Source organism: Mustela erminea, chromosome 4 (genome assembly GCF_009829155.1).
Source record: "Mustela erminea isolate mMusErm1 chromosome 4, mMusErm1.Pri, whole genome shotgun sequence".
In the NCBI taxonomy this organism is placed as follows: Eukaryota; Metazoa; Chordata; class Mammalia; order Carnivora; family Mustelidae; genus Mustela; species Mustela erminea.
The window spans coordinates 93,491,147-93,635,325 of record NC_045617.1 but is presented as its reverse complement, the minus strand read 5'-3'; the positions used below and the strand labels follow the sequence as shown (position 1 = coordinate 93,635,325).

The following is a 144,179-nucleotide window of genomic DNA, read 5'->3' as shown; positions in this document are numbered from 1 at the left end:
CCATGGCCTAAAAGACTCTACCAGATCTGGCTTCCTGACATATCCTCCCCCGTCCTGCTTCTCTGTCTCCCTCAGTCCTCAGTGTCTTTGTCTTGCTTCTTGAAAGTCAACCATGGTTTATGGTCTGTGTCTCCCCTTGGAACTCTATTCTCCCACATATTTCCTCATGCCCCATATTTTATGTCATGTACCTTTGTTTTCTGATCTCTTTATATAAAATAGCCCTCCCAATCAATAGGATTCCTTTACCTTACTTTATTTTTCATCTTAACAGCTGGCACCGCATTACACATTTATTCAATAATTGATTTATTGCTCTTGTCTCCCACTGAAATGGAAGACACACAATGCAGGGACATTGTTTACTTTACTGCTTTATCCTTCATGCCCAGAACAGAATGGCATATAATGAGCTCCCAATAAATATTTGATCTTTCTTTCTTAATTTATATTTTTTACCAGATCTATATTTAATTCCAGGCTGATACTTATTCAGAAGTCCCTTCTGCATGTTTTCTTTGTGATTTAAGTGATATTCTTTTCTAGGGGCAAGAGATTTGGTCTTCATTTTTGTTATTTATGGATTTCCTTTTGATAATTAATAAAAGCTTTGTCTTATCAGCTTTTATTTCCATTCAACCAATTTGTTGATTATGGTTTAAAGAACTAGTCAGAAATCTGGCTATAGAGGTAAGCTAGGTGTTGAAGGCCTCCAAACATGACTCAGCTAATTCATTATGTAGATTTTGCAACCAGAGACCATTGAACATGGGCAAGATTAATAGAATATTATCAGGGGATTTACAGCAGATGATGGGAATGTGGACTGCCTGAACTGTTTATTATTTATGATGTACTGGGAAAAACAGTGGTTACTGGTTATCATAGTATAATTACTGGTTATTAGACTGTAGAATATAAGTCCATGAGGATAGAGATCTTGTCTCTCTTGATCAAGACCTGGAACAGTGTCTAGTATATGAGTTGGGGTTCAGTAGATGTTTTGAATAAATCACTGAATGAAAGAAGGAATACTGCCATTGGGAAGGGGGCAAGAAGATACTCTGGGAAGTAATGGCAATAATATTTCTTCTCTTCTCTTTTCTTTTCTTTTCCTTTCCTTTCTTTTCTTTTCTTTTTTAAGTAGGCTTCATGGCCAGCATGGAGCCCAACATAGGGCTTGAACTTATGACCCTGAAATCAAGACCTGAGATGAGATTAAGAGTCAGACGCTTAACCAACTGAGCCACCCAGGTGCCCCAATACAGGCAATCTTTCTTATGTATATGCCTTTCTTTCACACTTCTATTATCAGCAGAATAATTCAGAGCCTTACGTCACATGCTTAGATTCACTGATGTATTTTATCTTAGTTTTGGAAAAACTTAGCTAACAGTATCAATCATCTCAGAATAAGAAGGGTTGAACTCTTCGAGTGTTACTTTTGAAATTCTTTCTTCACAAGATTTTGTGCTAGAACAATAAAAGTATTCTTTACTACGTGATCAAGTTTTGTATCATGATCACTGTAATAGGTTGAATGGTGGACCCCAAGATATATTTCTCTGTCCTAATCCCTAGAACCTGTGATTATTATCTTTTATGGAAAAAGATGTGATTAAGTTAGTGCTTATCATACATTATCCAAGTGAACTCTAAATACACACCCATACACTCCTCGCAAGAAACACAGAGGAGGAGACACCTAGGAGAGGAGGGGACAGTGAGTGGCAGGACCACAAGTCATGAAATGCCAACAGTGACTCAAAACTAGAAGAGGCAAAGAATGAATTCTCTCCTGGAGCCCCTGCAGGGAGTGTGACCTTGCTGACACCTTGATTTTGGATTTTTGCCTATAAAACTGTAGGAAAATACATCTCTGTAGTTTTAAGATACCTCGCATGTGAAGATTGGTTACAACAGCCATAGGAAACAAATGCATGCACCAGAGGCTCTTTTTAAAAAACAACTGAGGGGAGCCTGGGAAGCTAGGTCATTTAAACATCTGCCTTCGGCTCAGGTCATGATCTCAGGATCCTGGGATCGAGTCCTGCATCTGGCCTTCTTGCTCGGGTGGGGACCTGCTTCTCTCTCCCCCTCTGCTGCTCCCCAACTTGTGCTCTTTCTCTGTCTCTGTCTCTCTCTTTCTCTCTGACAAATAAATAAAATCTTTAAAAAAAACTGAGTTGCCATCAATTTTCCTAAGAGTCTTTCCTAATCCTTTGGCATTCTGATCAATCTCTTTGGACAGGCTGATCCTGTCATCAGTGTTGATCTTTTTTTTCTCCCACTGTAAACCAGTAGCGCCCTGCCAGGGCCTGTTCACCAAGGGCTTTTTGGCTTGGAATGTGAGCAGTTTCCTATCAGTGAGGTGGGGTGATCAGGTGAAGATTAATTTTATATAACAATTTATGTTTATATAACAATCCACTCTTCAGTAAATACTGCCAGATTAGAACCTCTTGTGCTGCCCTGGCTCAACTCCTAAATGGAAACTCAGAATGAAGGACTTGCCTGAACTCACTGTAAGGAAAGTTAATTCAGAGAGATCAGTGTGGCCTCCATAGAACCGTCGGAAAAGTCTATCAAGAAGTACTTGGCCTGTGTCCCAAATGATGGAGCAGGGGTTGGAGTAAGGAGAGAAGGCATTGGAAAAGGGCATTCTAGGGCATTCTAGGCCTTAGATGGCTTGTGATCTGAGCTGCATCCCCTGCCAACTGTACTTGGTAGGTCGCCATTAAATGCCTTACTCAGTCAAGCTCTGTCTGAGGTTAGGAGGCTCACTTGGGGCTTTGGTTATGCAGACAGAATCAAAAGAAGAAGAAACAGGTCTGGGTGGAGTTTCCAGCCTACATTTTCACTCTGTTTACCCATCTCTTTCTGAGCACCTGGAGGGTGGCAGATGGGCGCCACTTAATTACCTTCCCAGAAAGGAAGTGAGAAGGACAAACCCAGTTTTGATCTGTAGTCAGGCTAAGTGGCATGTTCTGTTCCCTCCACCTACTGATCTCAGCTGTGCCCTGCTACCCTGAGCAGGCACTGGGATCCTGACCCAACATAACAAATTAATAGTGTAGCCCTTTCATTTTTTTTGTAGGTACATTCCTAGTACAGCCTGTCAATTAAGTTAACATAAATTGGACCCGATTTTCCCACATTTGGACACAGCTTTGGATACAAAAGTCCAAAAATCTGGGTCCGGTCCTGGTCAATTCGATTTTCTAGACTTGTGACTCAGAACTTCCTTGAATCTCAGTTTTTCGATCTCTAAAAGGATTACTCTCCCTCTCCCAATGAGATCAGGTGTCGCTATCTTTAGCAAACTTAGTATTCCAGGGACTGCTTGAATAATATCTGGCCCCTCCCTTGAACCATAAGCTCCACAGGGGCAGACATTGTCTGCCTTGTTCTCTCTTGAATCCTTAGATTAATGGAGTGTGTTGCACACAGCAGAGACTCAACAAACACTTGTTTCAATGAATAAATGAAACAGGTATCACTTCATATTCCCAAGGAGGTTGAAGTCAAAATGGGTGAAAACATACATCTTTGGTCTCCTGGACACAGAAGTACAGGACTGCTCTTAACACGAAAGTCAGAGAACAGCTCATACTCTGATGTCATACCATTCTTTCCATCACAGGCTTTGTCACCACTACATCATGCAAACTGTTCTATGCATCCTTACGGACCCCGGCGTGTTTTGTGACTGTTATTCTTTTTCCCTGGGGAGGGTTTGTCCTCATCTGCCTTTATAAGTTTTCCAGTGCCACTGCTATCTCCAGGTTTCTTTGCAAAAAAGTGCATATCTGAAGTCCCCTTCATGCATAAATAAACCATACTCTGCCATGAAAGGGAACACTGAATCATATCAGCAAGGTCTTGGACGGTCTGGGCAAAAACCATTCATCTAGCCGAGACAATTTGTCCCTCAGGAAAAATTCTGAAATGTACCTCTAGATATCAAGCTTTAGAATAACGACATTATCTCAAAGGTAATCTATGTGAACAGGTACTCATGTAATGATGAGGCAATGGGAAAAAGTGGTAGGCTTTTCTCCACCTGTTTGTTTTGAGTGTGTCTGGTTCTTTCCTTAGTCCTCTGTTTGTCTGATCTATGAAATGGGTGTGTGAACACCACACCTTCCAGAAGGACTGTAACTTTGACGTCAGCAAGCTTCATTAGCGGCTGTTTGCCTAACCAAAGAGAACATAGGAGAGGTGGAAAGTGTTTTTTAATTATCTGTCTCCTCACATGCCAGATGCCATGCATCCAGCTTTCAGATGGAGATTGGCATCAAATAGACCAGCCAAGGAAAGAAACATGGAACAATAGAAACAAAAACCAGAAAAAGGAGCCCCAGAGAGGCTGCTGAGTATCAGACCTTTGGTCTGGGTTCTGTGTCTCAGGAGAGTGTGATTGAGACATCATGTCTCTGGATCTGGATTAAGCAGGCTGAGCTTCAAATCCCAGAGGAGGGCCTTTCTGTAAGTTACTTAAAGGCCTGAACACTCTTTCCAAGACTAAAATGGGGATCATCATCCAAAGGTTCTGGGGTTGTCATGAGAATCCAAGATGCGTATGTAAACCACACACTCCATTGTATCATTCATAATTACCAGCTGATACTGTTTCGGACACTCTGGGGAGAGAGAAGGTATGGTTTGATGACTCCCCTTGTACGTACAGCTCAGGTGGAAGAAAGTAGCCCATTGTGCTCTTACATGCTAGGAGAAACTATGATCTACTAGTTACCGGTAGCTAGATTTTGAAGATGAAATTTTGCTTCAAAAATAGTCCGTTGCCTCCCTTACCCATCAGTTTTGTTTAGTTTTGGTTTTCTCTTGAAAATCTCTCATAAACTCACCCTTGATTGTGGCTAAAGTCACTGGGCGGGAATGAACAATGAAATGTAAACTTGTCTCATCCTGATGAGTTTCTTCTCCCATTCCAAGTACCTTGGTGATGTTGTCTTCTTCTGCATCTCCCTGCTCACGCAGACACTAAATATGGACTCAAGCCTGCAGAAGGACCTTCTAGGGCCCGAGCGACCACACAGCTCTTTTATTTGCCTTGAGGGCTCCTCACCCCTAGTGTCTGCGAGCCTTCTGTTCTGTGGAAACGCTAACATGTTTTACAAGAACTCATGAAGTTTCCTGGGGCAAGAATTACAGCTGTCAGAATCTTTTGTGAGACAAACTGCTCTTGGGCAGAGCCTTGAAGGAGCTAATGTAGAACTGAAGTCCGGGTAAAAATAAACTTTTACAAAGGTCAGGAATGGAGAACTCAAAGATGTAAGGGGCGAGTTGAAAAGTCAAGGAGAAGGGGGGGTGGTTACCATTGGGTTAGCCCAGATATCACCCCATATATTAACAAGGAACCTTGGGCATGTTACCTAACCTAAGTCTTATTTTCCACAGCTTTGAGATGGAGATAATGAATATCTATCTTAAATGTTTATTACTGTGATTAAGTAAGATAATGTTAGTGAAGTGCCTTATAGATTACCCAACACTTAAAAGGCACTAAAAAGTATCAACTGCCACATGCTTTCCACTGATCCTCTTTCTTGTATGGTGATGTGTTGCAGTTGGCTCACACTAGAGCTAGGGCCCTTTGCATGAATTTCTGCCCCACTTTCATTTCAGGGACTTCATGTTTGTAGCTGGAAATTTGCTATGGCGGCATTAATTACACCATGGAAAGTGGCAAATGCCATCAGGCAGGGCTTTCTTATCTACTCCTCTCCCTAGAAAGCTTGTTGGTAGATATTTACCAGCCTACCCCTGGGTACTGACCAGGTAACAATATTTCTGAGTCTCAGTTCCTTCACCTTTAGGTGAAGGAGAATAAATGCATTCTACCCATCTCACAGGGATTTTGTGTCACATAACAATGAAAACCCCAAAATGACTGAGAGTAGTAATGATTAATATTAATGTCAGCCGGAGAAGGTGGTAATGGCATTTCCTCCACAGAAGGGCTCTCAAGCCCCAGTTTTTCTGAGTACCCTGAGGAGGTAGAAGTACCACAGGGTGAAAATCTCAAGTAGAATAAGGTTGGCATACCTACCTCCTAACCAAATACGGTCAACAAACATGTAAACCCTATACCAAATACCAAAGATATAACAGCGGTGAAGATAGTCTCTGCCTTCAGGGGTACTATGGACCAAGCCGAGCTAGGCTAGGAAAGCAGAATAACAATCCTGCGTGGTAAGTGTTATGACAAGGGTGAACACAGATGCCTCTCAAAATAACTGTGTGGGCTAATGCAGCATCCACTAGCCATATGTGGCTATCGCGTATGAGTTGTGGTTATCCCAGTTGAGATGTGCTGTAAATGTAACACACCAAATTTTGAAGACTTAGTTAAAAAAAAAAAGTAAGCCAACTTATAAATAATTTTATTATATTACTGATATGTCAAAATATTAATATTTTGGACATATTGAGTTAAATGAAATATATTATTAAAATGAATCTCACTAGTTTCTTTTTATCTTTTTTAATGCCACTGCTAGAAAATTTAAAATAGCATCTGTGCTTGCATTATATTTTTATTGGCCATTTCTATATCTTTGGAGAAATGTTTATTCAAGTTTTCTGCCTATGTTTAAATTGGGTTGTCTGTCTTTTTGTTGTTAAATTATAAGTGTTCTACTAGACTCTTATCACATAAATGACTTGAAAGTATTTTCTCTATGCCTTTGGCAGGCTCCCTGCCGAGCATGGAGCCCCACTCGGTCTCAATCTCACAACCCTGAGATCATGACCTGAGCTAAAATCAAGAGTCAGACGCTTAACCAACTAAGCCATGGAGGAACCCCAAGGCTCCTTTCAAGATTGTTTTGGCTCTTCTGGGTCCCTTGCATTTCCATGTGAATTTTAAGACCAGCTTGTCCACTTCTGCTAAAAAGGCAGTTGAAATTCTTATAGGGATCAACACTGAATCTGTAGATTAGAATATTGGACCATGCTGTTATCTTAACAATATTTTCTTCCAATCCATGAAGATTTATTTAGGTCTTCTTTGACTTTATTCTTGCAATGTTGTGTAGCTTTCAATGTACACAAAAACTTGATTGTATCTTTTCCTAAGAATTTTTATTTTATCGATACTATCGTTAATGGAATTGTCACACTGGGATGATAGTGATTTCATCAGGACTGGCTTGGACCCCTTCCTCTAATCTCCCCATTAATCTGTCTGCCTCTGGGAGTTTCACACCCAGCTTCTGTGCCCCTCCAATTGCTGGCTGATTGCTCTATTGCTTTGACAATGTCTGGGTTGTCAACTAGCTCTCCCTCTGGTCTAGCTAAATTTGAGTCTTTTACAGAGGTGGCTTCTGAGGCAAGTCTTTGAGGTTTGTTTTGATCCCTGGAGGGCTCTCCTTAGTTGTGTGTTTTCCTGGTTCTTTTTGATAAACCAGCTGATCGATGGTTTAACTTGTTGCTCTAATTGGAACTACCAGCCTCCTCTTCTTTGCTACCCCCCAAATCTCCAACATTTTTAAAAGTGATCTTAGGCTTGAGATTGTTTCAAAGAAAGTCAGTTCCTCTGGGAATAGCTTTGGAACTTTCTCTCCTTATGGACTGCCTCTCCTCCTGGGCAAAAATCTCTGAGTAGAAAAAGTGGCTTTCTTCTCCTATAGTGATACTGCTGCTTAACAAGCAGGGTGATGAAAAAACCAAACCAAACCAAACCAAAAATGAGCAGGGGACTGGATGAGGGTGAGAGCTTCTGGTCTTTTTAGTTTGTCTCTCTCAGCATGGAGTCTCCACCCCGTGAGTGCGCTAGGGCAAGGCTGCTCAGGGCCCCAGTGTTTTCCACCTTCCACTTCCGGGGCCAAGCCTGTGGTCCTGTAAGTGTGAGATGGATGGAGGAAGGGAGTCCCTTTTCTTTGGGCTACACGCACCAGGAATTTAACTTTAGCACCTCGGAGATGGAGAGGATGAAAACTGCTGATGCTTTGCCCCTTCTGGTAAAGGGAGCCTTGTCTTCTGGGCCACACCCATCTGGACTGGAGCTTCTGTCATGGCACCAAGATAGGGTTGAGGGAAGAAAGGAGAGGTGTTGGCTCAAGCAGACCCTTGGTGTTACTACAACACTGCAGACCCTTGGTGTTACTACTGAGATTACTGAGATTTAGTCGATTTTCTTGAATAAATGTTTCATTTGTTGTATGCCATTAGTGCAACTTTCAGAAACTGTAAGTGGTTTTTTAATATGCAATTTTCACCAAAATCAGAGGTATTTTCTGTGGAATGAATCCACAGAGTTCCTCGTGGTGCCCTTCTGGAAGTGGACATACTAATAATTTCTTTAAACAAAACTCCAAAACCTAAACGGTACAATTTATTAGTACTATATTAGAATAAAAGGTTTTTCTTCAAGAATGGGTAACCTATAAGAAGTGAATGGGTCACTACCAGGTGGCAGACTGTGATAAAATATTTACCGAAGACATCAATAAATAAAATATTGCACATTTTTAAATTGCTTTGTTTTTTTCTTCAAAGATTATTTATTTATTTATTTATTTGACAGACAGATCACAAATAGGCAGAGAGGCAGGCAGAGAGAGAGAGGAGGAAGCAGGCTCCCTGCAGAGCAGAGAGCCTGATGTGAGGCTCAAACCCAGGACCCTGGGATTACGACCTGAGCAGAAGGCAGAGGATTTAACCCACTGAGCCACCCAGGTGCCCCTAAATATTGCATACTTTTAATGGAAAAACAGAATATATAGGCATTCCTGCAGATCTTCAAGGAAATGATGGGGAAGCTAAAAATGGGCAATGGATGGGAATAACCGGCTTGCAGGAGGAGGAAACTCATAGAGCTAATAGGTTCATGAGGAGAGAAAGCCTCATTAGTAGTCATAAAAATGCGGTTAAAATAAGATTCCACTCAAATCCCAATGGGAAAATTAAGTTATTTGCTGTCAAATACTGAGGAAGGGTGCCCGTCGGGGAGCCTCCTTCTGCCTCTTCCACTGCTGCTCCCCTGGTTGTGCTCTTTCTCTCCCTCTCTCTCTCTCACTGTCAAATAAAATGAATAAAATCTTTGAAACAAATGAACAAAAAATACTGATGAAAAATGGGGAACAAGAACCTCACATACTGTTGGTGAGATTGTAAGCTTCTGGAGAGCAATTTGGTGGCATTTAATACAATGGATTCTGCATTTAGCCTATGACCTAGGAAATTTCATGAAATGAAATTTCAAATTTCATTTGGTAAATTTCAAGTATTTACCAAAAGCATTTGGTAAATACTTTAGAAAATCTTCACAAAGAAACTGGGGGAAGGTGATTCATGGTAACATTGTTATTATTGTTCATCAGAATGAAGATCTGAAATCCGCCTCAAAGTGCATCAACAGAGAATGGATGAACATGTGTGGTATAGGCATATTAACAAACACAGTGTATTATTCAAAAATAATGAACTAGATATATCAATAAGGACAGCACAGATGCAAGTATGAACCAGATATATATATATATATATATATATATATATATATATATATATATACATACACACATACATAAGGACAGTTCACAGATGCAATATTGAGTATAAAAAGTAAAAGCAAAGCAAAATGAAATGTCTAGCCTAATACAATTGATGTGGAACATAAAATAACACTTTACGTTGTTCGTTGTTACACAGATTTGTGAATAAAGATAATAATGGTGGAATGATATTCCTGATATACAGGAGCATGGGTACGCATGGTGGGAGATCAGATGGTAAATGGCAGTGGGTAGGGGAGGTGAAGATGACAAAAAAATGAATGCGTAAAAATTAAGTTAAAAATGGACCATACGAGGACACAGGAAAAAAAAAAAAAAGACTATGCACATAGTGCTGTCAGTAATATGTCCCAAACTAAGAAGCATGATTGGTCCCATTAATGCAATTCTGTGTGCCTATGAGTCCAGTAGTGTTTTTTGATGATAATAAAATGAGATGATATATGTATAAGTGACTAGCTGTGCTACCTACCATCTTTGCTAGTTCTCCTTCCCTTTCTGATTACTTTACAAGTAGAGCAGCAGAATCAGGGAGATAAACACTCAAGATAGACTTTGCAGATTCCTGCAAAAATTATCGTTTGAATTACCTTAGTAAAAGTTAGGCATGAATTACAGCTGTAAAAATGACTATTCATTCCTCTAAGCTGGCCAGTGGTTGAGTCAAGTAGAGACCAACTGAGAGGACAGAGTTTAAAAAGAAAATATTTCAACAAGAAAAGCGGTCAAGGCACATATGAATTAGACACAGAAAATGAAAACAAAAAATTCCTGGACAAAATCTGTAAACTTGGAAATATGGTCCAAATAGTGCCATCTGCTCATAAAATCATGGAGAGGCTGTTGGAACTTTCCAGCACTGGGTTGGATGGTCTCCACAGAATTCTGTGGCACCAGATCTTCAGGAGCATTTCCAAGGGAAGAAGGCCACTGGGATGCTTTCACTCTTTTTGTCTTGTTTCTGCACAACAATTCAATTCTGAAAGTAAAGAAAGTGAGGGTTTTCCCTAATAAAACACCAGCCCAAACTAAACTTACTTTTACTGAACTAAATCCAGGAGTGTCTCTACTTGATTACCACCACCCATCCAAGTCATAATCACTCTTCAAATTTCATCTCAGGTCCAAGAGAGAGAGTGGAATAAGAAAGGGCATTGGATACAGACAAACTTGGGTTCAAATTTAGATCAGCTTCTTATTGGCTGCATAAACTTGGGGCATAAGTTTATTTTATTTTTTTGTTTTGTTTTGTTTTTTGAGTTTTTTTTTTTTTTTTTTTAAGAGGGGCAGGGGTTTTGCAGAGGAAGAGGGAGAGAGAGAACCTCAAGCAGGCTTCACATCCAGCCTAGAGCCTGACACAGGGCTCAATCTCACAACCCTGAAATCATGACCTGAGCTGAAATCAAGAGTCAGACGCTTAATAGACTGAGCCACCCATGTGCCCCACTTGGGCATAGTTTTAAATTTCACTGTGCTGTGATTTCCCGAGTAAAATGGCAGGGGTGTAGTGAATACCTAACTTTCAAGTTGTTGTATGAATGAAAAAATCAGAGCAGATGCTTGAGCTAATATTTGCACATTATTTCCTCTTCACCTGCCTTGATTACTCTTGTCCCTGTCCATGTCTCCCTTTTTGGAACTTCCTTAAAATATGCAGGTGCAACTCAATAACTTCCTATCTTTTTTTTTTTTTTTGAGGTTTTATTTATTTATTTGACAGAGAGAGTGAGAGAGCACAAAGAGGGAGAGCAGCAGAGGGACAGAGAAAAGCAGGCTCCCCATGGAGCAGGGAACCTGACATGGGGCTTGATCCCAGGACTCTGGAAAATGACCTGAGCAGAAGGCAGATGCTTAACTCACTGAGCCACCCAGGTGCCCCTCAATAACTTCCTATCTTGACTGTGATCTCATTTCATGGTGTAAGTCTAATCTCCCCAGGAAAATCTTGGCATGAATTTTCTTTCCCTTCTTTTCACCTTACCTGCTGCCTCCCTAACCCATTTCCCCCTTCCTATGCTTAGCAGACCTGATACTTATTAAAACCTTGTGGGCATCATGATAAGGATGCTCTCAGCCTTCCTAGAAGCCTCCAGGAAAACATCTCAGTCAGGTGCAAAATGTCTGGATGAATGTGGGGGAAAAGCTCATTATCAGTAAGTGAAGGAAAATGTCACTGTTGGACTGACAATCTCAAGGCAGAGGTAGTACCTAGTGAGTGAACTTTGCCTTATAGTGCCAACCTCAGGCAACCAGAGAAACCAACTGGTTTCTATTCTCTCATCCCTTAAGACCCCAAGTTCTCCTTATCCTGCTGCCATGAAGGGAGGTGGACAATTTATTTCTTCTATGATAAATCTAAAGTAGATAATCCCTTTTTTCTCCAGATAGTAAGGCAACACTTGTAGTCAAAAAGGTTCTCTTTTTCTAGTTCACTTATTTCTTTTATTTTTTCCCATTTATTTACTTTTAAAGATTTATTTATTTATTAGACAGAGCGCGCGTGTGAGAGAGATAACAAGCAGGGGGAACAGCAGAGAGAGAAAGAGAAGCAAGCTCCCTGATGAGCAAAGAGCCCAATGCGGGACTTGATCCCAGGACCCTGGGACCATGACCCAAGCCAAAGGCAGACGCTCAATCGACTGTGCATCCAAGTGTCCCTCTAGTTCACTTAGAACTAGAGGGAATCTCAAGTCTGCTTGAGATTCTCCTTTTGCTTCTTTCTCTACTTGTTCACACAAACGCATCCTCTCTCTCTCAAATAAATACGTTTTATAACAAAATCTTTAAGCCGTATGGATGATTTCATGACTTTCCATCTTCCCAGTGAATTTTTCCAGTGAATCCTTAAGATTCACTGGGAAAAGAGATGCTTCCTATTTTTCGGGTGCAGAAAGCAAGGTGCTCTCCTTCGTGGGAAGGCACAAGGGATGCCCTTTCAGTTTCCTGCCTTCCCAGAGAGCCAGTAGTTCCCAGGAGCCAGTCACTGAGCCAGCTCCACATGTCCTATTGCCAAGGATCTTCAGTCAAGGTCTTTACCCCTCTGCATATAATACAAATTTCTACAACAAGCTTATAACTCTCAAAGGATCTTAGAGTAATTATATTTAGGTTTTAATATAGATGCCATTTGTCCCACACATTTACATCAATCCAGTAATAGTTCAATTGGTATCTGTGGAGTAGACACTGTGAATAAAGCATTATATAAATGATTAGGAAAAGCAGTTCTCACTCATGGAGGGAATAGAAGAAGGCCTGGAAAGCTTTTCTTTTCCTTTTTAAAAACAGTTTTGTTGAGGTTTAATTTACATACTCATAAAATTTACCCATTTTAAGGGAATGATTCAATGACTTATAGGACATTTGTAGATTTGTGTGAACATTATCACAATCCAATTTCGGAACATTCCCATCATGTCTGGAGTCTTAAAAAAATATGGATGCCCAGGACACCCAGACCCATGTAGTCAGACTTTTTAAATTTTTTTTTAAAGATTTTATTTATTTATTTGACACAAGAGATCACAAGTAGGCAGAGAGGCAGACAGAGAGGGAGAAGAGGAAGCAGGCTCCCTGCAGAGCAGAGAGTCTGATGCAGGGCTCGATCCCAGGACTCTGGGATCATGACCTGAGCTGAAGGCAGAGGCTTTAACCCACTGAGCCACCCAGGTGCCCCTGTAGTCAGACTTTTAGAGGGTGATTTACGCAGCTTCCCAAGTGGTTGTGGAATGCAGAATGTGGAGAAGGACTGCTGCAGAGGATACAAATACAGGTGTTTCCTAGTTCCCACTCTTATGGAACTTATAATCTACAACTGTCCCAACCTAGGCACTAGTGCCATTTTGAGCTGGATAATTCTTTCTTGTGAAAGGGCTCTCCTGTGCACTGTATGGTGTTTAGCAGCATCGTTGGTCTCTATGTACTAGTAACACTCTCTCTCCCTATTCCCAAATTGAAACCACCAAAAATATCTCCAGACATTGTCAAATGTCCCCAGGAGGAAATTGGCCCCAACTGAGAACCAATGGTTTACAAAGGCAACAAGGCATAACTAGAAATACGCCAAAAGCTTGACAGAAACAGTAATACCATGAAAGATACAAAAACAGGGCTATAGCAATTTAAAGAAGAAAAGATCTCCTGTGTGCCTCAGTGTGCTACAGTGTCAAGATGGTGGGCTTTCAAGAAACACATGTTTAGACTGATATCCCGGCTCTGCAAGTGACTGGCTTTATGATCTTGGATGAGGTAGCCAAATTTTATGAACCTATTTTCTCACAGTAACCATTCAGGATATATGTAGCTTAATATTATCTGCAAAATGAAAATAGTGATACCTTGGCAGGAAGTGCAGAGGTAGTGCACCAAGAATTTGCACACAGTAGGCACTTGGTAGAGTCTTACATTAATTGGGCATCTACCCTGCCAGGCATTGTGGTAAATACATTACATAATATTGCATTTCATCTTTACTACAATCTTATTAATTCTGCATAATGATCAGCCCTAGTTTACACGTCTGGATACATCTTTAAGCTGAAACTTAGAGTCAAAATTGATGAACTTATTGAGGTCTTGGTGTTTGGTAAAGAGGGAGGTTAAAGAAACAGATGGGTCTGAGTACTTGTGAGCTATGCTCTATGACAGTACTTCTGAAACCTGCTCATCAGAAGAGCCACCTGGTACGTCATTAAAAATGCACAGCTACAGATTCAGAAGTTTTGTGATTCTGAATCCTCCACAAGTGTCACAGATGATTTCTATGAACATCCAAGTTTGGGGGTGGTTGTTACAGTACTTCTCATAAATACTAAGTAAGTGTTAAATAAGAAATAAGCTAGCTAAAAATTCTGGCTTGGAAAATTAAGAAAATGTGTAGGATTTCAATAGAAATAGTAAGGAGGGAATAGCATAAACAAAGGTAAGAGGCTTACATGTGGAGGCTGTGCCTGGGTATTATAGTAACAAGAGCTAATGTTGATTTACGTTGACAGACACTGTCCTAAGCAAATTACATATATCTTCTTATTTAATTTTTTTAAGCCACCTTGTGAGGTAAGTACAATTATTTTCTCATTTATAGATGAAAAAAACTCAAGTGCAAAGAGGTTGGGTAACTTTGTATAAGATCCCGTAGCTGACAAGTGGTCAAGTTGGGATTTGAAAACAGACTTGCGTCCGATCCTCTTACCAACCAAATCAAAGTATCTGAGGCTCCAAGATGTATGGAACTTGCCCAACGTAGATGCTCATTCTCAAAGATTAGATGGACACCTGAATTTGTCTATTCCCAAATCTTGATTCTTTCACTATACCACAATTGTTTCACTCTAAATTATAGGGAGCTTTGGATACTGGAGCTTCCAAATTACTTAAAAAATACTTATTTCATGCCTATCCTTGACTCAATGAATAGTCACAGGGTGCATACAGTGGACCAGAGCCACAGAGCTGCACAGGGCTAAGGCATGGTTGTGTCCTGGGGGGAATCACAATCTTGTGTGGAAGCAGACGCAGAAGCAATTAATTCTAACGGTAGGGAAGTATAAAAAGCACTCTGTCTAGTGAACAGGAAGGACTAAACTCTGCCCAAGGTAGTAGAGACTTAAAGAACAAGCCCAGGAGACATGCCAAGGGCAGGGTCTAATCTTAATTCTTCAAATAATAGGGCACAGGTGAAAGCAGAATCAAGATGGCATTTTAAGATTCATTGATGGTAGGTTGGAAATCAGTTGTGAGGAGATAAATTGTTAGTCCAGTCGGGAAGTTATGATAGCATTCTGAGAATAAGACGGGAGACACTGGGGTCTTAAATTCGGGCCATGAGTGTGGAAAGAGAAGGTGGGGGGTGATGGTGGAGAATACGTGCACTGTGAACACGCAGTTGGTTACTAAGTCCTCCCATGTGCTCTCTACTGGGCAGGAGGACTTACAGCGGGAAAGGGTGTGAATAATCATCCATCGGTCTATCTATCCATCCGTCCATCCAGCCATCCAGCCATCCAGCTATCCAGCACTGACTGAGATCCAGCTATGTGCCAGACACTAGTCTAGCCATTGGGTATATAGTCACGAACAAGACAGCAAGGGCTGAGCCTGGTGGTGGGTATTATAGAGGGCACGTATTGCATGGAGCATTGGGTATGGTGCATAAACAATGAATCTTGGAACACTGAAAAAATAAAATTAAGTGAAAAAGGAAAAAAAGACAGCAAGGGCTGTGCCCTACCAGGGTTTATATTCTAGTAGGGAGATATGAATTTTGATGGATGTCTTGCCAGAAGGACAGGGGTTCACTGTGTAGGAAAGGGAGTCAAGACTTTTCCAGTAGAGACAATAGGACATAAAAAGGCCTGAATGTAAGAAATAGCATAAAATATAATTAAAGCCCTAAGAAACTTAATATAGTTGGCTCATAGGATATGTGGTGGGATGGCAAAGGTGGAAGGAGATGAGGAAGGGCCAGTCAGGCACAGAGCTGGGAGCTTGGGTATTATCCTGTGGTAAGGGGAAGCTTTGATTAATTGTGCAATGTCTCTGCCTTCCTCTTCCCCCTGCTGCTGTGCCCTCTCCTCCTCTGTATTCCAGTCAGCATGCATGCTTGTCATTCCCGCCAAATGAGTCACTGGAGATGGGAGCATTAATTTATTTGAGCAGACATGTGTCAACATCATTTGGAGAAAAGGCACCAGACCCATTACACACACTCAAATAACATGATTAGGACTACATTTGAAAGCAGCAAACCTTGGGCCTCTCTAATTCAGTCCTGATTGGTTCAGCCCACTCTGCTGCTCAGTCTGTCTCTTTACCGAATTTCTACTATTCTATCTTCCCAGCCCTCATCCCCTTTTCCCCTACATGACTGCGTGCACACACACACACACACACACACACACACACACACTTTGCCCAACTCTGTCTCCCTCCTGTTATCTTAATTCTTGTTAGGGCAAGTCGTAATACTCACTGGATTGCCATAGTAAGGCAGGGGTAAATTCTTAAGACCTATCTCCCTTAATGTAGGGGAAGGTACTAAAATAAAAAACATAGTCTGATCCTAATCTCCTTACATTTTTATTAGATTCATGAAATTGTAAAGGCATGATCTGGACGGGATCTTAGAGACTGTCTAGTGAAATCTCTCTCTTTCGTTTTAGGAAAAAAAAAAAAAAAAGGTCTCAGGAATCTATCCAAAGTTAAGAAAGCTCTGGAGTTGAAAGCAAAACAAGCTCTTTCTAGTTTCTTAATTAATGGGGGATATGTGTGAGCATCTATGAGCGAGTGTGTGTGTGTGTGTGTGTGTGTGTGTGTGTGTGTGTGTGTGTTGAAGAGGAGCGTGTGGTAGAAAGCCTTGGGGCTTTGTGGGAAAGTGGAAAAGGTAAGACACAATCTCAACAGCCACACAGCAAGGCTTTATAGATGCTGGAACATTCTTTAAGTTCTGCAGGAGTCGAATGAGCATGAAATCTAGGTCATCTGGCCATGCCCTCAACATCAGAATCTCTTAATTCCTCCTTAGGGGTTACACCTTGTGATATCCCCATTCTTCTAGATCTCTGTTTCTACTGTTCCAGCTGCTTTTTCTATCTCAGGGTAATGACTTGAGGAAAACCTTATTTTTATCTTTATGGCTTATGCTGACTCTTGGCTTCTCCTGACTGTGGTTTCTGCTTGTTGGTTCTCTCTGTGGATAATTCAGTTGGAGCCCATTGCTAACTCTCTCTCCTTTGGTCTAGCCTTCAAACTCCCTAGGAGAGAGGAACTGATTGGTTCATTTAGTCTCATAGTTATTCTTTGTAGACAAAATTCTTGTGCCAGCCCTTCTTGGAGACAGCTTCCTGGCCTATGGATCCACTGTCCTTGGCCCTTCACCTGTGACCAGGGAGCAGGAGTCTGCTTTTGTAAGATGGGACTGCACAGGTGGCAGTGTTGAAACTCCTCTCCAAGTAGACTCTCCGTAACATTTAGAGACTAAGGTAGGGCTTGAGTCCAGGTTCAGACTCCTACTTTAGTACCTTTTCCATTATGCCAAACTGGCCTGGGTTCTCGATGGTTCTGTGTATTTCCTCCTCACCACCTGCCTGTCCCTTAGCTTCTCAAGCTGTGCATAGCACTCCATTGCATTCACTCTCCCACAGAGCAAGGTCCACGCTTAGATCCCAGAATGATTGAAAAGGACCCGATAGAGTAATTATAACTAAGAATGACTCGGTCTCCTTCCTTGGGTATTTGCATTTTAATAATGTCTTAAGCTGAGCAAATTACCCTCTAATGTGGCATTTCAGACTGCTCAAGTAGGAAAGAAGAATTTGGGAAGGAGCAAATTTTCCAGGGCTGCTCCAATTACCATATAAACAGCAACTTACTCTGTGTGCCAATAAACAGACCTTTCAGCCTTTCTGCATACACCATCTTCTCTGTCACCACCACCTTTATTTCACTGATGAAGATTAAGAAGTTAATAAATTTTCTGGGCACAACCCAGATGAAGGATGTTGAGACTGGCACAGATAACCACTTTTTATGCTCCAAAAGAAGCTTATGCAACACAAGGTGAAGGATGAAAAGTTCCAGTGTAAGGGAAAAATTTTTCTAATTTAAAGAATTCTTAAACTTTCTATTATTCATTGCGCTCTACTGCAAGGCAACGGCACAGTCATTCACAGACCTGGAATTAGTTGTCTTGTGTTTCAGGATAGAGTTATTAATCAACAACATTATCCTCATGCCTTCTATGGATTGGGTAAGATTTAAGAAGAGCCCATTAGCACCCAGTATAGAGTGAGTAGCCCCATGGAGAATCCATAATATATATATCCAAAATATATTTATATATTTTTAAAAATAAATATATTTTTAAAAAGATTTTGTTTATTTATTTGAAAGAGAGAGAATGAGAGAGAGAGAGAGCACATGAGAAGGGGGAGGGTCAGAGGGAGAAGCAGAGACCCTGCTGAGCAGGGAGCCTGATGCGGGACCTAGTGCTGGGACTCTAGGGTCATGACCTGACCTGAAGGCAGTTGCTTAACCAACTGAGACAACCAGGTGCCCTCCACCGTAAATATCTTTATTTTTACATTTATTTTATACATGTTTCAAATAAAATTGAGAATAGGTATGTGTATATATATGCATATGTGTGTATTAATATTCTATTTATCTAATTTCATGTTATATTACAGAAATTTTTATGTAACTGAACATGTGAAAGATGTTATTTTCAAAATATGTTATCCTAATAAACTACATAATATTTCACCATTTTGATATACTGTATAAGTTAAATATTTCCCTCTTGGTGGATATTTAGGTCACTTTCAAATTTTCACTATTACAATGATCTGTAAAACATCCTGATTTGCATTAATTATTATTCCTTAAGATAGATTCTCAGATCTAGAAATAGTGAGCTGAAAAGCACGATGATCTTTGAAGCAAAAAAAAAGTTGTCTTTGGGACGCCTGGGTGGCTTAATCGGTTAAGTAGCTGCCTTTAGCTTGGGTCATGATCCCAAGGTCCTAGGACTGAATCCCACATCGGGCTCCTTGTTCAGCTCAGCCTTCTTATCACTCTGCGTGCTGCTCTCCCTGTTTGTACTCCCTCTCTCTGACAAATAAAATCTTTTTTAAAAAAGTTATCTTAGAGGCTGAGTTGTAAAGAAGATGCAGGGGCTGATCTAGGAACAATGCCAGGACCCTCATTTCAAGTACAGAGAAAACTTGACGAGTCAATACTCTGTTTCCTCTCTCATGGGAAGGGAGCCCACTTGGGGGGTGACTTCCATTTTGTCTACCTTTTTTTGGAGAAATATGTGACCAGAGTTTGGAAAATAAGTCAGTCCTCTAACATCCTTGGCCCCCTCCCATTCTCTGCTTAAACCATACTCTCCCTTCAACAGCCTTCTGACTACTCTTAGAATACCATCCAGGGCCCACAAGATCCCTACCACCTGCCTTCTGACTGCCTTTACCACCACCTTGTGACACTTTTCCCTTCCTTAGCTTCCTTCAGTGGCACGAACATGCCAAGCACTCTTAAAAAACCTTAGTTCAGCTTTTTCTCTCTGTCTGGAAGATTCTTCCCCACACTGTTTATATGACTTAGATCTCTCTTTTTCTTTAGGAGTCAGTTTAAGCATTCCCTCTCAGAGGTTTCTTACCTGACCATGGCACTCAATCTTCGTCTACCTTTCAGAACTTATTAAAATGTGCAATTATTTTACTTATTTCTCTGTTACTGCCCCCCCCCCATCTGCTTCCTATGCATGATGGGAGAGCAGGTTCTGAGCATACCATATAAAATCTGGAAAAAACCTGGAGCTTAGCAGAGTGACTGGCATGTAGTTGGCATTGCTTGACTATTTATTGTTGAATTTCTGATGCATTTGGCCAGTTGTAGCAGTGAGATAGATATAAGCTATAAGTGAGCAGATATAAGAAAGAAATATGCTAAGGAGTAAAATCCATTTCACCATCCCTCCCCAACTATTCCCAACCTCAAACCCTGTGTAGCCCAATTTGGCAAACCATGAAATAGGAAACTTGTATTTCTCTATCTGGCAGAAAGCCCATGAAACTTCCATGCAGAAAGTTAACTCTCAATTTTATTTTCTTCATTATTTATTTATTTTTTTTAAAAAAAAAGATTTATTTTATTTATTTGAGGAGACGGAGAGAGAGCATGAGAGGAGAGAGGTCATAGGGAGAAGCAGACTCCCCGCCCATCAGGGAGCTTGATGTGGGACTCGATCCCCGGACTTGAGGATCATGACTTGAGCTGAAGGCAGGTGCTTAACCAACTGAGCTACCCAGGTGCCCCATTTTATTCATTTTATTTTATTAAGGCCTTTATTTATTTTTAATTTTTAAAATTTTCTTCATTAAAAATAATTAATTTTTAAATTTTTAAAATATTTATTTATTTGACAGAGAAAACACAGCGAGAGTGGGAATATAAGCAATGGGAGTGGGAGAAGGAGAAGCAGAGAGCCAATATGAAAGCTGGATGCGGGGCTCAATCCCAGAACTCTGAGATCATGACCTGAGCCGAAGGCAGATGCTTAATAACTCAGCCACTACACGCCCCTTCATTTTTTTAAAAACAGGCTTATTTATTTATTTGATAGAGAAAAAGGGAGTGAAAGAGAGAGTGGAGAGGAGGGGCAGAAGAAGGGAGAATCTCAAGCAGACTCTGCACTGAGTGGGGAACCCGATGTGGAGCTCCATCTCATAACCCTAAGATCATAAGCTGAGCTGAAGTCAAGAGTCAGACTCTTAACTGACTGAGGCACCCAGGTGCCCCTCATTTTCTTCATCTTTAAGAGAAGCATTATTACAGTACCTGCTGTACAAGGTTATTCTAAATATGAAAGTAGATAACACATGTCAAATACTTATCAAGGAACCTGGTGTAAGGTAAGTGCTTGGTAAACCTAAGCACTGCGGACATGTGGTGTTGCGCTGGTGAGCCTGAAGGTGCTAATGATGAGGATGGTGATGATGAAGATGATGATGATGCAAGAAGACTGGCTTCCTGGTTGAACTCAGGGAACACCCTTGGAGTTAACAGTTCTCATACAGCCTTAAGGGAGAATTCTTTATTTTTTTGGTGGGGGTGAGATTCAAGCAACACAAATTTTTTCTCTTACAATTCTGGAGTCAGAATTTTGAAATTAGTCTCATTGAGCTAAAAGTCAAGGTGTCAGCAGGACTGGCTTTTCTTGAAGCTTGTAAGGGGGCACTCTGTTCCTTGGCTTCTTCAGCTTCTAGAAGCAATCTTCATTTCTGGGCTCACGGCATTGTTCCATTTTCAAAGTGCATCACTCCAGTCTCTGCTTCTTTCATCACATTGCCTTCTTGTTCCTTTGCCCTCTTGCTTCCCTCTTATAAGAATGCTGGTGGTTACATTTATGACCTATTGGATAAGCTGGCATAATATCCCCAACTCAAGAACCTTATGTCTGCGGAGTCTCTTTTATAATCTAAGGGAACATTCACGGGTTCTGGGAGTTAGGATGTGGATATTTTTTGTGGGGGGGATTATTCAGCCTACCACAACCACCCATCATATCCTCATTTCCCACTTCCCCAATGTAGATTTAGGATGATCTGTGAGGCCTCCATTGCATACAAGCTCAAAACCCTTGTTCTCACTTTTGTTGTGAGCCTCACCCCTGGGTAACTGAACCCTCCACTGACTATGTACCTGCATCCAAGCAGCTCAATGAGTCTGGAGAAACATGCAGTTGAGCCAGCAGATCCCACCTTAGTTTCTTTTTCTTTCTCTCCCTCCCTCCCTGCCTCTCTTTCTTTTTCTTTCTTTCTTTCTTTCTTTCTTTCTTTCTTTCTTTCTTTCTTTCTTTCTTTCTTTCTTTCTCTTTCTTTCTTTCTTTCTTTCTTTCTTTCTTTCTTTCTTTCTTTCTTTCTCTTTCTTTCTTTCTTTCTTTCTTTCTTTCTTTCTTTCTTTCTTTCCTTCAGATCTGAAGCAGGCCCTCGCATTATGGGCAGAGCTCTTGACATAGACCAGGGCATAGGCAGACAAGGGAGAGAATCATTCACCTTGAGGCAACTGGTAAAATAGAAGGGGAAAAAAAGGTAGACCAGTTTAAATGGGGGATAAGATGATCTACATGGATTAAAAATCAATTGTGAGGAATGTTCGTCCTGACTGTGAGGAGGATAAAAAATAATGCCAGTTGGAGAAAAATGCTGATAAAAACAAAACAAAGAGGAAGATGGGCCATAGCAGGAATTGCTATTTTATTTTATTTTAATTTTTTTAAAGATTTTAATTTTTTATGAGAGAGAGAGAGGAGAGAGAGAGGGAGATCACGAGCAGGGGGGAAGGGCAAAGGGAGAAACAGACTCCCCACCGAGCAGAAGCCTCAATGCAGGGTTCGACCCCACGACTCTGGGACATGACCTGGGCCAAAGGCAGATGCTTAACTGACTGATGCACCCAGGTGCCCCGAGGGATTGCTACTTTAGAAAGAGGAGTTAGAGAGGACTTCTCTGAGGAGGTAGCATGTGAGCCCAGAATGCAGTGAGGGAGTTCACAGAGAGATTGGTAGGCAAGGAGAACAGCAAGTGTAAAGCCCCTGAGGCAAGATTTGCTTGGTGAGGTTGAGGAATAGCATGGAAGTGAGTGTGGCATGGGAGGGAGTGGTGCCTGGAGTTGGAAAGGTCTCCAAGGAAGACCCTTAGAGGGTCTTGATGTCTTTTTCCTGCTGCTCCTCTGGTCAGGGAGAAAGATGCCCCATCTCCTCCTCTCAACTAGAGAGCCGTGCTGCCTTCAACCATGCCTAGTTTTGTGTCCTGCCTGCTGGGAAGCTGCCTTGGATGCTCTGGAAACATAACTAATCACAGCCTCCTGCCTTGTCCCTTGGCTCTGGAGTACCTCCCTATGGGCAAGTCATTGCTTCTCAAGATCTCAGCATCTGCACTGGACCAGCTCTACCTTTCTGAGAGAGTCAAAATGACACACATCTCTTCCCAAGTACCAACACATGAGTCAGCATCACATGTCAGATTTTTTAGAGGATTTACTTCTTTCTATTATATTTGAAAAGAAATTCTGCTGTCTCCTCCATTGTCTAGTTTTGTTTACTTCTCATATTTTTTCCTTTGTAATATGATTTGCGTTTTTCACCTATAGGTTGAAGACAGACTCAAAAGTGTAGCAGGTACCAGGGAGAGGTGAGAGAAGAGGTTGGAACTTAGAAGGACAAGTGAGATCATATGACTAAAGCAAGGGTAAAGAAACAAAATAGAGCAAAGGAGGAGTCTGATAACCCCTGAGAAATCAGCTTCCACACCATTGCTGCTAATGCCTTCTTCCTGATCCAGGGAATAGAGCAGATGTCCTTGACTGTCTCCACTAGGGGTGGCTTGGCATGGCCTGCCTCCTGCTGCTGAAACGTCAGAGGGCTGCAGAGCTTATCTTCAAGGATGTGGGTGAGAAAGGGACCTTATGGTTTTGCTTTTTGCTTGTTTGCTTGAGAATCTTCAAGGTTTTATTGATTTTATGTTATTCCTATGTTCTTATGTTTCATAGGAGCTAGGACCATAGCTCTATAAAGAAAGACATTCTGGGGGCTCCTGGGTGGCTCAGTTGGTTGAAATCTGACTCTTGATTTGGCTCAGGTAATGATCTTGGGGTCGTGGGATTGAACCTCATGTTGGACTCTGAGGTGAATGGAGAACTGCCAAAGGAATATTTTAAACTCCTGATAATTTCAAATCTCTTCCAATATTAAAATAATCCACAAATGATGAGGGGGCAACGAGTGTTTGACACCATGACCTGTTCCTTATGTTTTCTTGACAATTTTGGAGCCTTGTGACATAGGTCTGTTTTTAATTCTTTGAGGAACCTCCATACTGGCTTTCCGTAGTGGCTGTACCAATTTACATTGTCACCAACAGTGCGCAAGGCTTCCCCTTGTCTCCACATCCTCGCCAGCACATGTTTCTTGTGTTGTTGATTTTAGCCATTCTGACAGGTGTGAAGTAGTATCTCACTGTGGTTTTGATTTGCATTTCCCTGATGGTGAGTGATGTTGAGCACTTTTTCATGTGCCTGTAGGCCATTTGTCTATCTTCTTTGGAAAAATATCTATTTGAATCCTCTGCCCATTTCTTTTTATTGGATTGTTTTTATTTTTGTTTTTACTATTGAGTTGCATAGTTCTCTATACATTTTGGATATTAACCCTTTATCAGATATATCATTTGCAAATATTGTCCCCCATTTGGTAGGCTGCATTTTCATTTTGTTGATGATTTTCTTTCCTGTGGAGAAGATTTTCAGTTTGATGTAGTTCCACTTGCTTATTTTTGCTTTTGTTGCCTTTGTTGTTTGGGGTCAAATACAAAAAATCATCGCCAAAACTAATGTCAAGGAGCTTCTTACCTTTTTTGTTCCAGATGTTTTATGTTTTCATGACTTACATTCAAGTGTTTAATCCATTTTGAGTTCATTTTTGTGTATGTGTAAGATAGTGGTCCAGTTTCATTCTTTTGGATGTGGGTATCCAATTTTCCCAACACTATTTACTAAAAAGACTGTCCTTTCCCCATTGTCAATTCTTGGCTTTTTTATTGTCAATTAATTGACTATATATGTATGGGTTTATTTCTGGACTCTGTTCTGTTCATCAATGTATCTGTTTTAATGCCAACACTACTGTTTTTCTTTTGATTATTATAGCTTTATAATATAGTTTGGAATCAGGAAGTGTAATGCTCCCAGCTTTATTCTCTCTCAACATTGCTTTGGTTATTCGGGTTCTTTTGTGTTTCCATAGAGAAGTTTTAGGGTTGTTTATTCTATTTTTATGAAAATATCATTGGCATTTTGATAGGAATTTCATTGAATCTGTAGATTGCTTTGGGTAGTATAGACATTTTAGTAATAATAATTCTTCCAATCCATGAGCATGAATATCTTTCTATTTATTTGTGTCTTAATTTCTTTCATCAATGTCTTATAGTTTCCAGTGTATAGGTCTTTCACGTCCTTGGTTGGATTTATTCCTAGATATTTTGTTATTTTTGATATAATTATAAATGGGATTTTTTTTTTCTTAACTTCCCCTTGATAGTTTGTTACAGAACTGCAACAGATATTTGTATATTTGTGCCTTCAGTTTTAAATTTGGCCATCAAGCTGGTCAAAATTGAGGACTTAAAGATAAAACTCAGTAGTAACAATAACATTCGTAATGAAAACAAAATGTAATTTTTGTTTGTTTATTTTTGACAGATCTCATCACCTAAAAAGAATGCAAAGAGTAGTCCTGCTGGGCGGGCCTGAGTTCGAGTTCTAATGCTGGTACTTAAAAAATGTATGACTTTGGTATATGGTTATCGTTCTTCATGTCAGAGTTTTTCTTGTGTGTAAATATGGATAGAATACCTGGCTTATAGATGTGTGGATTAACTAAGGGGATCTATCTAGCAAGTGTCCTAACCTGTAGGGAAGGCTCACTCTCCCTTCTTCTTAACTTTCCTTCCTCCTCTCCTCTCTCCCCTTCTTCCTTCTGATTGTTTAAAGAGCTGTATGGCATTCCAAAGAAACTTACAAAGTACGAATGTACAAAAATAATTTTAATAAAAAGGTGGATATTTTTCTTAGGAAACATGTCAGTGTTTATTGCAGGTGTCATACAAAACTCATAGCCGTAAGATGAGGGAGAAGAAAAGGAAGGAAAATCTACATAATTTCCTCTCTCTCTTCCCCACCCCTGCCCCCTGCTCTCCCTCTGTCTCTCTCAGAATATACATTCCTGGAGGGAAAGTTTTCCAAACATATTTTTATGACAACACAAGTAATGTATTCCAGAAAAAAATTAGATTTACTGTGAATCTTGAATTAGTGAAGTAAGCAAAAGTTTTTCAAGCCTCTGTATGGACAGCATTGTTCCAGGTGCTGTGAGGTGATACAAACATGAATAAGAACGTTCTCTCCTTTCAAGGGGCTAAGACTCTAGCTATAGTCGCATACAACCTTACGGAAGTACGGTAACTATAACGCCATGCATAAAAAGAGCATGTGTTAGAACCGAACAACCTAATTGTCCTTTCTACAGGTGTTTGAGGTATTTATATCTACAGAGGGTATGAGGACGTGGGGCAAAGTTGGCACTCTTGACACCAGCCCTGGTCCAATCCACCAGCCTCTCTAGTCTGGGTTATTTCAGTAACCTCTTAACTGGCATGCCAACTCCTCCACAGTCTATCCTCAACACAACAGCCAGACTGATCCAGACAAACACACTTCAGATCATGAAACTCTGCCTGATGTCTTCCTGATTCACTGCAAAAAAGCCAACATTTTATCCATGGTCCACAAAGCCCCGTGGGATCCTGTTCCCGTTGTCACTCTGTCCTCTCTCCTACCACTTCCTTCCTTCCCTCCTTTCACCTTTCCTCCCCCCTCCCTCCCCCCTTCCTTTCTGCCTCCCTAAAGATTTTATTGACTTATGTATTTGAGAGAGAGAGTGAGAGCGTGAAACAGGGGAGAGGGTCAGAGGGAGAAGCAGACTCCTGGCTGAGCAGGGAGCCCAGCGCAGAGCTCAGCCCTGGGACTCCAGGATCATGACCCAAGCCGAAAGCAAACGCTCAACAGACTGAGCCACCCAGGCACCCCAGCACTTGGCTTTCTTAGGGTACCTCCAGAATAATGGGAACACTCCTGCCAAGGCTTTGGCAAGTGTTGTTTCTCCCAGACACCTGCTTGGCTCTCTCCCTCTCCTTTCTCAGCTCTTTATGCAAATATGGTCTTCCTTGATGATCTTATTCAGAAACTGCAATCTTTCTCTCTCTCTGTTTTGTCTTGTCACCATCATCCTGTAGAACTCTATCAGTTTGCTGGAGTGGCCATAACAAAGTACCACACACTAGGGGACTTAACAACAGAAGTTTATTTTTTCACAGTCCTAGGGCCCAAAGAAAGAGAGCAAGGTGTCTGCAGGAATGGCTGTTGTCTCCCTGTGTCCTTACTTGGTCTTCTCTCTGTACATGTCTGTGTTGTCATCTCTTCTTATGGAGAAGGGCTCACCCCAATGCCCTCATTTTACCTTAAATATCTCTTTTAAGACCCCATATCCAAATACAGTCACATTCTGAGGTAGTGGGGGACCAGACTTTAACATATAAGTTTCATTGGGGTTCAGTCATAAAAATAACTTAAGTATTTGTTTTCATCTGTTTCTTAGTAAGTTCTAAGATGGCAAGGGTTATCATGAGTTCTATTTGTTGCCATGTACCCAGAACTCGGAAAAATGGCTGGTGCATCAGGGATAATTAACCAACATTTGAAATGAATAGGTAGTAAAGGAAAAGACAAGAGAGCAAAAATAATCTTTCAATAGTTTGGCTATGGAATGCCTGGGGGCAATGCAATTTAGAGAGCTGTCTTCAGTGAGGGTCAACTGGTGAGGGGGAGACAGATCTCAGCTTCTTCTCTGATCTTAGCTGATTCTTGGCTGGATAGCACTGCATTTCCAAAAATGTGTCATTTGTTCCTGCCACCAACAGGTGTCCTCCCCAAGGGGCTGGGAAAGAGTTCGGCTTTATCCCTTGGACACATGAACTTGGACTAGTTGCTTGCTTCTCTGAAAATCTGTTTCTTCATCTGCAAAATATGGTTTAGGATTCTTGATTCACAGGATTAATAGAAGATATCTGTGAAAATGTTTGGCATATAGTATTCACTCAAGCTAAAGTTTCTGACCCATGAAATTTCAAGTTATACCCTTCTCAGAGCTCTACAGAGATAACACTCCACCCCTTAACCCTGCCTTCCCCATCCTTAAGTCTTGTTCTCTGCCTTCCAAATCCTTCTAACTCAGCCCACTGACAGAAGAATTTGAAAAAGAAACAATAGAAATGAGGGTGTGGTTTTTTCATGGCTTGTAAATAGATAAATTACTGTATTAGGGAAATGGTAATTTAATGCTGTAAGGTGAAACTCATTTTACAGTTACTTTGAAGAGAAAATTTGCATAAAATACCAATTAACAACCAATAAAATCATGTACAACCTTAGCATTTTAAAATAGTAAGCAGCTCTATATTAAGGACAGAGTTTAACTGATTTGTGGAGTAGGAATGTAAGTAGGATACGTTTCATTTCTAGAAATGACTGCTTTAAGATAAAATGTCTACAGTGTTAATCATTATGAATTCTTTATGTAGCATTAGTTTTAGTGCTGTGAAGAGGGAGGGCTGAAACAACATTTTTGTTTGCACTAAGCTTTTTAAATATTTTATTCTAATTTTTATTATTTTTAAAGATTTTATTTGACAGAGAGACAGGGAGAGCACAAGCTGGAAGACAGAGAGAGAGAGGGCGGGGGAGAAGCAGGTTCCCAAGTGGGGCTCCATCCCAGAATCCCAGGATTATGACTTGAGCCCAACGCAGCCACTTAACTGACTGAGCCACTCAGGCGCCCCAGCCTTTTAAATATTTTAAATATTTCAGTAAAATGATTCTTTCCCAAGCCAGCTGTGGTTGTCCATGTTGCTTGAGAACTGACTGTAGATTCAAACAAATTACTTCAGCCGAACCTAAGGCTTGATACAGGCAGGATGTCCTAAAATCTTAACACAGTTTTAAGCTTTAATTACTGGAAAAGTGTGTATGCTACAAACAACAATTACAAATCATTTGAAAATGTTATTTCAACTTCTTTTGCCTTTGTGAAGTTTGAATAATCAATGTTTTATTTTAACTTTCTTTTTTGTTTTGGTCAATGTTCACCATCTTCAGTTAGAGGGACAAAAATTATAATTAAATGTGTATTATCCCCCCCCCCAAAATGTTGTGACTATACAAAAAAGTTTAAAAATTAAACTTTCTAGTGTTTCTTGGTAAGTTTGTAACATGTATACTTCTGCAAGTACTGACGTTTGAAACCGCATTAAGACCTTTGGGGTACCCCTTGGAAAAGGGTTTCTGTATAGTAAGTGCTGTGAAGAATAAAGGTGGAAGATTTAATCAGAAGGCAAAATTTTCTCTCAAGAAAAAAAAAATCCCCTTTTCTTCAGATCAGTTGCTGCAGGCAGGGTACCAAAGACCAGTCATCTAGAAAACCACAAAGGCCTTTGAAGGGGTGAGGCAGGGTGTGTGTGGGGAGGGGAATTGGGATATGGGATCATATTACTGACATTTCTATCACTTAAATGACCCTGGATCCAGTTTTCTCTGGATGAAGTTAATGCTGCCCTTATCAGTTATAGAAGCTGAAAGAATAGCCCAAGAGACGTGCTACAGTGTCTGTTTATCCAAGCGATTTTCTACAACGAACAACCTATTCTAGTGAGATAATCTATGTATTGGCTAAGCAGGTGAGCTATGAAGCGATAAGACTTGGGTTCAAATCCTGTGTGCACCAATGTCTGAGTATGTGACCACACAATTACAGAAGCTCTATAAGACTCAATTTGCCAATTGGTACAGATGGGTGATGAGGGACTCCTGGGTGACTCAGGTGGCTAAGCATCTGCCTTTAGCTCAGGTCATGATCCCCGGGTCCTGGAATAGAGCCCTGATGGCCAGGCTCCCTCCTCAGCATAGAGCCTGTTTCTCCCTCTGCCCCTTCCTATTGCTTGAACTGTCTCTCTTTCTCACTTTGCTCTCTTCAAATAGATAAATAAAATCTTAAAACAACAACAACAACAACAAGGGGATAATGATATCAGTAATACATACCCCAGAAGTCTGCTGTATGGATCAAAGGAAATAATGCATGGGAAGGGCTTCTGTGGCGTATATGGTATCTGGTATATGCGAAGTGTTCAATACACGTTGCTGACTGTTAGTGTCACTCTGATTACAGTGCCCAAACCCTGTTTCTGGTCCCATCATAAATGGAATCATGTTTCTCCATTTGAAGTTGGCAAAAGGAGGAAACTGCTCCTTCGTCTTGCAAAATGCTCGATTGAAAGGCAAGGTTCTCGGTGTCAAAGCAAAGGAAACTAAAGGGCTGTACATAAAAAGTGAAAGATTTCTTCCTTAGGATGTATAGATTTTTCCATGCAAAATAATTTGGGGTTCTCTTAAGATAGAACTTAGGTTTAGGGAAGTGCAGGGAGGCTTGGAGGAGGAAAGATGCTTTAAAGGCCTCTGTAGAGTGGCTGGTCCAAGAAGCAAGGTGGGAATCTTCAGGGGAGAGAAGGCTGCTTTGCTCAGGCTCCCTTTAACAGGCAAATGGACCTCAGGACAAAAGCACGTAATCTAACTTTGTGTTGGATGGTAACCACTATATTGCAGGGTGTCCCTCTGCTGGAAATCTGACTCTTTCTTTAGGCTTTCCCAGTTGGGCTCCCACTTGAAATGAAACTTTCTTATACTTTACTGTCACTCTACATTTGCATCTAATATAATAATTATTTAGGCATTCAGCGAACATCCATTGCATAATCTGTGTGCCCAGCTCTGGCTAGGTATTTAAGGCAGAGGGTCAAAATCTGAATGTATTTATATACTTCCAGTAACACGTCTTTCAGTAATAGTGTCACCCCTTGAAGGCAGAAGTCACTTTTATTGTATGACTTACTTTGTCATACATTGTATGACTTACTTTGCCTAGCATAATGCATTGAACATAGTCCTCAATAGATGTTTGCTGAGTTGGATGGAATTAAATAACAGAGGTGAAACATTAAGATGAGTCTTGATTGATGATTTCAAATGGTAGAGATTCCAGGCAGAGAAAAGGCACTCCACGAAATTACTTAGGAAAATGCGTGGTGTGTGCTAGGAACATGAGAAGCTCTTATTCTCCATAACTAAGGGAGTGCTGGAGGATAATGCAGAAAAGGGAGGTGGAGGCCATACTGTAGAGAGCTTAAAGCCTAAACACAAAAAAATTTTTTTTTAAAATATTGTATTTATTTGACAGAGAGAGAGATCACAGGTAGGCAGAGAGGCAAGCAGAGAGAGAGAGAGAGAGAGGAGGCAGCAGTCTCCCTGCCAAGCAGAGAGCCCAATGTGGGACTCGATCCCAGGACCCTGAGATCATGACCTGAGCTGAAGGCAGAGGCTTAACCCACTGAGCCACTCAGGTGCCCCTAAACAAAAGTTTTATACTTAATTTTTCAATCAATGGGGAGACATTGATTGTTCTTCAGCAGATGTGAGAAGTAACAAAACCCGTGATTTAAGAAGCAGACTTTGGCCATGGTGTGTAAGAGTGTTGGGCAAAGAGAAGTAGGCCAATAATCAAACTAATTAGTTCATCTAAGCCAAGATGTTAAAAACTTCGATTAGATTGTTTGTAGAGAGAAAAGGAAATAGATGCAAAGACGAAAGAGACTTTGCTAATGTATAGGTCTTAGCAGCAAAGCAGATGGGAAGGTTGGGAGGTGGGAGAGAGAAGGCAAAGCGGAGGAGGAGTCAGGGACAGTTTGGGAATCCAGGCCTGTGGATGAGAAAAATGTGGTGCCAGTAACAAAAACAGGGATTGCACAAAGAGGCATTGGTTTATTTAGGAAAGAAATGCAGCAATGAAAGGGTTTCTTTATTTGTTTATACATTTACTTACTTTATTTATGTACTTAAGGATGAATGTCCTTGGATATTATGGGGCAGGGAAAACCAGAAAAGAGAGATTTTTGAGAAGCAGGGGGAGAAAGAGTGATGATTTAAGAGGCCAAAGAGGGGAACTCAAGACCATGAACGGGGGCCTCAGCCTTGGCAAGGACAGGTGCTTCAAGCGGTGACAAGGAGGAAAGGAAAGAAAAAGAGGTGAAGTCGGAGAACAGTTCAGGCTCGTGGAGAAGGGAGCAGAGAAAGCTCACATGGCAGAACCATCATCAGCAAGACGGTCCGGTGAGGGTGAAGGGGCGGAGGTAGAGGGAGAGGATTGAAGGGAAAGAGAAGAAAAGAAAGAAGCCTGATCACCACCATAGAGCCTGCTCACCATAATGACTTGGTCACCGAGTGGGTGAAAGATCAGGCAGAGAGCGAGCAAGTGAGGAAAGGTGAGAAGCCGGTGACTCGATAAATCCCTAAATGGACGAGCAATTCCCGAACAGAAGCGAATTGTGCTCCACGTGATCCCCCCACACCTCCCCACATCGGATCGGACGTCCTCCTCCCCAAATACTTGCTTCTTCAATCTTCCATGTCTTCAGACTTTAAACAACTTGAACCCCTCTGGGCCAGGAGAAAGTATGTTCTTGGAGCCAATGAGAATCCCAGAACTTTGGGGCACCTGGGTGGCTCAGTGGGTTAAAGCCTCTGCCTTCTGCTCAGGTCATGATCTCAGGGTCCTGGAATCGAGTACCGCATCGGGCTCTCTGCTCAGCGGGGAGCCTGCTTCCTCCTCTCTCTCTGCCTGCCTCTCTACCTGCTTCTCTGCCTACTTGTGGTCTCCCTCTGTCAAATAAATAATAAAATCTTAAATAAATAAATAAAAGTCTTAAAAAAGAATCCTAGGACTTGGGTAGTCGAGAGAACCACAAATGATCACTTAGTCCATCTTTATTATTTTGCACATCAGGAAGCTTAAACAAACCCAACCAGACACAGAACAGTGCAGTGCCTTGTCCAAATTTGCACAGCTGGCTAATGCCAGAACCAAGCCCAGGAGTCAGATTGCCTGTTGTTCCTTTCTTGACACTACACTGCATTATATCAGAATAAGCAATTTTTAAAAGATCTGTTCTAACCCCAAATTCTAATGTGTCTATGAAGAAATATTACACTTCCCCACTTCTCTGTAATTAGAATAGTTTGTGAAAGATTATCCTCTCAAAAGGGGACTGGAGAAAGGGAGTTGATTTATTGAGTACATACTAAAGGAAAAGCACAGTGCTAGGAATTTTACATATTTTATCCATTTATTCCTCATATCATCACTGTGGGATAGTTTTTATATCTTATTACTGGAAAGGCTCAAAAAGATTGAAGTACTTTCTCATACCCACCCAATTAGTAAGTGGTATAACAGATTTGAGCCTATAACTGGTGACTCCTCAAACCTATTGTCTTTTTTTTTTTTTAAGATTTTATTTATTTATTTGACAGAGAGAGATTACAAGTAGGCAGAGAGGCAGGCAGAGAGAGAGAAAGGAGGAAGCAGGCTCCCTGCCAAGCGGAGAGTCCGATGCGGGACTTGATCCCAGGACCCTGAGATTATGACCTGAGCTGAAGGCAGCGGCTTAACCCACTGAGTCACCCAGGTGCCCCAAACCCATTGTCTTTCGATTAAACTAGTAAATTTTAAATATAAAAATATAAATATATTTAACAAATATATATAATATATATCTAAAATTATATAATATTATAAATATAAAATACAAAAATTAGATATAAAGCTATTAAACTTTCTTAGCAACTTTCACATGAACTGAAAAAAAATTTTTTTTAAAAAGCTTATGGCAAAATGAAGATATTATAGGCATGGACTCCAAAGGTGCATGGACAATGGGCAGTTCAAGGTGAGTCCCATTTTTCCCAGTGCCGACGTTCTCTCCTTTAGGGACATGAACTAACTTAATCACTTCACTGTTCTTGGAAGTAAGACTAAGTTGTCATACCTTCAAAGGACTGTCTATTTTATTTTTCAAATCATCCCTCTCTTATCATCCAAGAGAGAAGGAAGCTTCTGGAACAGTGTCTACTTTGCAAGTCTATTCCCATTTGATCTTATCCAAGAGTGCCTTCTTTGTAGAATGTCACCATGGAGACCTGATCAAACTCATGCTCATGCACTTAATCTTCTAATCTGTTGCTGAATGGCTGAAATGCCTTCTTGGGCCAAAGAATGAACGGCAAGCTCGTAAATGAATTTTTGAAGGAAACAGAGCTGCGGACAAAATATTTAACCTAACTATGGACCATGGTATTTTGATAATATATGAGATTATACCTATTGTTGCATCAAACAACTCAGGATGTTTAAATTAAGGCTTGGAAAAGGAAAATGTACAATCAGGTGTGTTAACTATTCTGCTGCTTGTCAACTTTTCCAAGTTTGTTTCACTGAACCAATATTTACTGAGTTAGGTAAATATCTTGAATCTTGACTATGGCTATGGAGATTTGAAGATGATTAAGATAAAGACTTTGGCTACAAAGAGTCAAGATTTGGGTAGGGACATGGAGAGGTAAGAGAACTATAGTATAATGTCATACATGCTGTAACAGAGCCATCTGGGAAAAAAACGAGAGGAACAAACAACTAAGTCTTTCCAAGTGAGGGTAGAGAAGGTGAAAAGAGGGCATCACGGAAGCTCCTAGATGAAGTAACGCTTGAGCTTGGTGGTAAAGGGTGGATTCATTGGAATTCCAAAGCAGAGGAGGGGAAATGAAAACAACACCTAACAAAGGTCTGGAAGAATCACAAGGACCACATAGTCAAGAAATACAGTGATCTAAGGGGATTGCTATGCAGACCTTGGGGTCTGTAAGGCTTGGCAGCAATGGGGATAGAAAACTGAACTGAATATAGGAAGTAAAGGCTCTGTGTGTCATATTTGTGATGTTTACTCAACCTTGTAGCAGCGGCGAGGGTTGAGTCATAACCAGAGTTCAGAATATGAATAGTTTTATTAGGACTTTGAACTTCAAATTGGGTATAATGAGGGTTCTTTGTTGGGCTTTCGGCAAGGGAATGACATGATCAGACGGGTTGTAAAAAGCTCATTTTCCTTAGGGTGTGAAGAAGAGATTTACTGCAGAACTGAGAGGTCCAGGCAAAACCAGAGGCAGGGATACCAATCATGAGGCTTGTGTATAGGTAAGATGCAGAAGGGATATAGAAGAGGAGCAACGAAGAAAATTTTTGATATATTATGGCCATCGCCCACCTCCAATATTTATGGGTAATCATTTTCTTTACTAATAGATGTTTGAAATAAAAGACTGGAATACATTTTCGTATTTTTATTATCTTCAAAGCATGCACAGAACAAGACCAAAGCAAATATATTCATCAGAAAATGAATAGTTCACACTTGTATTTAATAGAAGGTTATCTTCAGGAGTACTGGATAGTGAGTCTTGAAACAGGTAACTGAGAAAGTGTGTTATCTTGAAATAGGGTCGAGAAAGCTGGAATAAGCCCGGTACCACCAAGGCTGACGAAGGACTGGGGAACCGTCATGGTAAAAGTGGTAATTTCAATAGAGCATACTCTGAACAGTCAGAAGCTACATGATAGACACCACAGTCCCAGACATGGTAGTCACAGTCAGGGGACTGACTCCCTGCAGGTGAAACAAAGAAAAGGATGTCAGGTCCTCGCTCACATTCAGAAATGTAGGAGATGTCAACCAGCCAGGATAATGTTCTGGTTGTTCTTACTTCTGAAGCAGGGTGCTAACATACTTTCCACCCGCCCACAACCCACAAAGGCATTTGAAACTCAGCTCAAAAATTTTTAACGCTGTTTGGGGAGAAGAATTTTTTTTTTTTAATCTCTGTGATAATCAGATTCAAAACACTGGATCCTTAATTAGAAAGATGCACCTGCCCATACATTTCAAGGATTTCCAAGGCCTCTTGAAGACCACCCACGGACCCAATTCCAGGGCCTCTGAGTTTGGAACTCTCAGTCTGGATTTCCTTAACTGCATTTATTAGCCAAGAAGTTTCAAACTTCGCTCTATATTAAAAATCACCCCGAGAACCTTTAAAAATCCCGATGCTCAGACCACACCCCATTTTCGATTAAATCAGAATTTCTGGGGTGGGTCTATTCATACATACATACGCTTTCAACCCTCTAGGTTATTCAAAAGGGCAGCCAGGTTTGAGAACTAAGTCACTGGTATAATTTTGGCACGCCTCTGATCTAGGTGTTCCATGGTCGTTGGCTGTTTTTAATCACTGTCGTCAAAAACAGCAGAACGGTGCCTGTCGCAGAAATAATTTACTAAGAATCATGTTAGGAAAAATAAGTAAATTTGGGTCAGGGGCGTGCATTCCCCCGCAGCGGCTTGCCTGGGTCAAAAAGGAGCTGCAATTTCTTCAGCCAACGCCAAGGGGCACCCTCTCCCTCCTCGCTCTACCTGGAACGCCTTCCCAGTTCGATCGCACAAAGAGCCCGGCCTCCTCCCGGGTGACATCACAAAGGGCCGATCCCCCGCCCCTTCGGCGCCACCACGTGTGTCCCCGCGCCCGGCGGCCACCCGACTCAGTCCCTCGCCGGCCGGTCTGGGCAGCGGTGGAGGGTGGTTGGCAGTGGCTGGAGGCTTCGCTATGGGAAGTTGTTCCTTTGCTCTCCCGCGCCCAGCCCTCCTCCCTGGTTCTCCGCAGCCGCTGTCGGAGGAGAGCACGGGGAGGCGCGGGCTGCAGCGGCCGCTGCCTCTCCCCGCCCGGGCGGCCGCACCGCTGGGCAGGTGCTGAGCGCCCCCGGAGCCTCCCTCGCCGCCTCCCTCCTCTGCCCGGCCGCCCGGCTGCCGCAGTGCACATGGGGTGTTGGAGGTAGATGGGCTCCCGGCCCGGGAGGCGGCGGTGGATGCGGCGCTGGGCAGAAGCAGCCGCCGACTCCAGCTGCCGGGGGGCCACGCGCCCCGGGCGCCCCTGCGAGCCCCGGGCTCAGCCATGGGGACCTCCGCGAGCAGCAGCACCGCCCTCGCCTCCTGCAGCCGCGTCGCGGGAGCTACGATGATCGCGGGCTCGCTTTTCCTGGTGAGCGCGCTGGGGGACCGGGGACGGCCGCGCCGGAGCCGAAGGCGCCGCTCTCTGGGAGCGGGGCGGGACCCCGGGCCCGGGCTGCGGGAGGCGCGGGGTCCACCCGGCTGGGGTGGGGGGTGGGTGGGCTTGCCACCCGGGAAGGTATCCGGGTCGTTTGGGGGAGCCACCGGACTCAGCCGGGACTCTGGAACGTAGGCGAACTGTTTTCCTTGCAGTCTGGCTGCGCTGGAGGAGGCGCTAGAGGTGGCCAGCCGGCTTCCTGCGCATTTCAGAGCTTTCCCCCCTACTCGGACCTCTGGTGCCCCCACCCCCCTCCACACAACCCCACAACCACCGGCCGCTGCCCACTCCGCGTGGTGCGGGGCCGGAGCTGCGGTGCGGGGCTGTGAGGGCTGGCGGCGGCGGCCGCTTTGTTGCAGCTGCAGTGTCATGTCGGGATGCTACCGCAGTGGGAGAGTGGTACCGGTGCGCGCCGGCTGCCGGGGACCCGGGAGCGCCCGCGCGGTGCATTCCCGAGCAGGGCGCACAGCCCCTCCCCCACCTCGCCTCCTTGGCTCGGGTGGGTCCCAGTTTCTGCACGCCAAGAAAAGAACCCTTAGACCCACTATCAGGCGCCTCCAAAGCGCCGGCTGCCAGCCAGCCAGCACGCGGGCCCTTGAGTGGGGGGAGGGGGAGAGGGCTCTACATAAAGGAAGATGAATTTCTCCAGTCTGTCCTATCCCTTCTTTACCTGTGGCCAGGCAGGTGACCCTGCAAAGTGGAGCTGGTTCCTTCTTAAGCACCCAAGGTGCATTTAGTTCCAAGGCGTGTTCTCTGGCTCGTCCTCCCTCACTTACCTACCTGGTCAAAGCCTGAAACCACCCTTGACCCAGAACTTATCCCCAACTTCCCCCAGATCCTTTCCCCTTTCTAAAAGTTAGAGGGGGAGGGTCCGGGTTAAGTGGAAGAAAATTTATATGAGATCAAACCTTTAAGTCACCATAAGCTTCCCATGCCTATCTTTTTCTCTCTGCAGGGAGAACAGAGATTCTTAGCTGAAACTCACACAAAAACAAAAGACAAGAGCCTATTTTCACGGCAGGGCTGTGTAAGGGAAAGGCAGGCTTGCTGTCTCCTTCCCAAAAAGGGCTTAATGCCTGGTCAGCCAAGATCTCTTAGATCCCAGGGCACTGCAGTTGCTATGGCCTGGGAATTCATCCTACAGACGCTCTGGTTCCCTGTGTGAGTGTGGGTTTTAAGGGGGAAAGAGAGACTAAAGAAAAGTTTGGTGCTGTTAGCATTTATAATGAGGCAAGTCCCAGTCGCCTTTCAGAGACTTTCCTGCCCGTTTATAGTATTGGCAAAGTCAAGATCTGTATCCTTGATATAAGTGTGGGGGGCTGCTGAACAGTAAGTGGGGAGTCTCTTCCAGTAATGCATCTGGGTGTGTAGAGAAACCCATTTCAGTCCATGACCCTAACATCAGTGGAGTTAAATCAATCCTTGAGTTTCCCCCTTCCATCTACTACTCTACCTGCACCCTGCCCCCCCCCCCCATGCCTGTCCAGGTTCTCTAAATATCTGATCATTACATGCCCTATAGAGTGTACTCCTAGATTAAATCCTAAATCAGTGTGATATTTCATTCATTTTACAGTTGAGCACGAGATAAATAGATGCTCCAAAGTCAAGTCTCCATGTAAGAAAGTGTAGGTTGCTTTAACCAACTGAGAAAGAGTTCAGTTCCTTTTCTTAAATCATTAAACTCAGTTTATTTAAAAATTGTGCACTGGATCTGCTAAACTAAAGACCTGAGAATTTAAGTTTGGCTGTCTTTCTTTAACCCACTGAGCCACCCAGACGCCCCTGGCTGTCTTTCTTAAAAAATGAAATTTGTAATGGAGCTTAGAGGCAATCTCATGTTTAATATAAGAGTCCTCCTTCTCCTGCTAACTAATAGAAAGGCTCTACTTCAGTCCATGGAATGGTTTGGGGTTGACCCTGTTGTCCTGAAGGGTGATGGATAGGATGTACCAGGGATCACCAGGGATTTTGCTGTAACCTTGATGTAACCAGGATGGGGAGGCAATGTCTTTTCTTCTTTCCATCCCAGTCTACAAGCTCCAGTCCTCAGGATAGACGTTGTTCATGTATAAAACGATGCTGTCATGATATTGGTATAAGGATTATTTATCCCACTGGGATTCTTAGCCATGTGAAAATGACAGACACCAGGCACTGGAGCCCAGCTAAATATGGCAAGTACTCAGAACACCGCGGGATAGCAGGGAAGTTAGTGCCCTACCCATCTATTGCAGTTAGATTTAAAAAAAAAAAAAACAAAAAAAACCAAAAAAAAAACCTCAATAAAATGTCCAGTTTATTATGGCTTCCAGTTACCATTGTTTTTCAAGTATTTCCTTCTTTGTGACAATATTTGTTATCGTCATCATTTTTTACACTTTTTTCTTGTGACAACCAGCTAACTGTATGGAAGAGAACTTTCATATGGCTTTAATTAGCTTTAAAAAAACACATGCTACCTAACATATAATGCCACACACACACACACACACACATTACTATGTGTCAGTGTATAACTATGCTTTATATACAGTATCTCATTTACTTCCAACATCTCTGTGAAGCAGGAAAGTGTTATCTCCATTTCACAGATGAGAAGATGTAGGCTGGGCAAACTTCATTGGTTTGTTCCTGGCCACACAGCTCGCCAGTGATGACGCTCAGGCCAGGAGCCGAGAGCACCTGACTCTTCAGCTCATGCCCTTGCTCCCTCCTGTGCCACATTGCCTATTTCACAACTCCAAATTGCTAGACGATGAAATGTAGGCGCAGAGAAGGCTTACTGGAGCAAAGTTGAGACTGGTGGTTTGGTTTGTTGCAGAATATTAATGAGAATTACATGAGTGCTTTTGGAAGAAAGTGTTCTTGCTCCTCGTACTTCTGTTTCCGATGAGCTGGGGTGTCTGCATGATACTGGGAAGTAAACCACAAATGGAAAGATAAAAACTTATGTGTTCCAGGCCAAAAGTCTGGAGGGGAGATAAGGGAAGCCTCTAAGTTTGTGTCAGTGCTCAGAAATGCCCTAGAAAGGCTGTCCAGAATGACAGGACACTCTTAGATGCCTCTTGCCCTTAGGGGGCTTGCTTTGCATGGACCCACAGAGTGTTGGCAGTGAGGCAGTCCGAAGGGAAGGGAACCATATGGATAAAGTCCCATGTTCGCAAACCTACACTGAGCACCCACTCCGACAGAGGCACTGTACTACTAGGCAGTGGGAACCCAGGGATGAATTAGGATTTGGATCGTGCCCCACAGGCACAGTTTTTATGGTATGTAAAACGTACCTGGCTATCAAGGGGGACAGTTGGGTTTCATGAGCTGATATGGAATCAGTGGATGAATGTATTCAAAGTAAAATACAATATGTGGTTGATGTTAAAATTTTTAAACTACTTACAGTAGCTCTGGGCTAGTTTAGTTAATTTGAAAGCTGGCAGAAGAAAAATTTTCCCGAATCTCAGAATAACATGCATTAGCATTAGTAGGAAAAGCCACTTATACTCAGAATAGGGAGGGCTGACATGTACTGGAATGCAGGGTTTCTAATGTATGCCATGAAGCCGCCATCCCTGTTGCCAAAATGTGGAGGATCAAGCTTTCAAATGAACTAAACTAGCCTAGAGCTAGTCCCAAACCCACAGGGCTCCAGTATAAGTCAAATACACAATCAAACCAAATCAGCATGAAAAAAAAAATTCCTTGTGATAGAATGTATATTATACTACTTTACATTGAAGAAAAAACCCTAGACTGAATAGTTGTAGATCCACCAATCAGCTAAAGGACATATTTTAGTGTGACCACAGTTGCACAAAGGCAAGCAAGTTCGATGTGGTCCAAAGGGTTAATGCCCTGTTTTCAGGACTGGGCGCAGAAGGCGCCTCCAGGTGTGCCCGACTGGATAGAGGCAAGGAGGCATGGCCCAAGTAATGGGTGGTCTGTGTACTTAGTGCATCGTAGATCAGAATATGGAGACATCACACTTGAACTGTACCTTTGACTCCCATCTGCGAAGATGAAGGGTAAAGCTTCTTTGGTGACTCCATAGACAAGCTGCAAATTGGTTTTGTACTCTGCTGGCCCTTTATAAAGCATAATTGACTTAAGGAAACTTGACTGATTGACTGATTGATGCTGGGAAATGGTCAGAAGCTTCGCCAGGCTATTCAGGAGCCCACATGAATTGAGTGACTTTTTACTGCATAAGTGGCGGTGTCTGTTTTCCAGTAAGCCCTCAACGCTGTTGGCCTTCTTCCCCCAAACAGGCCTGGCAAATTCTGCGGAGGCCAGGTCACCGGCAACTTCCTGGAAAACTCAGATGCTTGCTCTTCTGTGACAGAAGGAGCCCTGAGTATGTCATCGCCTTTGGGCATGTGCCCGATGACCATTTGAAGCTGATTCAATCTGGATCATCAGGCGCAGATTCGTGTGTTTGATGGAATGAAACCTGAAGCCTTAATAGGAGTCAACTTATCCCCCCAAATTTGAATCCCCGTTTGGCGTGAGGATACTGGGTTTTGGTGCTGCTGGGATAGTGGCTATTGAGTTTTGATTTTTTTTTTTTTTTTTTGTTACGAATGGGGGTGCAAATCATGAATAAATACGGGCCTTACCCCAGTGTTTGTATTTGTCAAATACCAAAAAATAAACAAAGAATCCTAAATTGGCTTGTATGCTGCCATCTGGCTTTCCCACCGGCTCCCATTTCCAGGCCGAGTCCAGGGGCGAGGAGCCGGGCAGAGGTTAGAAGCAGGGAGGCACCTGGCAGATGTCAGGGAGCGTGTGCTCACCTTGGCACTGCAGGGAGGCGGAGTGCACTTGTATTCAGGCTGTTGATTCAAAGCTGTGGTTTCAGTGATATGAGGCTGTTGACCTCATTCTTCAGAGGGGGAAAGACCGCCAGGAATGGTCCAATCTTCCTGGATTCTGGCTATCCAGATTCCTCCCCCTCCCCAACAGACGACAGCACACAGAAGGTAGAGACTGACCCTTACAGTGGTGGGAAAGTTTGCTCACAGGGACCTCAGGCAGGGGCAGGCTGGGCCTGGCAGAGGGGAGGAGTCAGGCCACGGAGCTAAATGGAGCCCCATCTCCTCTTTAGAAGATTTGGAATTTGTGTCGAAGGCTTTGTTCTAAACTAAAGAACAAAACCAAACCCACAGAAAAGGAGCGGGGGCTTGGTAAGTGAAGTCCTAAGCAAGGCTCATTCTCTGATCTTTACAGAATTTTCCCGTTGCTCTTCTGCCAACGGAAGGGCTTGGCGGATCCACGGCTTGGAGCTGTATGCAGATGCGTTTTGGGAGAAGAAACACGAATTTAATGTTTTAGGAGGAAGGGGAGGAGTGAGTCTATGAGTCCTGGATCACAGGAGAGCCACTGTGGATTCAAGAGGGCTTTGGAACAGAAACCCAGAAGGGAGGAATATTAATGGCTGTTAATATTAATCATTTATATTGAATTACTGAGCTCGTATTTATTGAGTCCTTACCACTGATATTGTGTTGAATACCTTCTACAAAGGATCTCCGTAAATCTTTCAAGTCCATGATGTAATGGTATTCGCCCCATTTGGTAGATGAGGGTTTGAGGTATAAGAGGAGTCAGGTAAGCAATCCGCAGCTTCCAGAGAGAGGATTCTCATCTAGGTCCCAGGGCCTTGATACACATTGCTTTTTTTCTGCCAAGTTGTAGGAGGAAACAAATAACCTTAATTTACTGGAATTTTTTTTTCCTTTTCCTTTTCCTTTTTCTTTTTCTTTTTTTTTTTTTAGATTTTATTTGTTTGAGAGAGAGATCGAGTGCGCGAGCCAGAGAGAGTGCAAGTGGGGGGAGGGGCAGAAGGAGAGAGAGAAACAGACTCCCTGCTGAGCAGGGAGCCCAATGCAGGGCTCCAACCCCAGACCCCAGGATCATGACCTGAGCTGAAGGCAGATCCTTAACCGACTGAGCTACTCACATGCCCCTGGAATTTTGTTTCTTGTTAAGGGGCTGATTTTACCCGAGAGCTGAACATTCCCTTTCTCTCTGGGAAGCAGTTCGCCTCCATGATGGCGCCTGGAAGTTTAGCCAGAGGAGCCTATTCTGTAAGCGAGAGCAACCTGCGGGTGTGGATTGAAAGCCGAGGGTGTGGAGCCACTGGCAAGCATTTTCCTATGGTGTGACTCTGACAGGCAGTGGTGCCATGGTGGAGATGGAAAGATACTCTCGCAAATTGAAAGGTTAAAAATAGGGAATGGATGCTTTGCTTGCCTGCTAGTTGGGTCATTTTGAAAAATATTTGCTTAGTGAGTAACAGTGTGACATGGGTTCTGCTTAGCAAGGAGTTTTCCCTCACTTCTCCTGAGAATTTGAGGACCGGGTAGGGCTTTCTTTGCTGCCAGCCTGATTATTTGTATGGGATTAGAGCATACGTTTGTCTCATCTGTTACTAGTACCGGTTAACTTTTTGGGTCTCATAGAAACTGGTCTGACGTCCCCATGTGCGTGGTCCCAGAAGTCATGTTTTTGTGTATGGTGTATCCCACGCACTTTTTAGCGTTCTTGTCAGCAGGCTTTCCTCGTCTCTTCCTAGATTGCAGATGCTGAGCAGACTAAAGAAAGGCAAAGAGTGAGAAGAAACTTAATCATTGGTTCTGGGAAAGAGGATGGAATTCTGCTTTCCCAAGGAACACATGAGACCAGACTATTATTTGACTTCATCCTAGGTATGGCCAGGTCAGCGTAATCAGGATTAAGAGAAATGGAGGGCAGGAGGTGGAGAAGATTCAAAGGCACATGGTGATAGGTTTCCAGAATAATTTAACTAGTTATGATACACTCCTGGCTCTTCCTTTACTTCTGGGAGTCCATGGCTCCTCTCTCCTTTTTGGTTTGAATCTTGTGTATCTGGTCTAGGAGAAAAATACCAAATTAGACAAGGTTTGGATGTGCTTCACTCCTCATTTGGAATGCTCAAGGCCAATATCGTTATCCCCATTTCAGCTTCCTAAAGACAACATACAATGTGCTATTCATCTTCGTATTTTGGCTTGATGCCCTGACACACACTAGTTAAGCAATAAATGATTGTTGAATGAATTCCAGAAGGATCTTGCTCTAAACTGACTGTTCATTCATTCTAGACAGGTTAAAGGTAGTTGGATCTTGAGCTACATCTCAATACTTTGAGCTACAGCTGAAGGATATTTGAGTTATCAACACAGAACATTTTAAACTCAAGCAAATTGGCAACTAGAAGAACTTAGTGGATACGAATTTCTCTTCCCAATTCATTTTTATTCTTTATACACAAACATTTGTGTATGGTAAAAATTAATGTCTACATGCTTGCTTGTAGCATGTGGCTTATAGCAAGAAAAGCAGGCTGCTTTTCTTTATGTAGCTTTTTTATCTTACAGAGATATATTTATATTTTTCACTCAGTTTAATAAATATCTCTGGTGCATTGCTAAATTAGTTCGCAAAATGTCAGGCATTGCTAGACTTTGGGTATATGATAGTAAAAGACCACTCGTGGTCCTTCCCTTTGGAGTTAATAGTTTATCGGGGATGAGAGAAAGGGTGATGTTCTAGAAGAGCAGAAGGAAGAGTACACCAGTGAGAAGGAACAGCATGTACCGTGGGCCAGAGGTAGGAAGGAACCTACGTGCTCAGAGAGTAGAAAGAAGGCCACCGCGGTTGGAGCTCAGCAAATGGGGGCAAAAGGACTGTGTATTGAAGTTGCGCAGCAGGCAGGGGCCAGATAGGACAAGGCTTTTAGAGGTCTGAACATGTCAGGATGTTGTTGGGTGTACAATTATAGGCAAGGTTATAATATTTTATTTTTATTTTAATTTTATTTTTTTCAAGGGTTTTTTTGTTTGTTTGTTTGTTTTTTGAGATTTTATTTACTTACTTGGCAGGGAGAGAGAGATCACAAGTAGGCAGAAAGGCAGGCAGAGGCAGAGGGGGAAGCAGGCTCCCTACAGAGCAGAGAGCCCAATGCAGGACTCTATCCCAGGACCCTGGGATCATAACCTGAGCCGAAGGCAGATGCTTCACCGACTGAGCCTCCCAGGTGCCCATATAATATGGTTTTAATGAGTTGTTGTTTGTCTGTTTGTTTTTTTTAAAGATGACTCTGGCAGTTCTGTGGAGAATGGATTTGAAAGGGGAAGTGGAGATACAGAAGGCCAATTGGATTCTTGTGCAGTTAGCTCAGAGTGTGTGGGGGGTGATGGTTCTGTTGGGGGAGTGGCAGTGAAGGTGGGGATTACTAGATAGATTTTAAAGGTTTTGAACAAGGTCTACTGCTGGTGAGACGTGAGAGGGCAGGAGTTGAGGGAAAGCATGACCACTTTCACTTGGTAGTCAAGGCTGACTCCCTGGTTCCTGAGCTGGTGGTCTGATTACTATGAAGGGCAAAGCTGGGGAAAGGGTGGGTGGGCTTGGGGACCCCAGAGTTTGCGTGCGTGTTAGTAATTTGCGGTGCCTATGATGTCTGCAGTTCAAGCTTCAATCCCCGGGTTGGCGGTGTGTGGAGCCATCCTGCTCTTGTCGGACACTTGGGCTGTTGTCATTGTTCTGCAGGCTGGCAGCACTGATGAAGGTGTCTCTGTACAGATCACTCGCTCTTTTGCCTTTTGGGTTGTTCCCAGAAGTGAGGTATTTTGGGGTATATTTCCCAAAATGGAGCTGGGTCACAGGAAATGAATGAATGGTTTTATGGCTCTAACAGCACATTGCCAGCTTGTTTTTAGAAAGACTGAATTAATTTAGACTGCCACCAGGAACCATAAATGTGCCTTCTAACCCACAAGGCTGCCAGCATTGGAGTTTATCCTTTTTATTTATTTAGGCTGCTTTAATATAGATAGGTAAGGGTCCTTGGTTGTGCCCATGTACATTTTAGGAGTTGCTAGGGATGTCCTAAGATTATCCATGTGATAATTACCTTTATGATTATTCATGTCGCCCTCTGTCTCAACTATTGAGTGGAATTTATGTTAACCTCCTGAACATTTTTGTAATAAGCTTTTAGTAGCTGTGTAGGACATACATTTTTTTAAAGTAGGTCCTGATCTTTTTAATGTTGGGTTCGTTGACTTTTCTGGCCGTCCCTATTGTGTTGGTGGTGGAAACTGGGTCCGCGTGTTCTGCAGGATGTTCATACATCTTGCACGAGTAGAGGATCGCATGGGCTGGGGAGATGCCGTATTCAACAAAGTCACTGTTTTCTGCAGCTCCCCTGCTGGGCCTCCTGGAGCTATCAGCCCTTTAATAGCTAATGTTAATTGTGCCTCTCTGAGGGCTGCCGACAGAAGCCTTTCCTTAACTTGTAGGCCAGGGCTTGGTAGAATTTATCTGTAAAGAGTTAGGTAGTATTTTTGACTTTGCGGGCCGTGTGACCTCTATGGAAGCTGCTCACCTCCACCTTTGTACTTTGAAAGCAGAGCTGGGCAGTACCTAAAAGAAGGGCCGTGGCTGTGTTCCAGTAAAACTTTATTTGTGGAGCCCGGAATCTGAATTGCAGATTGCCACGTGTCCCCAGATTTTATTCTTCGTTTGATTCCCACCCCCTGCTGCAACTGTTTAAAATGTAAAAGTCATTCCTCACTTGCGGGCTATAAAAACGCAGGCACGTGGGGGGAGTGTGTTCGCCAGTGTTTGTACCTGGGGGTCCTCAGCATTTTGTGGGACTCGGTCAGGAGAACTCATTCCAGAAAGTGCTTGCTGAGATTCTGCTCCATTTGTCTCAAGTGTACTTTGTCAGTAGGAAATCCTTTCTTCTCTTTTGTTCTTTCTCATTTGCTACATGTTGTTTATATGTTAAGCCTTTTTTGAAGGTTTTACTTATTTATTTTTTTGAGAGAAAGAGAGATCCAGAGAGCGGAGCAAAGGGAGAAAGACAAGCACACACCACGCTGAGCGCAGAGCCCGGTGCCAGGCTTGATCCCATGACCCTGAGATCCTGACCTGACCGAAATCCAGAGTCAGTCGCTTGGCTGCTCCACCCTTATTAAGCCTTTTTTTGAAGTGTTGGTTGGCCCTTGTTTGTCTTTTAACTCATCACCATGCAGTCTGTATTTTGTTTTTGTTTTTTTTGTTGCTGTTGTTGTTTTGTTTTGTAGAATGCTCCAAGTCTAGTACGGGATGTTTTAGGGCAACAGCTTTATAAATTTGGAGTCTCTGATACACTTCTTGGGAATTGGACATTTGCATTTTAATTGGGGTGTCTTAAAAGATAGCCCAATCCCCGGGCACCTGCGTGGCTCAGTCAGTGAAGGGTATGCTTTGGGCTCAGGTCATGACCCCAGGGTCCTGGCATCAAGACAGAGTTCGGGGTCCCTGTTCAGTGGGGAGTCTGCGTCTCCCTCTCTCTCTCTCACTCTCAAACAAAAACACTATTCTAAAAAAAAAAAAAAAGATTGCCTAATCCCAAGGGAATGAGGCTACACTATAGTAATATGCTAAGTAAGGAGGAGTGATCATTGAAATAACTAAACTATATGGGGGACTTGTGTCAACACATGTCCCATGTGCTTCACCTATCTTAATAATTCTGAAAACAATCTTAGGAGGGTGGGTATTACCATTATCTATACTCTACTGATGAAGAAACGGAGACATGGGTTGGGTCACTCCCCGACATCGTCCAGCTAGGACCTGGTAGGCAGAGCCTGCCAAGCACACGCCAGGCTAAAATAGGTTTTGTTGATGCTTTCTTGGCGGAACTGCTGTGCTGGCTGGTGGTGGTAGTTTTGCCTTGGTTTATAGAAAGATTCTATAAATTCTTAGTGAGCACAGAAGAGTATTTCCCCCAAACCTTTTATCACTGTCTTGTTTATAACGTGGTTTCTCTATGTAAGTGGGGTTACATACATGTACTTACTTACAGAAGTAGCCGTGGGCATGCAAAGAAGGACGAAGTCTGTGGTCCCAGGACTCCGTGCCGGGTGCGCATGCTCCTCTACATTGCAGGTTCCCGGGAAGACAGCATCTGGGTTAAGTTGTGCCTGTTTTTTTCCTTTTCCCAGTGTGCCCTGAGCTTGCCTCCTTCCAGTCCTGGAGTCAGCACATTCTAGCCTTGGCGTTCTTTATATTCTCTGGCATTAAAAGCAGTCCTTGCTTTTGCCTTAGCAACAGAAGACTTTTTTTTTTTTTTAAGTCAGGGAAGATAATAGGAAATGCAAGATCTGACCAAATTTATATAACATACCTAGGAACAGTGTGGTCTGTGTTTTGGGGAAGCTTTTACCCTTGGAGTTTTCCTTTTTGTACCCTTCTCTTTTCCCTTCGAATCTGGAGAACTCCTAGCAGTCAGGGTCTTGTTATTGTAAATTTAATGTGATTCTCATAATAAAATGGCCAGATATTCTGGGGGTGCCTCGCTCTGCCTGGCTTTTGCCTTTGATCATCAGTGGGCATATTTTATGGTCACGTCTCAGGAATAATTTGCTTGCCTTATCTTTGTTATAATATCACAGTAACTGAGATCCCTCTTAAAATATTAGTTTTATGCACCATTAAACATTTTCTGTAGCAAACTCACAGTCTGTCTTCCTGCCTTTATAGCTGGTCATTCTAGAGCTACCTCTTCTTTCTTTTGAAATGTGCTTTGTCCTGGTGTTTACCTTTTGGTTGCTGAACAAGTTTTCATAGCCCTCCTATATCCTGTACAGTTTGGGATGGCACGCTGATATTTAGTGGTTTACCCATTGTTGTCCATGAAATCAGTTGTCCTGGATAACTGAAATTTTCCAAATAACTGAAGTTTAAACCAGGACGGAACATAAATGACTTCTGAAGAATAATCTCATTATATTTCTCACAATTACAAGTAACAAGTTAGTATCATTTCTTACAGGGGGATGTTTTAAATTCTTCATTACATGTGCCTGTCATCGAAAGCACCCTGCTGAGTGTAATTCTTGTACACCAGTTATGGTTCTATTAAAACAGTGATGTGGCCTTAGGGTGTTTGAAGGTGAAACATACTGTTTGGCCTTCTACTGAAGGGTGCCAGGCAGCTTTCCCCCTTGAACTATTCCGGTTACACTGTGGAGGCATTTTGGTTTTCTCGCACTTGCTCTTATACCTGTGCTCCAGCAACCTCCTCTGCCATTACCCTTTAATTTGTTGCTTCCGATTATTTATGGTCTGAAAATTCATTCATTCAGTCAAGAAAGACTTGTCAGGTAGATCACGAGTTGGGTACTGGCTGCGGGGGCTTGGATAGCATCAGTACGTAAAATAGACTCCTTGCCCTCACAGAGTTTGCAGTCCAGAGGGGAATACACAGCACACCGATAATGTACAACTACAAAATGATGGTAGATGTAGGGGAAGAAAATGGAGGGGAGAATGGGAAAGTTAGGAAGAGGAGGGCAGGGAGGATCTTTCCCTGGAAGAGTTTGCATTTCATCTTAAGTCCTATGCGAAGCCAGTGAGTTTTAAGCAGGGGAGAAAAGGATCAGATTTGGTGTGTGAGTTGGAATGCCAATAAAGGAAACCAAGAACTCAATACTCATTGCTAGGCTCTAGAGGAGGGCTGAGGGTTCCTGTGAATGAATGGTCCTGGTACTTTTTGACATTTCTTTGGACTGCTCAGAGCAGGTATTGGCTGACCTTTTTTTTTTTTTTTTTTTTCCTCTGTAAAGGGCCAGATAATAAATATTTTAGATCTGTGGGCCATATGGTCTCTTTTGCAAGTAGTCAGCTCTGCCATTGTACTGTGAAAGCGGCTATAGGTGATACTTAAATGAATGGCTGCATTCCAATAAAACTTATTTACAAGAATAAGGGCACGTGGGATTTCGTTTGGTGACCCCAGGCTGCTTTGTTTATGATTTCCATGGTCTTCATTATTGAGGTGGTTGGGCAAGGAAGGAAATGCAATCTACCTGGTTGTCCCTGGCCTTGAGCTGCTTCTAATCATTATGGGAAGATAAATACATGCACCTGTGAGGCCATCAACAAACATTACCAGCAAGATGTAATTAGGCACCAAAATGAAGAATAGAAACAGGAAACGTGAGAAAGAGTTTACTCATCTGCTTGGAATCTCGGTGTCTAGGATGAATTGTAAAGCCTTTGTGGAGAAGGTAGAACTGTACCAATAGCCATAGATACCTTGAAGGTTCGAGTTCAGTATGACCTAGTCCAACATACTAATTTTACACGCAAGTAAGACCAGGCCCAACTGATCTTAAGGCAGAGCCTGGACAAAAACACGTCTTCTGTTTTCTAAATCTTTGCCCAAGTATCATTTCTTATTCAGGTCTGGTCCTCCCAGAGGCTGTGAACACTAATATAGTAGACTCGACTTAGTAGGGAGGAGGGGTGTGAGTGAGAGCTTCCAAGGTATGGCTTATATGGAGGTTTCTTTTGTCCTTGAAGGAAGTGAGTCTTGAAAGACTGAGAGCAGCTTGGCGGTATCTGTTACTTGGGATGGGAAGGACAGAGAAGGGAAATAGGGATGTGGAGTGGGAAGGCAAAGAGAGGAATATGGAATGCAGAAGAATGCACGGATACCCTGACGCATGGATAAGGAGGCCACTCACATGTTCTCAGTCGGAAAAAAATCTCTACATTAAGATGCAGCCATCCTGTTGAAGAGAACTTGGTCCATTATAAGGAATCAAATAGACTTTGTGTTCTGATAGGGACAGAGTCCAGTGATGAACAATAGCAAATCACAGAACAGTTTGTATGGCCTATTCCTTTTCGGTATGTGAGACAAAGCAAACCCAAAAGTAATGGAAACAGCCAACTTGAAGTTCAGGGGTATGTATTATGTGTGAAAGCTCAGATAAAGGTCTGGGAAGATACGCACTAAAATTACCTGTGAGTTTCACTGAGGAGGAGTGGGGTTTAGGTAGAGACTTAAGCATTTTACTCAATTTTATAATTGTTGGAATCATTCCAAGAAGGTTGATTTTTGTTGTTAAAACAGTAAAAAGTATAGCAGGTTGGGTAGGAGGCAAAGAAAAAGACTCTGACATTGAAATTGGGAGTTCTCCAGAGGAGTTCTCAGAATCAGGGAAGATTAGAGCCAGAGGGGTCCTGCCTTAGTTCATGGAGGCCAAAACTTGGCCTGGGCATCAGAATCACTTAGAAAGCTTAGAAACAAAATACATTCCCAGCTCTATTGCAGACCCACAGTAGTCTCAGATGGAGGGACTGGGGATACGGATTTTTTTTAAAAAAGCTTCCCAGGTAACTGCTTTGATACTGTGTTTGAAGCCTGAGGCTTTGGGGTGAATCTCTGATTTAGTTTGTCTGCCTATGTACAAATGAGAGAATTAAAGATCTTCATCCGGTGGAACCAGCTTCAAGTGCTCTGTTTCCCTCTCTTGAAGTTTTCAATGACCGTGTCTCCTGATTCAGGAGTCTTCCTAACATTCGCTTTTAGGAATCATCTAAACTTGTTTTTACATTTTGTAGGGAGCATTTTTTTTTTTAAGATTTTATTTGTTTATTTTACAGAGAGAGAGAGATCACAAGCAGGCGGAGAGGCAGACAGAGAGAGAGAGAGAGAGAGAGAGAGAGGAGGAAACAGGCTCCCCACGGAGCAGAAAGCCTGATGCGGGGCTCCATCCCAGGACCCTGGGATCATGACCCTAGCCGAAGGCAGAGGCTTCAACCCACTGAGCCGCCCAGGGGCCTCTGTAGGGAATATTTTTTTTTTTTAAAAATTTTATTTATTTGAGAGAGAGAGAGAGATAGAGAGCATGAGAGCTGGGCGAGGAGCAGAGTGAGAGGGACAAGCAGATTCCATGCTGAGGGCAGAGCCCAGCGTGGGGCTCCATCTCAGAACTCTGAGATCATGACCTGAGCCGAAATCAAGAGTTGGACACTTAACCAACTGAGCCACTCAGGCACCTGGAAACATTTTTAAATATATATTTTTTTTAACTTGATTTACCCCCTCTCCATTGCCCATTGCTTCAGCCCCAGAACCGTCTTTGGGGATGATGTTTACATCATTTTTACAAAGTTGGAGGACCTGCTAGTGGGAAAAGTTCTAGTGGTAGACTAGCCTTCAGGCAACTAAAAGGCTTTAGGGCAGTAACTTCTCAGGGACCACCCGTATCTCTCTTAAGAGAAAGGGATGTTGCCACCTCTTCCCTACAGGAGGGTTTCGGTGATCATGATCATAAAGAACCCAAGGAGCAGGTCCTCCAGCTTTGTAGCTCAGATGGGTTTTGGAACTTTGGAATTGGAGGAGATTTTAGAGGCCCCTCAAGCGCCGTGATTTTCAAACTTCTTTAAGGAGTCATCCTTCCTTCAAATGAGTTCTTACTTGCCTGCCTCACCCCTCTTTAGCAAATTGGTGAATTGGAGAAATGGGGAGTTCAGAGCCCTAGCTTTGGACCCTGCCATGGGCCACAGGTACACCCTCCCTGCTCAAGAATGGTGTTCCATCCTGGGGTCTCCTGAGTCCAATTTGAAGATTATTGGTTTTTTCCTCTCTTTCCTTCCATAGGTAATCATTCACCAAATCTTGATGCCCTGACCTCTCAAATCTGTTGCAGTCTTCTCTTTCCATGGACCCCCTTAACCCAGGCCACCCCTGAATTTCACCTTCTGAGTGGGGTTTTTCCATGCACTCTCACCCCAACCATTTCTACCTTCTGCTCTCCTGCCAGTTAACTTTTTTATTCACAAATGTGTTTATATGTCTCTTCCCCTCCACTCCCCAATATAAATGAAGAGTGACTTCTCATTGCATTTTGGATTAGGATCAACGTGGAGCCTCTCCAGGTTTAACTATGGCTGCTGTGTTTCATTTGAGGGAGAGCTTCATTCTGCCTCAGATTTTTGTTGTGGGGCTCCCTCTGCCTAATCTGCCATCCCTTCTCCCTGCCCAGAATTACATTCTGCTTCTCTGTCCTTCAGAATGAGTCTACACACTTCTGCAGCATCCCTCAGCTGGGAAATACCTGCTCACCTGCCCCTCACAGGACTCGTGTTTCTCCTCAGCAGTAATCTCAGTTCTAATTAAGTAATTCCTGATGTAATTAGGTGTTTCCGTCTGTCCTGCTTTAGAAGATATACTCCGGGGTGCCTGGTTGGCTCAGTGGGTTAAAGCCTCTGCCTTCAGCTCAGGTCGTGATCCCAGGGTCCTGGGATCGAGCCCCACATCGGGCTCTCTGCTCAGCGGGGAGCCTGCTTCCCCTCTCTCTCTCTGCCTGCCTCTCTGCCTGCTTGTCATCTCTGTCAAGTAAATAAATAAAATCTTTAAAAAAAAAAAAAAAAAGAAGAAGATATACTCCGTGGGGCTGGAATAGAGTTTGCAAGGTTCTGTTGTCAGCCTGTGGCATAGTGCCTTATACACACGTAGTAGGTCTTCAACAAATACCTGACCGTGTGTTCGTCATGCCTAGTGTTTGCCCAGATCTCATTTCTAGTGTTCAGTCCCGGTGAGATCCTGAGGCATCGTTGTTAACTCTGTGTGGAGGAGCTGGAATTGCCGCCTGTAAGCTGAGGTAATGAAAGGTCCTTTTACAGAGCCACCTTGTCTAAAGCGGGTTACTTCACATGATGCCATTAAAGAGCCCCGGGCTTTGCTTTAGTTAGAAACTTGATTGGTTATTTTTTAAATGAAGCAGGAACTGAAAAATCTTGCTTAATGAGTGGGGAAGAGTGTGGGTGCTGTGGGATTTGGAGGTGGGTTTTGTGTGCTGCTGGGGGGGCCTTTGGTAATTTGGTAGTTGGGGGGGTTGATGGATCCCCAACAAGTGTGTGCCCTGGGGAAAGAAGGGAAGCTGTAGGAAGACAAGCCCCAACCTTATGCCTGGGCATGTGCATGTGCACACAAGCACACACACACACACACACACACACACGCACAAGCGCACACACTGGTGCTGTTCACCACCACCCTGTGCTTGAGGTATGTACCTGGCTGGTTGCCCAGCCTCCAGCACAGGTAGGGGGCCAGACTCAGAGCCCACAGCACAGCAGGGTGATGTTTGTCCCCGACCTCCGACCTCCGCCCTCTGACTAGATCTGCCCTCTGACCAGGTCTCCCGTTGCCTTCTCTGCTTTTAACTCGCTTGCTCAAGTGTAATAACCTGCCATTTAGGTTATTTATACATCTTTCACATTCTAGAACCTGTGGTCATCTAAAAGTGCTTTTGCGCTAAGAAACTAGATGGGAAGGAATTCGGAGAGATAGGAACAGGGGCCCTTTCGCCACCTCCTGGGCATCAAGGAGACAGGGAGGAGATTTTCCTTAGCTGCTTGCCAAATGGAACCCGGGCTCCACATGAGGGCGGTGGCTTCATGCCCTCCATCCAGTACGCCTGCCAGATGCAGAAGAGGGGGGCTGGGCACATTTTGCACATGGAGGGACCAAGAACAGGAAAGAAAGCCAGAAAGCAGAAAGGGGAGAGAGTACAAAATTTACCATTATCAAACAAGAGACTTTTTTTCCCCTTCAGTCCCAAATGCCATTAAGTTTCTCACTGAGAAAAATCAACCACTAGCCCTTTTTTGTGTGTCCCACATTAAGGAAAGGATGAATAGATTCTCACAAGCCAGAAATTTGTTTTCGGTATTGTTGTTTAACTGGAGGCAGGTATGGGACAGGATAAGGGACTTCAAGGGAGATACATTTGACTCAAATTGTTAAATTTTGAGGTGGAGGGGAACTGAATCTTGGGTTATCTTTCAAGGTGCTAACAAGACCGGAGCTCTGATCAATTTTGGAAGAGATTCTTGTTTTATTCTGTTAGTTCCTTGTACTAATTTGGAAGAAGCTTGCCCTGATGGACATCTGATCGTACGGGGTGGCCACTATTTTCTTTTTTTTTAAGATTTATTTATTTGACAGACAGAGATCACAAGTAGGCAGAGCCGGGAGTGGGAAAGCAGGCTCCCTGCTGAGCAGAGAGCCCAATGTGGGGCTCCATCCCAGGATCCTGGGATCATGGCCTGGGCCGAAGGCAGAGGCTTTAACCCACTGAGCCACCCAGGCACCCCATGGCCACTATTTTCTTGACACAGAACCATTCTCCATTTTATAGAAGACCATGGAAACTTCCCCATTGGAACCTCTCAATCTTCATTCGTGCAGAAAAACTCTCTCTCAATATTCATTCTTAAATATTTTCCCCCCACCCTCAGAGGGACCTCAGGATTTACTACCACAAATATAATTTCCTATCTCCCAACTTTTCAGTTGGGAAGGTACTATAAAATCCCATCTAGCTTGGAGAAGTTTCTGTCCTATGAATTAAATTTACTTGGGTGGAGTCCCTGCTGGGCCCAGCTTTGTGCCCGGACCTCCTGGGTGTCTGCAGGTCCATGCTCCAGTGTGACCATGGCCTTTAGGGGCTGAGCAAACAGGATATACCTCTAAAAGCAACAACACTGTTGTTTAAAGAAAATTAAGAATGCCAAGGGCCTGCCTCTGTTTTGCAAGTAAAACAAAACCAAAACTGAAAGATGTTTGGCTTTGCATTGACAAAACCTTTGAAAAACTCCGACATTATCACTGAAGTCCATGTGCGTAATCTGGTGCTCCAGCAGAAGCAGCCTGACCATATTCCATCCCGCTTCTCCATTACTTCATCCTGGTACTAAGAAATGACAGCATTTGCGCCATGGGAAAGAAGACATCTACTCAGCAAGTTATTTTCTTCTTGCATTAGGATTTTTCTCTTTTATGCAGCAATTAAAAAAAAATTTTTTAACTTTGAAAAAAAAGATTTTTTTTAAAGTAAGCTCTATGTCCCCAACATGGGGCTTGAACTCATGATCAGGGGTCGCATGCTGTACCAACTGATCGAGCCAGGACCCTCTGTGTAGCATTTTGAAAATAAAGAAAAGTGCTTACATGTTCATATTCTCAATTGAATTTTACAATTGATTTGAGCGGTCTCCATTAAACAGACAGAAAAGAAGGAAGTTGAGGCAAAGGTCATGGAACAAAACCAAAGCTTCATAGCTAGTAGGTCAGGCCCCAGGATGGAATTGGAGTATTTCTCTCCTTCTACTGTGTCGCTCTATTAGTGTTAGGAGGCTGCAGGACTGGTTAGATCTTTAATGGGAATGATGGTGGTGGTGTTGGGATTGTTCCATCCTTTCTTCTCCTCTGTTCCTATGTAACCCCTTCTCGGTTTTTGTTCCTTTTCCCTCCCCTTTTCTTTCTTTTCAGCTCGGATTCCTTAGCACCACCACCGCTCAACCAGACCCAAAGGCCCCAAATCTCGTTGGCAAATATCGCCATGTCGACCATGCCACCGGCCAGGTGCTAACCTGTGACAAGTGTCCGGCAGGAACCTATGTGTCTGAGCACTGTACCAACACGAGCCTGCGTGTCTGTAGCAGTTGCCCTGTGGGGACCTTTACCAGGCATGAGAATGGCATAGAGAAATGCCATGACTGTAGTCAGCCATGCCCACGGCCAATGGTTGAGAAATTACCCTGTGCTGCCTTGACTGACCGAGAATGTGCTTGCCCACCTGGCATGTTCCAGTTTAATGGTACCTGCGCCCCCCACACGGTGTGTCCCGTGGGTTGGGGTGTGCGGAAGAAAGGGACGGAGACTGAGGATGTACGGTGTAAGCAGTGTGCTCGGGGTACCTTCTCTGATGTGCCTTCTAGTGTGATGAAATGCAAAGTATACACAGACTGTCTGAGTCAGAACATGGTGGTGATCAAGCCAGGGACCAAGGAAGCAGACAATGTCTGTGGCCCACTTCTGTCCTCCAGCACGACCTCACCTGCCCCTGGCACAGCCATCTTTTCACATCCGGAGCACATGGAATCCCATGAAGTCCCTTCCTCCACTTATGCTCCCAAAGGTAACTTAACCTCATGTGTTCATTATTTGAAAAAGTCTTTGAGCCCAATGGAACTACCCAACATGGGCTTGTATCAAGGATGTTTTCTCCATTTTGTGTATTTCAAAGTCACCCCTTATAGAAGGGGCCTCCATTTTGTGGCTAATTTAATCTGTCTTCTTTGGATGTATTAGAAACATTTAGACTCAGGTTTTCTGTTCGGGGGGATCAGATATCTAAAAACTAGGTCACATAAAGCTTAAAAAAAATAAATAACTGAGAGGAATAAGGACAGTGCGTGACCTTATGTAAGTCTTCTTTAGGCCTTGGTTTCAAACTTGTCAAATACATGAGTGATTTAGATGCTCAAGGTTCCTTTCAGATTCAAAGCTTTCCAACATGGAATCAATCCTGGATAGGCATAGCCAGAAGGAAAGAAGGAAGAGGAGGAGAAAATACCATGATGCCTGGAAGGGAGGGATAAATATGGGAACCAAGGTGAGGCAAAAAAGGGGAACGAAAGTTAGAAGCTTTGGGAAACAACCACGTTTATAGCCTGCTGAAGATAACTAACATTCACATCTGGAAAATAAGTTGTTTTTTTTTTGAATGATTTCAATTTTATGCCCTTCATCGAGTATCTTAGCTGTCTTCAGGATTTGGGGTCCGGGGCAGAATAAAAAATTTATTCTTTTTTTCCCAAATCCTTTTTGGTTAATTTTCTTGAGGTGATTGCCAACTTGAGTTGTGCTTTCTAGCATACTCTTCATGTGTGATTACATTGGACCTTCATGATAATTCTGTAAGGAGGGCCTTATGACCGCCATTTTGAAATGAAGAAACAAGCTCAGAGAGCTGGAATGACCTGTGCAGGTTTTCTCACAGAATGATGCAATCCAGGTCCTGTCTCTTGGGACTTGAAATACCTGGCTCTTACACTCCTTAGTGAAGACTACTGTGGAAGCTTCTCTGAAGGAAGTCCACTAAGCTGTCAGCCCAAAACTTATCTCTTAATAATAAATCCTAAGAAAGCCTTGTTTTATTCACTGATTGGTCTCACCAGAGCTTTCACTGGTCAGATTTGGATTTAAATTTGAGCTCTTTTCCCTAGCTTAGTCATATTGTCAGTTTTACCATTGTATCTTGAAATGGTCAAAAAGCGGGAAAGGAAGAATAAAGGGATTCAGTTGGAACTAATTTTGTGAATAATCGATCCAATTTGAAGAGCTGACTAGAGCCCTGAGCATACATGAGTCTGCTCTGTATGTGAAGCACAGGGGAAGCTTCTGTGAAGTTCAGATGGTGGGTCCCTGAGATGATCTTGACTTGGCCATGAGGAAGCAAGTTTAGCTGTGAAGTTTAGTTCTTACCTTCCACATAAAGGTGCTGTTAGAGTCTTTACGAAAATGTGCAATATAATTTATTCTTAAGCTCCAGAGTTCATCTTTTCTTTCATTATCTGGCCTGGCGTGGCGATGAGCAGGAAGAGGAGGCATATACAGATCCCCAGATATAGAAAAGCTCTCCCCCCTCCTTTTTTTCTAGGCATGAACTCAACAGAATCCAACTCTTCTGCCTCTGTTAGACCAAAGGTACCGAGTGGCATCCAGGAAGGGACAGTCCCCGACAACACAAGCTCAGCGAGGGGTGAGGAAGGCGTGAACAAGACCCTCCCAAACCTCCAGGTAGTCAGCCACCAGCAAGGCCCCCACCATAGACACATCCTGAAGCTGCTGCCATCCATGGAGGCCACTGGGGGTGAGAAGTCCAGCACGCCCATCAAAGGTCTCAAGAGGGGTCACCCCAGACAGAACTTACACAAGCATTTTGACATCAATGAACACTTGCCCTGGATGATTGTGCTTTTCCTGCTGCTGGTGCTTGTGGTGATAGTGGTATGCAGTATCCGGAAAAGCTCAAGGACTCTGAAGAAGGGGCCCCGGCAGGATCCCAGCGCCATTGTGGAAAAGGCAGGGCTGAAGAAATCCACAACCCCAACCCAGAACCGGGAGAAGTGGATCTACTACTGCAATGGCCACGGTGAGCCCTCTTTTCTCCTTGCTCACACATCCCCCTGCCTTTCCTTTCTTAGTCCTTGCTGCCGGAAAGAGGGGGAAATGCTAAGCTTCCAGGTGTTCCTATCCACAAGGGCCATTTGATCTAGTTGTGTTATGAAAAGTGACATGGTCAGCATTGGCTATAATATGTTCAGAAAGAATAACCACTCTGCCCTTTTCTCCCCTTGGCACATTTAGAGGAGACTGTTGACACACCAGAGACCTAGGGACTTTGTTCAACCGTGTCATTTAATAAGCGAGGAGGTAGTGTTCCTGGAGGTTTGGCAGTGTCCTTGACCCAGGCTGGTGGTTTGTTCAGGACGGACGGGCCCGACTCCACGTCTCCTCTTACTGTTGGGTGGCTTGCTTCTACAATACCAGACTACTGAAAAGTTAGAGGGCAGAAAATCCAACTTGTTTTAATTAAGTCTGCCTTTTTGAATTGGAACCTTGCTTAGAGATTCCTATCACTTTCTCACATGTGCTTTTCCCCTCCTTGAATTTTTAGGATCCCATTTCTATCAAGAGGATAGATCTTTTAGATTGTAGAGACCCTAAGCTTAATATACTGGTTATCATCTGAGGCCGGACCCTACATCTTCTGCCTAGCAGCCAGCCTTGACACAGGCCAGGACATTTCAGTTTTTCCTTTTCTAAAGACAAGCAACAGCTTACAGAGCTCGTCTCGCAGCGAAATTTGGTCTGAAGACTGCAGGTTTGAGCTTGATGCAGTAACTTCCCTTTCTTTAAATCCTCCCTGAGCTGTCAGCCCCAAGTTTGGATAATCCCCTTCGGGTGTCTCCTTTTTCCTTAAAGACAAAGGCATAGGCCACATTTAAAAAAAAAAAAAAAAGTTGTTTGACCTTTTTTTGCATTGAATCTTAACAATGTTTATACCCTTTGCCCCAGTAACTTAATTTTTGTGACTGTCATAAAAGTATAAACCAGATATAGTAAAAAAAGATTTAAGCACAAAGGTCTTACACATTTAAGTCAGCATTATGTGTAATAAGTAAAAATTGAAAATAATCGGTTGTCCAGGTTTAGGGAAGTGAATAAGTAAATTATGGCATATCCATATAGTGGAAAACGTATTGCCATTGAAGATTGAATCAAGTTTTTTTTTTTTTTTCCTTTTTTACCCATGACATAGGAAAATGTTAATACTAGGTTAAAGGAAAACAATAAAACCAAAACAGGCTACACATTTCATACAATATAATCCCAATTCTGAAAACTTTGGGAAAAAGACTGAAGAGAAATACACCAAAATAAAAATAATGTTTCTTCCACTTTGGTGGAGTATGGTGGAATTTATGTATGTTTCATTTTCCTTATTAGTTTTCTGTTCTTTTCCGCAAATTTTCTATAATAAGCACATGGAATTTTTATAATCCGATATTTAGAGAAAGTTAAAAAAAACAAAAACAAACCTTCATTTTACTTCCTTTTGCTAGTCTGTGTGAATGACCAAACAGAGTGAAAATCAGACTGAGGCCAACATCCTACCTGGGATAGAGCTTTCATAGACTTGAATAAGACATCTCTTTGCTGGCAACCCAGCTGGGGAAGAAAGGCTTTAATTCTCCCCTCCTTTTAAGTAAAGTATATTTTTGATTGGGTATAATTTCAGACTTCAGAAAAATTGGCGATAGTACAAAAAATACCAGTGATATATTTGCCCAGATTGAACTATTGTTAAATTTTGCCCTTTTGCTTTATTTTTTGCACTTTTTACATAAAAATACATACAGACTTTATATTATGACATATACATAATATAGACTAATAGGTTACATATAATATTAGTTACACATAATGTTATATAGTATATATAATATAATTTTTTTAAAGATTTTATTTCTTTGAGAGAGAGCAAGAGTGAAGGAAAAGGCAGAGGAAGAGGGAGAGGCAGCCTTCCTACTCAGTGTGGAGCCCAATGTGGGGCTGGATCCCAGGACCCTGGAATCATGACCTGAGCTGAAGGCAAACGCTTAACAGAATGAGCTACCCAGGCGCGCCTAATGTTTTATAACACATGATATACAGTATATATATATGTAGACTGTCCCCGACTTAATGATGGTTCAGTTTAAGATTTGTTAGTATTATGATGATGCCAATGATATGCCTTCAGTAGAAATCAATTGTACTTCAGATTATGAATTTTGATCTTTTCCTGGGCTAGTGATACACGGTATGATCCTCTTTCATGATGCTGGACAATAGCAGCTCCCAGTCAGCCATCACATCCCACGGGTGAACAACCAGTACACTTATAACCATTATGGCCCCAAATAACTGTTCTGTTTTTCACTTGCAGTAGAGCATTCAGTAAATTACGTAAGATAGTCAACGCTTTATTTCAAAATAGGCTTTGTGTTCGATGATTTTGCCTGGTGTAGGCTAATAAGAGTGTTTGGAGCATGGATAGGGTAGGCTAGGCTAAGCTGTGATGTTTGGTAGATGAGGTGTATTTTTTTTTAATTGAGCATAATGGGTTAGATGTATTAAATGCACTCATGACTTACTCTATTAAACAATGTTTTCAGCCTGTGCTGCGTTTATCAGGATGCTGCCCCATCATAAGTCATTATTGTACATATGTACAGTAATTTTTCTAAATCATTGCATGGCACTTTATGCCTAGATACCTTGGTATGTATTTCCTGACAATAAGGACAGTCTCTTTAAAAAAAAAATGTGGTCGTTTTCAACTCAATCGATTTAATATGGATATGATATTTTAATTCACTGTCCGTAGTCCAGTGTTGCTGATTGACCCAGGAAAGCCCTTGACTGATAGCATCTCTTCTTCCTCTGGTCTAGGATCCGTCCAGGATCGGGTATTTCATTGAATTGCCCTTTCAGTGACCGGTCGGAACACTCATTCTGATCTATCTCATTAGGAGAAAATTAGCTTAGAACATCCTGCTGGATTTGTAAATGTCTGGAACTCTTCTCCCACTTTATTAAAGAAGTGACTTTGTGGCTCTAGTGGTTGCACTTATGGATTAGATCCCGATCAGCTGTATTTCTAAATGCTCTTTTGCAGCCTCGTTGTCAGAATTCTTGAGAACACTGGGAATCGTAGAAGTAAAACTGGGTCCAGCAGCAGAAAGCAGCCTAATGCAGGAACTTAGACATTCCTCTGACCATTGTCACCTTGTAAACTTCCGTGCCCGTGTCCTTGAAACAATATTCTGTTTCGTAAAAAGAATACCAGTGCCAAATCAAACAAAGCCGGACCATGCCTCCTAGGATAGCAGGACCTGGGCGAGATGCTTTTCCAGTTAAATAACAATAGTCTCATTCAGGGGCAACCCCCTCTTCCCATAGATTAACCTTTCCCCCAGGTTTTTGCGTCGAGATGTTTATATTTATGGTGTTTTTTTGCTTGGTTTGGTTTTGTTTTTTTCCTGAGGAAGGTCTCCTCTTTCCAAATTGCTATTCTCAAAGGTACAACCAGGTAAAATCCCATTACAAAGAGAGGTTCTGTTTCATAAAAACCATCCCAGAGACTCAGAGAGGCCTCTAGAAACTCTACCTGTTTGATCTGATCACTGTGAGTTCTGGGCAGCCGATGATCCTGTATAATAAGGTCTTAATGTGGTCCTCATCCTTTCCCACTGAATTGTTCATGAGGATGAGAGTGGGGATACAATCACCTAGCTCTGGGGCATGCCCTATAAAAGGGTGTGCAGGACCTCCCTTACCCCCGCCTGCCTTCAGCAGACGTGCCCAAGATCCTGAGTGCCTTAGAGACCATCCGCACTCTGAAACTGGGGTCTTGGTTCCCATCTTTGTCACCAATGACAGCCTCTTCTCTGTTAGGCCCCACTCACCCCTCTCTACCTACTGTGGACTTCGGTTTTTTAAAGTTGAACTCTAGAAAACTGCCATCCCACTTTCACGGAATGCTAGTGTTGGAAACAGTGGGTGAGACACTATGTAGCCAGGAGGATTGAGGAGTGAATGTGCTGTGGTACCTTGTGTGCTTCCTTCCTTTCTGAAGTCATTGCAGTGTTGCGTCTGGTAGGTTGGGACTGTACTGTGGTTCCCTGTAATAGGTCTCCAGCAGCAACAGAATTAGAAGTCCCTTCAGAATTTTTAGACACAAGAGGGGCGCCTGGGTGGCTCAGTGGGTTAAGCCGCTGCCTTCGGCTCAGGTCTCGGCTCAGGTCATCCTGGGATCGAGTCCCGCATCGGGCTCTCTGCTCAGCAGGGATCCTGCTTCCTCATCTCTCTCTCTCTCTGCCTGCCTCTCTGCCTACTTGTGATCTCTCTCTGTCAAATAAATAAATAAAATCTTAAAAAAAAAAAAAAAGAATTTTTAGACACAAGAGCCTGTGTGAGAGTTCATTACCGGGTCCGAGTGTCATCAAGATGTATGTCTCTTGTTAACGCTCCATTGCCACGTTTCTGTCACTTTTATTTTTTTTTATTTTTTTATTTTTTAAGATTTTATTTATTTATTTGACAGAGAACACAAGTAGGCAGAGAGGCAGGCAGAGAGAGAGAGAGAGAGAGAGAGAGAGAAGCAGGCTCTGCACTGAGCAGAGAGCCCGACACGGGGCTCGATCCCAGAACCCTGGGATCACGACCCGGGCCGAAGGCAGAGCCTTTAACCCGCTGAGCCACCCAGGCGCCCCTGTTTCTGTCACTTTTAAAAAACTTTAGTTCTTTCTGTAGTAGAGCCCAACACAATGAGGCAAGTGGTGCATCCAGAATAGTCCATCTGAAGTTAAGAATGAGTGTGGGTTCACATTAACTGGGAGGTTACATGGGAAACAGTAGTTTTTGTTTTGTTTGTTTTGTCACAAAAGGCACCAAAGTGAAGATAGTGAAATTTGGTCTGTACTTAACCGGCCATATGTTGCAATGCAAGAAGCTCAAACAATCTTGAAATAGTCATGCCATTCGCTTCCTGGTAACCACAGAAGATAGAGAACTGTGGTCCAGGCCCCCTTGAGAACGGGGATCCTGAGGATGGCCATCAACTTCTGCGCTGTCTTCACTGCTCCTTTATGGGCCATTTCTATTTACCTTTCCTTCCCTTTTCCCTCCTCTCTCTCCCTTTCCTATCTGTCTCTCTTCTTCCTTCCTTTATTCCCTGTTCTCTTTGACTATTTGCAGAAGGTTGAAGTTGGCTTCCTGGCCAACCGGTTGGCCTAGGGCTTCGGAGGGCAAGTTTGAAAAACAGGTTGAGGAGTAGAAATCCTGCTGAAAATGCTCGTGCTGATGAGAGGAACATCCAGTGAGGAGGGCCCTGCAAAGTGACCAAAGGAGCAAGAGATGGATAGTATTTCTCCCTGATCATTTTTTCTTTTTCTCTCATACTTAAGGCTATGAAGAGAAAATAAAATGAGAGAAACAGGAATTGGATTTATCTCGTTTGCACTGAGCTTAGCTCCTGATTAGCGCATTCTTCCTCCCGTGTCTTGGGGAGATAGGAAGACTTTGGCAGGGGCAGTGACCCTTCAGGTGTAGCTACTTTAAGTACAGGACATATAAGGACCGCAAAAGCCATAGTACAAGGAGCTGACAATGTTCTTTCTGTAGTTGACTGTTTTGTAAACCCAGTAACCAAAGGGTAAAGGGCTCTTTCTGTAGAACTAGATTCTAAGATGCTGTTTTGTAATTCCTGTAGCTCTTACTGTCACTGCTGACCTGTGTGTGTGTATGTGGTTTGTCTCCCCACATTGCTTTGAAGTCCTTAGAGAGCGGACAACTGGGTTTTACTGTGTGACCCCATGCCTGGTTAGTAGCACAGGGTCCTGGGAAGGGTGGTCTGGAGCCCAGCTGGCCTATATGGGAGCCACCTGCCCTGTGTAATTTAAAGGTGAAATGAATGAAAATAAAAAAATTCAATACCTCAGTTGTACCCGCTCCAGTTCAAAGGCTCGATGGCTGCATGTGGCTAGTAATGACCATATTGGACAGGACAGATAGAAAACATTTCCATCATAGAAAGTTCTGCCCATGAGCTAATTAATCCACTTAATCCTTTTCAAGGTTGGTTGGTTTTCAACCCATTGAACTATTGGATTTTTTCCTTTTGAGTTGTGATAATATTTGGTATTAGGGATTTAACATAAAGATCTGAAGGTGGGTTCTTGATACAAGATTGCCACAGATACCAAGAATTAGTATTCAGAGCTTAAGGAGGCTTCCATGATAGCTGTGCTTTAAAATATGCAAAAACATCCTGGTATTCCTCCATCTGATTCGCTTCTTCAAAGTGGAAACTTTGACCGTGGACACTGGGGAGCTGGGAGACGTGAGGAGGGAGAAAACTGCTAATTTGCGAATGCTTCCGTGCTTGTGTACTTTCTACTTATACCAACCAGAGGGCTTGGTCTGCTGGGGAGACCTTAAGCCGGGACTTAAGTATGGGAGTCCTGTGGTTGGGTCTGAGGCGAGAGGTAAGGGGGCCTGGGAGGGAAAGCAGTCTCACGAACTAGAAACGACAGCAATAAAGCTGGCTGGGTTCTCAGATTCTGGATTTTCCATTCCCCGTTCCTTTCAGTGAAAACCTTATACTTCTCTGGGCCTCTGTTTAGAAGGTTGGGAAAAAAAGGTGTTACCATAAGCGCTGAAGAGCAAAGACTCTGGAATCTGGTTCCACTTACTAGCTACGTGATCCAGGTCCCATTAGTTAACCCCCTGTGCCTCATTTTCCTTATGGGTAAAATGGGAGTCGTAATAGTGCCTGGTTTGTTGTGAGAGTGAACTGAGTGTGTGCCCAGCACGCAGTACGTTGCCGGCAGTGGGGCCAATTGTCTGCAAGTAGTAGTTGTGACGAGGGCGGTTGATGATGGTAGAGATGACTCATGAGCCCCACTGTCCCCTCTGGTAATCTCTCCGTTGGTTTCCTGATTCACCCCCAGCAAGGATGACCGTGAAAAAGGCTGAAGTATTTGCCTTTATCATGTGCGCAGCTGTACTTAAAGAAGCAGACTAGTTCTTCCTGGAGAGCTTCTTGAGTTCTAGCCATAAGTGTTCCTTTGTATATTTATATTAATTAATATTAATTAATTAACATGATTATTTATTTAATATATTTCTATTAGACTGTTACCTAGTCTGCAGACCGCTGAAGGGATGAGTTACAAAACAGGACCATGAGATACATGTGGGAGTGAGGAAAACGCGGCAGTTATCCTGTATTTTGCTTAAAAATAGCTCCATTTCTCCTTCGTGCCCTTCTGAAAAAAGACTAGTTTTTACCAGGACATCTCGGTCTTACCTCACGGGTCTGCCACCCACAGAGGTACCATGCACTTGCTACAACATGTCTCTCAGGCACACCAGAGCCGTGGAGAGAGAATGAGTCGTTTGGGGAGTGGCCTGCCCCCCCCCTTCATCTGCTTGCTCAGGGAACCGATAGACTTTGAGTGGAGAGAGTGGAGTGAGGGACAGGAGACAGATGCAACCCGCTGTAGACTCCAGTGCACCCCTGTTGTCCTCAAAGAGAAACCAAGAGAGTGAATGGCTGTGAATATCCTAGTTCAGTGACTGACTAGTGCTGTGGAGGAGAGTGGAAGGGAGGCATGCTGATTGCCACATAGGGTCAGGACATCCCAGATGCCATCCATTTTTTTTTTTTAATTTTTTATATAAACATATAATGTATTATTGGCCCCAGGGGTAGAGGTCTGTGAATCGCCAGGTTTACACACTTCACAGCACTCACCATAGCACATACCCTCCCCAATGTCCATAACCCCACCACCCTCTCCCAACTCCACCTCTCCCCTCGCCCCCCTCAGTTTGTTTTGTGACATTAAGAGTCTCTTATGGTTTGTCTCCCTCCCGATCCCATCTTGTTTCATTTATTCTTTTCCTACCCCCACAAAGCCCCCATGTTGCATCACCACTTCCTCATATCAGAGAGATCATATGATAATTGTCTTTCTCTGATTGACTTATTTCGCTAAGCATAATACCCTCTGTTCCATCTATGTCGTCGCAAATGGCAAGATTTCATTTCTATTGATGGCTGCATAGTATTCCATTGTGTATATATCTATATACCACATCTTCTTTATCCATTCACCAGATGCCATCCTTTAAGGATGAGCTGGCTGAGTGGAGCCATGGGCTAGTTCTCTCGAGTCTGGACGGCAGCGCACAGGAGGAGCCGTGGCAGCAGAAATGACATTGGCCTGTGAGACCTGAAATCCAGATCTGGTTCTTCTCAAATGCTGCATGATTCCCAGCAGAAGACTAGCTCTGTCTGATTCTCAACTTTGTTCGTAAAATAAAGGAACTTGAACCCTTCACCACAGGGTCGCCTGATTTTGATCTATGTGGCCATTTTGCTGTGACCGAGTGCACTGCCGTCCCATCAAAGTCTGTCCAGGGAAACACTGCCCTGACTGATCCTGCGGGTGCCAGGGAGTAGAGTGCAGGGGCTGCAGGGCAGAGATAAGAGGCCAGGCTTAGCCCCACACCAACGCCCGATGCCGAAGATAGGCCTGTGTGCTCACTGCCGCATGGGAGAGCTTGCCCTCCTGCTTGCAAGAGAGTAAGGTCGGGGCAGCGAAAATTTCCACTTAAGCCAGGACGCACAATTGGGGGGGCCCAAGAGAATGTGCAGTAACAGTGCGAGCTTTCAGGGAGAGTGTGAGACATTTTGGTAGCATGGTAGAGACTAAGCAGCAGTTAGAAAACTACTTCTGGGTCTTTCAGTTTCTTCAAGTGTGTCACCTCAATTGCAGTGGAGAAGCTGTGTCCAGGGCTCTCGTGCATTTCTGAATTTTTATGCAGAGGGAGACCTTGGTGGTCTCCTATGAGCCAGGAAACCCCAGCCACAGCAGAGTTCCCGAGAATAGCTTTGCACTGGTCACAAGGAGGGTACACTTGTATCTGAATCTCAGGGAAGAACAGTGCCTTGCCCAGGGTTATGTGGACATAACTTAACTCCTGGGACGGTGATTTTTATATTTTCCATGTTGCCTCTCTGCTCAGAGGACTATAGGGTTCTGCCCAGTACAAAGGCTGTTGTGGTTTGAAAGCATTTTCTCCAGTTTCTTGAATGACAAAATGGAGAGGCTGTTTGCTTGTGAGGCTACTGAAGGCTGTGGCTGTGGGACCTGAGAACTTAGTTAGCCGTTTGGCCTCAGGGACTCAGGAGTGAATGAGGGAGAGAAAGTTGAAGGCATGTTTCGGAGGGGGACATCTTCTGGCTTGTTTCTCCCTGGATTGCCTTCATGGGAATGCTAATGGCCGCTAGGTGGTCATTCAGTGGGGGCTGGAGGTCGTGATGTTTAGCTTAATTAATCATTTTAATTGGGTAATTTCAGACTTGGAGAAGTGAAGAAGCTGATGGCTGGAGATGAATTAGATCTGGGCTACAGGTGAAAGTAAAGAAATGCTTAAAGCTCTTCAAGTATACGTGGAACATTCCCACCTTGACCTTGGAGAGGCAGAATCATCCCCCCCCCCCTTCATTTATCCTTTCTTTACACCCTCTTAGTCGGTCTTTTAGGCACTTGAGCACCTTCCTGGTTGCTCTTGACATTCTCTGACTTGAACTCAAGTTTTACTTGTCCAGAATTGCTCTCTAAGGAAATTGCTCCAAGGGAATCTGTGTAAAGCCTTATTATTGACACACTGGTTTGGGGGAAGAGGGAGAAATAATACTTCACGGTTATTGAATGCTTAGTGTGTGCCAGGCACTATTCTGTGGTTATAGGTACTTTCTTATTTAATTCCTAGAACAACCTTCTAATGTCAGGATCATGCCCATTTTACATATTAAGAATGTAGAAGGCACAGAAGGGTTGCATGACCTGACAAAGATCATACCTCAAGTCCATCGTGAGCCAGGACTGGCACTCAGGCAGTTGGCCTTGAATTCTGAGCTGGTTAACGAGTGTGCAACACCGCTGCTCACTTGTGTCCCTCCAGTGTTTGGAGGAGGAGGGGTGTGGTGTGGGCAGACATTTGAAGCCTAGACTATTGCAAATATATTGTTGTAACTCATTTGTCCATTATTTCCATTTTCTCCTTTTCTATGATGCCATGCAGGGAAGTAGGAGTTGGCGGAAGACATATTCAAAAGATGTATGTTCAAAGAAGCAACCAAAACTCAGGAAAGACGGGGTTGGTAACGCGGTGCTTTCCCCGGGGAGGTAGCATGGTGCTGTGAGGGATGAGGGCTGATGGGTTGGACTCTCCGATTTTGACCCTCGGCCCTCACTAGGCAACTATGCCAAGCTACTGATCCTCTCCTCAGTTTTTCTATCTGGAATGTGGACAGAACTCCCGTCTCATGGGGTTGTTTCTGAAGATCAAATGAGATCATCTGTAATATTGATCAAGGTGCCAGCTCGGCTTTTTTTTTTCCTTTCTCCCTTTCCTCAGAGGATAGTCAGGAAGTTGAGCTGTACTAAGCATTTATGCAGAGCTGATGTCAGGGTAAGACACGGTTGTATCTGATGTTCAGCCCAAGTAGAACTCCGTTAAGTGTGAGACTTAGTGAGTCATAGGGGCCAGGAAAAATGGCTGTGGAGAAAATATCTATACTAAGAACGTTGGCCATAATACGCCTCAAGGCCTGACTGAGCAGCACAAGAAGAGCTTGAAGGGAACTGACGGTGTGGCACATGGCATCTGGTTCTCAGCATTCTTGAGGGTGAGACAAAGGGCTTTTGCTCACCCAGCCTGCCCTCATGGTGTGAGGAGCACTGCTGAGGTGAGAGTGTGGCCTGGGGCCATTGGGGGTGGCGAGCACCCTATGCCCCGGGGGACAGGTGCAGTGGGCCACCGTTGATGGAGAGGGAAGCTGTGGAAAGGGATGGAGCTTGTGGGGCCTGGTGGTGCTCACTGGAGTGACGAAGGACTTGGATTCATTTATCTCTAACATCTTCCATTCTGAAATCCTATCCTTCAGTGTTGCAAAAACTGAATGGTGAAGTTAAACACAGTCCACAGCCAAACTGCTTCCGTATCTCAGGCTTGAAACCCCAAGATGAAGTTCAAGTGTAGACTAGCTGGCTTGGGGGTTAAACCTCGTATTTGCATAACTTGGTTGCATAACTTTATTTGTATAAGATGAGTATCCCAATTTGGTTTAAAGACTGTTCTTTGGGGGAAACAGTGCTGCTTCAGAACCGGGAATAATTTGCTTGTGTAAAGTTCAGGACGTAGTCCTTGACCCGTGCTACCTTTTAGATTCGAAGAATTTCTGGTAATATATCTTTTGTTTCTTCCATCTTTTCCCCTATCCACAAGCCACTGCTCAAGCAGAGCTATATGTGACATCGTCCCACATTACCTAGCAAACAAGCAAAACCTATCCCTTCTCATCTGCATTGTCTTTAGGTTTTTACTCAAGAACAGCATTCTTTGTTCTGGTCCTTAGGAATTCCAATGATAGGTTTAGGAAATGTGTTTCCTTCCTTCCCAACCTGTGGTTCCTCCTTTAGGATGGGTCAGGTGCAGGAGAATTGGTTTTTATGGGGGTTGTAAAGGAAACCCTTTTCTTGGATTCCCAGCTCTGCAGCCTTCCTCCTCTTTCCAGGGAGGCAGTCTAACAGGGATGGCGTTTCTGGCACGAGTCTTTCCCCAAAGTTTCAGTGACTGGTTAGGGGACAGATGTCCAGTAACCAGAAGCTGTGCCTCATATGCCCCATTTGAACAGGATCAATATTCTCTTCCATCAGGTTTCAGGAATGACTTAAAACATTTCAACTGAATTATGAAAACTTCTCTATGCAGCATTCAGAGAAGAACAAATGAAGTGTGTTAGGAATTGGATAATAAGTACTTCTCCACTCCCTTTTTTTCCCCCTAAAGTGACCCTGTGGGGTGTCTCTTAGTATTGACATAGGCAAGATCATGAAGTGATTCTGGGATGCAAAGATGACCTCTTACACTGTGATTATGAAATCTATTTTTCTAACCTTATAAGAAAGGTCTCTCTCTTGCTGCCATTAAATCTTGTTTACTTTTCTTCAACAAAGACTTATCTCATGCTGACTGAGCGCCATATCCTGCTCCAGGTATTTTCTAAATATTAACCTAATTTCCGTGACTTTGGGAGGTAGGCCACTATCATTACCATTTTACAGATGAGGAAACTGAGGTGGAGGGAGTAACTCGCTCCAGGTCACGCAGCTAAGAAGTGGCAAAGCCAGGTTTTAAACTTGGACTCCAGTCTGACCCTAGATACTGCCCCGTGATTCTTACAGTCTGGATTTCCCATGAATCACCTGAGGCTGGAAATAGCTAGGTTTCTATGGCTGATTTTTTTATTTTTAATCATGCGGCATTAAGAAAACGTTATTGCCCTTAGCAAAGCCCAGCTTGTTCTGAAGGAAACCAACTACAAAATTGTCATCAGTCAAGAGTTGTCCTTTGTAGAAGTCACACTGATTTCCTGCTTTTCGGTTTTTTCTTCGATTGCTTGAAAGGAGAAAATTCGAAAGCCAGATACCCAATGGGCTTATGGCTCCGAGGGTTCTTGTAATAAATAAAGGCGGTGACCAGTAAGTCAGAGGTGCTTTGCTAATCAGAGGTCGCATCTGTTGAACTTGGGTTTTCCCAGCCTCAGATAGCAGACAGCTGCAGGCAGAGAAATCTTCCTTTTTTGCCTGAAGCCACCTTGTCAAAAATTCCAGACGTCACCTTACTGTTGGCCCACATTTCCTATGAGAACTTGAAGTGGAAACACCAGGAAGCTGGGCTGAAGGGAGTACAATGTCTCACTGAAGAGGCCACCGTGTCCTTTGCCCCCTCCGCAGGGGTTACCCTACCACAGTGATTTTCCAGAGGCTGGAAGCGGCTTTTTTCCCCATGAACCCCTCACCCCACTGCCTTTTCCATCTTTGTGTCCAGTGATGCCACTTCCGGCAGACAGCACCTTTCTGTTTAACCTCTGAGGATGTCTGTCAATTATACAGTGGACAGAACTGTTGCAGCGGAAAAGCTCCTCTTATCACTGTAGCCTAAAAAGCATCATCTCGTGCACAAAGTGGCCAGAGAGGGGCATTTGCCCTGTGGTGTCACAGCCTGCTGTCCACCCCAACCCCCCCAGGTTGGCCCACTGATAACGTCTTCCTCTAGGCTTTATGGAGAAGGTACTTAAATTTTAAGTGCGTATTTTATTTTGTAATTTACCTAACTAGCAGCTTTTAAATTTAAGCTCTTTGGGGTATTGAAAGACAAATTAGCGTTTTCCCCACAGAGGACTAAAATACAAATAGAAACAAAAAAAATTCTTAAAAATGAGTGCCCTTGAATCAGCCTGGTCAGGTGTTATGTAAGCAGATTTTGCCGAGGAGGAGGAATTTCTAGATTTCTGTTGCTCGTTCTTCACGAATAACTGGTTGTTAACATCAAAGGCTGTGCACAGAATTTGACACATTAAGTGTGTTGATGTTATGTCGACTTTTAAAACGTAGTTGGGTTCAAGTTTATATGTTAAAAAAATAATGACTCTTACTATGTTTTATCAGATCTAAGACACCACTGATGGTGACATACCATTTTTTTTATATTCCACTAAGGAAGAAAACCCACTGTGACCAAGCTATGAAAAGGCATTGATTCAAATACGCATTCAGATGTCTTAGAATCCGTGAAATATGGCGGGATCTTAGCCACGATCTTGCATCTTTTCTATAGAGTCTGACAACATGATTGTAACTGAACTGTTAGTTTAGTTTCCTGTGCTTGGCCTGTCGCCAGCATTTAACACACTTGATTCCCTTCTGCCCAGAACACTTCCTTCCCCTGGCCTCCAGGACACTGTTCCTGGGGTCCTCCTCCCACCTCTCTGGCTACTCCTCCTCCATCTCCTTGGCTGCCTCCTTCTCTTTCACATGACCTGTGAACAGTAGATGGCCCCAGGGCTGAGGACTTGCACCTCTTTTCTGCCTGCACATTCCCCTTCCTGTGGTGACCCAGACCTTTAAAGACCGTCCATCTGCTCCTTATTCCCAAGTGCATAGATCCAACCTGGTTCTCGTATCTGGATGCAACATGCAAATATCCTCTCACTTGTGTGACCAACCCGGATGTCTAGATGCTTGACAGCTAAGATGTCTAAACCAAATTCCAAACAACACTCCCACGTCAGTCACCCGTTGCAGAAAGAGGCCCCTCCAGCCTTCCAGTTCCTCAGGCCAGAACGTTAGAGAGAGCCTCCTTCCCTTTCTTTCACACCCCATAGTTAGCAAACCCGGTAGCAAATCCCATCAGCTCTTCCTTCAAAATATATACAGAAGTTGACCATTTCCTATCATTTCCACTGTGGCCCCTCTGCCCCAAATGAAGTCAGTCCCCTCCCTTGGAGGATGTCTGTGGGCTCCTCCTCTGCCCGGGCACTTTCTATGTCTTCCTGACACAGCATCCAGAATGATCCTGTCCACATGGAAGTCAAATGATGTCCTTCAAAACTGAGACATTGAGACTTTGTTTAAAAGTCTCCAGTGACTTTTTGTTGCACCCGGAGTAGCAGCCTGAAGACCCAGAACAATCCATACTCCCATTTGTCTCTCAGCCTGTGACCCCGTCACCCTCCCCCTTGCCCACTGGCTTCCGCCACACCAGCCTCCCTACTCCTCCTCGTGTATGCCAACGCCCTTCCTTCCCCAGACCCGCTGTTCCCTCTGCCTAGGAGTCCATTGTCTCACATTCCTGCGTGACATGCTGTCTTACTTCAGCATGATTTAAATGTTTTTTAATTTAAATGTTACTTCAGCGAGGCCTTCTTTTAGCTCTGAGGGAGGAGGCCCCAATTCTAAAATGTCAGTCCTGCCTTCCCATCCCTGGTCTCTGATCTGTTTTTCCCTTTAGCATGCCTCACTATCTATCACTGAGTATTTTATTACTTCCCGTGTCCCCCAGGACAAGGAAAGGCTTTGGTTTTGTTGTATGTCCCGCCGTGCCCCCAGAGCCTAGAATAGTGTCGGTGTGGTCGCTGCTCTGTACATTTTTGTTAGATAAATAAATGAACAGCTTCAGACATAGACTAAGACCAGGAGATAGGAGCCATTTTTGACCTTGTTCTTTTTGTTTTCTTCCATGGGATGAAATAAAAGGTTATTGGTTTTCCTCACGGCCTCAGTGATATCTGTTTTTTCCATCCGGAAAATTGTATATTGTTTTGATAGAACTTGTATCGGTAGTTCGGTAAACAGTGCATCATTAGCTTTATGAGACCTTTGCACTGTGGTTTTAGTAGCTTCTGGACTTCATCTGAGCTTATTATGATTGCCCATTGAACCTTCAATAAGATAGTGATTAATTCAGCTTCAGAAGTCAACTTTTGGGTTAAAATAAAGACTAAGCAGTTCCTCTAACATTTGTACTTCAACGAGGCAAAGACTATTTTTAACTTGGGGCATTCTGAGCTCCCAAGCACTGATAAAGCAGTTTCCTGTGTGATGCATTGGGAGTGATCCCTGTTGATAGCCCATTTTTTAAAAATCATCCTATGATATACTAGTTATTACAAAACACATGCGCATGTTTTGGGTTTGTTGCTCTTAGAAGCACTTATTGTGTAATCTGGCCAGACAGATCTTGGTCTAGACAGCTCCTCTCTGCAGGGGCAGAATCTGGAAGACTTTTCCTCTGGCGCCTGACATGGATGTGGTGGGCCCTGATGGGGGAGAGGGCACCGCCAGAGGGAGAGACTCTTGCATAAGAACTGGTTCCTGTGCCAGGAAGCCCAGCTTCCACCCATCAGGGACCACATGAGATCTGGCATGGCTTCACCACAAGGGAGTGTTAGCCTGTGGCCCCCCCAGCTTCTCAATGGCTGCAGTTATAAAGATTAATGAGATGATAAAAGGTGGTGTAGGGGATCAGGAAAGAGGGGAAGCTAACAAAAAAGGGATTCATCCATCCATGCATCCATCCATGCATCCATCCATCCATCCTATTCCTAGTATGTGCTAGGTGCTGGAGATAATGGTAGTCAAAGTCAACATGGGGATTGGGCAGAGGGTGGTCAAAAAAGTCATCAATGAGGACATTGCCATTGTATTGGGAAGAATATCAATTCTAGGAAGGCTAAAGCCACGCTTGTATTCAGATTTCGAACTTGACATTTGTTGCTGTGTATGTACTTTGAATGCGCTGCCCTGTAACTGCAGCTTAAAAGCCTGAGGCCCCAGCGTGTGCTGATTAACAGCAATGTCCAAGGGGCAGGAATTAGGGAGATGATAGAGGGGCGAGAATCTTGAGATCATGGTCTCCTGTTGTTTGTGGACCTCACAGGAGACTGCTGTGTGTACAGAAACCAGCATGGGGGTGACTGTGGAGTCAGCTCTCCTGGGAGGAGGTTGTGTATTAATTGCCTCGATGGGAATTTTCTCATTATTTGCCTATCTCTCTTTCTAGAAGAATAATGAGAACCAATGTTACATTTCAAGTATAGGAGATGCCATGGGAATGTTCGAGTCTTTTAAATGATGAGAATTTGGGACCATCACAGAGTTTATAACCTACTCACTCTCCCATGCACTCGTTCTGTGTGAAGCTGGGTGTGGAGTGTGGACTGGGTGCTGTGTTGTGTGTTACAGACAGTCTTTGTTTGTTTCCTCTGGCTCCGTCATCCCTGGCCTTCGTCCCTCATCCAGTGAGGCTTTAATGTGGATTCTTAAGGAAGGCACTCATTTTGGATATTTATCTCTAAAAGGAAAGAGCTTTAATACCCTCTCTGATGATAAAGGTCAATTCAGGTTTTTATGAAAAGATGTGGAACTCTTTTTTTTTTTTGTATACTGGAGCTGACATGGAACTTAAAAAAAGAGAGACTCAAGTTAATGTTGTTACCCAGATGCTATCTAATTCAGGATTTTAGAATGCACAAGAAAAATGCCGTTTCATCCACAATAGCCCGGTCGATGACTTCATGCCTCTGTTCTTATGTTCCCTGATGGGGGTCTGGGCAGTGTCAGCAGCAAGTACTGATGGGACACCCTGCATGTCTTTTTCTTGGACTTTAGCCTTTCTCTGAATGGAGCCCTTCTGTGTGGTGGTACTTTTGACATGTACTGGGGAGGTTCCAGAAAGCGCAGGAAGCTAGGATTGTGGCTTTTGCCTTCATCATTCCATACCTACCGTCCTGGCGCTGAAACCCAAGTCTCTGCAAAACTCCTCCCACCTTTTAGGTCCATCGCCCCGACGACTTGTCTGTGCAGAGATGGAGGGGATGGAGGAAGTGAAAGCGGTGTGTACTCAGGCTCTTGGCTTACCGGTTTTACTAACTGATCCCATAAATCACCTTTCCTACCCTATGCGACGACAGGTGGTGATGTTCTTTTATCGATGTGGATGCTGAAACTTTAGAGGTCATGACTAACAGGTCATGGTATTTGAAACCCTATCTTGTGATGGCCAAATTCATGATCTTTCCACGACCAGCACCTTACAATTCGAAAGCTCAATCCTGGGGCCAGGGCCACCTTCTTACATGCAGCTCCTGGTGAGAATAGTGTCTCATGAATGAGGGCTTGCTTGACTCCTTCTCGGAGCTCTAGGACCTGACATCACAGGAAAAGCAAAGTTAAGCTACACACCCCTGTCTGCATTTCGGTGGGGTGAGGGATGTGTTTTTTTTAACCTAAGAAAAAAGATATTTGGCTTCATTTTCAGCTAAAGTAGTCAGATGGATTCAACACATCTGTCTCCAGTCTGGATGAAAACTTGGAACTCTGATGGGGCAGGTGATGGGGACACTCTGGCAGTCAGAGAGTTGGTCTCCATTTCCCTCACCCTCATGTCACAGTCATAATTGGGGCGAGAGCTTGCATTATCTTGTGTGTGTGTGTAAGGGTTTTTTTTTTTTTTTTTTTAACACAATGCTTTTCTAAACCTTTATGCCATTTGATAATTCAGCGATGGTCCCTTCAAGTTGAAAGTTTCAGGGGTTGGTGAACTATCATCTTGGTGAACCATCTCATATTGCAGGAGGAATTGCAAGAGACCTCCCTGTACTCAAAACCTAATACGTTTACTGTTGCCCTTTACAGAAAAAGTTTGACCTGTCTCTCTTTTTCCCCCCTAAGGGTACCATGCTGTAATTTTAAAGAAAAGAAATAAACTTTTTAGCCCCAGAGAAAACTTTCCCAACATCTGCTTGGTCAGTAATAACAGGCCAGGAGGAAGCAGCATACACACCATATCCAACCCCAAGTGCGTTTATAATTCCAGCGTAATAAAGCTCCTCACTACACTACATGTACCACCAACAGAGGTACCATTAACTAGCTAGCTGACCTTGAACCAATCATAAAGTAATAAGATAAAAGGAAGACCCAATTCCCCAGCATCCAGTTTAGCAAATAGAACCTTGTGACCCCCTTTGAAGTCCCTTCTGTTTCTTTACCCAGTAACCTCCGCCTCCCACCCCCAGCCCCCAGGTTACTATGTTAATTCGGTTTAATTATCTTCCTGCTTTTCTCTGTAGTTGTATTCTTTAGTTTTGCCTAAAACTTTTTTTCTGAACAAAGAACACTTTCAGAGCCCAACAAATTTTGTTTCATTGGCATTACTTGATTTTCTTGGGGATAAATTATTTCTGTATTAGAATTTTGTAAAGGTTATTAGTCCAGCAAACTCAGTAACCTGCAGTGACTGCTCAACAAATATTCTTGAAATACCTTGCAAGCTTTTCATTCCCCTTTGGTGGGTGGGGACAAGGAACAGCACACTCACGGGCTCCTCCCCGGCTGCGTTGTTGGGACCCTGAGCCATGCAGGAAGGCTGCTGTCTCTAGCCGTTCTCTCTGCCACCTTTGGATTTATCAACTGTGCCATGAGAGGGGGTGTGGAGAACAACACTGCCGGCCCCAGGGGCAGTTTCTGCGCATTGACTCCGTGTTTTCATAGTAAAAAAATAAGATGAGACCTGATTTGTGGGCCTTATATTTAGCTTCCAGTCAGTGTTGGTTGATGGAAGATCTCATTGTATCCATTCTTCGTGTTTTTCTTTTTTCCTCTTTTTTCTTTATTTTGTGGCTGAAAAGAAAGTATAAATACTGGGTTTTGGAAGAGGGAACTGTTGTTATGTTTGAGCCTTTTAAACTCTGTAATTACTCTATAAAGGCTGGGTATTTGCCTCAGAAATGCATTTAGTCTTAAGTTTTAGTGTTCAGTATATGGAACATTTATAATGATGGGGTACTTCTAAAAATAAATCAAGTCTATAGAAAATGTTAATCAGCTCATCCCCAGGGACTGTAGTGAGTATGTCCATTGTACAAATGAGGAAATGGACATGACAGTTAGTGGTTTGCCCAAAGCCACACTGTCACTGGCATTATGAAGATTTAAGCAAAGGTCCCATGTACAAGAAAATGCAGTCATGTTTTCATGTAAGGCACTGTGGGCCTTCGTCAAGTTAACCCAAATTAAGATTCAGGGACTAACATGCCTTTCGGTATTTGGAAGAACCTACCACATCAGTCACAAATTGCTAGTTTGCTCCTTAACGTTACCTGCAGGGTTTCAAGTAGGACATGGCATTTTTATTATTTTATTTTTATTTTTTTTAAGAGGAGCCTGTTACTTGAAATCAAAAGCTCTGTATCTGGCCAGACATTGCCCTGAAAATTGAAAAGCAGCTAGTTCAAGTGTATTTAACACTGCCAGAGAAAATCATGTGAAAAGTGTACCAGTGCTTCCCTCTGTGGCATTCTACTCTTAGAGTTGACAAGGAAGCAGCCTTCTCCTAGGAACTTAGTTTTCGAAAGCCATTTGCGGGTGGTTGATTTAGGATGTGTATACACTCTTGGAGGTTATCCACCTTTACAGGTTGGCATCGCAGAGTGAGGATTTATGTTGAGGAAACACCAGGTCCTCCATTTCCAAAGAAACTTCTGAAATTAGCATTGCTCTTTTCTTAGGCAAAAACCGAGAGCTGATTTTCTAGATATTTTCACCAACAACTGATGGGAGCAAAAAAAAGATTGTTCTCCCCTAGCTCCCCTCTAGTTAATTGAAAAATTTAGTTCTCTATAATAGAAAGCTTTTCTTTATTCTCTTTTCTCCCCCACTCCCCCACTTTACTTGGAAACTTGACTTTTTTTTCTTTTTTTTTAAATTGTTAGTGTTTTAAAGACATTGTTAACTATTATAACTCTGGTATCTGGGCATGTGGGTATGGCTTCATTCAAAGACGTGGTATTGGCTGAGAGGACTCACCACGCCCCCCACCCCGTCATGTGGTAAACTGCCAGATCCTGGGGCACCTGGGTGGCTCAGTGGGTTGGGGCCTCTGCCTTTGGCTCAGGTCATGATCCCAGGGTCCTGGGATTGAGTCCTGCATCGGGCTCTCTGCTTGGCTGGGAGCCTCTTTCCCTTCTTCTCTCTCTGCCTGTCTCTCTGCCTACTTGTGATCTCTGTCTGTAAAAAAATAAATAAAATCTTTAAAAAAAAAAAAAACTGCCAGATCCCATGCCGTGAGGTTCTCTATGAACGTATGTATCAGTTTGTGCAAAGCCAGTGTCCAATGCCCAGAGAAGGTGCTGTGAAGAGGAGGACACCACAGCGTGCAGCTCAGGGAAAGCCGTACCTCACAGAGGGTCAGTGCCAAGGGTTCCTGTTGAGCTTGCAGCTTCGGGATTGGATTTGGCATTACACACTGCACTCCTCAGATCTGAGTACTGCAGACCCACACTGACCCAGTTTACAAGTGACAGTTACAAGTGCTCCCAAAAGTTGTTGGTGAAAATATCTAGAAAATCAGCTCTTGATGGCAGATGACAGTACACTGCCCAGTGTGTTGGGTTGCATTTCCACCCAGCTCCCTTTGTGATATTGGGCAAATCACTAGTTTTCTAGGTGTTGTGTCTTATCTGTGCACTTGGAACGTTAATAAAAATGTTCCAAGAGCCAATGCTTAACATAAAACCCGGGAGACTCTCATGATTGTTACTATACTGTCATTTGGGTTACTGTCTCCATTATAACTCTACAGGTCAGCTTATGAGACTGAATAATAGATCAGAAAGTTGCTTGTTGAGCATAGGATTGGAGCACCAGGAGCCAGAAGTCCTGCAGGAGTGCCTCCCTGGGGCTGGAATGGCTGGTTACTGTCGGTTGACATAAAGGACATTATTGCTAGAATCTGAAGACCCTTTACGTAACTAGACAGTGTTGGATCAACTTCATGTCAGTTTTAATTTGTGGTTTACTTTTTCCTTAATTTCACGAAGTCACCACTTTTTTGGTCTGGGGGCCTCTATGGGGTTACTCTTGTTTTTAGCAGTAACAAAGGAATCACTGATTATTTCGTTCGGGTTTGGCTTTCCAAGCAGCTTTTTCGGGGGCTGTATATTGTCTTTCCAGGATTAGTCCTTCTTCTCACTCTGCATTCAGGGAGTGAACTTTGCAGGAGGGAACCCAGTTAGTCCCCAGGAGGGGCTTCGGATGCTGAGTGCTTAGAGAAGGCAGTCCGTTCCTTTGACCAATAACAATGGGAGAACGTGCTTCTTTTTTGAGTCCATTAGAACAGAATAGCTTTATATATAAAGACCTTCCCTCCCGTGCCTGGATTTGTCTTAAATTTTATTTTCTTTCTGGTTTAGGGATTGACATCCTGAAACTCGTCGCAGCCCAGGTCGGAAGCCAGTGGAAGGACATCTACCAGTTTCTGTGCAATGCCAGTGAGAGAGAAGTGGCTGCTTTCTCCAATGGGTACACAGCTGACCATGAGCGGGCCTATGCCGCCCTACAGCACTGGACCATCCGGGGGCCCGAGGCCAGCCTTGCCCAGCTTATCAGCGCCCTACGCCAGCACCGGCGTAACGACGTGGTGGAGAAGATTCGGGGACTGATGGAAGATACGGCCCAGGTATTGTACCTGGGTTGTTGGTCTTTCCAACTAACCTTTCACTCCTTGATACATAATAAGGAAAAATACAGGTATCAGGTCTTTTGGTTCACATACATTTCTCTTTGAGGGCTGTGGTTCTCAGTGGTTGTCCATTACAATCATCTAGGAACTTTATTTATTTTTTTTAAACTGGGATTTGTTTAAAGATTTTACTTATTTGAGGGAGTGAGAGAGAGAAAAAGAGAGAGAGAGAGAGAGAGGGTGCACAGTTGATGGGAGGAGCAGAGAGAGAGAGAGGGAGATGCAGACTCTCCTGATGTGGGGTTCCATCCCAGTTCCCCTGGGATCATGACTTGAGCAGAAGGTAGACACTTAACTGGCTGAGTCAGCCAGGCGCCCCCATCTAGAATCTTTAAAAGAAAATTCTGATACTTGGTCCCTACTGTAGACTAGTCAGATCAGAATCTCTAGGGGAAGGACCACAAATCACCATTTGAAAAAGTTCCCGAAATAATGCTGATGTGCAAAGTTGAGAATCACCGTGTTTGGGGTACGTTCAAGCATCAGACTGTATAGCCAGATCTGCATCTTGTTATCTCATGTACAGTCTCATTTTGCATAACACACTTGGAACACATCTAAGAAGGAAGATTTTTATTTTTATCTTTTTTCCTATTCTCACCCCCTCTCCCGCTCCCCGGCCAATGCCCCCAGGATACTTCTTGTGATGTCATTTAGGGATACTTAGTCTTACCTTCTGAGGATGCTGGTGGTGCTGACAGCAGAGGGTAACAGGATTGATCGGTCCTTCTTCTTAGGCTTGTTCATTCTGCACATCACATGGGAAGTGACGGGCCCCAGGAGGGGGATTTACTAATAGTGGTAACTTAAGTAAATGGTCACTTAGCTTTGGCTTTGGAACCCGACAGCACTGGATTTGAATCCTGGCTCTGACACTGATGACCTGGGTTACCAAGGGCAAGTTACTTTACTTTCTTTGCTTCCGTTTTCTCATGTGTAAGCCAACCTTATAGGCTAATTAAGATTAGGTTACGTGGGATGCCTGATGCACTGAAGGTGTTTTTTAAATGGCAGTTATGATCACAACATAACTGGTTTTTCTTAGCCTTTCCTTAACCTGGTATGCATCCCTGAAAGGCCATCCATTAAGTACAAGTTTGGGTATGGATTTCTAGGTCTCACAAACTTCAATTAAAGTTTCCAAATAAATTCCCAAAGTAAAGGAAATGTTGCCACCGAGACCTGATAAAACCCCACTTAAAATTTAAAAGGCCATTCTGTCGCTGTTATTTTTCAGGGGTCTAAATTCATTACCTAAAGAGCTGGAGAGAGAGGTTCCCCCATCAACTCTAATTCATGACCATTATGTACCAGATTTTGTATATCAAGGGACTCAATTTTATATACTTGAGATGTCCAAGTGCTTCTATTTTTTTATACCAACGTTGTAGTCTTTCTTCATTATGGGAGTAAACATTCATCAGGAGGATCTTTAATTTAAGTGACTGGATAAAATTTATAGGCGCTAATTGATGCCGAAAGTAGTCTTTGAACTCCTGGCCTATTTTTAACTTCTTTGAGATATGAAATTTCAGAAAAAAAATATTTATGAATAGATGCGTGGTAAACATGCAAAGGCGTACACCGGTGTCTTGTGACTTCCTGAGGACGGTGTCAGAATATGGCTCAAATGTGAATGGGCTTCCTTGGAATGCTGACTTTTAAGGAAGGAGCTGGTAGGATGAGCAGCAGACCTGAAGAAGGATGGAGATCCTGGCGAATAAGTCATACCGTCTTTTCGACAATACTTACAAAAAAGGGAGAATGTGGTTGATGCAGTGTTAGGATTTCGTTAACATGGAATACTTGATAAAGTGGAAAGATGAGGGGCGCCTGGGTGGCTCAGTGGGTTAAAGCCTCTGCCTTTGGCTCAGGTATAATCCCAGGGTCCTGGGATCGAGCCCCGCATCGGGCTCTCTGCTCAGCGGGGAGCCTGCTTCCTCCTCTCTCTCTGCCTGCCTCTCCGCCTACTTGAGATCTATATCAAATAAATAAATAAAATCTTTAAAAAAAAAGATTAAAAAAATAAAATGGAAAGATGATCATAATTAATTTTTAAGGAAAAAGGAGGTTTCTCAGTATAAATCTAACCATGGGAAAACAAAAGCATTAGGGAAAGGAAAAAGCATAAATGTTCATGTTCTAGTACTAAATCCAGGTGGTACGATTAGAAGGGATTTTTCTTTTTTATTATTTTCTGCAATGAAAACACATTACTTTTGTGATTTAAAGTATTTCTTCAGATGACTGAGCTGAAGGGGCACTCGAGAAAGGATAGGTAGGGCTTTGTGCTAAATTGAGAGAGTGAGGCCCTCGTCACTGCGGTTTCGGGAGAGCAGACAGCGGTTTGTGTGCCAATCCATTCTTCCTTGTTAGGATTAACTGAGGTTTGTGATGTTGGGTCAGATCTGGTCCCCCACCCCCCCAAATTGCTAAGATTTACTTCTTTTTTGTATTCTGCCAGTCTGTCTCATTTTTCGGTTGTACACTCAGTATTTAGAGTCTGGTTCTCGTCTTCGGGGTTACTTCTTGTTTGGAGGGGGTGGTGATGATGGTACGGTATTGACTGTAGCACATGACTTGTATGTTTCTCTGATGATTCTGTTGTGGTCTGTGAATGTCTACTGAGCACCTGCTTTATTCCAGGCAGTGTTATAGGTGCTGGGAAAGGTGGGCCCAAAGTCTCTGCAGAGGAGACTGATCAAGAGACTGATTCAGGGGCGCCTGGGTGGCTCAGTGGGTTAAGCCTCTGCCTTTAGCTCAGGTCATGATCTCAGGGTCCTGGGATCGAGCCCTGCGTCAGGCTCTCTGCTCAGTGGGGTGCCTGTTTTTCCCCTCTCTCTCTGCCTGCCTCTCTGCCTACTTGTGATCTCTCTCTGTCAGATAAATAAAAATCTTAAAAAAAAAAAAGAGAGAGAGACTGATTCATAACAAAAATCATGGAGTCGGTGAAGGAGATGCAAAACAAAATACGTAGTCCCCAAGTGACAAACTCTTGCACCTTTCAGTTCTTTCCTCTCATCTCATCTATATCCAACAAGATTCTAATATCTATTTTGTTATTTATTTTTCAAGGGAGAGTGGCATCAATGCATCCTACAGCTTTTTCTGTAGTGCTAGTGTAGCCTGTGTGTGATGACGAAGGCTAAGAAGCCAATATGAAGTTTCTTGGTCCGTGTTTTAATAATGCCCATCCTTGTCTAGCAACACTGTGGACCCAGCTCTTGACTCTAACTGGAATAGCCAATGAGCATGGATTTCTGGCTTCCAGCTCTTATTAGTCGCACAGTATGTTATTGTCTGCAGGTTATCTCTGAGATTAGTTCAGTCAAACAAGACACACAATGCGGGGGACATAATCAAGACTTATTCTTCCCACTTTATGATGGATTTGTATTCTTTGTGTATTGTGGTACTGCTGGGGACTTGAGACTTGGCCCTAGGAGTTAATGGAAACTTAATGTGTAAAAATGACTGTGTGTGTATGTTTGAAAATGGTTAATGTTGTTTTCTATTCATGAACTAGAGAGCACCCACGTTCTGTTCCACTCAAAGGATTAGCCTGGTGGTACCTTTGAGCTACCTCTGTCAGGAACAGCTGGTCCATCATTAACCACGGTGGCCTATTAGCCATTTTTTAATTAAACACATCCAGAGTCTGACTTTTTCTTTTTTAAAAAAAATTTCTTTATGTACTAAAAATATTATATAGGAATACTCACTTTTGGGTGTACTGTTGAGTCCTTTTTTTAAAAAATGAAGTTTCAAGAACAGTTTTAGGTTTAAAGCAAAATTGAGAGGGAGGTATAGAGATTTCCCATATACCTTCTTCTCCAACACATGCATAGCCTCTGCCACTGTCAATATCATTTACCAGAATGGTGCTTTTTTTTTTTTTTGTTAACCGAGGATGAACCTACATTATCATATAATAATCACCCCAAGTCCATACCGTAGAGCTCAGTAGGTTGTGTATTCTATAGGTTTGGACAAATGTGTAATGACATATATCTATCATTAAACTGTCATACAGAATATTGAGACTGCCCTAAAAATCCTCTGTGCTCTGCCTATTTCTCTCTCCCTCCTACCCCACCCCCGACAACCACTAATCTTTTTACTGTCTCCATGGTTTTGCCTTTTCCAGAATGTCATATGGTGGGAATACGCAGCCTGTAGCCTTTTCAGATTGGCTTCTTGCACTTACTTACTTATCCATTCACCTGCCCGACTCTTTCTTTATCAGAGGTTTGAGTTGTATTTTTCGAGGTCTGCCTCTGAAGCCTTCCAAAATCATACACGTTCTTCCCATCCAGGGCATCAGCATTTGGTAGAAGCCGCAAAGCAGTGGGACAATAGTTGGAAGTTACTGGGACTTTGCCAAAGCTATTTAAAAACCCTAATACAGCTTTCCAAATTGTATGCTCTCTCTTTATTTCCATCCTTTTACTTTGATTTTTTTCCCCTGAGGCTTTATTTAAAGAAAGACTTGTAAGTAGCATATATTTAAGGTTTCAAAAAAATCTAGTCTGACAGTGTTTGTCATTTAATTAGAAAATTTGAGTGTGGTTACATTTTTTATGTAATTCCTCATATATCTGGGTTTAAATCTACTGGCTGATTTTTTTTTTTTTCAATTTGTCCTGTCCCTTTTTTTTCCCCTCTCTTTCTTGCCATCTTTTGGATTAATCAAGTATTTTTTTATTATTCTACTTTTCCTCCTCTTTCAGCTTGTTAGTTATAAATGTTTTACTTTACTTTTAATGGTTCCCACAGAGATGACAACTTGCACACTTAAATTATGGGAGACGTTTCCTCAGTGTGTACTTCTTACTATATCCAAACAGCACAACGGCCTTAGGAGACTTTAATTCTATTTATCCTTCTCTTGCATTACATTTTTTATTGTCATGAATTTTAACACCACGCATTTCTTAGCTCCCAAAAGGCATAATTATTATGATTGTACACAGTCGGGATTCATGTGGATTTACCTGCGTATTGATCTTTTCTGTCATTCTTCATTCCTTTCTACAGCTTCAAATTCTACGTGAGGTCATTTTTCTTTGGTCTCAAGAATGTTTAGGGCAGGTTTCCAGCAATAAATTCTGTTTTTCTATGTCTGGAAAATGCCAACTAAATAAATAAATTGTGTTATCCACCCCGCCCTTTTTAAAGATTTTATTTACTTATTTGACAGAGAGTTCTGAGAGAGAGCATTAGTGGGGGAGGGGCAGAGGGAGAGGGAGAGGGAGAAGCAGGCTCCCTGCTCAGCAGGGAGCCTGATGCAGGACTCCATCCAAGGACCCCAGGGATCATGACCTGACCTGAAGGCAGACACTCAAGGACTAAGCCACTCAGGTGCCCCTCCCCTTTGTTTTTGAAGGATAGCTGGAGAAGAGAATTGAGTTTGACCTATTTCCTTTCGTTGCTTTCATATCTGGATTTAAGCTTCCCCTGCTAGACAGCAAAGAGGATGACGTGACTTTCTGCTCATATCCATATTACATAACAAATTAGGTGTATAGTATTATACCAGACACTTTGGGCAACTCAAAGATGAGTATAAGACAGGGTCACTGCTGTCAAGGAAGCTGGTTGAATGGAAGAAACATATCTACTTGCATAGTTTAAGGGAATAAATCCACAAGGGTGGGATGAGGGAAAGTGCTGGATGTAGAGCGAATCGGCCATTATGACTCCACGTGGGAACATGAGTGTGGGGTTGTGTGCCAGGTTAAATTCCTGCCCTGGCAACGTATCACTTGGGAAACATTCTGGTAAGTTACCTGGCCTCTCTGCCTCAGTTTGCTCCTGAGGAAATGCCAACACGACGAGTGCCTGTCCTATGAGCTGTTGTGCGAATTAGTTGAGTGTGCCCCGCAGTAAGTACCTGGTGAATGTTTATTCATAGTTGGAATTATTTCCTGGCTCTAGAGGCAAGAGAGGTGCACGAATGCTTCTGAGTAGCCCCAAAGCATACACATAATGGGCTCTTTAAATCCTGAACACCGAGGGGTTCGTTACTGACTGGTGGGGAGGTACCTCCATGCAACACTGCTTACAGGGCACAGCGGGACATTGGGGTTGCCATCTGGGTCCAGTGCCCAAGAACTGGAAATTCCAGCTAATGGCAAATATTTATTTCTTATTGCCTGAGCAAATGTTCCTAGGCTGGGAATGTTTTCATTGGGAAGAAACAAAGGTGATGGTATGTGTGAAGATAATGGTCTGCTTTCTCACTGGCTGTCAGAAAAAGGGCAACAAAATTGAGACACTTAATTTCTAGGTTTACTCTTGCCTCACCTCTCATCCCCTCCTCCCTCCCTACCTCCCCCCTTCCCTTCCCCTCTAGTTTCTTTTCTTTCTTGGACTGGGTATATTCAAATAAGCGTAACCAGTGCAACCTTTTTCTTTTCTTTTTTTCAGGTGTTTTGAGGGGGTGGGCTTGTTTTGTTTTTTTTTTCTCTCTATAGGAAACCTTGGGTAAATGATTTCTTGGATTCAGATATTTCCATTTAACATGGGAAATCAAGTGGTAATCTGAATTAAATGAGATACGGTTTTGTTAAACTGTGGGATATAAGAAAGCGAGGTAGTAAAGTGATGTTTATGGCTAGCTCCGGCAGGAACTGTGATCTGAATTTCAGTATTCCTCCATTGTCTCATTTTGATAAGGGATGGAAAAAGGAATTTTATCTACATTAAAAAATGATCATCTTAAAAACAAACACAGTGATTTAAAATAACATCAAGTGTTACTCCAGCTGTCTGCTCTGACCATAGATTCACAAATGTAAAGAATGGGTGCTGGTTGGGGGTGCCTGGGTGGCTCATTTGGTTAAGCGTCTGGACTCTTGGTTTCAGCTCAGGTCCAGGTCTCAGGGTCGTGAGACTGAGCCACACATGTGCTTGAAATTCTCTCTACCTCTGCCCCTCCCCACCCCCATAAATAAATAAACAAACAAACTAACTAACCCTAAAAAAGAATTGGGGCTCATCAGGCAGGGGAGTTGGGCATCTTTTCCCTTCTTCCCTCCTTTCATAAGATTAGAGAGAGTAAAACTCCACCATAATTTGACTAGTGGGCCTGGTGCCAAGGTGGTTGTTGTGGGCTGTTCTGTAGTGGAATGATCCTTTGTTAGAGATTCTTGAACCCTCCCAGAAACCACGCAGGAGACCTATGTTCCAGAGACTGAGTCTCCCCCCTGCCCCCCGAGTAGAGTAGCCGGTGTTTGGAGACTGGTTGGCTTTTGCTCTGTAAAATCAACTGGGAGAATCTTGACAGCGCCCAGAGCACCGGGCATTCTGTTTTGGCAAGGACAGCACCGCTGCTTCTAGAAGCACAGAGGGAACTACGGCTGCTGATTTTTCTGTTGTTTACCAGCTGCAGGATGCAGCTGTCCTTATCTACGGTCTGACTGAGACCAGCTATTTTCAGAAATTTAATACAGTGAGGGCGAGTTGAGGCAAATAGCAGCTGTACGTTTAACTGCTGACTTTTTGGCTATTCAAATTTGTCTTTGTCTTTAATTTGCCCGTTGGTCATCTCTGAGGAAATGGGGATTATTATCCCCAGGCCCTAAGTTGTGAGCTGAACTCGCCTGGATCTTGCGCTGTGCCCACAGCACTGAGGGTCATTTGAGGTCAAGTTATTTCCTTTGCAGGGCCTGACTGTGGGCTCTGGGGAACCCCTGGTGTGGTGAGAAGGGGACTCTATAAAGGGATTGCTGCCACAGGACAGGCCCAGGTCCATTCAGCGGGGCTTGTGTGAAGGGTGGTCATCAGTACACAGAAGTGAGATCTGTGACGAAGCCTTTAGGTGTTTGATGTCGTTTCAGGCCATTCTCCTTATTACCATATTCCAAGGTTTCATTCAATTTGTCAACAATCTTTACAGTCTTTTGTGAGCACCACCTGTGTGTCTGGTACTATGTAAAGAAGGAAGATGATCTCTGGGGCTTTCAGTAGCTCAGTCACCGAGATGAGGACTCTTGGGCAAATAATGACAATTCAGTGTGATCAGCAGGTGTTAGAACAGAAGGGTACACAGGAAATTATCAGGTTGTAGTGGGAGACAGGGGTACTGACCCACCAGAAAACACAGAGAAAACAAGAGCAGACATGTGTTTGTCCAAGTGAAAGTCATTTTTTAAAGAAAAAAACCTGACTATAGATTCTTTCGAGACCAGGTTTTGGTCCTCATCCCTGAGATTTTCCCATCTCAGGGAAAGGAGGTTCTGCCCCCAGAAGAAGCCTTGGACTCTGCAAAGTACACTTGTTTTACTGAGAACCTTGTTGTGTTTTGCTCACTTGCAAGCTTTTCAGAAAGCTTTCACTGTTGTGCAATATGAAAAGTACAGGAATAAAGGTGCAGTGTCTCACTCGAAAGGCTGGAGTTTGAACTTTGAATCTCTAAGAACTAATAGAAGAGACTGGTGGATCCAAAAATTTGACTTTCGACTTCTTAAATTCACAGCTGGCCTGTACGCATCTGGGAAGGATTAGAGACAGAGCATAGATACTGGAGATCATGAGGATAAATGCCTCCTTCTGCACTTGACATTGAGCAGGGGCTCAGTACACGTTTGCTGCTGTCTTCTGTATTGAAATTTGAATTCTGCCTTCTCCTTTTTTGACTCAAGAGCAAATGGTACCCCTCTGCACATTAAGAAGAAAGGGAACCAACATTTGCTGAGTACGTGCTGTGTCCTAAACACCGTTCGGGTGCTTGACACCTGTGATTACTTAGCAAGCTTTCACGGTCCTGAGAGGTTTTGGTCAGCATTGGAATTCAGACATATTTCTGTATTCTGTTGAAGGCCATGTTCAGTGTTTTGAGGCACCACTCTACATAACACTAAGGAAGCTAGTAAAACATTACCATTTATAGTTGTAAGATAGACTCCTATTTGAGAGGTGTTAAAATATGAAAAAATTTACATCATAGAATTGATCAAATATGATGTAGTTGAGGTTGAGTGTATAGTTTCTAAGGAGAAGTCTGTCTAGAAGCAGATTCTTGGGGTCTTCAGAGCGATACACTCTATTTCCTAACATGTATTCACACAAGCTTTTTTTTTTCCTTTTTAAAATTGTCTTTTTAAGGATAAGATGGGATTAACATAAGCAACGCATTTAGTAAACACTGATGGAACACCCAATATGTTTCGAGCCCTGTACCAGACACTGGAGATACTAGATGAAAACACATCCATACCAAACACACACAAAACAAAACACAAAAACAGGGAATCCTCCCTGAAGATGCTGAGAGTTTTATAGGAGGGATGGGTGTGTGAGCCACAATGTAGAGGACATTCTGTGAACTTGAAGTGGGCTTTTATTTTTTTCCTGATACACAGTGTCTCCATGTTCAGAAAAGGCCAAATTTATTAGTCGATGACACCTTCAACCCCTTAATCCACACCCTTGCTGGCTTTCTCAAAGAATCCATTGAGAGGAAATCAGAATCAATATTTGTGAAAATAAGCTTATTTTCTCCATTGACTACCAGTACTGGATATCATATTTTTATTTATTTTTGAGGCCAAAACTCGTATCTGGATAAAGCTTCATAGCTTCCAGTTTGGGCCTAGCTTCTCCATCCTTTGTTTACGAGGTTGTCTCTTGATCTGTCATAACTCATGTGCTTATAACATACAATTGATAATGAGAAATCACATCATGGTCAACAGCAGGTTTTATGATACACCAGTTGATGTCAACATTTTAAGTACATATTCCTCATATTCTTTGGGAGCGTCATCTGTGACTCCTGATTTTGCCATAAGATTTTTTTTTTTCCACAGAGAAAGTTTGATTTATTCATAATTGGGTTTTGTCGGGGGACAGTTGGAATGACCAACCATTGAAATGACTTGTCACCAAAAAAGAACTAGAAAAAAACATGGGGAAATTCTTCTTTGTTTTTATTCTCAGAACAGGAGGTAAGTCTCTTCTGACAATGATAGAAAACACTAAAGTCATATAAGAAAGAATCAACTTCTTAACAATACATGTACTAACCAGAAACCATCATAGGCAAAATCGAAAGACAGAATAATGACTGGAAGAAGTCTTTTGCAAGATAGGGTTAATAGGCTTTTAAAAAAAATGAAGAGCTTTTACAAATGAATTAAGAGATTGATGGCCCAAAAGAAAAATGGGCAGTCTGTGAACAAGAGAGTTCACAGAAAAGGAAATACTGAAGATTCTTTATGGTGGGTCTTTTAGCCTTGTTCAGAATAGGGAAGAATTAAAACAGGAACCTATACTGAGATACGGTTTTAAGCTCTGAGGTGGTAAGGAGGGAAAGGTGTGACACCACTTTTATGTTGTGAGGGTATAGGAAAAGAAGCCCAGTGTTCGTCCTGATGTGTGTACACTTCAGCCCAGCCTTTCTGGAGAGCCAGTTGGTATTTTCTCCCAAAGTATATGGCAGCTGACTACTAACCTTGCACTCCCAGGAATCTGTCCTACCTATCGTCCCGCCTACCTCTGCCATGTGTGTCGAAGATTGCAAGCCCCAGTATTCCTCGTAGAATCCTTTGTAATAAAAGAGTAGTAACAGCATAAATGCCCTTCAACAGAGAACAGGTCATGTAAGTTGTGGAACATCCACACAGTGGAACAGTCTGCACTTGTCGAAAGGAGTCAGTCAGCCATTTATGTGCTAACCTCGAGAACTGTTTTTAAATGATAAAAAGGCAGAGTGCACAACATTGGGTGTGCTCGGCTGCCATATTGTGTTAAAATAAAAAGTGAAAGTAAACAAAATGTGATAAGTGCAGAAGAGCTGGAACTGGGTGGAGAATACATATTACCTATTTATTGGTGTATCGACTGTGGAGGAAGACGCGAGGAATTTTAAGAGTCACCACTGGCAGGGGAACTGAGTAGCTGAGGGAGAAGTATTTTTCATGGTAGCCCTTTCGTACTGGTGGAATTATATACCGGGTATATTCTGATTCTAATGGCATGCATCCAACTAATGATCTTATTAAATAATACTAATTTAATCAAATTGAGCAAGTTCAGAAACACTTTGAGTCACTGAGATAAGTGTGAACCTTCTTACCTTAAGGGCATAGGTCTCCTATTATGAAGTTACTTTCTATCTTCCACAGCGCCTTAAGGCAAGCTTGTAAGATTCATGCAACTTCTTTTCATGGTTAGAATTGTTCAAAGGCTGTTTTGTGGGAAAGGCTTCCTAATGGGTTCTCAGCGAGTGAAATTTAGGGAAGCCCACGTCATTTCTAGCAGCATGATCTCCTCATGTGTCCACGGGACTGAGCTCTTGTAAGGCTCAGCAGTATGTTTGAATGAGAGTGAGCTCCAGCTCTGAACCAAGAGAGCCCACTTACTCTATCATCACATCCTTTTTCAAGAAAGCTAGTCAGTGAGTCAGCTCAGGGCTGCAACATTACTGTTGATGTCAGCAGCCTGGACAGCTTGCAGACACATGCGCCAGCAGCTGGGCGGGGCTCACCCTCCCTCCCTTCTCCCTCCGGAGCCAGCTGGTTCTTACCAGCTCTGGCAGCTTCAGACAGCACTACTTGTGGCTTCCTGTGGCTTTTCCCCCTCTGCATCCAGGAGAGGAACGGATCCCTTGTTTAGGGCAACGATTAGCCACTCCACTTAAATATGGGTGGATGTAAGTTTTGAAGTTAACTCTTAGGAATGAACAAAATGGATGGATGACATATACACTCAAGACTAGCAACTACCTTGTCTTGGGCTTGGGGTAGTTAAGGGAGAAACACACTCTGGCCAGCTAACCTGAGATAAAATTTAAAAATAGCCTTAAGTGAGGTGGCAACTGATACAAAATACTTTCAGTATGCTATGCTTGGATAGATCTAGGGGGTGTGTGTGAGGTGTCTTTTAAAATAATTTCCCAGTGGCTTTGCCATTTTTTGGCCAATTTAATCCTCCAAGCCTCCCAAGGGCGAGTTCCTTCTTTCTGCAGGCTCTGCTGGGGCTTCCAGCTCTGGGAGACTCAGTGTCCATTCAGCTCCACTATGGCCGTGGTCTGACACAGGGCTTCCCAGGGAAGCTGAGTAGGGCTTCTTGGCACTGCACTCCTCTTCTTGCTTGCATCCCATGACCTCCAGGGGCCCTGGGGGAGCGAGAGCACATAAGGCCAGTAATGGCCACTTGGCAACTGACGATTTTGTTTTAAATGTTAGCCCATTCCCTGCTTATGCAATGGAAGCACCTCCTTGTCTCCCTTTCCTGTAGCAGGGCCTGAGCAAGAGAAGAAAGATGGAAAGACAACAGACTAAAGAATCAGAAGCCTAGGAATTTGGGGGAATTTTTGTCTTATAGTTATTTGGCTCTTAACCCAAATAAAATTTGGGTTTTGTAAAATTTATTTTTTTTGTAAAATAAATTACAAAATTTATTTTGTAAAATAAATTTTGTAAAATTTATTTTTTAAAATTATTTTCCTTTTGTAAAATTATTTTCCAAACTAAAAAATAAGGCTTATGAAACAAAGAAAAGTTGAAAACATAGTAAACACTCCTAAACTTAACACCATCGAGATTTAACAGTTAATTCACATTTAACATCTTTGCTTTATCTATATACATGCAAGTGTATCTCTAGCTCATATTTCCATTTCTAAGACTTCCCTCCAAATGTCTTCAAACTGCTATCACTTCTTCTAAGGGCTAAGGAATCAGCATCTTTCCATGTCCTCCTTTTTTCACTTTTTGTTTGCAAAAAATTTTTTTTACTCTGAAAATTTGGCTTATTCTTGCCAAGACCTTTTACCCTGAGTTGGATTTAGTAAGAATTCATACTGGAAGAGTAAAGTCATTGTCTCCTACCCATTTTTCCTTTTTATTCCCTTTTTTTTTTTTTTTTAAGGGAGAAATCATTGTGTATCTCAGGTATTATTCACTATCTGAACTTAGGAACCGAATAGATTCAGGTAATTTTTTGAGAGACAGTTGGTAACTGTCATCATCTGAACCCTCATTTATGTCTGAAATCCTGAAATTACATGGATTGTGATAACAAAGCTCTCCTTGTTATCTACATTCCTGTTCTCTAAATGTGGGAACTACATAGATTCAGATAGCTAGGTACTCATGGCAGGGGAGATAGCCCTTGCTTTTATCCTGAGATAAAAGGTATATAAGAGCTGTTCTTATATATCTACTAGACCTATAGGAGGTCTTGAAATTAATTTGATTTCCATTACATGACCCTATGGGAGAACAGGGGAAACAAGCTTGAGATGCTATCATCATCCTTAAATAATTTTAGTTATGTATTTATTTGTGACTGTAATTCCTTTGAGATGAAACTTCAGTGGCAATTGAATGTCTTTTTTTTTTTTTTTTTTTTTTTAACAGTTGCTGGTCTGTTGGGATCTGGAATATTTTCAAATATAAAACCAAGTTACTGGGCCACAGTTGAGGTGTTTGATATTTGCAGAATCTCTCATCTTTATCTCAGGGCCAGAGTGGAGGCCCTGCCTTTTGCCCCTTCCCTCAGAAGCCACAGCAGCTCCTTGTGGTCATTTGGTTGCTTGTGTTGGGTTTATGGGGGTTTGACATTTCCTGTAAATGTCCAGTGGGTCCAGACAGAGAAGTGACAAAAGCTCAGCAAAGAAGATCGCTTGGAAACTAGACAGGCCTGATCTTGAATCCTCACTTTGTGACCTTGGGCAGGTTATGCAAACCTCTTAGAGGCTCAGTTTTCTCATCTGTCAGATGAAGCTCAGAAGAGATACCTTCACAGCAAATGGATTACTTATATTTCATGACGAATCATTTTGCACAGTACTGGTAATGGTTTATTTCTTAAAGTCTCCGTTGTCTACTGGATCTGAGCAACAGAGAGGGTCAGCTCAGATGGAATAGCAATTAGTTTTCATTGAATTTAGCAAATGGGCTTTTAAAAACCATTATTAAAGTGATGGAAAATTTCACAAGCATGGCATAGGATTTTTCCCTTCTTTTTACATGTTGGGTGAGATCTGGAGGGAAAGTTCAGTGGAAAGGGTAAGCTTTGGCTTGTAAGGAAGCTTCTTCTTGAGTCTGTCAGGTATATCTGGCTATAGAGTGGGGAGAGGGGGCCTTGTGGAATCCAACTGGGTAGTGCCAGGAGCCAAGGGGTTAAGTTGAACCACTTTAGCAGATTGGCAAGGAGCATCTAGGCTGGGTAATTAATGCTTCATTTCAGGGGGTCATTGATGCATCAAAGTTGTTAATTAGTTTTATGAAAACAGATTGTGCAACCACAGGGAGATTGTAATTGGGTAGTAATTGAAAATAACTCAGTGGTAAACCTTAGTTGAGTGAACCAGTTGGGGGTAAGTTGGAAGGAGAGAGAGAATTGGGGTGGGTGGGTTGGGCGCAGGGAAAATGACATAGCAGGGCTGACAATAAGTGAAACATAAGTTGAACAGAGAAGACCTGGTCTAATCTTTTTTGTTCAGAAATGAGGAAACCAGTCTAAGGAGGGAAGGGTTTTTCTAAAACCACACAGCTAGTTAGAAGTCTTTTTCCTTTCTTCCCTTGCAGTGAAATCCCAGGATATTAATGACTTTGATGTTTAGGAGTTGGCTATGCAGAACATCCAATGCATGCTGGAAAAGATTTCCCTAAGTGTATACTTAGGAAAGCTGCTAGATCACAGGAGGGAGGAAAGGTAGTCTTAGAACCTCGTTTAATTTATAAATCACTTTTGCCATGACCAAGGTTTACAAGGATGTTCCTTTACCACCCATTACTGGACCATCCCCCAGGACTAGAAAACTCTTCAGCCTTCCACAGTGTATCCTTTTAGGAAGGGTCAGTCAACGGGAAAGTGCTTTTTGGTTTGATATTAAAAGAGAAGACTTATTTTTGAGCTTCAGTTTCAGGCTGTAATTTAGCCAAGCACCAGAGTGGGCACTTGGCTTTGGAACCTGTAGGAACACAGGGTTTCAGGGACACAGCGGGAAATGGCTCATTCCAGTGTAGCCCAAATACAAGTTCAGTCACCTTTCTCACAAACGATGCTACAAACCTCCGTAGCCCAGGGGTGTTCAAGCCCCCAAATTTCAATCAGTACCTTGTTGACCTCATCCATTTGGCTGGTTCCATGTGCTCAGTGGTTCTGGAAATCAGAAAGGAAAACAGGTCAACAGAGGAACTTAAGGTGGAGTTGAAGTGAACCATTTATCTCTCCTCCCCTATCACCTGGTACTAGTATCTGGAAGGACTAAGTGGACTTGCATGGAGAATACTCAGGAGGGCATTTGGGGGCTCATTGGGCCAAAATAAATCACATGCTCTTTAAGGTCACACAACAGAACCACCCGTCTGGTGTTGGCTCCCTGGGGAGCTCTCCCCTCATTATCCCTGCCTCTTCCCCTTTCTTTGTGTCTCTACCTCATTTCCCCAGTGAGGCTTCCAAGTGAGCATGATGAGCTCATGGCTGGAAGGCAAAAAGAATTGGCTTTTTTAAGTTCCTGCAAAGGGACTTTGATTATCTGGTGGATAGATGGCCCCCACTGGTCAAGTTTCCTGAGAGGCCTTTCTCTTAAGGCTTAATATCTACCCCAATAAGTTGGGGGGCAGTGTTACCCCTTTGGGCCTGTGAACTCTTCAGAAAAGTCTAGAGAGGCACTCAGCCAAGTAGGTGATCTTAAGACTCTCCTGTTCCTTGGCTACCAGTGTAAATAGGAGCCACGGCAGCTATAACATTTTCAAGTTACCAAAGGGAAAACATACTTATCAGTGGTAACTGCTTTTAAAAATAACATGTATTGTTTTTATAATCATGAAAGTTAATATTTCCCTGTAGAGAACTTGGAAGGCCCAAAGATGCATAAGGAATAAATTAAGTCACTTGTAATCTATTTTGTGAATGTTTGGATAAGTTTATGCTTATAACTTTTGCAAGAGGATGAGACCCTTTCCTGGCTTTCTTGTTTAGAATATTTGTCTTTCAGTATCTAAATCATATTAGAGGTATTCTTTATTTGCTGTGAACTCAACAGTGAACTTTCTGAATCAATAAAGAATTAATTCATTCCACATGTCCTGGTGACTTCACTTCCGATTAGAGCTATCAGAGGTCGTACAATGCTTGAGTTGCTGTGCTGCAATGCAATTTTGATGGATATTATAAATAGTAAGGTCAAGGGAGGAAAGAAGTTAAGTATCTATGAGCCAGGTTTTCTTTTTCTATAAGAAAAAACTGCAGATAACTCGAGAAATCTGGAATGCAGCTGGCTGCTATGTATCCTGGGTAAGGCAGGGGATGCCTATACTTAGTAGCTGAATAGATTTTCTAGAAAGATGATTGTCACATGATCTTGGGCTTCGGTTATGGTTCTTAACCCCACTGTGATGACACTAAAACCATTCTTAGGGGCAGTTTCATATTCACTCGACTTAATTACAAGAGAGAATTCTGCAACAGTCTGTCTTTCTGAATGACGTTGGAAATCATGTACTTAATTTCCACGCATAGGGTCCTTTGGCAAAAGTGGGGGAAAAATTAAATATTTAAAGTTTTGAACTAAGTTCAGGAAACGGGTGGGTGGACTCCTTAGTCTGTTGGCATGTGATTTGTGGGCAGGAATTTCTCTCTTTAAGCAAGAACAGTGCACTATATTGACGGACCATGTTGTCCAATGTAATGTTGTTCCTGAGAACCAAAGTGTAGACAAGTGCTCTTTGTCTAATTGAGTGAATAAAAAATGTGTATTGGCATGAATGGCCATGTGCGTTTCAGGGAGGAGGGGCACATGCCAGGGCCCTATTGAATTAAAAAGTTTAAAAGCACATACATAAAACTTTGTGGATTGGAAGGGGCAGCTGGGGATGCATTACCCAAGTCTTAAACTTTCACGGGAGGCAGAAGCAAGGTATGGGCGGTTGTATAGAGGACAAGTGCTTTGGAATGGTAGACACGTGCAATAACCGGCGGTCTTTGCAATCTGCAGTCAGTTGTAAGAATTTCTCAGGCCTTACAGGTTGTAAAAGAGACGGTTGTGTTGGCTTTGTGTTTTTTACAACCCTTCAACCTAATACTTTGAAATGAGGGTCAGTGTCTTCCTGATTGAGGAACTCGAAAATGTTTTGCTTGTCACGTGTGAGTGAAGTCATGAGGGTTCTAATGAGTGGTGATCAACACTCCCTAAACCCTGCCCCGTGGGATCTGGCCACCTGGCTCCTGGATTTGCATCCCTGCCAGAAGAGCCAATAAAAAGATTAAGGTCAATGGACTTGGTCCATTAAGGTCAATGCCACAAGTGCCTGCCAGAGTTTGAAAGCCCAGCGGCAAATGACAAGGGTAGTAGAGGTATTGAGCCGACTTGAGTTGCGCACTAGCCTTCTTCCCATGGCTGTATGCCCTCTCTGGGCCTTAGTGGTTTCACCTGTAAAATGGGGGGCTATGACCTATTATATCCCCATTCCACACCTGGGTGCAAGCTGTGGTTTTTACCTCCCCAGTCACTGTAGCAGATCCTAACTGGTCTCTCTATTTTGTTTCTTGCCCCCCTAAAATCTATTCTCCACATACCAGCCGATACTCATGAAGCTCACCATTTCCATCTGAAACCTTCTTGTTAGCTTACTTGTTACTGTCTTTCTGACGCTCCCCTCCAGAATGTGAGCTGTACCCTGGCTCCCTGGGGGCGGTCCTCACGTGCTCCATCCAGATGCTTTTGCCTCTGGTGTTCTCGAGAGCTGCTCTGAAGTGGGAGTCAGGAAGCCTAGGGCCTAGCCTTAGTTCTGCCCCTTACTGGGCAGGAGCCCGTCATTAAGAAAGTCACATCATTTCTCTAGACCTCAGTTTCCTTACTTGTAAAGAGAGGGTATATTAGTTTGCTTGGGCTACCATGATGAAGTACCACAGACAGGGTTTTGTCACAATTCTGGAGGCTAGAAGTTTGAAGTAAAGGTGTCCTCAGGCTTCTCTCCTTGGCTTGTAGAAGATGGTAGTCTTCATCCTCTGTCTTCACATGCTCATCCCACTGTGTGTTTCTGTGTCCTAATGGCTTCTCATAAAGACACCAGTCATCTTGGTATAGGACCCAACTATCCCCCAATCCCATCTTTTTAAAGTTCCTTAGTTGGCCCTGTCTCTCTGTACAGTCACATTTTGAGGCTCAGGAAGTTTTGACTTCAACATATGAATTTTGATGGATATAATTCAATCCATACAGAGGAGAATGTGCTAGGTATTATCTAAGACCATTTCCAAATCTATCAAATTATATTTTAAGTTGGAGATCTTCTTTACTCCCTTGTCCAGTTCCACTCCTGTGAGGTAACAGCTTGGTGCATATACTTCTTCTTCTTCTTTTTTTTTTTTTTTTTGGTAAGATTTTATTTGAGAGAGAGAGAGAAAGCAAGCAGGAGAGGAGAGAAGCAGAGGGGGAAGAAGACTCCCTGCTGAGCAGGGAGCCTGATGCAGGGCTCGATCCCAGGGCCCCAGGATCATGACCTGAGCAGAAGGCAGACCCTTAAGCGACTGACCCACCCAGGTGCCCCTGCTTCCTAATTTTTAATGCTTACACATGGCTCCATGTATATTTTTGAAGGGTTTCAAAGTCTCTGTGTGTCTGTATTTAGCAATAATGTAAGTTATGGACTGTCAAAACAGCAGAATTTATATATAAAACAAACGGAACAAAAAGAACACCTGGGGTTTCAGTTTCATTTTTTTTCTCTCTAATTTTTGAAGTATGTAATAAAAACACTTTTGTTTGTTTCCTCCCCCAGCTGGAAACTGACAAGCTGGCTCTCCCGATGAGTCCCAGCCCCCTTAGCCCGAGCCCCATCCCCAGCCCCAACACGAAACTGGAGAATTCCACTCTGCTGACGGTGGAGCCGTCCCCGCTGGATAAGAACAAGGGCTTCTTCGTGGATGAGTCCGAGCCCCTTCTTCGCTGTGACTCCACTTCCAGCGGCTCCTCGGCGCTGAGCAGGACGGGCTCCTTTATTACCAAAGGTACCGACTGGGCAGGATGGTTACAAGGCATATTCTGTAAGCCTCCCCCAGAGGAGACCCTGGGGTTTCTCCCCCAACAGTTGCACAGTCCAGTGGTAGCTGAGTCATTGGGTGACCTGCCCAGGAAGATGTATCATAGACCCCAGGATGATGGGTCTACTGGGCCTGAGAGAAACCACGTCACTCGCCAGCCACCACCCACCCTGAAGGTCTTTACAGCTCTGATTATCTGGCAGACAGTCTGCATTGGTCACCCTTTATCCTCATGACGCTATCAAAGGTGTTTCAGGAAGGTCTGATAAAATGCAGTCTGGCAAGTTTTGTTGAAAATTATTTACCAGGTTTGAAGAATCCAAGGATTTAAAGTATAACCTATCTTGAGAGTCAGAAGTGTAAGTTTCAGTAACTCAAATTAAAATTAATCCTCTTAAGAATCGTTGCAAATAGCAATGTTTTAAGCATTGTGGGTTAGTATTTTGGTAAATAATTTGCCACTTGCGGTTTTTAAGGGCACGATAGGGATTGGCACGCACGCTGTATTGATGACAAATTTTTGTTCAGAATTTCCCGGTTTGGGGAATTCCAATTATACTTTTGTGAAAGGGTTATATTTTATGTTTATAAAATATGTTCTATTTTCTATACCGTACCTATTTATATTTATATGAAAGATTTGTATTTTAGGTTGTATTTTATGTTCCATGTTATATTTTGGAGAAAACTTTTTTATAATAGTAATAAAAGTCACAGTTCTTCACCATATTGAGTGAGCTCTGGCCCAAGAAGCAGTATTTTCTTATTTATGTGCTTTTGCTCTTAGCAGTTTAGTTTTAAAATTTGGCAGTGTCATTAGCAGTCAGATGAGCAGAGTACATTGATCTGGAATTTTTGAGAGCCAGGGTGGAGTGATGTCTTTGTTTAGTAAACACATTACAGATGGGAGAGGGTTGTTTTGTCGTGTTTTCATTTTATTTAAGTTTCTGTAAGTATTCCAGCATCCTGAGTTTTGGAAGAATCTAGATGTCTTCTAAGTTGAGGTAAAGTCATGCTAATAACAATCAACAACCCAGTCAAGTGGTTCCCTGTCTGATCTCCAGGACTCAAATCTTGTTTGTTATCTTTAGTGCAAGGCACATAAAAACTACTGGGCTGTTTAAAATGTGCCAGAGGTTCCCTTACTCGCCTTGAGGGTAGGGGGTGGGGACAACCTTCCAGGTGGGGAGCTGTCCCTCCTAGCTCTCCTCCTCTCCTTGGTTTCCCCAGTACCATCCCTTACCTCTGTCCCCTTCCCTCCCTTCTCCTCCCCGCAGAAAAGAAGGACACAGTGTTGCGGCAGGTACGCCTGGACCCCTGTGACTTGCAGCCTATTTTTGACGACATGCTCCACATTCTGAATCCTGAGGAGCTGCGGGTGATCGAAGAGATTCCTCAGGCTGAGGACAAGCTGGACCGGCTGTTTGAAATTATCGGAGTCAAGAGCCAGGAAGCCAGTCAGACCCTCTTGGACTCTGTGTATAGCCATCTTCCTGACCTGTTGTAGAACCTGAGGTCTGCTACACTTTGGAAGTGACTCGGTTTAGTGGCAGGGTGGTTTTTCGTTGGTTTTGTTTTCGTTTTTCTAGATTCTTGGGTGTGTGTGTGAGAGTGTGTGTGTGTGTGTGTGTGTGTGTGTGTTTAACAGAGTATCGGGCCAATATTTTGAGTTCTTTCCTTTTTTAACCCGTCTAGGACATTAGTCTATAAGCCTTCTCAAGGTGTAACTGTTGAAAAATACCCACCACTAAAGTTTTTTGGGTTCCATATTTTCTTTGTTTCGATTTCTTATGTATTTTCCGAATTGTTCTGTGCACTTTAAATTCACTTAATGGACTTCAAATGCAGTGTGACTTTCCTTGCACACTGGATTGTGAGGCTCTTAACCTCTTAAAAGTGTAAATGGCATCTTGTGAATTCTTTAAGCAGTCTTCATGTCTCAACATCCACGTCTGCTTTTTTTTTAATTAATGATTACTGTTTTTATTATTCATTGTAATTTACAAATTTTGTTAAGGGTTGAAAAAATGTAATACCCCGTTGAGTTACTGTAATACAATTAGACTTTGAGTTCTCTTTTTAATATGCCTTGGTGTACAGTTCATATTCATGGCTGAAACTTGACCACACTGTTGCTGATCGTATGGTTTTCACTTGAGCACCGTGTAGAATGCTTGATTACTTGTGCTCCTCTTATGCTAATATGCTCTGGGCTGGAGACATGAAATCCTCAAGCCATCAGAACTTGCTATTTAAGTGGCTTGACAACTGGGCCACCAAAGAACTTGAACTTCATCTTTTTAGGAATTGAGCTGTTCTGGAACATACTGCTGCACTTTGGAAAGTCACAACTGAGAGCCAGTGGCACCTTTTTTCCGTAGGGAATTTGCCCAGCTTTGCTTTAAAAGATGTCTTGTTTTTTATACACACATAGCAGGTAGGTCCAGTCCGCCTCAAGGCCTTGGTCTTGGTGGGTCTCCTTCGTCCTTCAATCACTTTAATTAAAAACGGCTGCAGCTGTAAGAACTCTTGTCCAATATATTTGCAACTCTGCTCCCATTTATAAACCTGCGCGCTCTCTAATGTTCAGTTGGCAGACTCGCATGCAAAGGCGGTGTGGACTCCCTTTGTGTAGGCGGGGGTTGTGGGTCGTGGTGAGGGACGGATATCAGAAAAATGCCTTCAAGTGTACTAATTTATTAATAAATATTAGGTGTTTGTTATTTGAGTGGTTTGAGTGTGTTTACTACTTGTCTTCTACATGTACTCAAGTTGTAACCCTTTGATGAGTCTCTTGGAAAAGAATGTGTGTATTCCAGAAATCTCAGCATTTCTGATCTGTAAATCGTGCAGGTTAATGAAGCTTTGTGTCTGGAAGAGTATCTGGAGGGTACGTAGAGAAGGATGACCAAGCGTTAAAGGGGGACTAAACATTCCTGGGTCTTTTGAGGGTAAATCGGAGGCTCCTAGGTTTGGAGTTCATCCCTGTTTTAAGAAATGGGGATTTGGAGGTGGAGAGGTGGAAATGAGGAGCAGGCACAGGAGTATATTCTTACTTGTGTCCATCTAGGAAGTTTACAAGTCATGGGGGGCGCAGGAGTATATTCTTACTTGTGTCCATCTAGGAAGTTTACAAGTCATGGGGGGTCTAGACCAGTTCACAGGCTTTTGTGTGAACCTTCTTTCTCCCTGAGTAGCTTTGGGGGGCTTTCTTGGCCATTGGGCAAGGTAAAGTCTTATGCTGATGGAATATATTACATCACCTTATATGTATTGTTTTATATTACATTGTGTCTTATATTTGATCACATAACTGCCTTAGCCTGAGAAACCCCAGCTCTATAGAATTCCAATGGCCAGGCCATCAGCAATTTTGAGTTCCTCTTTCAGTGGGAAAGTAGAAGTAGATGGCCTGTCTGAACACTTTGGCTCCCTTGTCAGGGACACTAAAGGGCTTTTCTGCTTTCAACCACTTCCACGTGGCTGGTTTCTAGAGAACACTTCTGACATTTGGTTTTATGGTTCTCAGGTCAGGTTTCCCTTCCTCTTGTCAACAGAAGGCAGAAACCCTTTACAAACAGAAAAGCAAACTAGAATGGGTTAGAGATAGTGGGGGAGGAGACAAAGTGTGTTTTTCAGATGTTTTCAAGACTGCCACTTCTTTTTGTGGGGGTTGAAAACATAAATCAGTGTTGTGGTTATTAAGTTTGTAAGTTATTCAAGCTTGGAGATTATTTCTTAACCATTTATGCAGCTTTATATTTTACAAAGTGTTGTTTACATTGTCTCGTTGAAACCTTATAACTATCTGACAGGTACCATTGTTGTACCCATTCTGTAGATAAAAAATAGGCTTGTAAAGGCTAAGGAACTTACTTAAGGCTCTACAACACAGTTGTAGAGATGAGACTTGAATCTGAATCCCAGGCTGTGTACTCGGGATTGATAACCAGAACTACTTTGTCAGGCTCAGCCAGTGAGCAGAGATCAGAGTGATGAAATTTATTTGGCTTATAAGGAAAGCCTGATACTTAAAATTCAGGAAATAATTGCAAAAGTATAGAAGTGGGGCAGTATCTCTTGATGATCCAAGGGAAAGGGACATAGAGTTGTGGTTAAACAGAAGCTTAATATTGAATTAACACAATGTAAGCAACCCCAAGCTGCATTATTCTCTCTCTCTCCAAATATATATATATATATATATATATATATATATATATATATATATATATATATAATGCAAATAAAATGTTTGAGTCAGAGTTTACAACAGTCTGATTTATATATTTTTGTGGCTCACTCTGGAGGTTTTTTCTGCCCGACTTTGAGGGCTATGCTGAACTACGAGGTTTCCAATGTGGGGGTTGGAGGGATCACCAGAAGAGTAAGAAACAGAATCAGGAGCAATTGTTAAGAAATATAAACCTCACGGCAAAGATCATTTGGGCGGGAGAAAGACTATCTTCAGTTATTTGCAGGGCTAAGGAAGAGACTATTTCTTTTTCTTTAGAGAGTAATACTGTTTCCTCTAGGCCAATTTAGGTTAAATGCAGAGAAGCTTTTAAACAATTAGATCAGGCTGCTTTTCAAAGGAGAAAATGACTCCTACTCTGGGGAGAAGTTGGACGTGCTTCAGTGATTCTCAACTTTGCATGGAAATAATCACCTGGGAATGAGCAGTCTTGTAAAGGCCGGGTCCCAGAGAGTTCAATTCAGGTTTGTAGTGAAGGAGAGAACCGGCGTCTCACACCTTTTTTTCTACAAACTTATGGGGGGATAAGGGCTTGGGATACTTGCCACTGTGGACCACCACAGCACCTGGGAGCTTGTTAAAATGCGTACATTATGTTATGCTCCTTAAATTTTAATAAGCAAATGAAACACTCGGGGATCTTGTTAAAATGCAGATTGTTTCAGTTGTTGAGAGGGGTGGGGACCTAGGTGATGTGAATGCTACTGGTCTCTAAATCACACCGAGGAGCCCGAGACTGTGCCTCAGTTTCATGCAGAGTAGTGCCCATATAGGAGAAGATGACACCAATTCCAAAGGAGAGAAGTCAACAATTTCTGACGATCCGAAGAGATTTCAGAATCCAGCGGTCCCGGTCAAGATCTACAGCAGTGGTTCTTGATCCTGGTTGTGCGTCAAAATCAGCAGGGGGAGCTTTGGGAAATCCAGTGCCCCGAGCTAAACTCCAAACCAGTTATGCCAGAGTCTAAGGGCCTGGGACCCAGGCATGAGCATTTTTTTAAAGCTCCCCAGGAGATGCCAATGTGTAGTCAACTTGGATGACCACTGATTTCAGAGTCTGTGAGGAGAATACTTATCAATCCTCACCCCAGATCTGATGGATAAGTCTTAACAGGGAGTTAACCTGGAAATCCGCAATAGTGATTTTGCTACACATAGTCCCACTTACTTTCGGATCTGAACCCCTACTATGAAATTCAATGTAACTGTTAAGAATTGCTACACTACCAAGCTAAAGTTTCATTGCACTAATGAATAACTAATTGATGCAACTGATCAATTCTTCATGGCTTTGAGCATTATGTATAAGGTGTGATTAACCAAGAATATTTGGGATGTGACGTTACTCTGATTTGTGTTTCTATATATATTGGATTGAAGGTTTGCCAATTTTCAAAAAATAAAGTAAGATCTGATGAGTCATAAACTGCACTGACTATCATAAAATCTCAGATTGTTGTAGCCTCTGGGCTCTGGGAGCATCGGTCATAAATTGTACGGTCCTTTAGGTACATCAGGCACCTTTCTTAAACTTGGATTTGAGCAAAGGAGATGTGATCCATCTCTTGGTTAAAAAAATTTATAGCCCTTACCTTCATAAGGAAACTTGGACATTCGGGAGAAATCATGTGGTTTTCAGGTGGGAAGTGAGGCTCATTTCTGCTACATAATGACCTTAGTCCTTGCCAGCACTCTATTTCAAGATCCTTATTTTACCTCTTCTCTTGAAAGGAGATAGAAAATGAAGGTAACGATTTGAACAAGAATTATTTGAATTAGAAATCCAAAACAGTTTTTACCATAGTTGACTTCAAGTAGCTGACTATGCGAAGCATGTTGGATGCCAGCATCTTTATTATTTCCAAAATACAGATATTCATAAAATACCTTACAAGGGCATATCAAAAACATGGCAGCAGATACCTCCAGGAAGCGGAACAGGTTACCCAGGAGACAGGAAGAGGAAAGGAAGGACATGCTCTTTTCATGATTTGTTCTTTGCAGCCTCTTGAGGTTTACACCATGTGCATATGTTGTGGAATTTTAAAAACTGTAAATAAAAACTATTTTTAGAATATTTCTGAAGCATCCAGGGAATGTACACTCGCGAAGACCAAGGTATGAGTCATGTGAACCAGACTTAAAATGTTAGTAATAGTTTGTCGGGGCACTTTTGCAAAATCTGCAAAGGGAGACGGCATCCGGCTCTGCCCACCACCAACCCCAACCTCTGTGATTTTAGATTCTTTTCCTGGACTTGGCTCCCAAACAGACATAATTAATGCAAAATTGAAATGGAGAGACTTCAAACTTAGAAATTTAGAGACATGGAACATTGCAGGGATTTTCTGGCCCATGTTTTTATATCTCCCAATATAGGAATCACTTGCAGTTAATAGCTTCAGGAGGAAAAAGGTCAGAGATAAGAGTCTTTGGGTGGTTCTTGATCCCTACAGAGGAGGTACTCCAGTTCTGCACTGGCTTTGTCTGGTTTTCACTCCTCTCTCGCTGTATCCATAGCCAGAAGCCACTGGAGATCTGGAAGGAGGTGGAAGATGCAAAAAGATAGCTCATTTCCAATAGTCCTATGACGATTATTTCTCATTCTCTTTAGAAGTTAGAAGAGCTGGAGCGCCTGGGTGGCTCAGATGCTTAAGCGTCTGCCTTTGGCTCAGGTCATGATCTCAGGGTCCTGGGACTGAGCCCCACATCAGCTCTCAGCTCCGGCAGGGAATGTGTTTTCTCCCTCTTCCGCTGCCTCTCCCTCTGCTTGTTCTATCTCTCTCTCTCTCTCTCTCTCAAATGAATAAATAAAATCTTTAAAAAAGAAAGAAAGAAATTGGAAGAGTTGATTTCACACTAGGGTTTGGCTCATTTTGTTCCAAATGAGGGTCCCCACCAACAGAAGCGTTCATTTTACCACTCCACTCATCCATCCATGAAACATTTGAGCACCCACCGTGGGTCAGGCACTGTGTCCGAAGATAAGAATGCAAAGAAGAATTCCATACAGGACAGAAGCTACCATCCACAACAGGGTATTTGCTTATTGCTGACCCTCGGCCTCTAGAAGAGTGCCTGGAACGCGGTAGGTGCTCTGTTACCATACGGTGAATAAATGAAAGCATGCAGGCCCAGAGCTCAAGTTCACATGTCAGAAAGGAAACAGACCTATGGACATTATAATCCAATGTATCTAAGTGAAATGATAGAAATACAAAGGAGGTATTAAGAGAGTTAGAAAGTGAATATGAATTAAGGAAAAAGATCACAAAGCTTTTTTGGTGAAAGTTTTTTTTTTTTTTTTTTTAAGATATTTATTTGACAGAGAGACAGCGAGAGAGGGGGAACACAAGCCAGGGAAGTGGGAGAGGGAGAAGCAAGCTTTCCACTGAGCAGGGAGCCTGATGTGGGTCTCGATCCCAGGACCCTGGGATCAAGACCTGAGCCAAAGGCAAGATGCTTGACCCAGTGAGCCACCCAGGCACCCTGGAGATCTTCAAAGAAAACTGTGCCAAAGACAAAGGACTGACAGTTGCAGTCTCATATATTTCAAAGCTCTGGGGAGTGACATAGCTTGAAAAGAGGAAGCAATTTGAGAAATAAAAGGAATGTTACTTTTTCTTTTCATTTTTCTTAACGTGATCTCTAAAAAATACATTCCTATTATTTGGTTTGTTGAAGTGCAATTACTTATGTGACTATGTCTGGCAGAAGCAAAGGGCAAAACTCATTTTTCCCCCACATGGACACAAGTGCTCCCTACATGAAGAGTTGCTGTGGGAGGTGTTTATTTTGCAATTAAATAAGAGTAAGGAGAATGTTCTGAAGTTATTGCTTAGTGTCCCTCCCCCACTCCTCCCCCAATATCTTTTCTATTATTAAAACCAAGGTTGAAAGTGGCTTTGGTAAGGTAGAATTTTGATCTTAAATAAATTAGTGAACACTTAGCAGAGATAGGTGTAATCATCTGCATTCCACTTTTCCTACCACACCTAGGTGTTGCAGACATTATTTTACAAGCAAGGAGTTCATATTGTTTCTACCCTGGCTGACGATCATGATGAGACATGAGGCCAGTCTTGTGGCTGCTTTGCACATATCACATCTTCAGAGGACAGAACATATGTGCCCCTTCACGGAACTCCTCCTCCTCCAATAAAGTACCCAAAGCACTTAGTGTAATTCACTTTATTTATTTTTTTATTTTATTTTATTTTTTTTTAAGATTTTATTTATTTATTTGACAGAGAGAAATTACAAGTACACGGAGAGGCAGGCAGAGAGAGAGAGAGAAGGAAGCAGGCTCCCTGCTGAGCAGAGAGCCCGATGCGGGACTCGATCCCAGGACCCTGAGATCATGACCTGAGCCGAAGGCAGCGGCTTAACCCACTGAGCCACCCAGGCGCCCCAGTGTAATTCACTTTAATCTTCACCTGGATCTCATGATGCAGGAACTGTGAGAACTTCCCTTCCGCTGATGGGCAATCCAATGAACAGATAGATTGTGACTTCCCCCACATCACACAGCTAGTTAAGTGGCAGAGTCAGGTCAGCTGTCCTAGAGCTGTGTGAGCCAGGCATGGTCCTAAATGACAAAGAAAGTGGACTGGATGTCTGCCCTTCTGGAGCCTCTCATGTGGATTCAACCAAAATCAGATTGCTTTCTTTTTTGGCTTTCTCCCTGTTCTTTCTTTTTCTTTTTCTTTTTCTTTTTTTCCCCCACTTTGGAATAATTTAAGAAACACAAGAATTTCCAAAGTGATATAGGGAGCTCCTACCCACCCTTTGCCTAGCTTCCCCAGGATAACATCTTTAAGAGCCATAATTATTACCCAAGCCAGTAAAACATTCACACAATTTTATTAATCAAACTATAGACCTTACTCAGTTCATACCAGTGTTACATGTGCTTTGGTTGTTTGTTTGTTTATTTGGTGTGTGTGTGGTACTATGCAATTATTACATATGTGGATTCATGAAATCACAACCATACTCAGAATACAAAACTGCTTTTTTTTTTCAAGATTTTATTTTATTTTATTATTTGAGAGAGAGAGTGTGTGTTTGAGCAGGGTGATGGGAGAATGGGAGAAGGAGAGGGAGAGAGAGATTCTAAAGCAGACTCCACACTTAGCACAGAGTCTGTCAGGGGGCTGGATCTCACGACACTGAGATCATGACCTGAGCCAAAACCGAGAGCCAGAAGCTCAACTGACTGAGCCCCAGGCACCTCAGGAACTGCTTTTTTTTTTTTTATTAAAGATTTTATTTATTTGACAGAGAGAGATCACAAGTAGGCAAAGAGAGAGAGAGAGAGAGAGAGAGAGAGAGAGAGAGAGTAGAGAGAGAGAGAGAGGAGGAAGCATGCTGAGCAGAGATCCTGATGCTGGACTCGATCCCAGAACTCTGAGATCATGAACTGAGCCAAAGGCAGAGGCTCAACCCACTAAGCCACCAGGTGCCCCAGGAACTGCTTTATTACCACAAAGAAGCTCCCTCCTGCTGCCTCTTTATAATGACACCTTCCCCTCCGCCCTAAACCTTGACCACTGTTTTCTATCACCAGTTGGTCATTTAGAAGGTGTTATATAAATGGAACCACGCAGAACCATTCATCAACCTAGATGAAATGGATGCATTCCTGGAAAACATAAACTCCCAAAATTGAACTAGGAAGAAATTGACAACCTGAATAGACCGATATCTAGTAACGAGATTGAAGCAGTAATCAAAAACCTCCCAAAACACAAGAGCCCGGGACCTGACAGAGTCCCTGGGGAATTCTACCAAACTTTCAAAGAAGAAATAACACCTATTCTCCTGAAGCTGTTTCAAAAAATTGAAACAGAAGGAAAATTTCCAGACTCTCTTTATGAAGCCAGCATTACCCTGATCTCCAAACCAGACAAAGACCTCACCAAAAAGGAGAATTTCAGACCAATATCACTGATGAATATGGATGCTAAGATTCTCAACAAGATCCTAGCAAATAGGATCCAACAGTACATTAAAAAGATTATCCACCATGACCAGGTGAGATTCATCCCTGGGTTACAAGGATGGTTCAACATTTGCAAATCAATCAATATGATAGAACAAATCAATAAAAGAAGAGAGAAGAACCACATAGTCCTCTCAATTGATGCAGAAAAAGCATTTGACAAAATTGAGCATCAGTTCCTGATTAAAATGCTTCAAAGTATAGAGATAGAGGGAACATTCCTGAACTTCATAAAGTCTATCTATGAAAAACCCATAGCAAATATAATCCTCAATGGGAAAAAGCTCACAGCCTTCCCATTGAGATCAGGAACAGGACAAGGATGCCCACTCTCACCACTCCTGTTTAACATTGTATTAGAAGAGAAATAAAAGGTATCCAAATTGGCAATGAAGAAGTAAAACTCTCTCTCTTCACAGATGACATGATACTTTATATGGAAAACTCTTTTCTGGTTCCATATAAATTTTAGGATTATTTGTTCCATTTCTTTTTTTCTTTGAAAAAAAAAATGGATGGGATTTTGATAGGGATTGCATTAAATGTGTAGATTGCTTGAGATAGCATAGACATTTTCACAATATTTGTTCTTCCAATCCATGAACATGAAACATTTTTCCATTTCTTTGTGTCTTCCTCAATTTCTTTCATGAGTACTTTATAGTTTTCTGAGTATAGATTCTTTGCCTCTTTGGTTAGGTTTATTCCTAGGTATCTTATGGTTTTGGGTGCAGTTGTATATGGAATTGACTCCTTAATTTCTCTTTTTTCTGTCTTGTTGTTGGTGTAAAGAAATGCAATTGATTTCTGTGCATTGATTTTATATCCTGACACTTTATTGAATTCCTGTACAAGTTCTAGCAGTTTTGGAGTGGAGTCTTTTGGGTTTTCCATGTGAAGTATCTTATCATTTAAAAGAGGGAGAGTTTGACTACTTCTTTGCAGATTCAGATGCCTTTAATTTCTTTTTGTTGTCTGATTGCTGAGGCTAGGACTTCTAGTATTATGTTGAATAGCAGTGGTAATAATGGACATCCCTGCCATGTTCTTGACCTTAGCGGAAAAACTCTCAGTTTTTCCCCCAGAATGATATTCATGGTGGTTTTTCATAGATGGCTTTGATGATATTGAGGTATGTGCCCTCTATCCCTACACTTTGAAGAGTTTTGATCAGGAAAGGATGCTGTTCATTTTGCTTAATTAAAATTTATACCTCTTGATTAGTAATTCCCAATTTCCTCCTTACTTCCAGCCCCTGGCAACCTCTATTCCACTCTTTGATTTTATGAATCTGAGTAATTTAGTTGCTTCACATAAATGAAATCGTACAGTGTCTTTTTGTGACCAGCTTATTTCCCTTGGGCATAAACTCAAGTTTCATCCATGTTGTTATTCATAGAAGAATTTCCTTCTTTTTAAAAATCTAAGTAATATTCCATTGTATGTATATACCAAATTTTCCTGATCCATTCATCTCTCGATGGACATTTAGTCTGTCTCCATATCTTGGCTATTGTGAATAGGGCTCAATGAGCATGAAGGTGCTAGTCTCTTTGAAATCCTGATTTCAATTATTTTGGATAAATTCCCAGAGATGGGATTACTGGATCCTATAGTTCTATTTTTTATTTTTTTGAGGAATATCCATAGTGTTTTCCCTAATGGCTATGACCAATTTATTGACCAATTATTCTTATTAATACTGTACAAAAATTCCCTTTTCTCCACATCCTCACCAAGATACTATCTTTTTCCTTTTTTAAAAATTGAGATATAATTGACATACAGTGTTATGTTAGTGCAGGTGTACAGCACAGTGATTTAATATTTGTATATATTACAAACTGATCACCACAATAAGTCTAGTTAACATTTATCTCTCTTGACTTTTTGATAATAACCTCCTAAAAGGTTTGAGGTGACATCTCACTGTGGTTTTAATTTGCATTTCTCTGATGATTGGGGACACTGAGCATCTTTTTATATACCTCTTGGCCATTTGCATGCTTCTTTGGAGAAATGTCTATTTGTGTCTTTAGTCCATTTTAGGGTTATTTTTTCTACCAAGTTGTTGGAGTTCTTTATATATTTTGGAAATCAACTCCTTATTTGATAAATGGTTTGTAAATATCTTTTCCCATCCCATTTGTTGCCTTTTCACTGTTAACTGTTTCCTTTTTTGTGCAGAAGCTGTGTAGTTTGATGCAGTTCCATTTGCTTGTTTATTTTCTTGTTTGTTTTTTAAGAGAGAGAGCAAGCACGAGGCAGGGAAGGGGCAAAGGGAGAGGAAGAAAGAGAATCCTAAGCAGGCTCCACACCCAGTGCAGAGCCCTAAACAGGGCTCAATTTCAGGACCCTGAGATCATGACTTGAACCCAAATTAACAGTCACTTAACCAGCTGGGCCACTTGGGTGCCCCCACTTGTCTATTTTTGCTTTGGTTATCTGTGCTTTTGGTGTGCTACCATGAAATCATTGCCAAGACCAAGTTTTCCCCTGTGTTTTCTTCTAGGAGTTGTATAGTTTTAAGTCATATATTAAGGTCTTACGCCATTTTGAATTGGCTTTCGTGAATGGTGTAAGGTAAGGGTCCAGTTTTATTCTAATTTTGGAGGAAGTCTTGACTCCCCTGCTCTAGTTATGTTAAGTCTGAAAGAGATTTGTTCAGGTGATTCCAGGTCAGTGTCGAAGAAAGAAGCTTAAGTCTGGTGACATGTTTAGAGTGATCCACAGAAAAAAACCCTCTATAGGCCAATAAATTTGAAAAAAGCCACATACTCTGCTTTTCTTCTCCCATGCTTTGAATATTACAATCTCCATTAGTAGCATATTAGGAGGCCTAAAAGTCTTGTAATGAAGTTACCCATTTAATATTTTTTAACAGAATTTTCCAAAGTCACATGACCACAAAAACACAAACGTATAAATGCCTTTTAGTGAATTCATTTGCTTGTTCTACAAATGCCTATTGTCTCCTGGAATAGTAATTTTTACAGAGCAGAGTGATAGCTCATAGCATTGTGGCATATGGAAAGAGCAGTGATTTGGGATCAGAAGATCTGCGCCCGTTGCAGCAGTTGGTTAAGGCTGGGACAGTCTGAGCACATGTGAGCCAGCTGTGGGAATAAGGCAATAACCCGCCGGTTGAAGAGGCCCCGAGAGTTCCATGGAAGCAAGAGGCATAAAATGGTTAGGTCAAGCTCTGGTCAAAGAACAGCAAAAAAACTGATAGCCGGCAAAGCCAATTAGAAAGTGATAAAAAATAATGTGGTGCTGATAACCAAGGCAAAGCTTTGACAGAGCCCGAGATCTTACCTTCACTTCTGGCAGAAGCCAAGGCTAGGATCCTAAGTGGGGCCCCTGGCTTGGCAGGGGCTGGGACAGACTGGGAATCTGTGCGGTTCTGAGCATAAGCTGAGATGTCAAGTCAGGTTGAAGGTCCACGTGGGAGCCTAGCCAGGAGATAAATGGAGGCATGGTTCTAGATAGGATGTGTCTCAGGGATCTAGAATTTAGAGGTCACAAGAAACAATTTATACGGCCTCACAGTTTAAAACCCAGTGGTGGCTTTCAGCAGGAGTAGGGTGGGTGATCAGCCACGGTCCAGAGAGCAGGGTCTTAGTATCCAGAAGGCTAGCAGCATGTGACAGGTCAGCAGCCCTGCAAAGATGGAAAATGGGGGCAAAATCTGCCGTAATGGTAGTCTGAGAGTGGGGGCATTAAAGAAGATTTTAGGCTCCAAGTACCTCCAAAGAGTCCTTCTTCTCTAAGACTAGATCTATCCCTGGGGGACACAATTGAACTTAAAGATGCTGGTGAAGGATGGGCGAACAGAAGCCCAGCAAGGCAACACAGCGCCCTGAAAAACCACGGGCCACAATTGAGGAAACGAGGTGCGTGAGCCCCTGACTCAAATGGGGGCCAAATGAGTGGAAGTGAAGTCATGTCTGGATGCAGGGGACCTGGCATTGCCCTGAAACATGGTTCTAAATCTCAGAAAGGAGGAAAGCAGATCTCAGCGTGGTCCAACTCTCCCCTCCACCGTTCCAACTGGTCAGTGACTCACCTGCCTGAAGTTGGGTTCACTTTATTTTAGAAGAAAATGATTATACAGGTAGTAACCTCAAGTATCTGTGGCCCAAGGACAGGGGGTTATGTAAATGAAGGAACATTAGAGGTCACTTAATCACAGTTCTCACTCCAGAACTCCCTACCGCATACTTCACTGCCATTCAAATTCATGACCTCGGAAACTAACAAACATCCCTCCAGCCCCTTGCGCTCTGAAACCACTCAAGGGCAGCCACTCAAGTACAAAGTACCAAGCAAATTGAGGCAGTGACGATAGCCAGCATAGTTAATTTCGTGGCAATGATTATCCACGCGCCACAATTCAGCTGCCAAATGGCAATTCTAGCTTTCATTCTAGCTCTATGACTCTTGCTTAAAGTCTCAGCTCTGTGAGTAAATAGCTCTTGTGCTATGAGGCGAGTATTTCCAAATATACTTCCACAGGTGCAACTGCCAATACAGTGAACCTAATGATAAGCGCAGTAAAAACAATTGGTCTGCATTACCACCCTTTCATATTAATTAGCGGTTGTTTTGTTGCACAAGTGAAACAAATATATGAAAATAATAAGGTCTGGTCTGTTTTCTGTTTGAAAACATTTTTAGAGAAAACAAGTGTTTGCAAACTAAATAAATGTGCCTGCTTAAATACTATGCCTAGTTGGGCACCTGGGTTCTATATCAAGGAAGCATTTTTGGGAGACACATCAGTCTTTAACAAATTGTCCAAGAGATATGCTAGTCCCAGGAGGCCATGTTCTCACAGGAGATGTTGCAGAAGGTGAAAAGTGCCATGGTGAATCCAGGAGCTTAGGGAGGGCATTATGGCTGTGTCTCCATCCTACTAGGACTCCTCTCTCTCTGCAGCCCAACTCCAACCAGCTCCCATCCGGATCCAGTCAATACTGTCCTCCACGGACCGGACAGTGCATAATTCTACATTTTCAACACTCATTCTTCTCCCCTCTTTGTCTATCCCAATTTATTCTTCCAGCCCAATGATATATTTTGCAGTCCCCTATATAGCCCCCAAATTTCCTTCATTGACCCTTGTCAGGGCTGCTTCTTCTGCCTCAAATTCCCTACCTGCACCTTCAACTGCCTCTAACATCCTCCTTTGTGGGCAAATTCATCCTTCCCCAGAAATACTCAGCTGCATTCCCAGCTTCCTGCTACCTCTCAGACTCCAGTGGTCCGCCAACTATTCCCATCTTATTTTTGTCGGTTGCATGGCAGGAGCTATGCCCAGTAAATTCCATTTGATAGAATTAATAAGAGGAGGCTTAGGAGTCATTACAAGGTTAGGAGGAAGACCGAACATTAAGAAGGAATAGAGATAGGTAGACCAGATGTCATATGGAGCACCAGAACATACAATGTTAAATTCAGTGAGAAGAAAATGTGGCTCTTGCTAGCAGGTGTTTCTAATTCAATTGCAGTTGGTGAGGCAAAGCCAAGTGAGACCATTAAAGCTACAAATTACAGAGCAGCCTATATAACAATGATGGAATAAATGCATGGCAGAGAAACCATTAAAATTGTGTAGAATTAGTCACTTTCTGCCCATCCTGGCAACTGGGTGTCTTGCTTTCCTTTTTTGCCATCCCCATCCCTTGTTTTAGGAAAAGTAAACTTTATGTAAAAAGTATGTGTCCCAGGTGCCTGCGTGGCTCAGTAGGTTAAGCCTCTGCCTTTGGCTTAGATCATGATCCTGGGGTCCTGGGATTGAGTCTCTCTGCTCAGTGGGGAGTCTGCTTCTGCCTGCTGCTCCACCAGCTTGTGCTCTCTCCCTCTCTCTGGCAAATAAAAAGTAAAATCTTAACAAGTATGTGTCCCTTCTCCCTTCCCTTTCTCTTAAAAATATTCTCATCATGAAATGACATGGTGTTTGGGATTTCTTTCAAAATAATTTGGGTTTGGGCAGGGAGAGAGTGAGACATACATGAAACATGCCTGGCCAAGAGCTGATTATTCTCGAAGCCAGGTGACAGGTACCCTGGGGCTTATTAAACTTTTCTAGTTCTGTGTAAATTATTCATAACAAAAAATACAAAGTAAATTCTCATCAGGAACCATGGATTCTGCTCCAGTTAAGTAATTCAGCAGGTTACATTAAATACTAATTGGATGTTTATACCTGTCTTCAACAAAATTTCATGTACATGTGAAATGTGTCAGATATGTGATGAGGTACAAGATACTTAACACGATGAATGCAAATGTCCCTATGTTTCTTGCTTCCTCCTCAACCTCAATCCTGGTTTTTCCAGACCCTCGGTTCAGGGATGGAACCCCTCAACTCCCGGCATATACCTGATGCCTAGATTGCCTTAGACTAAATATGACTACTCTAGACTTCAGATAAAATTTTTCCCCAAAGCTAAATCATTTTTGGTTCTGGGGCCTTTGAAATTCCGTTTATAAGATGTGCTGGGATGGCAAAGGACGAAGAGAAGGAAGGAGACATAGCTGTTATCTTACCAACGCTCCTTCTTCTTTCAAGAGACTGTTCTCTGAAGAGGTAGAGGAGACTATGGACAGTAACAGCCAAGGATTTAGTGACCGCTCAATGAATTTTAATGCCCAGCCCTTTATAGCATTTATATTTAGCTCTTAGAACATCCAGTGGGGTAGACACAATGCTCCCTAATTTACAAGTGAGGGGCTGAGACTGGTAGAAGGTAAGGACTTGCCTCAGGTCACACAGCTAGTGGGCAGCAGAAGAGGGATCTGCACCGGGGCTGCTGGGTACCTTTGTGCAGGTCCTGCTGATGGGTACACAGGTGCAGTGCAGCTTAGCAGCTTAGTTTAGAAACTTAGCTTAGAAGCCCTTGTGAACCCAGGTACAGTTGACTTGGCATTCGGAGTTTCCAGTCTTGAGTCTCCCCAGGAGTTAGCGTGAACTTTCTACAGAGCTTTGACGTTGCCTGGAGTACCCTGGATTTTGCAAGGATATTTTGAGAAGGGAGAGGTCAATGTGGACTGATAGAGAAATATTCCTAGAGGAAGGAAGTCTAAGCCACACATGCATGGACAGACAGATCATTTCTAGACAGGGGGAGAAGACCGAATTTCCTCAGGTAAGAGAAGAGGGAATGAGGCAAGAGAGAAATGCACACAGAAAGCATGAGGAGGAGTAAAGGGCGGTTCTGACCAAAGTGGGCATGCAAGAGATGGGGTGCCAAGGGTGGGGAGGAAGAGCTGGACTGGGGGCAGAGCAGTTTGGACTTGAAGCAGGAGACAGGAGCCAAGGGAGTGCTCTGATCCGGGGAGGGGTGAGATGAAAGCATTTTCAGGAGGATTAAGCTGGCTGAGGCACAAGATGACTTGGTCTTGGGCAGGTTCAGACCAAGGGTTGACAAGAAGTCCCGAAGGAACTACCTTATTCCGAGGTTTAGCCCAGCTTTGGCCTTGCAGCTGTGGTGATGGCAGTCTTCATAAGAAGGCTGGAACGACCAGGGGACCTTCCTGTGTGTCTCTGGGTCTCGTCCTTCCACCACCTAGCCTCTCACCTGACATTTCTAGCTGAAGCAGACCAGAGGACTCAGGAGGCTGGGGTTTTCAGAGGCAACTCCCTGAATTTGCCTTCTCTGACTTTTCTCCCCTGCAGAGAGGAGAAAACACATTGCTCAACTGGACCAGGGCCCTTTGCAGTCATGTGGCCACAGCTGACCTGGCCTCCTCTTTGGCTCAGCTAATATCCTGGTCTCCTCTTGTATGGCCCTTTCTCCCACCTGTTCATTAGCTGTACTTATTTCAGCCATCTCTAACCCTCGAGGGGCTCTGAGGAGAAATCGTGCTGCCAGCTCCAGCAGCAAGGTTTAGAAAGACACTGTGTCCTGCCAAGCCTAGGATGGGGACATAATGAGAGGTGAGTCTCATTACACCCACTCTCCTTCACTGGCAGTGGTTTATGGGTGACAGAGAAAGCTCCCGGCAGGCATTTGTGCCCCACCCCAAGGCAGGTCGGGAATGGGTCTGAGTTATAGCTCTTGCTCAGCCCTAGCCTGATCCAAGCTCCGTACCATCTCCAGGTCCCACTTCTCCATTGGTGCTACGGGGGGTGGGCGTTGGGGTAGGGGGCTTCAGGATCCCCAGCCTTCAGGATTCCCTGAGCCCCTTCCCATTCTCAGCGTGTTAGCTGGGTAGAATCCTGGCTCCATCTGGGGCTGTGGCTGCCCAGTGTGGGTACACGAAAGTGACCACCATGTAGAAACCCCTCCTACAAACAACAGTCACATACGTGCTCACACTGGCTGACACACACACATGTTTTGCTTCCTGTGAACTCTGACCCCTCTCTCTCCAGGAAGGATGAATGAGAATAATACTTTTCTCAAGAAGCTTCAGTGAACAAATTACCTGGCCCTTGTCATGAATCCTTCTGCCTGTGTTAAATAAACCCCTTGGCCGAGACAAAGCTAAGGGAAATTCTATGTTGAATTTGCCTGTGTGATTCCTAAGTCACACCCCTGCCAGGTCTCTCTGCTCCGTTCCCTTGAATTTCCAGACTCTTCTCTGTTGTTCTTAGCCCACAGCCCCAACAATCAACAAGAGATGCACATCCAGAGTGCTGTCTTAGAGGTGCGCACACCAGGATTTCGGGTGGAAGGAAGATCTCAGTCTGGTTAAGGAGATGGGTACCAAACTGCACCCCTACATAGTGGTTTCTGTGGTAAATTCCCAGGAAGAAGAGAGGCCACAAGAGTCCTCCTTCTAGATGAGGAGCAGACAGGCCCAGGGAAAATCTCCAGAGAATGCACCTGTAATGGAGATGTGAAGGATTGGGAGGACTTGGTAAGTGGAATAATCACAGGGAGATTTCCCAGAAGAAAAGGAGGCAGGGCACCTGTCAGAAAGAGGAGGCCTGTGACAAGGCTGACTTGTCGGTTTGAGGCAATTTCATGGGTAGAGGGAGATGATGTTGGAGAGATGTTGGAGAGAGAGGAAGCATCTGTCAAGGACACGGGGCATGAACGCACTGAACAGCCCGCCTCTGGAAAAGTGTCTGTGTTTTTTTTACTAAGGTTCTCATAAGACAGTTGATTGCAGTGACTTGATTATCTGCACTGCTAAGGAATCCTAAGACAGCTTTGAGGCAATGAGCATTGACAACAGGTCAGTTTGTTTTTTTCAGCCAATGTCTTGCCTCAAAGTACGGTTGACCTTTCTTTGTCCGTTCCAGTCATTACAATTGTTTAAAGTGATGCCTCACAGATTTTGAACGTGGGTTTCCTGTGGGCAGGACAAATTGCTAGCAATATTATATGTGTGTGTGTGTGTGTGTGTGTGTGAGAGAGAGACAGAGAGAGAGAGATGACAGAGAGATACAGAGACAGAGACTGACAGATAACACATTGAGGTTGAGAAGGGAAGAAAAAATTGTAGTGTCTTACTGCTGATGATCTGTAGATTTCAGTGCTTAATAAATGCTTCTGTGTTGAACTCAAAAACACAACAGAATTAAAGAGCTGTGCTAGGACCACCATATTCCTTTCCTTATTTGGTGGACTCTTCACCAACCAAGTCAGCACCATGCAATCATGCCCATCGCCACAGAAATGCTGGCAATAGGAGGGAGCATCTTGGAAGCTGATGTCTTTGGAGATAATTTTGCTCTTTCTTGTCCTTAGGTTCTGTAGTTCTTTCTAGTCCTGGATTTATTAACTTTGCTTCACACCAAGGTTATCAGCCGTACCCATAACCCTGGGCCAGGCACTTTCTAAATGGAGGGACCCCTGAGAGTATGATTGGCTCCACATTAAACTGTCACCACTATTGAAGTCACATAGGGGTCTCCTGAGTTCCACCCAACACAGCCATGGTCAGTAATGAATGGAAGGTGACATATGCCATCTTTCCCTAAAGGCTGGGCTCTTATTCCTGTTAAACAAGCAACAAATTAATCTAATAAATACTAATTGAATGTCTATTGTGCCACTCAGTATTTGGAGGCAGCCTATCGTCCTTTGATACAGCAGGACTTTTAATTCTGACTTGAGCTTGTACCTGCTCTTGCTCCAGAATCACTTGATTTCTCTTAACTAAATTTGTTTCTTCCTCTAGAAATTGAAGACTGTAACTCTGACCTTAGTATTCATGGAACAGTAGAGAAATGGGATAGTTATGAATCGGTGTAAGAAATTCTTTCAGTCACTGAGTTCTCAAGTTATTTTGGACCACATGGATATTTTTCTCTCATTCTAAAGGTATGAAACATTTCACACCAAGAGAAAAGAATAGAGAGTAACATTGCAATAACTTGGATATCCACTGTCCAGTTTTGCTAGATATTATTGTTTTTCTGTTGCTGCTTCGGAACTTTGTTTTTCAAAGAAATTGAGCTTTGTACTTAATCCCAATTCTACGACGTGACTTAGGAATGAGTTGGTTATCTCGTGATACTAAATTCAGTAAAAGGTTGGGCTTTGAGAGGGAGGGAGGTGACTACAGGTTCCATATTCTGTTGCAGAAGAATTATAAAATATGGTTAACAGAAATTCTAAAATATTTTTAACAGAGTCTATCAATTGTCTTCATCAAACAGAGTTTAAGTGGATCTTAATTTCCCTTACCGCTAAAATTTTTGGAAGATTTTGCAAGTCTTTCCATCTACAAGATAACAAATTCATCTATCATTTCACTGTTGTCCTTGCCTTCCACAGATTAGCATATCCAAATGATTATCAGGCACTTAGAATTTAATAATATGACTTATTCTTTTGGTATCAGTCCTTAGAAAGGCAAAAGGTCAATGTCGCTTTTCTATTTTGGCTTGGTTTAACAATTTCCTAGGTTGTTATTTGAAAAGAGAGATATGTGTGAATATTAACTCAACCTCATTAATGAATGGCTACTGAGCTAAAAAGGTGAGTGGGCTGTTTCACTTGAATCAGAAAGTTGTTTTGTATCGTATTCATTCATACAGCAAACCAAGCTGGTAATGATTTATAGCATTTGGAGCATGCAAAACATGTGAATAATAGTGGACATATTTTGAAAGATTAAAGATAACCCTAGCAAATACTAAGATTTTCCATTCTCATTATAGATACTATTAGAAATCATTGTGTCCAAGGACAAAAATCATGTCATACATAGCATGTGCTTACATCAATGCAAGAGAGAGAAAACAGTCAATTGAGTTCAATTTAGATGACAACAGTGCCCAATGCACTCAGTTGGAAACCATGAGAAGTTCAAAGATGACTAACATACAGCTATCTCGCCACCAGGTGATGTAGTCAGGGAAACAGGTGTGTGCAACTCAACAGACCACAAGTTAGTAAGTAGCAAGTGCTATAACAGATGTACAAGGTAAATTCCATGTAATCAGTGAACACACTTTGCTAATGCAGCAACAATTTATGTGGCAAGTATCGAGTAATCCATTTGAAATGCCAGGAGTGCAGGCAAGCTCAAGATGTGATAGTCTTTGATTTGGTCTTGAAATAGCCAGCATTTCAGTGGGAAGAGAATTGGGAATAACAGTATAGGCGAAATAGGGAAAGAGGCAGGACAATAGGAAACTGGTACAGAATGAACAAATGGCATAAAGATGGAGTGAGTTTTGAATTTCCATAAAGATTTGTCTAGAAGTCTAGTCTTGAGTGCCTTAACTTCCATATATTTCTCTCTCCACTGTGATCTAGCCTTGCCTATATCACTTGTTCAAATGGCTCCTGGATAGGCTATTAATGATTTTTCCACTCTAAAACTAATGAACACTCTAGTCCTCATCTTATTTGACTTTTGGGCAACACTGTCATCCACTTGCCTTCTCACTCATCCCTTGGCTTCTTCTGCAACACCTTGTTTTTCCTCATTTTACTCTGATCTCTATTCTCATGTCCCTTTTCTCTAGCCATCCTTTATTGCCCCAAGTCTTTTTTGCATACTTTTTCTCCTGTATTAATAACAACTGTTCCCCTTACCATATCTCAATAATTCTTATTCGGCTTCATATCTCTGCTCAGTTATTACTTCCCTTAGGAAACCTTCCCTACCTCCCTATTCTCCAAATCTTGCCCCTGTGCAGTTAGGAACCTCCAGGTGATTGCTCATGGTACCTATTTGTCCTAGCTTAGTACTTACCAGGCTTTATTTCACTGATTGTATCATCTAAATGTAAACACAGAAGTCATGTCCTCCATTATACTTTAACACTTGGGACAGTGTTGGACTGCTACCAAGTGTTTTATAAATATTTCTTGAATGAATAAACGGTTTATTCAGGGGCCATCCAGAAATTTGGGCTGTTTAAGAGAAGGTGTATGTAAGAATAGGTGAAGGGGAAAATAGGTCAGGAGAGAATCTTGGACTTAACTAAAATGTTTTAACTCCATTTTATAGGCAAAATACTTGGAGGAGCCCTCAGCCTGAAAATGACATGGTCTAGCATTAACCTAGTAGTCTGTTTTGTTGGCTGGTGTAGCCCATGAAGTGAAGCACATGGGACAGTGTGTTTGAACAACTGTAAAAACAGAATAGTGATTTATTGAAAGGGCATGGTGACCAAATGTACATTGGGACAATGAAAGAGAGAAGGGCATTGGAAGTAACTCTGATCATTCTCATCTACCTTTCACTGAGCGAAGGCATGCAGAGGGAGAGCCAGAAGAAGGACGAATGAGCTCATTTTTGAGATGATTTGCTGGACCTGGTAGGATACTATGGGGATAGCGTAGAGACGTTTGGAAATTCCAGCCTGTAGTTCTGAGAAGTTTTGGGTAAGAGACGTGGATTAGGGAGACGTTTGAAAAGAGGTAATAGTTGAAGTTGTGAAGTTCACCAGAGAGAGAAGACAAAAGCAAAAGAGTAAAGGGCTGCACATGGGACCTTGAAGAAATCCTACCTTTTTGGTGGAGGGACACAAAGATAGCAGAGAATGAAGGAAGAGTTTTTCGAAAAGGAGAAGGTAGTCACATTCAGGTATTGTTGAGATCAGAATCTTCAGAATGTGGAAAAATAATTTGAAAGTTGGTAGATAGCAGAGCAATGATGGAGAGAAGGTGATAATCTGATATGGGTTTCAAGAGAGGAGAGACAGTTAAGTTTAGAAAGTGAAAAGCAACGCAAAGACGATCTGGAGGCAACAGGGGAGTAGAAGGCCATGAGAACGTGCCCCCTTCATGACTGTGAGGTAAAGGAGAAATGGAAGAAGAAAGTAAACTCTATTCAAGAGGGTGAAAAGCCGGGCTAAAGAGAGAGTTAGGTTTTCAGGGATGGAATTAAGTGGAAGAAGGAGGAAAAGATGAAAGTGTTCAGGGCAAAGGTCCACAAAGTGTCAAGGAATTTATTGACAATGGAATGAGAGTTCCTAAGGTTAGAGTAGCAAGGTTTAACCAGTCCATAAATTTCCACTGGGTCAAGTCCACCTGACATCATAGTGCATCTCTTCAGCTATTTGCCCAGGTATGTAAATAATGGGTCTGTCAACTTTTATCATAGTTAATTACATGCTTCATCAAGATAATATTTAGTCATCAACATTCCACCTTCCTGATTCTAGTTTTTCTAGAGAACCATCCTCCTATTACTTTCTTTAAATGGACTTATTGTTTTCTTATCCTTATTCTAAACAGTAATATCCCTGAAATTACTGGTTCATACTTACATTTTTATACACTACAAATGAGTACTACGAGTACTACGAACTGTTTATAGAGGTAGAGCATGGGAACTGGCACCCAACAACTTGCGGCAAATCTTATCTCCATCATTTACTAGCTGAGTGACCTTGGGTACCTCATTTAACCTTTCTGTGCCTCAGTTTTCTCTTACACAAGGTGAGAATGCTGGGTGCTCCAGCCCACTATGATCTTCTCTCAAACTTTTTAGTAGCTCTTTCTATATTGTTCTCTGTACAACTTATTTGTCCCTTGTTAAAGAACAAAAATTCAATGGAGTAAACTTGAAGATCTAATTGGCTTTATTAAGTGATTCGTGAATCAGGCAGCAAGAAGAGGAAGCTCCTAGGAGTTGTACAGAATGGAAGGTTTTTATAGGTAGGAGTGTAGGGCAAAGAAGCTATTAGCAAAATAAATAATAAAATAAAATTATGTTCTATGCAAAGTCACCTTGGAAAGGCAGGGCGTCTTATTAGGTAGATTACCTCATCTTTCTTTCTTTGGGAGGGCTTCTTTCTTTGGGAGAGACATATGACTAATGGAGCTGATCAGAAAATTCCTGACTGACCCCTTAAGATTACATTCCTCTGGGAGGCTGAAACTGACATCAGGTTAGATATCAAGCCCCGGTCTGGTTACTTGGCCTAAGTGAAGCCATTTGGGGCCCGCAGCTTGCTTGATTTTTTTTTTTTTAAAGATTATATTTATTTATTTGACAGACAGAGATCACAAGTACTCAGAGAGGGAGAGAGGAGGAAACAGCCTCCCCGCTGAGCAGAGATCCCAATGTGGGGCTTAATCCCAGGACCCCGAGATCATGACCTGAGCCAAAGGCAGAGGCTTTAACCCACTGAGTCACCCAGGTGTCCCTGGTGGCTTTCTTTTAAACACCGCTGTCATATACTTTTTTTTCCCCCCGAGAAAATTGCTGAGTGCTTATGATGTGTGTCACTGGGGGGTACCTTCTCCGCATGCGCAGAAAGTTTTTGTGCCCTGAGCAAGCCTTCTTGCTTGAAGAAGCCGCAGACTTCAAAAGCAGTGTCGTTCGTGTGGTTTTTCAGCTCTTCAATCTTTGTTGAATTAAATTTGGGAAACCAAAAAGAGCCCCATTTCCAGTTCAAGCTCAAGGCATATACTGGCTTTTACACAAAGAGGGCTGAAACTCTTCTGGAATCTGTGGACTGCCTGGTTAGATAAAATCTTCTGAGATAGAATTAAAAGGGAAGTTTCCAAGGGGACTTCAAAGTTTTTACTATAAGCAGCTGAGGAGCCTGTAACTGAGTCTGAACTTTGCTTTGACTCCTGGCCTTCAGGGCTGCCTTTGAATAAACACCAGCCACTTCTCTGACTTATCTCTGAAATACAAAGAACCTGTTTGTACTTCAGGGTCCTCACTGCCTGAATTCTAGAAAGGAGAAAGTGAAAGAGATGAACATGTCTTACAGCACTCAGGACCTGGATTTCAACATATAATGGATTTATTTATTTATTTTAAAATTCTGTGTATCAGTACTGTTCACCGTAAATCCAAATCAATACTAATCAACAATACTTAATTATGAACTGGATTTAAACTAAGTTCTAACTAAGCATTACTCGACATCGATAACAAACTGTCATTTCATACATGTCATCACATTTAATGATACTAATCTTCACAACAAACTAGTGAGATAGGTATTATTAATCCTGTTCTAGAAATAAAGAAACCAAGACTCAAGGTCACTTAGCTAGTATCTTGTTCTGCTTGTAACCTGAAGAAAATACTTTAAAAATAAAACCATTTTTTGGGTGCCTGGGTGGCTCAGTGGGTTAAAGCCTCTGCCTTCAGCTCACAACATGATCCCAGGGTCCTGGGATTGAGCCCCATCTCGGGCTCTCTGCTCAGCGGGGAGCCTGCTTCCTCCTCTCTCTCTGCCTGCCTCTCTACCTACTTGTGATCTCTGTCTGTCAAATAAATAGTTAAAAATCTTAAAAAAAAAAAAACATTTTCATACAGTGAAACTCAGGTATTGTGAACAACTGCAGAAACATGTACCAAGTCATATTTTTATAGCCATAAATTAAGGGTAGTGAGATGAACTGTCACCTTCTTGAGCCCACAGGCTATTTCTTGCTTTGCTTTTTATCCCTAGATTCCAGTGTGAAGCGAAGTTTTAATAAATACCTGTGGAATGATGTGGGTAAATACTAATGATTTCCTTGGGCCTTGGGTAAATGTATACATTTGCAGGAAAAAATAGAATTCCAGAATTGAAAGGGATCTTAGAGCCATCTGCACCAGTGATTCTCAAGCTTTAACATGTAGCTATAGAATCCTCTGGAGAGTTTGTTAAAACACAGTTTGCCATGCCCCAACCCCCCAGAGTTTCTGGTTCACTAGGTTTGGGATGGGACTGAAAATGTGTATTTCTAACAAGTTCCCAGATGAGGCTGATGCTGCTGGTTCAGGGACCACACTCTGAGAATCACTCAATCTGCTACAACAGTAACATTCATCAACAGTAACATTCATCTAAGTGCATTAATTACATTGTGTCATTTAATCCTTACAATAAATCTAAGGGGGGTGATGTTATTAGGATCTCCATTTTATTTATAAGAAAAACGAGACAGAGAGGTTGTCTTTTGTCCAACTTCACTCTTCCACCCAGTGGTGGAAACAGGGTTCGGAACTCAGGGGGTCTGATGCTAGGTCTGGCACCATCAATCACGTGATGGTATAGGACCTCCCAGGGTGAACTTCTCCTTGCATCCAGGTGCTTAGCTCAGAGTCGTGCAATGAATTGAAAGGCAAACATGAAGGAGGACACAGGCTTTCTAAGCCAGGATCTTGTAGGCTACCTTCTATGTCTGACACAGAGCACGAGGAGGAAGCAAAGACTCTACTCCCTCTTCCAATGTGGATTCCCAAGGTGGTCACCTTCTGATCCATGTGAGTGACACAGATGCCTTTACAGTGTTCTGATATTCTAAAGGTTCCCCCCACTTACCCACTATTTTATCTGACTGAAGGAGGTGATGGTTGCTGTGTAGGAGAGAGTAGGGGGCAATGGATGCATCCTGAGGACGGAGGCAACCCTTTTCCTCCAGAAAGGAAAGGGGTTAATCAAATTGGAGAAAGGCTAGAGTGGGTGGAAGGAAATGTCTTCATGTGTCTTGGCAAGTCCTTAGTTATATCTCAACCAACACTTAGAAAATCCAGCTCTTAGGGATTTCAGGTCACTGTACTTTGACCTCCAAGTCTCCCTGGGATGCTGGGAAGGAAAATTAAGAATGTTTGGTTAGTGGAAGATTGGGCCCGGGAGGGCTCATAAATCTTAAAATCAGTTCCCCAGAGGCTCTATCTATCCTTAGCTGTGCTCTACCCATTGCCCCAAAGTGTGCCCTCTTCTGGGGCAGCTGTTGGACAAATATTTACAAAGAGAAGCAGCACACTTCACTGGACAGAGCGCTGGCCTTGGCCAAATGCCTCCTTGCCACTGACACCTTCATGAATCTGAGGAGGAGGGTTATCTTTCAGAGCTAGCTTCCTGGGTAATAAAAGGGTGTGTCATAAATAGAGTAATGACCTCCCCCAAATGTCCATATCATAATCCCTGGAAGCTGTGAATATGCTACACTAAATGGTAAGAGGTGATTTCCAGGTGTGATTTAGGGTCTTGAGATGGGTAGATTATCCCATGTTAACTAGGTGAACCCATTGTGATTACAAGGGTCTTTATAGGTGAAAGAGGGACAGAGGAGTTTTCATTGGAAGAGATGAGACCACAGTCGCTGAGGCTGGAGTGATAGGGTTGCTGGCTTTGAAGCTGGAGGGGACCACTAGCCTGGAAACCCAGGTAGCCAAGGGATGCAAACTGGAAAAGTCATTCTCTCCCCTGATTCTCTCCCCTGAGTCTCCAGAAGATGCACAGCCCTGCTGATGCCTTTATTTAGTCCCTTGGGAACCATTTAAGAATTCTGATGTACAGATACTGGAAGATTATATACATTTGTGTTTTAACCTGCTAAGTCTGTGATAGTAGCAGTGAAACTAATGTAGGAGGTGAATGATGCTTTCCTTGTCTGCTTCTTAGGGTTGCTGTGAGAGTCAAATGAAATCATTTACGTGATATCACTTTATTAAATATGGTAACCCACCATCTAAATACAGGTTTCCCTGCTACCCAATAACTGGAATGTTCCTATGAAATCTTTCCTAATATGAATGGCATAAAGGGAGGAAACAATCACCATTAATTTATATGCAAAATTTTTTGAGGGTTCCCAGATGCCCCAGATAATCTCTCTTAGACCTTTCTGATACTTACGGACACATCTTGCTAATGCATGGAAAGGGTAAATGGAAATAAAGCACAGATGCTCCCAGACACAGTTCAAAGTTCTGTCAGCTTGGTGCTGGGATGTTGAGTGTAGTTCCTGGGGAAGGAGCTTGGCGGGACCACTCTTCCTGCCCGGGGTTCGCTGTCTTCATAACAGCATGTTGAAAAAAAACAAATGCTGAATGCTATTTTTGCACTTCTCCTTTTTTAGTAAATACAAAAATCCTCTTTGGATTTCTTTCAGGTAACAAAAACAAGGACTAATATAGGTCTTGTGTAAAAGCCAAGTGACCTAATGCAAACTTTTGCAAACTGGGGGATACCTATAGAAGGCCCTGTCATTCTCAGCATTAGAGTGATTAATTGAGACAGGAACCACGGATGGATAAGCAGAGTGGTGTGTTGGTAAAAATTTAATAACCAGCTCTTGGGACAAAGATTAGGTACTGATTTGTAGCATTTACCTATTACCTCAGTATAAATATTCCCATTATGGCTGAGTTCAATCTACAACATGAAGTCATGGAGCCAAGAGTTGGGGGAAGATGGACAGATCAGCTCTTACATGACTATAGAAGCTCAGATTCTGTCCCCACCACAAAAAAGAATGCATGGAAAATGCTCATTTCTGGGGCGGGGGTTGGTCTCAAGGTAATCCTCACCTAGGAAGGCCAGAACATTACAGTGAGCTAGTGATACCATCAGGGAAATAACCTGCTTCCAGAATCTGCACTGGGTTGAAGTTTGTAATTTTCTGCATGGGAGGAAGATCAAGAGGGAATGTGGTCAAATTTCTAATTATAAGATAAATAAATCCTGGGATGCAATGTACAACATTGTGACTGTAGTTAACAATACTGTATTGTATGTTGAAACTTGCTAACAGAGTAGATCTCTGTTAACTATGTGAGGTGTGGGATGTTAACTAAACTGGAGATGATCATTTTGCATTATATAGATTTATTAAAAATTTATCAAATCATTATATTGTATGCCTTGGACCAATATTAATACAATATTATAGGTCAATTACATCTCAGTAAATTAGAGGAAAAGAGTCAATAGAATCCTTACATAGCCTCAGGAAGAATTCAAGTTTGGTTGAGGAAGTTCTTAAATACAAGGTCTGTCTCTATTAGGTCAGATTCCCACAGAGAAAACAAATTTGGGGATCTGCGAGATAGGTCCTCTTGAATTGTGGCTCCTTGTTTGGGGTTTTAGGGAGATTCCATCCAGCAAATATAAATTGGACACACACTGTGCTCCTGTACTGTGCTCATGAAAAGGTGTAACAATAATTAGACATGGTCCCTGTCTTCAAGGAGCTTACAGTCTATAGTAAAGTCATCATTCAGGTCTCATACTTATGTCATCATCACACATAGATGTCATCACTTGGGTCTCATATTTATGACATCATCATACTTAGATGTCATCACTGGAGTCTCATACTTAAATTTTTTGCATAATCATGGGTTACTGAAACTTAAATTTTCTAGTTGAAAAATTTAAATGTTACGTACAGAACTGGAATTTGGCTGGATATAAAAGTAACCCAACTTTAGTGGCTTAACCCAACAGGAAATAGTTTTACATGTAATAAAGAGATGACAATCAGAAAGTTCAAGACAAGGACAGCTGCTCAATGAAACAGCTTTTTCTCCTTCCTTCCTCTCCCATGCATAGTAGCTTTATGGTCCAAGATATCTATACCTCCTCTAGCCATTTCACTGGGCTTCCAGAGATGGGGTGATCCAAGAGAAGTGAACGGAAAAGACATCTGCCAACCATCTGACCCTTTTTATCAGGAAGACAATAGTTTCTCTTAAATTCTTATTCAGTAGACTTTTGTTTACATCCTATTGGCCCAAACTGGGTCATATACCACCTATAGCTGCGAGGGACCTGGGAGATGAATATTTTTTAACTACAAATATTGCTACCTGAACAAAACTTGGGTTCTGTGAATAAAGGAAAAGGATGAGATAGTCGAAGCAAGTGGAAAAATCCATCACCTGGATCAGTCTCATTTAAGAAACATCTGTATAATCACGTACTTCTGGGCCAGTTTGGCTAACACGTGTTAAAACACAAATATTGAGATTAAAATACAAAAATTTGTTAAAATACAAAATATTGACATTAAAACCTTAAATGAATAGCTAGGAAGAATTTAAATAGCAAACGTAGGAAACTGGACTGCAACTACCAGGGGTTTTCTGGATTGCTTTGCGGGGATTGTAGAATTTGCTGAGTTCTTTCCCGGGCCACAGGGTTAGCCCAGGCTTCAGATGAGAGATGATTTGCAAGGGCATGTGGCAGGAACTGGCTCTAAGATGTAGGATCAGAAAGCAGGAATTAAAAAGAAGTTTTTTTTTTAAAGTGAGGTATAATTATATACACTAAATTGCATAGATCTTAAATGTACTATTTGATGAGTTTTAACAAATGTATGCCCTCTGAAACCAATACCTCAAATGAGACCTGACTATTTTCACCACCCCAGAAAATTACCTCATGCAATTTCTAGTCAACCTTTTCTCCACCCAGGTATAATAATATTCTGATTTGTGTCCCCATAAATTAGTTTTGCTAAACATGGGTCTTTGAGCCACATGCAGGGTGGTCAGGGTAAAAGCAATTTTTTTTTTAGAGAGAGAGAGAGAGCAGGGGGATGGGCAGATGGAGAAAGAGGATCTTTAAGCAGACCGGGTGCTGTGGGTGGAGCCCTATGGAGGCCTCCGTCTCACCACAGTCATGACCTGAGCCAAAACTGAGAGTGGGATGCTTAACTGACTGAGCCATCCAGGCATCCCCAGGGTAAAAATATTTTAAGAGAGTTTAACATCAGAATTAAAGAAGAAACTTGCCCACTTTTCGAAGATACACAGTACATAACACCTAGCAGATTCGGGCAAATGGCAGTTTCTTTGGTTAGGTTGCTAACCAGGACCGTCCTTCCTCTGACCAGGAAAGGTTTCATTCAATACCCAGCCTACAAGGAGCCAATTTCCTAAAGGGGTGTCCTCCCCCCAGGGAACACCATGTATGAAGCTCTTTAATATTGAGATTACCAGCATGGTTTTTAATGGGACAATTTCCTAACTCCTTCCATGGCTTCACATGGATGAGTAAGCAGGCTGATGTCAACGTGGTAGGCAGGTTTGCTCTTCGGGATGAGAAACTCTGTGAATGTGATGACGTATTGGTAATGAGCAGACGAGACACCACTCATGGTTTGTCCACTTTCCCTGCCCTGGGCCCTCCCTCCACCAAAAACTCCCCCAACTCCACCCTCCACAGGTGGAGTAACTGGGTGGAAAGACATTTTTGCAACCAAGATAAGGTTAGAATGACGGTTGCTATGACCCAGGCTTCAACAGGAAAGCTTTTTCCTAGTCAGCACAGTCATGGATGAGCTTATTAAACCGCATTTCTCTTTTTCTCTGACTTTACAGTGGAGATGTACACTTTTACAGCTTTTTTGGTAAAAACCAGCACCAAGCAGATGCAGTGCCTGGAACACTGATGTCTCATTGAAGTCAAATGCATCTTCAGCCAATAAAATGCAACCAACCCCTTTGGTTCCCAGCCACACTAAGTTACACATACTGCGAGTTTCCACCCAGGATATGGGTGTGGAAGTGGTGGAGTCAGCATTTGGCCAATTGACCAGCTTTGTGACCCCTGCGGTGGTCTTCACTCACAGCCCCCAGAGTTTCTAGAATCCCTCTATTAGTTGTGGTTTGGGCATGCAGTGTCCTTGGAAGGTTGTATCTTTCCTTCCCAGTTCCTTCACTGGGTCTTAATTAAGCCCACAGGACCCAGCCTGGTATTCTGGTCCCTGGACGGTCTGTTCCCAACCAACTGTTGTCACTGGCTTCTACCCTGAGCAGACCTCATTCTTCTCTAACTAGTAGAATGTGAGGCATGGACTCAGGAGACAGAAAAACCTGGGCTCTAATCCAGCTCTAATCATTATTCCTAGCTGTATTGAGCTACAACTATTTCTCCCCACCCCCATGCCCATCTTGACATAAGATAGAAGAGAGAAGCAGTCTCTCTCTACTCCTCATATAGGCAAATCCTATTCACCTTCTAAGGTCAAACACAAATACCACCTTTAGCCCTTCCTAACAACTAGGTGAGATCTCTCCTCCTGAATTACCTGGACCCAATCTGTTTGTCATTTTCCATATCTTGTTTTTAATTGTTCCTAGAGCTTTCTCTCTTCCGTATTTCTACCTTGATTCTCTGTCATAGAACCTATCACAAAATAGGGTTGCCAGATAAAATACAGGACACCCAGTGAAGTTTAAATTTCCAATAAGCAATAAGTAAATTGGTTTAGTATAAGTATGGCCCATATTGCATGGGAAATATTTATATTAAAAATTCCCATGATTTATCCGAATTCAAAATGTAGCTGAGCACCCTGTATGGCACACACACTAAATCTGGCAGCCCTTCATACCTGACTTTTTTAAATGAATAGCTGGGCTCTTGCTTCTCTGGCTCCTCCACTGGGTCCCACATTACGTGACAGTAGTGATCTTTTCTCATTTATCTTTGCATCCCCCATTGTTTTTTCCTTCAAGCAGTTGCTCGGGAAATCTTCATTGACCAGTGTAGGGACCGTCACACTTGCAGGTCTGAGCATAGAGCTCAGTTTCTAAGAGCCTAGGCTTTGGAATCAGATGGACCAGAATGTGTTGTGTTCCCATCCCTGGACTAACTGTGTGTGCCTTAACAAGTTACCCTGTTCTCATATATGCTGATCTGTAACATGGGAAGAAGAATTTACCTATTCAGAAGTCATTACCTATCTTCCTTCTCAATATGCATATAGAGGACTTAGCACAGTGTCTGGTCCATAGGAAAGACTCACTCATTGGTAGCTCTTCCTATTGGAAATGATGAAACACATTCAGACCAGCTAGCTTGGCTTTAGCAGCAACTACTTTGCTACAAACAGTCAAGGCTATATAAAGGAATTAACTGTATGGAGTTTGGAAACAAAATGCAGGACAGATCCTAGTCTTCCTCTGGAGAGAGTTCTTCACTCCTTTGGTTTCCCTTTTCAGTTTCCTAGGTCAAGGACATGTTCTGTTCTCAGGCTGAGGCCCTTGTCCGCCCTGCTAAGATGTCAGTTCATCTCTTGCATTAAGCCTGCCTTCCCTGGCATGCTGGGATGTCATAGCTCCTCACCCAGCCTTTCGTGACTATGTTTTACTTTCCTGTTCTCCCTTTCCCCTCGTCCTGGGACCTAGTTCCCCAACCAGAAATTATTTGCAGCTTCCTTTGGATAGCACAGTTGTGTGTGTCTGTGCATGTTTGCATAGATACGTGTGTAACGGAAGAAAAGGGTTGTTGTAGTGTCTCCTAATTCCCCAGGCACAGTTGTGTGGGTGGCCATTAGCAAAATCACTTAAATTGGAGAGGTATTTATTACTACTAGACTATGTGAACAGAACACCCTCAGTGACTTTAATGGGGCCTCTATGCTCCAGTAGACATTAAGACAGATACTTTGCTTACATTGTCCCACCAAATAATCACAACAGCTCTATGCGGTAGATGTTCTCACCTCAATTTTGTGAATAAGGAAACAGAATGACAAAGATTAGTAACTTCTGTTAAGGTCACAAGGCGGGTAACTTCTAGCTGCAGTTCAAACCCAGTGCCCTGACTCCAATCCTCAGCGTCTTCCTCCAGTGCCAATAGATCTTTATCCTAGTTGCTCATTAGAATTAACCCAGGACCCAGAGAACTTTTCCAATGTACTGATGTCTAGACCCTCACCCCAGAAAATCTTATTTAATTATTTTTGAGAATCATTGCAATCATCGAGAATCATTGATCCACCATCAACCCATATGCTGGGACATGAATTAAATTGGGTCCTAAGATTTCCCTATGATTTTTTTTTTAAAGATTTTATTTATTTATTTGATAGGCAGAGATCACAAGTAGGCAGAGAGGCAGGCAGAGAGAGAGAGGAGGAAGCAGACTCCCTGCTGAGCAGAGAGCCCGATGTGGGGCTGGATCCCAGGACCCGGGGATCATGACCTAAGCCGAAGGGAGAGGCTTTAATCCACTGAGCCACCCAGGTGCCCCTTCCCTATGATTTTTATTGAAAAATTTTTTGTCTCAATTGTTGTAGATCGATCCCAAGAATATACATGGTCCATATAACTATAGCAATGTGGGTATAATAGAAGTGCCAAAGTAGAAACAATAATCCATGTTGCTTTAAAGAGTCTTTTAAAAAGTATTTTGATAATCCCTCCCAAGTTTATTTCACATCGCCTTTTTTTTTTTTTTTTTTTTTTTTTAGGAAACTTTGCTGCGATTTATCCAGTTTCCAGAGATTTGTTTCTTTTTGGCCAAACTTTACTCCATGAGCTACCTCATCTTTCTTTAGGCCAGGGTGGAGCAGGCCACGGCTAGATGGTTTGTTTTCTGTGCTCAGTTGAATTTGTTTTCTCTTTTGTTTTTGTTTTAGTCTAAGGGTTTTTTTTTTTCTTTCAATGTGCCCTTGAAAGTCTTCTCCATCAAAACACTGTCATGGGGGGTGCCTGGGTGTCTCAGGCACCCTGTTCATGCTCCACTCTTTCTACCCTTTTTCACTCTCTCTCTCAAATAAATAAGTAATATCTTTTAAAAAAAATGTGTCATGTGCTATTTTCTCCCTCTGCTCCTCACTCTGCTCATGATTGTTTTCTCTCTCTAATAAATAAACAAAATCTTTAAAAAAAAAAAAAAAGGAAAGCTGTGATGTGCTATTAATGATCTGTATTTGAAGTTGCTCTTTGTTTCAAAACCATCGGCCTACTAATTAGGACTATAATCTGGGGCCAGTTTTGTTTTTCATAATCTCAGTTTTGTTCATTGCTGAATTGGGGTTAACAAAAATCTATCACCCATGATTTCCATGAAAATTTATTGAACAAACAGAATTGGTGTGTTTACTTGTTTAATGCATCTCCACTACTGTATGCTCTTCTGTGTACCAACTCTGTTTTGATTTCCATTGTGTGTCTTGTGGTGACAAGACAAGAATTGTGGTGGGGTTTAGGAGATGCTCAGTGAATATTGGTGGAATATTGATTGTTGAGTGGACTTGGGAGTCAGACATGCTGAGTTTTGAGCTTCTGCGGCATCACTTACTGGCTGTGTGAACTTGAACACTGTATCTTCATATCTACATTTGTAAAACAATAATGGTGGTAATAATACATTTAATATGGTTGTAGCAAAGATTGAATGATATCTGCCCATAAAGAAATCAGTTCAGTGGATGGTTAATGATGTGCTAATGAAGATGACCATGTTGCCTAGAAACACTGATGTCCACGATATTATTGTTGGAAACCAGAAATATATTCCAAAATTAAGAACTACTTACTTAAAAAAATAGCTATGAAGCTCCAATGAGGGAAATTAATGAAGTAGAATCTGCACACTTGCTTTTTGCTATATATTTTTATCCTGTGGTGTGTTACTCCTTTTGGCGAGGAGAGAAAAGAAGTTAATTCAATTTATGCTTAGATATGAATGACTTCAGGAGTTATTGTGTGTGTATGTAATTGTATTTTTTTTTTAAGATTTTATTTCCTTTTCTGCCAGAGAGAGAGAGAAATCACAAGTAGGCAGGGAAACAGACAGAGGTGGGGGGGGGGGTGGGAAGCAGACTCCCTGCCGAGCAGAGAGCCCGATGCGGGACTCGATCCCAGGACCCTGGGATCATGACCTGAGCTGAAGGCAGAGGCTTAACCCACTGAGCCACCCAGGTGCCCCCATATGTAATTGTATTTTAAAAGAAGACTCAAAGTAAGATCTGTGCATTTCATTGTATGTAAATAATACTTAAAAAACTGTATACAAATATGGAACTACGATTAATGACACACATGCTGCAGGATTTGGGGGTAAACTGTCCTGATGTCTGCAACTTACTCTGAAATGCACTTAAATATATGATGCATTGATGAGCAGAGAGATGCCTAGATATGTGATAAAGAAAATACAGTTGAGCCTGGAACAACACGGGACGTAAGGGTTGTCCAGCTCCATGTGGTAAAAGATCCATGCATGACTTATGACTTCTCCCACAACTTAACTACTGTTAGCCTACTTTTAATGAGAAACCTTACTGATAACATAAACAGTTGACTAACACATATTTTATATATTATATGTATTATGTACTGTATTCTTACAATAAAGTAAGCTGAAGGAAAGAAAATGTTACTTAGAAACTCACTAAAAAAGCAAAATACACTTACAGTGCTCTACCATAAAAATTCCCACATATGAGTGGACCCACACAGTTCAAATCTGTATTGTTCAAGTGTTCATTGGACAGCAAAATGCTCATTATAGAATCTAAGGGTTAGTGGTGTTCACTGTACCCTTTTATCAATACTTCCATATATTAGACATTTTTCATAATAAAATGTTGGGAGGAGGGGTACCTGGGTGGCTCAGTCAGTTAAGCATCTGCTTTTGGCTCAGGTCATGATCCCAGGGTCCTGGGATTGAGCCCTGCATGGGGATCAGTGCTTGGCAGAGAGCCTGTTTCTCCCTCTCCCTCTTTGCTCCCCCTGCTTGTGTTCCCTCTCTCACTATCTCTCTCTGTCAAATAAATAAATAAAATCTTTATTAAAAAAATGTTGGGAGGAAAAAGAAAGTTGGGGGGCCCTAGGGAAAGGCAAGACCTAAGACCAAAGAAGCCTCATTTGTGCTGGATTTCAGGCAAGTGATACTTGTCAGTATCTATTTTAGGAAGACCTCCGTGATGCTCTCTTAATCACAGACCCTAGAAAACCTCCAACACTACTATCCCTTCATAATGCTGACCCACATGAAGGAAAGCAAGGTCTGAGTTGAAAAAATAGCAATAAAAAGAACATATGAAGAATGGAAGAGAGAAGCAGGCTAGCCTTTGGCACTTTGGGGGAACAACAAAAGTATTAGAATCTCAGGCATCCAGGATGGCTAAGAAAATTAAAAGACACTGATCTCTGAATTTTAGGCCTTCTATCAGACATATTATCTACCATGTAGGTGAAAAATGCTAGAAATAATTGACCATTTCATAAAGGTACAAAGGTACATGTAAGCCATTTTTTTGAAAGGTATCTATGATCTTTTTTTTTTTATAAAGATTTTATTTATTTATTTGACAGAGAGAGATCACAAGTAGGCAGAGAGGCAGGCAGAGAGAGAAGGAGAAGCAGGCTCCCCACAGAGCAGAGAGCCCGATGTGGGGCTTGATCCCAGGACCCTTGGATCATGACCCGAGCCAAAGGCAGAGGCTTTAACCCATTGAGCCACCCAGGCGCCTGAAAGGTATCTATGATCTTAACTTGGGTTTTAGAATGGCAGTTTGTGGAAAGACATAATAAGAAAGGATTTGATAAATTTAAGATTTTGTGTCAACTTCCTGTAAATTAGAATGTTTTGGAAATTTGGTGGTGATAAGTTTCAGGTTTATACACACATAAATAATCAGGAACGTACCTTGGTAGTCAAAGGAAATACAAGTATTTTCTCTTGGCTATTGAAAATCCTGATGGAGTACAGGAAGACTAAGAAGAAGATGGGAAGGAGTGGCTATGCTATTGTACATCTGAACAAAAGGGCCATGGTTTTATCATGAGCTCATTCAAATGGCAGTTGTGAGGCCCATTTATTTGACTTTTTCTTCTGTTTACACAAATGGAAACACCCTGCAAGGTTTACTAAAAGCAGATGTATTAAATATCAACACTAAAAACTGGTTTAACCAGGAAACAATGAACATTAAAACATACAAAAAAGAGAGAAGGAACAAGAGTCAGGAGAGAGCAATGTGGCAACCCACAGGAATCCCAGGCAGGGCAAAAATATCCAAATCAAGGTCATAGCCAGTTACAATCAGTCACATTGGGAAGAGAGCAAATAACACTCACTTCTTTACCATTTGCTCAAGACACAGAACCAACTTCCTGCCTGTCTTTGACACCTCCTTGATGATCCCAAGACTCTTAACAGCAGAACCCATTGGCTTGTCCTTTAAGGAAGGTCATAGTTGGCAAGACCATGACACTCTATAGCATCAGGTCCTTAGGGCCCTGCCAGCACAGTGACCATCCTTATATGTGTTAAAAAAGGTGCCCTCTGGGAGGATGAATGACAAAATGTGACTTTTCCTCTGGGCTGGCACAAGATTTGGGGAGGGGAGTGGTGGCTGGATTTCAGCCTATATCTACCGCTCAGCTTTTCGTGAAGTGCAGATACTCTGTAATTGTACATGGTGACCCTGAAAACCTTTTTATCTGCTCTACTCTAGGTGTACTCCCTTTTACCAATGAGGAAGTTAAGTCCTAGAAGACTAAAACATCTCATATAAGGCTACAATATAAATAGTAATAGACTTCTCTGGGAGAAAAGCCATTCTCAGTGTGCGTCTTGGTCAGTATCATTGCTTAAAGCACTTGCTGCACACAAAGTACTCTGCAGGTTCTAGGGGATGGTGGGCTGCATAGATGCCTAGATGTCTCCAACCTAACTCTGAAGGTAGGCAGTGCCTACTGTGTGCTGCCTGAGCACTGTCAACCATGAGAGCACAGAAGCTCACAAGAGAGCATAATAATCACTCTTTCATTTGCCATTGGAGAAGGTTACACTGACATAAGACTTGAGTTGAATGAACAATGGATAGGACTCAGAAAACCAGAGAAGATCCGGCAGGATTGTAAGGGAAGGAAGCAGCGTGCACGGTGGTGTGGGGAGGGGCTCCATGTTGGTGACCCCAGTCACTCCACAGCATCATGTCACTCACTCTCATTCTGTATCCCCATTCTTAAGTGCAAACTTCACTGTAGACCACAACCTCTTTTTGACAGAACTTACCCATCCCATGGCTCATGCACCCCAGGTCTGCTTTCTGAAGGGTGGTAGCTAGATATATAAGAGAATCTGGGGTTAAGTATTCGTGTATTAACCCACCCACATAACAGAGAGATAAACAAGCAAATGAGGAATTTCTGGATATATTGCCATAAAACATTTCTAAAACTTTTGGGATTTCAGGCAGGGAAAAAGAGCTTATATTTGATACCTATTGTAATGTAATAAATTCTCCCCCAAACTTGTAAACAACAAACATTTATCTCACACAGTTTCCCAGGATCAGGAATTCAGGAACCATTCAGCTGGTAGATCTGGTTTAGGGTGTTTCATGAAATTTCTATCAAAGGGTATTAGCCAGGGCTGTGTCATCCAAAGGCTTGACAGGGGCTGAAGGATTGGCCTATAAGCTTACTTATCTGGATGTTGACAGGGGCTTCAGTTTCATGTGTATTTCCAAAGGAGAATATTCTCACAACTGGCCTTTCTTATGAGTGATAAGAAAGAAAGAACAAACAGAAAGCTCAGTGGCTTTTATGACCTAGTCTCTGACACAGCATCACTTCTGCTATATTTTACTGGTCACTCAGACCCCCCCGCCAGGATACAATGTGGAAAGAAATTATATGAAGGGATAAATAAAGATTGGGACCACTGGGGACAATTTCAAATATTCTGGTACTATTGAATCATATTTTGGGGGCACTAGAGCTTTCAAAATATATACCACAGGGAATATGATGCTCTGGGTATCGTAAAAGTTTCCTTCTTTAAAACATCTAAATTTTCTTCTTTTTCTTCTTCTTTTTTTTTTAAAAGATTTTATTTATTTATTTGAGAGAGAGAGCGAGCGCATGAGTGAGCATGAAAGCATGAGAAGGTGGGAGGGGCAGAAGGAGAAGCAGACCCCCTCTGAGTAGGAAGCCCTTGGGGCTCAATACCAGGACCCTGGGATCATGACTTGAGCTACCCAGACACCCTAAGCACCTAAATATTTGTAATAAAAAACTTTTAAAAACCTTTAAGAATGCACTGTAATGCTTACTGGAACAAGGAGAGGCAAAATAAACAAGCAAATGAGGAACTATGAATCCAGGGAAATAAATGAGTGTTTAAGCTGAAGCCTGCCCTGGTGGCATCTGTCTACCCTCAGGTGACTCAAAAAGTGTGTTTAATGTCTGCATGGTAAGCATGAGACAAAGTCTAGGGGAACTGGAGAAGTCAGATCAGAGACCTTCTTATAAATTACCCTGGACCCCAAAGGACGTCCCCTCTGTGACAGTCTAATATCTTTTTTTAAAGTAGGCTCCATTCGAGGCATGGGGCTCAAACTCACAACCCTGAGATCATGACCTGAGCCAAGATCAAAGGTTGGGTGCAGAACTGACTGGACCATCTGGGTGCCCCTCCTCAGTGACAGTTTAAACCAGGAATTTCTGGGACTCCATTTCCTCAGTGAAGAGGCTAAAAAGGAAATTTGCCCATCTTGACCCTGGTTCTAGATAGCAGGAGGAAAAATCTGAGACTCTATAACCACACACTAACATCTATGCAAGCTTGCAGCCAAGTTGACACTCCCAGGACAGTTTGAAAAACCCAAGTTGTTCATTTGTTTTCATGGGGCCCAGAGGTGACAGCACTCTCAGTGGAGAAATAAATTAAATCCTCACGGAAGGCATCACCCTTATCAAAAGCCTCAAAGATTTTCAGATATACCATTCCATTGGACTGGGGTTCATGATTTAAAAAAAAAAAAAATTCACAGTATACTCGAGGAACTGAAGCATCATTAGAGAGAACCAACAAAACCACAGAGAGCAGATCAGGCTGACAACACTTCAGATATTTGGCTATTGATTCTGGAATAAATTTAAGTTTATTTAATATGCTTGACAAAGAAAAGACATTATCAAATGGAGGAGTGAAAAATAAGAGACCACTGAATGACTGGTTCTATTTGATAATCAAACAGAATGTCCAGAAGTGAAAATTAAATTTAATAAAAGTTAAAAAAAATCATTGCATTTTAAAGGGTTATAGAAGTGCCCACGTGATATCTTTGATTTTTTGCCTCTTGGTTAATAGAGCCTAAACTATTTACAATTGGGCCCTTTACAGAAAAATCCCTGGGCCAATCCCTGCCATACCGAAGCCTGTGTAGGAGACCCTCAGTCAGCCTGAGACATCATTCTAAGGTTGACAGTATAAGGAGTAGCCACACTGGGCAAGGTTGACCACTGAGCGGGTTGTCGGGAGGATGAGAGGAGACTGAGGGAGGCCAGCAAGCCTCAGGGGGACACAGGCTTGGGTCTCAAAACACAGGAAGCCTAGTTTTATGTGTCCATTAACCATAGATGAATGTATATCTTGAATCACCCCTGAGAAATGTGGGAAACTAGAAGCCTTGCTTTTTTAACTTTTATGTATGGGTTGGGGGAAATAAATCTTAGTTCGAGTTGGAGCTTCAAAGGTTTAACGCGTGTGTGGTGGTGGGGGGGAGTCTGGGGTAGAAAGATACTGGTCCGTGTATGTAATTATTAAGCAATTATGGATGGCACTCAGCAAACAGAGCACATTAAGAAGGAAAGGGAGAAAGGGGATTTCTTTGCCTGAGTCATGCATCTCAAGCTGCATACCCTTAGGTGCTCTCTAATTGCCAAATAGGGATCAAGACCAAGTGGTTCTTTTATGGCCATTGGGTATGCTGGGGATGGGCCTCAAAGCTGTTTCTAAACACCAAGTGCTGACATGTTTGCCCTGGGAGGAGTGAGGGAGGGGCAGGATGCTGGCAGGAAGCTTGAGATGACCCCAGGGCGGTAGGAGTGCAGGAAGCCAGTGAGGGAAGTGATTTGGGGAAAGGAAAGCAAGAGGCTCACCACACCCCAGGCCTCTCCTTTGAAGAGGGACACCACACCCAGCCTGTCCGAGTTTCCCCTAGCGTCCATGCTCATCTTTCCCTGGTTTTTCAGAATGAGCGAGCAAGGATGGAGTCGTAGAACGTGGAAACTGGCTCTGAGCAGCTGTCTTCTGAGCCTCTGTTATATGCCACGTGCTTTACACATCAATGTCACAGAGTAAATATTAGCCTTCCCATGTTGCAGATGAAGCCAAGAGGCAGATAGAGACATTAAGAACTGTGTCCAGGGACACAGAGCAAGTTAGCAATGAATTCAAGTCTCCCTCCAGTTGGAAGGTGTCACTCCCAAACTCAACTCTTTCTACCCTAACAAGCAGCTATAGCCAAGAGCCACACAAAAGGAGTGATCCTAGTCCTCTGGCAAGAACAGGAAAAAAAAAATCAGAAAATTGAGCCCAGTTACCCTGACTCCCACATATGCCCTTGTCTGTCCTCCAGGATTACTCTCCTAAACAGAGAAATTTGCCCCCAAAGTCTCTAGTGACCTACCCATGGTTTTTTCTGTCTGACACGTTAGCTCAACCCCCAGTGTAGCAAATGGATGCAGGAACCAAGAGAAGAAAAAGTCCTCTTATTAGGAAGCTGCTGTGAAAATACTCATATGTTGGAAGTGGAGAGTGCAGATGGTCTCCTGAGACTTTCTGCTGGGAGAGATATACTAAGTAATTCAGCTGAGAAAAAGCCAAGAGAGCCTAATGTGGATGCTGGAGGGATTGCTGGCCAACACAGAGGATGAGGAAGAGTTTAGTGGGTGCAGAGAGTAGATCAACGTAACTCCTGAGCGAAGAGAGGAGGTCTGAGGCCAGTGTGTGGAGACAGACTTCATTCACCAGCTTTGAGACGCTCTGGAAAGCCGGGCCTGGCTTTCACCTTCTCCTGGAGGGGCCAGAATGACGACAAGCATTCTAGCAAAGGATCGAGAGAAGGGAGAGAAAGAGCACTGTGATGGTTAATTTTATGTGTCACTTTGAGTAGGCCAGAGTTGTTTAGCTATGTGGCTAAACGTTATTCTGGGTAGGTCTGTGAGGGTATTTCCAGATGAGGTTGATGTTTGATTCGATATACAGAGTAAAGCAGAGTGTCCTTCCCAGTGTGGGTGGGTTTCATTCAATCTGTCAGTAACCTGGCTGAGCACACAACCTGCGCCACAGACCCTGCCTGCACACAGGAGGGTCTGCACTTTGTACTCTGCTGGTACAGTCTTGAAGTTCTTAAGTTTTGAATCCCCCCCCCATTTTCATGTTGCTCAAATTATGTAGCTAGTCCTGAATGGACAGGTGTGGTTGTGTTCCTTGGAGAAGTGTCTGTAACGGAGGTGGGAAGTGACAGAGTTAGCTCTTGCTGCATAAAAACCCGGACAGTGTTCCCCCAACTGTCTCTTGGTTCCCCCATCCATGACTGACATAGGAGCTGGGGACTCAAGTTTCTGCTTTGAAGGGCTACATAAAGGAAAGAAGCAAAATGCTGATGATACAAAGCTAAAGAAGATTCTTGGTGAAAACAGCATGGACTCTTTCTGATCCCTCAGGCTGAGTTTCATAACCCTTTGCCACATACACCCTTTTCTTCAGGGCTAAGAGGTTGAGAAATGTGAACCATCTGGCAAGGCCTTCCTCCCGCACAGAGAACCTTTATTGGCTGACCTCCCCAAGGCAGAAGGTGGTGAGTCAAGCCCATTTTGCTGGAAGGATCGTCAGAGCTGAGTTGGGGAGGAGGTTCTCAGGTTCCAGGACTGTGCTTGGTCGAACTGCGCAGGTCAGTACCAGATCTAGAGAAGCTTCCAACAGCTCATGACTTTCTTGGGAGACGATCTCAAGCCCATCATAGCCAGTATTCTAAGCATTTTCTAACTTCAGGTAATCCCATTCCCCTTACTCCAGAAAACCCAACCCTACAAACGACAAAACTTCCCACACTGCAGTTCAGACTTTAAGGTGGTTGGTGGAAGCCCATGGCTCGACAAGCCCAGTTTTAAACAGTGTCTTGGCTGCCTTGATGTAGATGTAAATACTGCTCCTGTAATTCCTTATGGCCTCGACTTAGATGGTTTTCGTGAACAGATTTTTCTTCTGCCCACTCCCGACACAGGCACGCACGTGAATACATGGCGTCCCACCACGCTCAGTAGTCTGCATTCTTTCTTTTAAAAAGACTGTCACTTTTCTTTGGGAAGATTTTCCTTTCCCAAGCCCTGTGTTCTTTGTGGAATCACTGGTGCTTGTGGCAGAATGTGATCCCAGTCCTCATTTCCCAAAGGCCTCATCTATCAGTTCTGGTTACCAATATCCCCAGAATTGCTTGTGTTTCTTTCTTTCCTTCCTTTCCCCCTTCCTCCTTTTCTTTCTTTCTGACTTTATTTATTTATTTATTTGACAGAGAGAGAGAGAGGGTATTGGGGAGAGAGAGTGAGAGGGAACATAAGCAAGGCATAGGGAGGGGAGAAGCAGGCTCCCCACAGAGCAGGGAGTCCGAAGTGGGGCTTGATTCCAGGACCCTGGGATCATGACCTGAGCTGAAGGCAGTGGCTTCACAAACTGAGCACCCCAGGTACCCCCCAGAACTGCTTTCTGTTCGATCCTTCTGAGTGTTGCATCCTATATATTTTTTTTTA

The 144,179-nt window shown here is 42.7% G+C and overlaps 1 protein-coding gene across 1 annotated transcript; it reads left to right on the top strand.

The window, feature by feature from the left end:
- The first annotated feature begins 36,486 nt into the window (after positions 1–36,486).
- TNFRSF21 (TNF receptor superfamily member 21) lies at positions 36,487–102,199 on the top strand. The gene is made up of 6 exons (XM_032340203.1): positions 36,487–36,692; positions 55,906–56,554; positions 58,079–58,573; positions 80,141–80,406; positions 99,210–99,438; positions 100,749–102,199. Exons 1-6 carry the CDS (start codon positions 36,606–36,608, stop codon positions 100,976–100,978), a joined length of 1,956 nt encoding a protein of 651 aa, XP_032196094.1. The 5' UTR covers positions 36,487–36,605; the 3' UTR covers positions 100,979–102,199.
- The last annotated feature ends 41,980 nt before the right edge of the window (positions 102,200–144,179 follow it).

Coding starts and splice junctions, on each gene's coding strand:
- TNFRSF21 (XM_032340203.1), top strand. CDS start 36,606: ATGGGGACCTCCGCGAGCAGCAGCACCGCCCTCGCCTCCTGCAGCCGC. Junction 36,693..55,905: donor TCGCGGGCTCGCTTTTCCTG/GTGAGCGCGCTG, acceptor CTTTCTTTTCAG/CTCGGATTCCTTAGCACCAC. Junction 56,555..58,078: donor CTCCACTTATGCTCCCAAAG/GTAACTTAACCT, acceptor CTTTTTTTCTAG/GCATGAACTCAACAGAATCC.